The sequence below is a fragment of the Raphanus sativus genome, chromosome 5, assembly GCF_000801105.2.
Source record: "Raphanus sativus cultivar WK10039 chromosome 5, ASM80110v3, whole genome shotgun sequence".
NCBI lineage: Eukaryota > Viridiplantae > Streptophyta > Magnoliopsida > Brassicales > Brassicaceae > Raphanus > Raphanus sativus.
This window is the reverse complement of record NC_079515.1, coordinates 31,263,217-31,398,289: the sequence shown is the minus strand read 5'-3', so window position 1 is coordinate 31,398,289 and position 135,073 is coordinate 31,263,217. Positions and strand designations below refer to the sequence as shown.

General features: G+C 34.3%; 25 protein-coding genes and 1 long non-coding RNA gene across 37 annotated transcripts; 12 read left to right on the top strand and 14 right to left on the bottom strand.

The window, feature by feature from the left end:
* The first annotated feature begins 530 nt into the window (after window positions 1–530).
* Window positions 531–2,270, top strand: LOC108857776 (non-specific lipid transfer protein GPI-anchored 11). Its single transcript, XM_018631788.2, has 3 exons — window positions 531–912; window positions 1,004–1,039; window positions 1,983–2,270. Exons 1-3 carry the CDS (start codon window positions 585–587, stop codon window positions 2,141–2,143), a joined length of 525 nt encoding a protein of 174 aa, XP_018487290.1. The 5' UTR covers window positions 531–584; the 3' UTR covers window positions 2,144–2,270.
* A 984-nt stretch (window positions 2,271–3,254) lies between these two features.
* LOC108861255 (somatic embryogenesis receptor kinase 4-like) lies at window positions 3,255–6,562 on the top strand. Of its 3 annotated transcripts, none has more exons than XM_018635086.2 (10): window positions 3,255–3,660; window positions 3,808–3,966; window positions 4,042–4,113; window positions 4,185–4,328; window positions 4,421–4,489; window positions 4,584–4,655; window positions 4,744–4,955; window positions 5,036–5,377; window positions 5,600–5,994; window positions 6,083–6,562. In XM_018635086.2, exons 1-10 carry the CDS (start codon window positions 3,548–3,550, stop codon window positions 6,395–6,397), a joined length of 1,893 nt encoding a protein of 630 aa, XP_018490588.1. In that variant the 5' UTR covers window positions 3,255–3,547; the 3' UTR covers window positions 6,398–6,562. The 3 variants fall into 3 exon arrangements, with proteins under 3 accessions (XP_018490588.1, XP_056867096.1, XP_018490589.1); XM_057011116.1 differs by having other exon boundaries at window positions 3,265–3,660; window positions 4,175–4,328; XM_018635087.2 differs by lacking the exon at window positions 3,255–3,660 and having other exon boundaries at window positions 3,783–3,966; window positions 4,175–4,328.
* Window positions 6,563–7,213: 651 nt separating this feature from the next.
* Window positions 7,214–11,402, bottom strand: LOC108860213 (aminotransferase ALD1, chloroplastic). Its single transcript, XM_018634115.2, has 10 exons — window positions 11,279–11,402; window positions 11,142–11,167; window positions 10,795–10,862; window positions 10,552–10,668; window positions 8,948–9,010; window positions 8,714–8,818; window positions 8,595–8,645; window positions 8,112–8,432; window positions 7,812–8,018; window positions 7,214–7,717 (listed from the first exon to the last, which is right to left on the bottom strand). The coding sequence occupies exons 1-10, from the start codon at window positions 11,347–11,349 to the stop codon at window positions 7,376–7,378; spliced, it is 1,371 nt and encodes a 456-aa protein (XP_018489617.1). The 5' UTR covers window positions 11,350–11,402; the 3' UTR covers window positions 7,214–7,375.
* Window positions 11,403–23,447: 12,045 nt separating this feature from the next.
* Window positions 23,448–26,941, top strand: LOC108863113 (mitogen-activated protein kinase kinase kinase 3). Its single transcript, XM_018637428.2, has 11 exons — window positions 23,448–23,876; window positions 23,958–24,314; window positions 24,709–24,796; window positions 24,890–24,952; window positions 25,101–25,261; window positions 25,340–25,415; window positions 25,503–25,562; window positions 25,668–25,775; window positions 25,869–26,102; window positions 26,170–26,231; window positions 26,314–26,941. The coding sequence occupies exons 1-11, from the start codon at window positions 23,518–23,520 to the stop codon at window positions 26,567–26,569; spliced, it is 1,824 nt and encodes a 607-aa protein (XP_018492930.1). The 5' UTR covers window positions 23,448–23,517; the 3' UTR covers window positions 26,570–26,941.
* A 3,007-nt stretch (window positions 26,942–29,948) lies between these two features.
* Window positions 29,949–32,103, top strand: LOC108862060 (ABC transporter G family member 5). The gene has a single exon (XM_018636083.2). The coding sequence runs from the start codon at window positions 30,054–30,056 to the stop codon at window positions 31,980–31,982; it is 1,929 nt and encodes a 642-aa protein (XP_018491585.1). The 5' UTR covers window positions 29,949–30,053; the 3' UTR covers window positions 31,983–32,103.
* On the bottom strand, window positions 32,076–34,524 carry LOC108862058 (pentatricopeptide repeat-containing protein At2g13600). Its single transcript, XM_018636082.2, has one exon. It carries the CDS (start codon window positions 34,245–34,247, stop codon window positions 32,154–32,156), a length of 2,094 nt encoding a protein of 697 aa, XP_018491584.2. The 5' UTR covers window positions 34,248–34,524; the 3' UTR covers window positions 32,076–32,153.
* Window positions 34,525–36,901: 2,377 nt separating this feature from the next.
* Window positions 36,902–37,737, top strand: LOC108862061 (nuclear transcription factor Y subunit B-7-like). The gene has a single exon (XM_018636084.2). The coding sequence runs from the start codon at window positions 36,912–36,914 to the stop codon at window positions 37,539–37,541; it is 630 nt and encodes a 209-aa protein (XP_018491586.1). The 5' UTR covers window positions 36,902–36,911; the 3' UTR covers window positions 37,542–37,737.
* Window positions 37,738–39,761: 2,024 nt separating this feature from the next.
* Window positions 39,762–45,725, top strand: LOC108862057 (nuclear cap-binding protein subunit 1). Its single transcript, XM_018636081.2, has 18 exons — window positions 39,762–39,980; window positions 40,064–40,123; window positions 40,250–40,306; window positions 40,653–40,724; window positions 40,847–40,909; window positions 41,087–41,263; window positions 41,526–41,654; window positions 41,882–41,948; window positions 42,104–42,303; window positions 42,446–42,516; window positions 42,901–42,985; window positions 43,160–43,228; window positions 43,330–43,448; window positions 43,816–43,954; window positions 44,148–44,648; window positions 44,724–45,023; window positions 45,095–45,331; window positions 45,420–45,725. Exons 1-18 carry the CDS (start codon window positions 39,897–39,899, stop codon window positions 45,525–45,527), a joined length of 2,538 nt encoding a protein of 845 aa, XP_018491583.2. The 5' UTR covers window positions 39,762–39,896; the 3' UTR covers window positions 45,528–45,725.
* A 123-nt stretch (window positions 45,726–45,848) lies between these two features.
* On the top strand, window positions 45,849–50,943 carry LOC108856307 (uncharacterized). Its single transcript, XM_056986733.1, has 13 exons — window positions 45,849–46,114; window positions 46,185–46,312; window positions 46,389–46,480; window positions 46,729–46,842; window positions 47,030–47,360; window positions 47,594–47,773; window positions 48,301–48,381; window positions 48,766–48,984; window positions 49,141–49,283; window positions 49,569–49,735; window positions 49,992–50,215; window positions 50,305–50,397; window positions 50,481–50,943. Exons 1-13 carry the CDS (start codon window positions 45,928–45,930, stop codon window positions 50,676–50,678), a joined length of 2,157 nt encoding a protein of 718 aa, XP_056842713.1. The 5' UTR covers window positions 45,849–45,927; the 3' UTR covers window positions 50,679–50,943.
* Window positions 50,944–51,071: 128 nt separating this feature from the next.
* Window positions 51,072–52,843, top strand: LOC108860248 (uncharacterized). The gene has a single exon (XM_018634148.2). The coding sequence runs from the start codon at window positions 51,415–51,417 to the stop codon at window positions 52,642–52,644; it is 1,230 nt and encodes a 409-aa protein (XP_018489650.2). The 5' UTR covers window positions 51,072–51,414; the 3' UTR covers window positions 52,645–52,843.
* Window positions 52,844–54,476: 1,633 nt separating this feature from the next.
* Window positions 54,477–57,951, bottom strand: LOC108863586 (serine--glyoxylate aminotransferase). Of its 4 annotated transcripts, none has more exons than XM_057011103.1 (5): window positions 57,806–57,951; window positions 56,967–57,481; window positions 55,150–55,516; window positions 54,849–55,059; window positions 54,477–54,770 (listed from the first exon to the last, which is right to left on the bottom strand). In XM_057011103.1, the coding sequence occupies exons 2-5, from the start codon at window positions 57,454–57,456 to the stop codon at window positions 54,633–54,635; spliced, it is 1,206 nt and encodes a 401-aa protein (XP_056867083.1). In that variant the 5' UTR covers window positions 57,457–57,481; window positions 57,806–57,951; the 3' UTR covers window positions 54,477–54,632. The 4 variants fall into 4 exon arrangements, with proteins under 4 accessions (XP_056867083.1, XP_056867084.1, XP_056867085.1 ...); XM_057011104.1 differs by having other exon boundaries at window positions 56,967–57,491; window positions 57,806–57,937; XM_057011105.1 differs by lacking the exon at window positions 57,806–57,951 and adding an exon at window positions 57,662–57,711 and having other exon boundaries at window positions 56,967–57,491.
* A 5,552-nt stretch (window positions 57,952–63,503) lies between these two features.
* On the bottom strand, window positions 63,504–65,108 carry LOC108861047 (protein RGF1 INDUCIBLE TRANSCRIPTION FACTOR 1). Its single transcript, XM_056985854.1, has 4 exons — window positions 65,082–65,108; window positions 64,775–65,020; window positions 64,551–64,691; window positions 63,504–63,987 (listed from the first exon to the last, which is right to left on the bottom strand). The coding sequence occupies exons 1-4, from the start codon at window positions 65,106–65,108 to the stop codon at window positions 63,628–63,630; spliced, it is 774 nt and encodes a 257-aa protein (XP_056841834.1). The 3' UTR covers window positions 63,504–63,627.
* A 3,056-nt stretch (window positions 65,109–68,164) lies between these two features.
* LOC108856147 (uncharacterized) lies at window positions 68,165–70,979 on the bottom strand. The gene is made up of 9 exons (XM_018629885.2): window positions 70,625–70,979; window positions 70,415–70,537; window positions 70,241–70,337; window positions 69,932–70,155; window positions 69,734–69,836; window positions 69,472–69,653; window positions 69,314–69,391; window positions 68,832–69,028; window positions 68,165–68,730 (listed from the first exon to the last, which is right to left on the bottom strand). The coding sequence occupies exons 1-9, from the start codon at window positions 70,915–70,917 to the stop codon at window positions 68,315–68,317; spliced, it is 1,713 nt and encodes a 570-aa protein (XP_018485387.1). The 5' UTR covers window positions 70,918–70,979; the 3' UTR covers window positions 68,165–68,314.
* Window positions 70,980–71,953: 974 nt separating this feature from the next.
* Window positions 71,954–73,481, bottom strand: LOC108857206 (protein ALP1-like). Its single transcript, XM_018631159.2, has one exon. It carries the CDS (start codon window positions 73,423–73,425, stop codon window positions 72,124–72,126), a length of 1,302 nt encoding a protein of 433 aa, XP_018486661.1. The 5' UTR covers window positions 73,426–73,481; the 3' UTR covers window positions 71,954–72,123.
* Window positions 73,482–75,908: 2,427 nt separating this feature from the next.
* LOC108857061 (serine carboxypeptidase-like 42) lies at window positions 75,909–78,294 on the top strand. The gene is given in 9 exon segments (XM_057011102.1): window positions 75,909–76,069; window positions 76,233–76,489; window positions 76,561–76,760; window positions 76,846–76,938; window positions 77,041–77,126; window positions 77,186–77,465; window positions 77,468–77,672; window positions 77,737–77,854; window positions 77,931–78,294. Coding segments are annotated over 8 exon segments (1,404 nt in total). The 5' UTR covers window positions 75,909–76,069; window positions 76,233–76,235; the 3' UTR covers window positions 78,099–78,294.
* Window positions 78,295–82,621: 4,327 nt separating this feature from the next.
* On the top strand, window positions 82,622–86,282 carry LOC108863330 (uncharacterized). 2 transcript variants are annotated; one of them, XM_018637723.2, is made up of 9 exons: window positions 82,622–82,974; window positions 83,066–83,232; window positions 83,997–84,178; window positions 84,264–84,548; window positions 84,631–84,689; window positions 84,765–84,801; window positions 84,892–84,963; window positions 85,071–85,395; window positions 85,758–86,282. In XM_018637723.2, exons 1-9 carry the CDS (start codon window positions 82,884–82,886, stop codon window positions 86,136–86,138), a joined length of 1,599 nt encoding a protein of 532 aa, XP_018493225.1. In that variant the 5' UTR covers window positions 82,622–82,883; the 3' UTR covers window positions 86,139–86,282. The 2 variants fall into 2 exon arrangements, with proteins under 2 accessions (XP_018493225.1, XP_018493224.1); XM_018637722.2 differs by having other exon boundaries at window positions 82,623–82,974; window positions 83,063–83,232.
* A 1,006-nt stretch (window positions 86,283–87,288) lies between these two features.
* Window positions 87,289–88,840, top strand: LOC108856950 (phosphopantothenoylcysteine decarboxylase subunit VHS3). Of its 2 annotated transcripts, XM_018630858.2 has the most exons (4): window positions 87,289–87,426; window positions 87,493–87,636; window positions 88,173–88,213; window positions 88,289–88,840. In XM_018630858.2, the coding sequence occupies exons 2-4, from the start codon at window positions 87,517–87,519 to the stop codon at window positions 88,644–88,646; spliced, it is 519 nt and encodes a 172-aa protein (XP_018486360.1). In that variant the 5' UTR covers window positions 87,289–87,426; window positions 87,493–87,516; the 3' UTR covers window positions 88,647–88,840. The 2 variants fall into 2 exon arrangements, with proteins under 2 accessions (XP_018486360.1, XP_018486359.1); XM_018630857.2 differs by having other exon boundaries at window positions 87,422–87,636.
* A 693-nt stretch (window positions 88,841–89,533) lies between these two features.
* Window positions 89,534–90,733, bottom strand: LOC108856392 (triphosphate tunnel metalloenzyme 3). The gene is made up of 2 exons (XM_018630173.2): window positions 89,861–90,733; window positions 89,534–89,703 (listed from the first exon to the last, which is right to left on the bottom strand). Exon 1 carries the CDS (start codon window positions 90,481–90,483, stop codon window positions 89,863–89,865), a length of 621 nt encoding a protein of 206 aa, XP_018485675.1. The 5' UTR covers window positions 90,484–90,733; the 3' UTR covers window positions 89,534–89,703; window positions 89,861–89,862.
* Window positions 90,734–93,706: 2,973 nt separating this feature from the next.
* LOC108862809 (calmodulin-binding receptor-like cytoplasmic kinase 3) lies at window positions 93,707–96,337 on the bottom strand. 2 transcript variants are annotated; one of them, XM_018637054.2, is made up of 8 exons: window positions 96,182–96,337; window positions 95,535–95,898; window positions 95,252–95,440; window positions 94,907–95,175; window positions 94,668–94,833; window positions 94,496–94,585; window positions 94,122–94,420; window positions 93,707–94,044 (listed from the first exon to the last, which is right to left on the bottom strand). In XM_018637054.2, exons 2-8 carry the CDS (start codon window positions 95,815–95,817, stop codon window positions 93,832–93,834), a joined length of 1,509 nt encoding a protein of 502 aa, XP_018492556.2. In that variant the 5' UTR covers window positions 95,818–95,898; window positions 96,182–96,337; the 3' UTR covers window positions 93,707–93,831. The 2 variants fall into 2 exon arrangements, with proteins under 2 accessions (XP_018492556.2, XP_056842231.1); XM_056986251.1 differs by having other exon boundaries at window positions 95,538–95,898.
* Window positions 96,338–100,781: 4,444 nt separating this feature from the next.
* Window positions 100,782–103,429, top strand: LOC108862429 (enoyl-[acyl-carrier-protein] reductase [NADH], chloroplastic-like). Its single transcript, XM_018636557.2, has 11 exons — window positions 100,782–100,932; window positions 101,254–101,555; window positions 101,645–101,754; window positions 101,850–101,905; window positions 101,988–102,072; window positions 102,169–102,291; window positions 102,392–102,503; window positions 102,577–102,628; window positions 102,712–102,821; window positions 102,909–103,007; window positions 103,100–103,429. Exons 2-11 carry the CDS (start codon window positions 101,279–101,281, stop codon window positions 103,237–103,239), a joined length of 1,164 nt encoding a protein of 387 aa, XP_018492059.1. The 5' UTR covers window positions 100,782–100,932; window positions 101,254–101,278; the 3' UTR covers window positions 103,240–103,429.
* A 185-nt stretch (window positions 103,430–103,614) lies between these two features.
* Window positions 103,615–106,271, bottom strand: LOC108862451 (12-oxophytodienoate reductase 3). Its single transcript, XM_018636590.2, has 6 exons — window positions 106,120–106,271; window positions 105,889–106,013; window positions 105,658–105,798; window positions 104,817–104,947; window positions 104,422–104,732; window positions 103,615–104,285 (listed from the first exon to the last, which is right to left on the bottom strand). Exons 2-6 carry the CDS (start codon window positions 105,960–105,962, stop codon window positions 103,773–103,775), a joined length of 1,170 nt encoding a protein of 389 aa, XP_018492092.1. The 5' UTR covers window positions 105,963–106,013; window positions 106,120–106,271; the 3' UTR covers window positions 103,615–103,772.
* Window positions 106,272–106,651: 380 nt separating this feature from the next.
* Window positions 106,652–113,389, bottom strand: LOC108863197 (protein CTR9 homolog). Its single transcript, XM_056986254.1, has 24 exons — window positions 113,165–113,389; window positions 112,932–112,998; window positions 112,656–112,850; window positions 112,434–112,531; window positions 111,979–112,032; window positions 111,734–111,854; window positions 111,579–111,638; window positions 111,262–111,476; window positions 110,889–110,976; window positions 110,674–110,774; window positions 110,497–110,589; window positions 110,215–110,283; window positions 110,035–110,127; window positions 109,700–109,960; window positions 109,473–109,553; window positions 109,228–109,386; window positions 109,017–109,112; window positions 108,762–108,863; window positions 108,578–108,685; window positions 108,267–108,491; window positions 107,722–107,988; window positions 107,565–107,636; window positions 107,083–107,400; window positions 106,652–107,002 (listed from the first exon to the last, which is right to left on the bottom strand). Exons 1-24 carry the CDS (start codon window positions 113,303–113,305, stop codon window positions 106,832–106,834), a joined length of 3,255 nt encoding a protein of 1,084 aa, XP_056842234.1. The 5' UTR covers window positions 113,306–113,389; the 3' UTR covers window positions 106,652–106,831.
* Window positions 113,390–114,612: 1,223 nt separating this feature from the next.
* LOC108805172 (vacuolar protein sorting-associated protein 2 homolog 1) lies at window positions 114,613–116,262 on the bottom strand. The gene is made up of 5 exons (XM_018577144.2): window positions 116,078–116,262; window positions 115,805–115,935; window positions 115,426–115,530; window positions 115,084–115,344; window positions 114,613–114,920 (listed from the first exon to the last, which is right to left on the bottom strand). The coding sequence occupies exons 1-5, from the start codon at window positions 116,115–116,117 to the stop codon at window positions 114,780–114,782; spliced, it is 678 nt and encodes a 225-aa protein (XP_018432646.1). The 5' UTR covers window positions 116,118–116,262; the 3' UTR covers window positions 114,613–114,779.
* A 1,305-nt stretch (window positions 116,263–117,567) lies between these two features.
* On the bottom strand, window positions 117,568–119,214 carry LOC108805173 (vacuolar protein sorting-associated protein 2 homolog 1). Its single transcript, XM_018577145.2, has 5 exons — window positions 119,021–119,214; window positions 118,751–118,881; window positions 118,306–118,410; window positions 117,950–118,210; window positions 117,568–117,872 (listed from the first exon to the last, which is right to left on the bottom strand). The coding sequence occupies exons 1-5, from the start codon at window positions 119,058–119,060 to the stop codon at window positions 117,732–117,734; spliced, it is 678 nt and encodes a 225-aa protein (XP_018432647.1). The 5' UTR covers window positions 119,061–119,214; the 3' UTR covers window positions 117,568–117,731.
* Window positions 119,215–120,510: 1,296 nt separating this feature from the next.
* On the bottom strand, window positions 120,511–122,517 carry LOC108861922 (uncharacterized). 4 transcript variants are annotated; one of them, XR_001950942.2, is made up of 5 exons: window positions 122,097–122,517; window positions 121,805–122,012; window positions 121,580–121,703; window positions 121,379–121,484; window positions 120,511–121,322 (listed from the first exon to the last, which is right to left on the bottom strand). It is a non-coding gene; the product is annotated as an uncharacterized LOC108861922 (long non-coding RNA). The 4 variants fall into 4 exon arrangements; XR_001950941.2 differs by having other exon boundaries at window positions 120,511–121,305; window positions 122,097–122,516; XR_008946338.1 differs by lacking the exon at window positions 121,379–121,484 and having other exon boundaries at window positions 120,511–121,138; window positions 121,234–121,305; window positions 122,097–122,510.
* A 443-nt stretch (window positions 122,518–122,960) lies between these two features.
* Window positions 122,961–125,164, bottom strand: LOC108860620 (exopolygalacturonase-like). The gene is made up of 4 exons (XM_018634485.2): window positions 124,911–125,164; window positions 124,509–124,820; window positions 123,462–123,980; window positions 122,961–123,354 (listed from the first exon to the last, which is right to left on the bottom strand). Exons 1-4 carry the CDS (start codon window positions 125,052–125,054, stop codon window positions 123,121–123,123), a joined length of 1,209 nt encoding a protein of 402 aa, XP_018489987.1. The 5' UTR covers window positions 125,055–125,164; the 3' UTR covers window positions 122,961–123,120.
* Between the last annotated feature and the right edge of the window lie 9,909 nt (window positions 125,165–135,073).

Sequence of the window (135,073 nt, the reverse complement as noted above, 5' to 3'; positions counted from 1 at the left end):
GTTCATCGTTGCCTACAATTTATATTTATTTTCTGACAGCATAATTAGACTTGGTCACTTTTCATTAACAATCAGTTATGCTACAGAGCTCTCAGCTCTGTTATACTACACAGATGAAAACGAGTAAGTGAGTGGCTTGTAACAAAGTAGCCATAATCGATCAACTAAGTTGAAAGGTTGTTAACAAATTGTTCTTACAAAAAAAGTTATTTACAAATGTAATAATATCCTCGTTAAAAAAGGTTAGCTATAGTTGTTAACAAATTGTAATTGAAATTTATGTTAATTCTGATAAAACAATCTTAATAAACAACTCATATATTTGTCACAAGTTTTCGCTATAGTATTACAATTATACCAATCTCTAGTACTTTGGCAACGACCGAATTTTAAACATAAAAAGTGATTTTAATTTCCATAAAGCATTTACACTGAGAAAGTAATGATTCATGTCTTCTCTTTCGGCGAAAACAATTCTAAATAAACAATAATGTATACAAAAAAGGCAAATTCCATTTATTTAGCAGGCTAGGGACTCCCCGAAACAAACACACCAACATAATAATTTTCTTCTCCCAATTACAATGGCGTCAATAACAATGCAAACATCTATTCTCATGATCTTCACGGTGGTCGCATTAATGTCCGGCGAGAGAGCCATCGCAGTGGACTGCTCCTCGTTGATACTAAACATGGCTGATTGTTTGTCGTTCGTCACGAGTGGTAGTACGGTGGAGAAGCCTGAAGGAACATGTTGCTCAGGTCTCAAGACTGTGGTTAGGTCAGGACCTGAATGTATTTGTGAGGGTTTCAAGAACAGTGCCTCTCTAGGTGTTACTCTTGATCTTGCTAAAGCTGCTTCTCTTCCTTCAGTTTGTAAAGTTGCTGCTCCTCCATCTGCTCGTTGCGGCCGTAAGTTTTCTTTTTCTAGATATTTTATATAGTTGGTTCATATATTTACGGCATTTTATTGTATCTTAGTTTTATAAAATGTTGTTTGCAGTCGCTGTCTCTGCATCTCCACCTGCTAGTGCCCCTGGTATGTTCTCTCATGCTTTGTTCCGCTGCTAAGATATTTTCGGTTCTTTGTTTATTCTGTAATAGTAGATGTGCACTTAAACAGAGTTCTTTTAATTTGGTTTGAGAATTTTGATTCGAATTGGTTTATGATTCGGTTAAAAATGATTTTAAAGATTGATCAATCCGGATCAATTTAGTTGAGTTTTCTAATTGTTACTTTTGGATAACTATGTTCAATGTAACTAAAATCTATTCAAATAAATAAGTGTTTTTGGTTTGTGTTCGGGTATTAATCAAATGCTTTAGATCAAACTGGGGTGCTACATTTATGCAACCATACTTTTTTTTTTTTTTTTTTTGATATCTCTGGTGTCAGTAAGGATGTTAAATCGCTGTGGCCGGGTTTCGAAGCTGGGTGGCGGACACCTCAGCCGAGGTTCCATTACCACCAGGCTACGAAGCCCGGTTTGCAACCATACTTTAAATTCAGTGATACAATTTATTCAAAATATGTTTGAATCATAATGTAAACATCATAATGAATTACTGAATTCGAAATTTGATTAAATTTATACATTTATCTACATATATTTGCGAGCATATTTATCCTTAAATTTTAATATTATATGCTTTCATTAAGAGTATTGAAAATTTTCCAAATAATATAGTGTTGTAATTTTTTTATCTAATACTTGTTCCGTTTCAAATCTGGAACAGTTTAATTATTTCTACACAAACTAAGAAAATATTTAAATATTATATTTTTTTAACTACTGAAATTTAATTAACATATTTTTTTACTAATCAAGTTTTAAAAAAGGAGACAAATCAGTAGAAAAAGTTACTGATAAAACCACGCTTATTTTGTAGCATAATTTTTACTTTAAAATGTCATTTAATATGAAATATAAAAGTTCTTCGATATAATGATTTAGCATTTTTGGGGTATATGGTGTGAACAGCTTTATCTCCCACGGCCGGAGCAGGTGCGCCATCTTCGTCAAGTGAAGCAAATGCGGCAACTCCAGCGTCAGTCCCTGCCGGGAGTTCCGATGCGTCTTTGGTCTCTATCTCTTTTGCATCTGCTCTATTTATCACCCTCATCTCCTCTTCTTTCTATTGAGTTGTTTAGGTCAATTGTATTGCTTCCGTACTTGAATTGTTTCTTTCTTTTTTTGTTCTGAAGAGTTTGGCCGATTACATTTTCCCTCCATTTGTTTGATTTTATAAATGAGAATTCTCTTTTTAGCTTTATAATCACTAACTAGATTTTTATCCGCTCTTTTAAAGCCCGTTCTTTTAAAATTAATATATATAGTTTATGTTAAATTTATATATACTTTATTTTACTTGATGATTTCAGTAAATAGGTTAATATATCTTATATATATAGCATTAGTTTTATTTTTATTAATATAAAAATTAAAACTTTTTTTTTGAGAAAAAAATGTTTCTTAATATATTGGTTTAACATGTTTCTTATATTTCTATATAAAATTGTGTATGCCAGTATGTGTAACGGATTAATCCTGAAAATTGGAATAGTCAATTAAAGCTTATATATAAAAATATCATATATTTTTGTTTATTATATAAATAATAATAATTGAATTAATATGTTTAGTGGACTATTAACCGTAAATCAGTAATATAAATTTGAATTGATATTTGACTGTAATAACTAAATATTTGTGAGTCCCGCAAATATGTTTAGTGGACTAATAACCGTATAATTCAGAATAAATAATTAGTTGTTAAATAATGGACCAAATATTTATTAACAGAACAAAAATTAAAAATGATCATGTTTTAATAGAGAAGATATTTGTATTATTAGAAAAAATATTGAAACCAATTAAAAATGATCATTTTCCAGATCAGTTTCTCGGAGTGATCTTCATGGTTGAAATTTGGTTAGCTAGGTTCAGTTTCTGATCTTGCATCATTAGGCATGGCGAAAATCTAAAATTTGAGACCCAAACCAATTTTAACCAAAAAAATCGAATCGTATTCAGTTTGAGATATAGATATAATTGAATGGATCATGTAAAGTGATATAAAAATATATCCCAACCCGAAATACTATTACTCAAATCCAAGTAGATATCCAAAAAAAAAGCAAAAGAGTTTCATCCCAAATTCAAATTAATATCTGGAATAAGTATTTTGTTTGTCAACTCTAAATAAGTACTTTAACACTCAAATTTATGTTTATTTTTATATAGTATCCAAAAATATCCAAAGCTTAAAAGTATTTTAACCGAATACAAAATGAGTTAGGAACCAAAATGAAATTTAGATAGTGTTATAAATTTTATCCGAATCCAAAGTATATTACCTGAAAACAATTATGATCCTAACGGATACCCTTTCCGCCCAGGCCTAACCAAGCGTAAATTGATTCGATCAGTGTTCCTTCGATCAGGTTTTCTCCCAAAACTTTACTGTCTTTAGCCTAAGATCGAACAGAGTCTAGTTGAGCTTCTGCCCCTTCCAGTCACATCTAAGTTTCCTAATCAAGTCAACGATGAGCAATCAGAAGAAATTTGAGAGTTCTTGTCGTTTTTGTATTCTTGGTCAACGGTCTGGAAAACGTGTGCAGGAAGACCTTTCTCCCCTTGTTTATCTCCTTCGTCAAAGGTTTGAATCCAATGGCTGCCTTGAAAAGTTCACTCATAAATCTCTTAAGGATTTTTTCTTTTACTCTTGACAATTTACCAAAAAAAAAATGGAATGGCCACGTCGTAGTTTTATTTGGCTGATCCTTCTTTCCGATTTGCTTCTCAGAGTCGTCGTCGGAAACTCAGAAGGTGAGGCTTTAACCGCGATGAAGGAAAGTTTTTCTGATCCTACAGACGCACTCCAAAGCTGGGATAATCAGAACAGTGTTTCTCCATGTACATGGTTTCATGTTACTTGCAATCCTGAGAACAGAGTTGTTCGTGTGTAAGTTCCTCTCTGTTCCAAAAAAAAATTTGAACTGATTCAAAAAAAAAAGTCACTGTTTTGATGTTTGGTCAGTGACTTGGGGAATGCAAAACTGTCTGGTCAACTTGTACCAGAGCTTGGTCAGCTTCCATACTTGCAGTACTTGTAAGTACAAAGAATAGAGAGATTTTCAACAATAATAAAATTATATTATTAAAAATTATAGTTAATGACAGGGAGCTTTATAGCAACAACATTACTGGGGAGATACCTACAGAGCTTGGAGACTTGAGGGAACTAGTTAGCTTGGATCTTTATCAGAACAAACTAAGCGGTCCTATCCCTTCCTCTCTTGGCAAACTAGACAAACTCCGATTCTTGTATGTATCCTTCTTCTCTCTTACATCTTCATCTTTTTTCAGTTTTGGTTAATATTAATGACATGGTATATTACTGTATGTGGGTGGATTAGGCGTCTTAATAACAACAACTTGTCTGGCGAAATTCCATTGTCTTTGACTGCTGTATCACTGCAAGTTCTGTGAGTGTAACTCTGTCTTCATTACTCTAGAAAATATTAGTTGATGGGATCTTGAGTTATGACAAAAAAAAAACAATATCATCCTAAAATGCAGGGATGTCTCAAACAATCAACTCAATGGAGATATTCCTGTTAATGGTTCCTTCTCGCTGTTCACTCCTATTAGGTTTTGCTTTCTTGTCTTGTTCTCGGGTCGGTGGAGATATTCATGATAAATGCGTTACTTAGCTGTCTGAAATTTTATTTGCATGCAGTTTTGCTAATAATAATTTACGGCAGCCTCCAGCATCTCCACCTCCACCTGTCTCTACTCCACCACCTTCACCTCCAGCATCAAGGAGTCGAATGACTGTAGCAGTAGCAGGGGGAGTTGCTGCAGGTGCAGCAGTTCTATTTGCATTTCCAGCCATTGCGTTTGCTTGGTGGATAAGAAGTAGACAACATGATCGCTTTTTTGATGTACCTGGTTAGTCAAACTTTCTTCATCTCTATTTCCCCTTTCCACTAAAACTTCTCTGGCTGATTATTGTTTTTAATGTTTTGCAGCTGAAGAAAACCCAGAGGTTCATTTCGGACAACTCAGAAGATTTTCATTGCGTGAACTGCTTGTTGCTACAGATAACTTTAGCAACAAAAATGTATTGGGGAGAGGTGGTTTTGGGAAAGTTTATAAAGGACGTTTAGCCGATGGCTCGCTAGTGGCTGTGAAAAGACTAAAGGAAGAACGTACCCAGGGTGGAGAGCTTCAGTTCCAAACCGAGGTCGAGATGATTAGTATGGCTGTTCATAGGAACTTGCTTCGTCTTCGTGGCTTTTGCATGACTCCAACTGAAAGATTGCTCGTTTATCCCTACATGGCTAATGGGAGTGTTGCTTCTTGTTTAAGAGGTATCTATCCCACTGCGTACAACATGCAGGTTTTAAAATTATTTATTTTATTATTTATTATATATTTATAAAATAGAGGTATAATAGTCTTTTTTTTTTTTGATGAAACTTCTTTTGATTATTTTCCTCTTTTATGTGTTCTTCTTATGGTTAAAAAACAATCCATTTTATGAGATTTTCCATTCAAATTATGCAATCTTATATGTATCTATCATGTTTTAGAACGACTTGAAGGCAATCCAGTACTTGATTGGCCAAAAAGGAAGCATGTCGCTCTGGGGGCAGCAAGGGGGCTTGCATATTTACATGATCAGTGCGAGCAAAAAATCATTCACCGTGACGTGAAAGCTGCCAACATATTGTTAGACGAAGAGTTTGAAGCTGTGGTTGGAGATTTTGGGCTAGCAAAGCTAATGAATTATAATGACTCTCATGTGACAACTGCTGTACGTGGTACGATTGGGCATATAGCCCCTGAGTACCTTTCGACCGGAAAATCTTCTGAAAAAACTGATGTTTTTGGATACGGTGTCATGCTTCTTGAGCTCATCACTGGACAAAAGGCTTTCGATCTTGCTCGGCTTGCTAATGACGATGATATCATGTTACTCGACTGGGTATGTATGTTTCATGATTTTCTTAAATCATCTTTTTTTTAGAGTACAAAACTGCTATTTTTTTGACGGTGTAAGTGTGTTTTCTTAGGTGAAAGAGGTTTTGAAAGAGAAAAAGTTTGAAAGTATTGTGGACGTAGAGTTAGAAGGAAAGTACGTGGAGAAAGAAGTGGAGCAGCTGATCAAAATGGCTCTGCTCTGCACTCAGAGTTCTTCTTTGGAACGTCCCAAGATGTCGGAAGTGGTGAGAATGCTTGAAGGAGAAGGTTTAGCTGAGAAATGGGAAGAATGGCAAAATGAAGAGATTTTGACAAATGATTCTAACTATCCTCAACTTGGCACTGAATGGTTCATCCCAAGTTCCAATTCCATCATAGAAAACGATTATCCCACGGGTCCAAGATAATAACCCTTTTAGAAAGGGCTCATGGAGGTTCTTCAATATATATGATTCGTGAAGCTTTTAGATGCAAAACCCAACATTCACTTTTACATCTTTAACAAAACAGTAACAGTACAAATTGTCTCTACGATAATTGTTTACGAACCAATAAAAATATATCACCCGTCTTGTTTAGAGCTAAAAGAAAAACGTTAGCGTTCAGTTTAAATAACGGTTGCTTTTCTTTGGTTTTAAAAATGCCACAAACTACATCTTAGTTGATCCTAGTTTGTACAAAAAACTTTTTTGATTTGAATAAATTTAACATTCTTTAAAAAAAAAATTAAATAACGGTTGCTTCATTTCTAAGTAGATAAAAAAGTCTTGCCATGGAAATAAATAAATAAATAGAAACTAAATGATATGAAAACCAAAGCCCTTTATAAAAAAAACCACCAAGAAAAAACGAAAAATATCACCTTTTTGTATGTGTTTATGACTAAAGGTGTCTCATGGTGTTCTCATGGATATCAAAGATTCACATTTGAAAGCTCATTTTTCACTCTCTTTTATTTTCTAATCATTCTTTTTTTAATTATGAAATACTCTCTAGAGAATTTATTGAAAACTTTCTAATAAAAATGTTCTTATAAAAATGTTGCGAATATTTAATAGAATGTAGTGTTTTATATAATGAATTAGCAATAATCATTGTTAGTCCCTTCTCCATTGAAATGGTGCTTCAACATAAAGGTATGAAGGTAACAGAATGTGGTTAGTTTCTGTTAACACGTTTATTTTTTCTTTCCCAATAGTCGAAAAGTAAAATTTACTTTAATTTTATTGCAAATTTATTTTGTTTTGAAAGTATAATTATTCATTATTTATGAATAGAAGTTAAACATGGTCCCAGTCTCCCAGAGCTTTTATTTTTATACATCATAATACACAAGTGGGAGGTATTAAAGGCAAGGTAAATATAAGTCCCGTGATGCGTTCAACTTAATTTGTATTAGAAGCGGAAGAGTGAAAAGGAAAATGCTTGGTTCGAGTGTTGAAGAACCTTCGCAACCTCCTTGATGCTTCAACCATATCGTCTCTACGTCCAAACCCACTGATCCTTAAATATTCTTCTCCACCAGGTCCAAAACCTGAGCCAGGGACTGTAATTATGTGAGTCTTTTCAAGAATCTCAGCAAACACATCCCATGATTTCGATCCTCTAAAGTGAACCCACAAGTATGGAGCATTTACGCCACCATAAACCGTGAGGCCGAGCGAGGTCAGAGTCTCCATTAGTATCTTTCTGTTCTCTTTGTAGTAATTGATCACCGTGCGTATCTCCTATATATCATGTTTAACCAAAGAAAAATAAAGATGATATTGAACAGAAATAAACAAATATTCATATACTAATGCTAAAATATTCAACTTATACCTTAAGGCCAACAGGAGAAAGGCATGCTAATCCACCCGCCTGAGCGATATTTGAAGCTCCATTGAAGGAAGTTGTCACAATGCGATGGAAATCATTTATAATGGGAAAACCATTAGAGTACAAGAGCTCATCAGGGATGATAGTCCAACCAAGCCGAACACCAGTGAAGCCAGCAAACTTAGAGAATGATGAAACTTCAATTGCAACCTAGAAAAATGTAATATGATGAGTGGTTGTGAATATACATATATGAATGTAATGAAAAACTCCTAGGAATATATAAATGAAAACTCGTCTCACCTCTCGAGCACCAGGGATTTCATATATTGAATGTGGGCTGCCATCTTCGATAAATGCAGCATATGCAGAGTCGAAAATAATAATAGAGCCATTGGTCTTTGCAAACTTAACTAGTTGATGTAGTTGTGTTTTTGAAGCCGCATAACCAGTAGGATTATTAGGAGAACAAAAGAAGATGACATCGGTTCTTGGAGTCTTTGATAGATCAGGGAAAAAACTATTTTGAGGTCCACAAGGCATATAGACAATATTTTGGTACTTCTTGGTTGCTTCATGGAAATAACCAGTCTGGCCAATAATCACCCCTGAATCTATGTAAGCCTGATTCCACAAAGAAAAGGCAACATAATTAAGAGGCAAAGACTAACATTCACAAGAAGTTCTCTAGTTTCCATCTTTTAGCCAATTAATCTTTTTATGTCCAGAAATTATAGAAAGAAAGTAAAGATGAAAATATAAAATAAAATCGATGAAATTACGTACAGGGAAGGTAGGATCTTGCACAGCAATTGTGACACCGGAACCTAGGAGTAACTGTGGATGAAATCAAGTAAGCATAACGTCAAGAGATTGTGTTACGTGAAACATCGCATGATCCATACCTGTAGACGAGAAATATCGCTTTGTGCACCATCTGATACAAAAACTTCATTGCTTTTTACGCGCAAATGTCCATAGAACGTATCAGCAATAGCTTTCCTAAGAACCTGGTAAAAAAAATCAATATAGGAAAAGACACTCACTCTTATATAAGTTATATATATGCAAATTAATATCTTTCTTTAGTTTTTTGAAAATATAAAGTAACCGTGCTGATAAGGAAAGACCACAATTACCTTATCTCCTTGTTCCAGCCCATACCCTCTATATCCTTCCACAGTTGATAGGGCATGTGCAAACTGAATGGTCCAAAATGGAACACACTAAATTACTTAACGTTCTACAGATATTATATTACCCTAGTACGTATCACCAATGATTTTGAAATCTCGGATGTGACCAGTTGGACCAGGGTTTGTGCTTTTATTTGAATAAAAGAAGCAAATGATAAGTTCATTCTCAAAAGTTAATAGTTTCTTCACATATGCAAGGAAATACCTGAACAACAGTTAGACAAAGTAAATTGATCTAACCTATCAAAGTCATGCAAGTTAAATAAACTTTACACTAAAAAGAGCACAACAGACGCAATTACAAAATCATAGACATGTGACAAAGAAACATTACTTCTCTTTATTAAAAACATTATTCTTATTTTTTGTTTTTGCCAAATTCTAGCAGCATAATCGGACACGTGTTTAAGAAGAAGAAACAAAGACATCCACAACGCATTGACATTGGCCAAGGATTAACATGATTTTTCTCTGAAAGCCCTTTGTCAAAAAAAAAACATGATTTTTCTTGGTCTCCTCATATAATTCCAATTTTTTCATATCATCATCATAAATATATCTAATATACCAAAACAGATTATATATAAAATACTATTAAGCTATTAGCTAGAGACAAAAGAGCCGACACATGCGTCGACGAGCATAACAACAAATAAGCGTTGAGAAGATGGATAATTTGAAGAACCGAGAAGAGAACGACAGCTGACTTTTGACGTTCGGGATTAAGTCCGGAAGAGGTTTTAAGGTTAACAGTGGAAGTGTTCTAATTCTAGTTTAGACAATAATCGGATTTATGATTAATTGGATTTAACCAAGTTTAAATATGGCTCACTTTGGCTTGTGGATTTGGATAAAACTTAGACCTAATTAGTTAGGCCGTTCTACTAGAGCATTTTCATTTTAGATTTCTCGTCAAGTTTTTAAATAATTAATTAAATATAATATTCTTTTAGGTATGAGTTTTTCAATAAAAAAAAGATATCCAATTAGTAAATAATATCTATTAATTTTCGTATTTTATTAATAGTTGATATCCCTTGTCAGATATATCTAACAAGTTAATAAGTGCTCTTATATATATCACTGCCAATTATTGTTATTCTGTTTGCACTGCAAACTAAAACATCAAACTGAAAACTTAAACGTTAAAATATTTGGAAACATAATTTTTATATTAGGAAAAGGAAAAAAAAAACTAGGAAAACTGGAAGAATGCCATCATACACATTTACAAAATAGAAAGTTTTTTCCATGTAACAATTAAACCCAGCTCTTTTATCAAAAAAAAGAAAACAATTAAACCCAGCTCAACTCGTATCTGTTGCGTTTTTAAACGGTCCATGTACTTTTGGGTTTATTTCATGTATACTTCTTCCTTTTTTTCTTTGAAACTTATTTTCATGTAATTTGTCAGATTTATATTTTACCAAGAATTAGGTTCACTCTAGGGGTCAACCCAAACCCAAGAAAAACTCATTAGGGAACAGATGAAAACCGACAAACGCGCAAATAGAAATTCAAAAACAACAAAAGTACGTTAATCTTACGTTAGACATGTCTGAGGCGATCTGCTTCGGTATAGGCTCTGTTGTATCACCAGTCCCAAGGCTTATTAATTGTACATTTGGATGCTTTTTAACGTGCTCAAGCTCGCGTCTGCTTATCTATATATATATTAACACCATTATAAGTTATAATTTATAACTCCTGACATGTGAAATATGAAACCTCCAATTCCAAATCGGCATATGTAAAATTTTCAATAAAAGTTAGAGAGATCATGAAATTACTTCGGGAAACAAATAGTTGTTCTTTAGTTTCTCCAAATTCACATTGCGGACCAGTTTTGTGCAGCCACCTGAGAAGACAAGACATTAAGACAACAACGAACAGAGAGTGTATCTGAAACCGTTTCAAAATATATGTAGTCTTTGTCCAATTTTTATTGAATTTATCTGATGCATTAAAATATATAATTTTAAAAGGTTCTATTTATATACAAATATACATATATATTGTAAAAATTGGGACTCTGCTCCAGTGATCTAGTTGCCCATGGTAAAATTTGGTTATGACGATAGCGAATAAAAAGTACATACAAATCAGAGTTTTGAGAGTAAAGATGAGGAAATCTTACCATGTTTCTTCAACTCGAATTCTAAACTGTGGAATAAAGAAAGAGTAGTGCAACATATCAGAAAAAACCGATAATACCATAAAGATAGAGGAAAAAACCTTTAGTATATTTCTTGCGTTGCAAATGCGAACCAGTACCTAGACTTGACAATTTTTGATGGAGAAGAGGATAAAGATGACGCAGAACTGAAGAACGTTAGACTGACCATTCTTTAGTTCCAAGTTATAAAAGCTTTGAAGGTGTTATATATCGATGATACAACCTAGTAAGCACGTATATATATATATACTCCAAGCAAGTTCTAATAACCACTATTAAAATGTGATATACACATGTCGATTTCAAGTGATAGAGTGAAGAAATTTCCAAAGCAGCCAATCCATGCACGGCTATTTAGTCAGATGACTTCACACCATGTCTAGTTCTTGTCCATTAAATGTTGGACAAATACATACGAGAACAATAATATTTTTAATAGAGCTCCTTAACTGAAGGTACTTAAAATTCATCGAAAATTCTAGCAAGCCATCATTTGGGGGGATTTTCGTTTTGTTACACGAAGAGGCGTTTTGCATTCAGTACAGATTTTAAACAAATTTTAGATTTATGTTTGTTTTTTTAACTTTCTATTGGAACAGTTAATTTATACATAAGTGCATTATTAAAGGTATAATAAAAAGAGTAACTATATGCTGGTTTTAATATGCGTTAAAACCCTAACACTATAGGGCACTTGATCGAAGATTCCCCTTCCTTCGACTTTGAATTTGCTACGACAAGATCTCCCATGAATCGTTTGCTCTGATACCAATTATTGTTCTTAAACGATAAGTGTGTACTCAAAGATTAATAAAAACTTGACTCTTTTTATTACTTAAGAAACTATCTCAAAACTATAAACATCAACACAACTCTCCAAAACACACACTCAATGCCCTTAACACGAGATTGATATATATAGCTTAATAGTTATCCTAATCCTAAAGGTAAAACACATAATCAGATAATTCCAAATATCTTCTGATCCTTATCTTCTCAAATTTACAAACTCTCTTAGGATTAGGATTACTTCTCTCTCAAGCTAAGTTTACTTCAACAAACACGAAACTTAAGCAAAAAAGAGGCGTTTAGAAAGAAAAAAAGCTTCAAATTTCACGATGAAGCAGGTTCTAGTAGACTAACATTCGGATCCCGAGTTTAGCATAAATGCATTTTGATCACTTTTTAGGGGTCAACAAGTAAGTTTGTGCCACGGTTTCTACTTGGGACCAATTAATTGGATATAACTACTTCGCTAGTTACTTGTTTTTGACTTCTATGAATGTTATCATGTGTAGTAACCAAACCGAGCTTGGAGAAGTTGATGCTCACGACCAAGTGTTGAGATTTATCTCTAAACATAGCAGCTGAATTGGTGTAGGTCATCACAAAGCTTGTTAGCCAATATATACATTCATTATGATCCCCAATCTTATGACGCTAAGGATTAGATGATCCCAATCTTCTACATCCATCTCTTACTGCTTCTCTTGTTTTTAACTTTTTTGCCAAGAAAGCAATCAGTCTTCTTTACCATGTAAATCACCAATTCTTCATTTTCAATGATATTTACATATTTGGCTAAAAAGGAATAATATACTTTGGGATCAAATGGTTATGTTCCACTCTGTAGACCAAGACAAGTCCTATAGCATGTCACCATTAGGTGGACTCGTACCAGTCTTAAAACATTTTCGACAAGTAATCTGAAATGTTTGTCCACCAAGTAATAATAAACCTTTATGCTACTTTAAGTTTACCACAAACTTTGAAACAGATTTTGGTATCTTGATCTAACTAACAGGACTTCAGGAAAGTCGCGTATGAATGGCGTTATGAAATGCTTATGAAATGACTAAGAAGCCTCGTAGAAATCAACATACTTTTTCCTAAAAAAATAAAAATACAAGACTAATATATCTCAACATCATTATAAGAGAATAAAAAACAAAAGTATCAACTCTTTTATAAACCAAACCAGACTATATTTTGATTCTATCAGGAGAACAGTCAATAATAAAGAGGAAGAAAATTCATAATAGTCAATTTATAAATTAAAATAAGTTTGGTAGAAATATGGAATATTCTGAAAGCGAATAATTCCTTTTTCTTTTAAAGAAGTTAGTCGGTCAGAATTCAGGATATAGTACAGATTATAGTTTTATATGATCAGGCCACTACCACTTGAAAACTCCGCAGTCCTTATGAGGTCACCCATGTATCATGAAAACTATAAAAGAAGAAAATTAAAATAATAATTATCATTTATTAAATATTGGGAAAGGAAAACTGCAAATTTGTCGTTATAATATTATAGAAATCGTGGAAAATCATCTCTTCTAGACAAGAAACAATAAAATTTAGGAATCTTGCATCGGTCAAGGAAAAATAAAATTAAAATACGTAACTAAGTAAATAGGCTCTCTTTTTTTTGTGCACAAGTAAATTGGCTCTAAATTTCCAATTTGATATTTTTCCGATTGCTAAATGCTCAAAATTCGTCTAGGCATTTGCATAGATCAGATAATGTTTCCATAATCGCTATTATGTATCCGAACAATATAAATTTACATAAAACACTGAATAATATGAAAACCATAGAGTCTGACTACTATATAAACGCTGAATAAGCGATTTGACTGTATTTTAAAACACAGTCATAGTCATGATATAAGTTGAGTTCAGGTGTCTTTTAGCGATAATGTCTCATATATTTAAGAGGTTTAAAGCATGTGAAAATATGTGGTCTTTAGAACATAATGAAATATCTATCTTATTAAAATAGAAACATTACAACTTCTTCTAGGTGGATTTTAAAGTTGGACCTTATGTAATTAATGCTATATTAATCTACTTATTATTAGACATGCCTTTTTATAAATAATTAATATCAAACATTACCATAGTTTTTCACTTCTTACCTTATTATTATATCCACTACGCATGTTTCCTTATATTACATATATTTTACTATAAGTTAGATACATCCACTAGCATATTATACTATAAGATAGATTATTAATAATACATCTACTAACATATAATACTATACGACAGATTACTAATAATACAATATATTATTTGTATTCATTAACTTGCATCTATCAATATTAACAATACTACGAAGACGACTAACTCTATACTTTTAACCTATAAACCATGATATACTAATTTATAACAAAAAATGATATTACTGTTATAAATTAGTTTTTATAAAAAAATATTTATAGCAGCAATTTGTTATATAAGATAAATTTAATTAAGACCCAAATCTTTTTTTTCTTGTTCAGAAAAAAGAAACCTACGAATATATACCATTAAGTTAGCCAAAAATCTTCCGAATAAATAGTAACTCTCACCAACCCAAAAAAAAATGAATTAAAAATATAACAAAAGATATTATGTTTGAAATTTAGCTCACTAGATCGGTATAAATATGTTCATTTCAGGTATGAGTTTTTCGAGTTCTCAACATTTGGATCTAAGTAGGTATTTGGTTTTTTTTTTTGTCCGGGTTGATTTTTTTGGTTCCGGATCATTCTAACTTTTTATATTATAAATCTTAAATAATATACAACATGTATATAAAATATGTGAATCAAAAGATAAACCTGCGCAGACGCGCGGATCATGATCTAGTTCTTTGTTAAAACAAAATGGAAAGTTATCTTCAAAAAAGAAAAAAATATTTTAATGCATCGAACTTGGGACATGAATATCAATTTCATGTATTAAACCAACTAACTTACACATAGTTGTTTTTTTTTTTTAAATGTGGCCTGTTTTATGTATACAACACTATTTAGACATGACTTTGATTTATATATAATAAAATTCGGACTCTTATATTTTACCTATACATATACCTATACACTACAATAAGTCGTATAATAACTTAATTATTTAATTAAATCAAATATATATTAAAATATTTCAAAAATAAAATACTTAAACTTGTATTAATACAGACTTTTTTAAAAAATTCAATATAAATAAAATATTACTATTAATTTTAGAAAATATAAATATATATATTTTTAAAATACTAACACTTCATAAATATTTAAATAATAAAATTAATTCATAACTAATATTAAATAATATTTTTACATTAATATTAATTAATTTTCCACTTATATACACTATATATAAAATTATAAAATTATATATAGATTCATATCAAATTAAATGATAAATATAGTTAAATAATTTAATCTATTAATTAATTTTGAGTTGTAAAAGTAAATTAAAGTATAATACACAAAAAGACAAAAGTTTCTAAATTCGAAAATACGCTTTAATTCAAAAAAAATCTTTAAAAATAAATATAAAATTAATGATAATTAATTATAATTAAAATAAATTATTTTGAATTTTATATACTAAAATTATATAAATATATATATTTGATTTAGAATAATATAATATTAAAATAAATAATATTTATACAGTTTATAATATATCAAATGATTGATATCTTTACAATTATAGATTTTTACGGGTTACATCATTAATCATGTAATATATTAATCAAATATAAAAAGGTTTTAAAACACATTTATATTAATTTTATGTAAGAAATTGAATAATGCAAGAAATGTTTAGAAATGTATTATTCTGTTTCAATTTTAATTTGTTGAAGATAAAGTAAAATTCCCCAACAAATGTGAGACTATCAAAATAAAAGAATAATTTATTTTTATTATTATATAGTTATGTTTATATAACTTTAATTTGACTATAGAGTAATTAAACATAAAGTTATTAAATTAAATATTATTTTAATTATGATATTACGTTATAGTATAAATTAGTTGATAAAATAACTAAGAATGTTTATTTATGAATTTTTTATCAAAAGTTACTCTTCAAAATTCTAAATATGAATTATATTAAAATCTGAAACTAGCACTTTGATTTATTTAAGAAATTTAAGATTGGAATCTAAATTTATACATGTGTTATAATACTAAAAATGATATTTCTCATATATATATTATTTGCATCTAATTTTTATATATACAAATTAAGAAAAAAATATAATATGATTTTTTTAAAAAAAATTCAAAATTTAACTTAAGATAACTTCTTAAAATAAATAATATCTACATTGAAAAAATTAAAATATATGAATTAAGGATAAACCTATATTTTTTTTAAATAGTAAAAATAATATGGATGGGCCTGTTTTCAGCCATCTTTACTACATTATAATTTTAATTAAATATATACACACACATAATGATAACTAAAAGTGACCGCGAACAAAATAACTAAAATATATATTTTAATAGTTTTACGGGAATTGTATTGACCGTCACAAAAACATGATTTGGTACCTTTTTCTATGTAGACATATAATTTATCAAGTAAATGTTTTAAACTGCTTTACTCATTAAAAAAAAAACTCTCTCTCTAAAAAAATTTGTCTGACCTCTCTCTAAACAAAGACCAGTCGTACGGTGGTTTCCGGCCGACGGAATAGGCTCCTACAGCCACCGTCGGTCCGGCTTTATAGCCTCTCTTTCTTTTCTGTTTCGTTTTTTCGTTTGTTTAGATAGTTATCTAGATTCCGGCGTCGCACCTCTACAGTGGGCGGTCGGCTTTTGCCTCCGTCGTTACGCCTCATCTTTTCAGGCGAACGGTCGGATTTAGGTCTCTACGTCGTACGGTTCTTTCAACGTCGACGGCAGCTATGGTAGAAGTTTCTCGGTGTTCCGGTGGTGGCTCGGTGGTGACTTGGCTTCGCTTCTCGTTGGGAACCTGTCAGTTTTTGGTCTCTCTCCGGAGAAAGAAGCGATGGGGGTGAAAATGTTGACTTCGGTGGCTCGGGATGAGTTCTTGGGATAGACCCGATGAAGCTCTCCATTACAACGAGTCCAGGTGAAGAGGAAGAATTCAGTGGGTCGAAATCTTTGTTCCGGCGGTGTTTCGGTGAAACGATGAGAGCTTTCTCCGGTGGTGATGAAATCTAGGCGGTGAAGACGCGGTTGAAGGGTGACGTGTGCGCCTCGTTTGTGAGGTTTACACGCGTGTCCCGGAGTGAAGTCAGGGTTTGACGCGTGTTCCTTTACGCGGTTTGGCATGACGCGTTTTCAACCGAAAGGTTTGTTCTGTTTGGGCTATTGTTGGGTTCGGTTACTTCGGCCATTGTGTGGACCTTTAATGGTTTATGTATGATGTCCAGATTTGGGCTTTCTAGCCTTTTTAATAATATCAATAGATGGGAAAAAAAACTGCTTTACTCATGTAACTATGTAATTTGACTTAACATGATACACGAATTGAAAATTTTTGTTGTTGTCGACATAAAATATTGTTGACATAAAATATTAGCCACCTTGTACGTTCGAAACCACTTTACTTTTCTTGGACAACCGATACCACTTTTTACAAACACCATAAAAACACATAATACAAGCACTAGATTCGTACATGGAGGAAAATGTTCATACATGGGCCTGGCCCTTTCAGATTTATGCTCAGAAATATGTTTTGACTGAGAGTATCTCCGAAACAACTTCAAATTTAAAGTTTACAAAACTTCAAATTTGAAATCTAAGGATGTCTCTCTCCAAAATAATTTCAAATTTAACTTTAGAACCTTTATATTTTACATATCACATCCTAATAAAAATATTACAGACAAAATTAATTGACAAAATATTATATTATAATAAAAGGGAAAACGCTATTTAAATCCCAAACTTCTAAAAATAAGCCAAAAAAAACTTCAACTTTTTTAAGTAAGCCAAATAAATCCTGAATTTTCAAAATTTTCCCAAATTAATTCTAAACTTCTGTTGACTCAATCATTTTACTCATAGCGAAGTCAACGTTAACTAGACGTAAAACATCTGTTAATTAGTAAAACGGTGAGTTTTGGTGACCCATTAAAATTAGAATTCCTCCCTTCTTCTTCGTGGACTACAAATTTGTGTTTTTCTCGACCATGTTGCTGGTTATCTTATAATGGTGTTTTAGTTATTATAAAACGACAAGGATTGGATTGTGAACCATCACAAAGCATGGAGTTTAGAACCAATACATAACAAGGAACACATGACATAGAGTTTTAGAGTTTTGAAGCATTACATAACAAAAGGGTTAAGGATTATGAACCATTACATAACAAAACAATCATGACACAACCAAAGACAAAGGAGTTTAGGCTCGTGACATAACAAAAGAGATGAAGACCGTGAGTCATTATAACCAATAGAACACTTGATCAAGCATGGGACTGTTGGGCTAAGCTTGAAGTAGCTTGACGAGCAAGCTATTAGTTTCCTATCGAGTTATGGAATAGGAAATTATCTATTTATATGATTCCTAATGAGTTTAGGAAATTGTGAGTTATATAAGGAGATGCAAGGTTGTTGCATAACTTATGAGTTTTGTGATAGAGAGTTGTGAGAGCTTTAGTTTTTGAGAGAGTTTTCTAAAGCATTGTGAGTTTGAGATTATGAGATTGAGAGCTTGAGGTTTTGAGTAGTTTCCTCAAGAGATTAATAAGATGAGTTTCTTATTATTGAGTTCTATACAAATCGAGATTCAATAGGGACTGTTCTTGAAAAAAACCTTGGGAAAGTCCTTATGTTGGTTCCTCCTACAAAAATTGCAAGAATAAGTAAAAAGAAACAAGTTCTCAACAAGAAAAACTGAAACTTAGAAAGCAAATTATACCTCATATTGAAACCTTGGCCGACCCCTTGGCCTCTTTGGTTCCCTTTCAGCTGTCGGATTTCCACACGTTGTTTTGTTGTGGCATGTGTCTAAGCAACTAGAACATGTCATCAAACGTCTCTCTCATCTAAGTTTGTGGACATCCACTTATTACAGCAAGAAAGAAATGAAAACAGAGCAAGCAATTGCAAAACAGAGAAAACATTTATGGAACAGGAGGTGGGTGGCGATAGAAAACCTGCAGCAAAGAAATGGATGTTTGCGAAGATGGCACACTGGAGATGAGACGATCACGAACCAGAGAATTGACACGAGCAATAACCCCGGCTTTGGTTGTTGACGTTTTCTGAAATATACGCATGTTCCTCTCACGCCACACGACATGATGAATAAAGCTCTTGCTCATGCTCACGCTCCTTTGATCATGTCCATCTTAACGTTTTAGCTCGTCTCGTTACAAGCTTATTCCTCTGCATCATCAATACTTTTAAGTCTGCAAGATCTTCACCTCTTTCTCTCTGTAATCACTGGATTTATTTAAGGATTTAGTTGGTTATGAGAATTAGGGCTCACGACTCAGAGCATAGTTCTTAATTCATCAAAATGCACTGTTTTACTATTTAGCAGACGCTTACGTTTATTTAAAGTTTGACTTCGATATGGTTAAAACTTAAAAAGGCTGAGTCAATGGAAGTTTAGAATTAATTTGGAAATTTTAAAGAAGTTTAGGATTAATTTGGCTTGTTTAGAAGTTGGAGCTTTTTTAGCTTATTTTGGAAAGTTTGAGATTTAAACGGCGTTCTTTTCCTATAATAAAAGGGTAACTAGATTTTGATCCGCGCTTAAAAAGCGCGGGATTATTTTTGTTGACATATTTATTACCCTATTTATTTGCTCACTAATATGTTTGTACGCATTTGGTTTTCGGTTTGGTTCTAATTTGTATTTTTTTTTTGTTTTCAGATTCATTCCAGTTTGATTTCCATTTCTTGATTCAAGAAATATAAGAATCGTTCGGTTATTTATGAATTTGGATTTGATTTTGGTTTGGTTAACTTAGTTTTTGGTTTGGTTCGAATAACAATGTTAAGAACCCGTTAAAATTTTGAGTTCAATTCGACTATGGTCCGGTTCTTGTTTTTAGATAATTTAGAGTAATTGGGGTAAAAATGATCGAATTTTTGGAAAAATAACGGTTAATTCAGATAAATATAGATATTTTAGCTAAAGAGTAATCGAGTGATTCTATTCTACCAGAAAATTAAAATAATTTTAAATATTTTGGATAAAAAATAGTATGAAAATTCATCTTTTGGGTAGAAATATAAGAATTGTTCGGTTATTTATGAATTTGTATTTGATTTTGGTTTGGTTAATTTGGTTTCCGGTTTGGTTTGGAAAATCATTAAAATTTCGAGTTCAATTCGATTATGGCCCAGTTCTTTTTTTTTTTGGATAACTTAGAGTAATTAGGATAAAATGATGTTTTTTGAAATTTCAGAAAAAAATAATGGATAAGTCGGATAAATTTAGATACTTTGGATAAAAAATATTCGGGTGATTCTATTTTAGCATAAAATTAGAAATAATTTCAAATATTTTGGATAGAAATAGTAGGGAAATCCGTTTTTGTGTAGTTCAGTTTATAGATAGTATTTTAGAATATTTTATCATTTTAAAATTAAATCTAATAAATATTTTAAAAATATATAGACTGTATTTTGAATATTTGGATATCCATTTGGTTTTTAGTTTGGTTTTGATTTGGTTGTAGTTTTTCTGTCCCAAGATATATGACTTGTTTAGATATTATAAATATTAATCCGGTGTTGATTTTATTTTTTTGAATTGGAAAATACTATTACTAAGAACATAATAATAAACTAAATTTATTTTAAATGTTTGGTAAATATTATATCATATAATAGATACTTTGGCTAAAAAAATATTCAAGTGATTCTATTCTAGCAGAAATTAAAAATAATTTCAAAAATTTTGAATAAAAATAGTAGGGAAATCCTTTTTTCTGTGTAGTTCAGTTTATAGATAGTAGTTTTAGAGTATTTTATCATTTTAAAATTAAATTTTATCATTTTAAAAATATATAAACTTTATTTTGTTTATTTGGATATGCATTTGGTTTTTATTTTGGTTTTAATTTGGTTTTAGTTTTTCTGCCCCAAGATATAAGAATTGTTTAGATATTTATAAATATTAATCCGGTGTTGATTTTATTTTTTTAATTTGGAAAATACTATTACTAAGAACATAATAGTAAATTAAATTTATTTTAAATGTTTGGTAAATATTATATCAAATAAGTATACTATTATAGTAATATTATTATACTTATAGAAATCTATACTCAATTATTCATTTAATTAGGATTACATATTGAGAATAATTGATATATTCTGAGGTGGACAGTAAATACAAAAAAAATTAACATATTATAACCTACCATATATTTTCGATTGTAAATAAGGTGGAGTCTATAATTTATTTTTATATATCAGTTATTTATTTGGTTGTTATAACTAAAGTCTATAGCTTATTAATTAAAATTAAATGATAATGACACTTTTGTAAATAGTTTAAAAAATCAAGGAGATGTCTGAAAAATGTCTGTTGTTTTAATTGTATTGATTTTATGTTTTTACCCGGAATTTAAGTATTGTAAGACTTTTATAGTGTACATCTAATCCAGGTGATAGTGGTTCAAGGGAGAGCTCATTTACCACTTTGACCAACATATCCTAATTTATCTTACTTATTTGGATGAGTTAAGCACTCTAAGCTACATGAGTAATGGTCAAGCATTGTGAACGAAACTGATATAAATTTATATAAATTCTACAAACCAAGATGATAATTCTGCATCTACATGAACAACAAACAACAATTGTTTTCTTGCACTGCGTGTAAAATTGTCCAGCTTTGAATTATGTCTGTAGTATATGAATAAATTTTGAGTTGTTGAAACTTATCTTCAGTATCTTTTTATTTTTCCAAACAATTTGTAAAAACTAGTCATTTTTCTGGTTCCAAACCATCTTCACCAATTGAAAACAATATGTTGCAAATATAATACTCCAAATGAGAACTTTTATTTTTAAATAAAGTAGCGACTAACTCGCTTTTGTATTACTTGTTCCCATTAAACCATCAAAACTTTTCAATATGTTATACCATCTTTGTTTAGAATAGATTTCCTGATTATTCTATGATCTATCCATAAAACACTATCTACCTATGATAGATGGTACTATTACTTATACTGGTAATCGAATTTGATCAATTCCCTAAATAAGTGAAATAAGTGTCTCATCCCAAAGTAGCGACTCCATTTAAGGGGTGATGTTTAAGTGCTAAAACATGACAATGCTAGAAAAATGAATAAGTATGTTGGTGTAACAAAAAAAATAAGACGGGGAGATTAAGCATACTGTTTTTCTGTTTCGATTATAACGTATGTTTTGGCAAAAAAAAATCACTAAGATAATATGGCGTTCATGCTGTTTCAACGGGATTATTATTACAATTTCACTCTTCGTGTAGTGTGTGCATACCTTTGTCATTACCAATACCAGTGCTTTCATTTCTTCCGGAAAATGTATATATATGAGTTAAGAGTCTCATAGTCTTTTTTTTGGAAGCTTCAGGTAGCACGTGAATGTATGGAGCATCTAAGGCAACTATTAGTTGAAGCACCTTCTGAAGTTGAAACCCGTTCAGAACTATCTGGAGCATCTAAGGCAACTATTAGTTCAGATGTTGTTGGTGGCATAGCATTGCTGCAAGAGTAAATCCTGAGTTAATTTTATTAGCCAGTCGAAGTTCTAACAGTACAATCTGCAACAGAGGTTGAGAGCAAGCAAACAAACGCGGATATTAGTGAAGGCGTTTCTACAATTCTACTTTCTACTCCCTCTCAAGTTCCCCTTTCAAGGTAACACTAGGAAGATGCTTTACTTTGTTCCAGTTCTTTTCATAATCTCTTCTGCTTAGTGAGTTATAGACATTCTCAGGTAAAATATTCATATTGTATCACCCGTATCAAAGGAAACTGCAAAATCAGGTAAATCACACAAAGTCAATACTGTCTCTTTTTTTTTGAGCAACTGTCAATACTGTCTCTTTATGTGTGGAAATTGTTTTATATGTTGTGGAGAAGAAGATATTATGTGGTCATGGCGGCCTTTCTCCAGCTATTATGACTTGATCATGTTGATAGAACCACCTATCTCTCCACACTGATATAATTTTTTTAAAGCAAAAGTTCATAGGAATAAAAGTTAAAGATTAGATCCAGTTTGTCACTTATATACTCCCTAGACTATCAATCAATTAAAAAGATAAATTCATTCGAGTCAATGATCATGGGCTTTGGTGGCCCAAGTGAGAAAAAAACCCATTGGAAAAAAGAAGAAGCAATGATATAGACCACGTCAGCACGTGCAACCCTCTCCAACTACTCTTTCGTGCTTAGCTGTCCACTCTCTCTCTCCTCTTTCCCCCACTTGTCGTCTTCCTCTTCATCATCTTCTCCTTCTCTCTTCCCCCATCTTCCGTATTTTATCTCTCTCTCTCTCTCTCTCTCTCTCTCTCTCTCTCTCTCTTTCGATCTCAGTCCCCCAACCAAACGATTGTGATGCCTACTTGGTGGGTGAGGAAGTCGGGAAAGAACAAAGACGATTCCCACCACCTCCTTCAAACCCAAACTCGCTCCGTCTCCGATAAGTCTATCAGAAGAATCTCCGCAGATAACAAATCCAGCCCCGATCCGGTCACTCCTTCTCGATGCACCCCGCGCTGCAGCCGCGAATTCGCCGGCGGCGCTTCCGGCTTCTCCGACGAGAAGAGATGTCACCCTCTCCCTCTCCCGTCGCTCTCCGCTTCTTCCGTTCCTAGCGATCAAGCCGCCGGTGGATCGGTTTCTGGATCGGCTTCTGTCTCCAGCGTTAGCTCGTCTGGATCGGCTGAAGACCAGAGTCAACCCACTGCTCCTAGGTTCGATTCCCTTCTCTCTCCTTCCTTTATTGATTTATTGATTGAGTGATTGATTGATAATCTGTGTGGTTCTCTGAGCAGGAAATCTAATGCTGCTGCAGCGGTTTCACCAAAGGCGGGAACTAGACCTACCTCTCCACTGCATAACAGATTCTCCGGGATGACGTTAGAGTCTTCTTCTTCTAATGATGGAGGGAGGTCATCTGAGTATCATCCTTTGCCTCTCCCGCCGGGATCTCCTACAAGCCCCTCCGTTGTGCTTCCGTGTTCTCCTACCAGCCCTGCTTCTGGTGTGCAGCAAGGGGGGTCTTGGATTGTAGGAGGAGGGTCGTCGGAGACGACGACGACGGCCTCTCCTCCTTTGGGGGTTTCCAAGTGGAAGAAAGGGAGATTTATTGGGAGTGGCACCTTTGGCAAAGTCTATCAAGGCTTTAATAGGTGATACACTGATACTCTCTAATTGGCTTAGTTTTTTTAGATGACAAGAGTTGATGCTAGCTTACTCTCTAGGCTATGAATATTTGATGTCTGGGGTCAGTTGCTCTCTTATGCTAGTAACCAGAGTTGCTATGTGTGATGATGAGTTTGTGGGGGTTTTACCAGTAATATGGTGTTGAAATCTTCTTTTTCTTTTGATGCTTCGTGTCCACAATTACTTAGATCAAAAATTGAAGGTTAGTTTCACCTGCCATCTAGATTAAGGCAATAGTAAGCACAATTTTTTTACAATGCTAGCTCCGTTTACATATATAGAGTTATAACTTTGTAGCATCCACCTCTCTGAGTTGTTTGGTACGTTCATAAAACCTTCTTTTTTTTGCGGTTCATATAGTGAGGAAGGAAGAATTTGTGCTATTAAAGAGGTCAAGGTCATTTCTGACGACAAAAACTCAAAGGAATGTCTGAAGCAACTAAATCAGGTTTGTTTAGATCAACCTTATCTTCTGTATATGTCTCAAACACTCTTGATATTGGTCAACGCCTGTATTAACCAGACTAATTTGATTTTGCAGGAGATAACTGTGCTGAGCCAGCTTTGTCATCCGAATATTGTTCAATATTACGGAAGTGAACTGGTATGTGTCTGTCAATCTATGTGAGCTTCAGGAAAAGAAGAGATCATATATGCGTGCTGCGTTTGAGCAGCTTAATATTGTTATATGGAAACAATACTGAAGCCTTCGCTGGACATGTGTTTTGGATTTTTTTTTTTTATGGTTGTAGAGTGAAGAAACCTTGTCCGTCTACTTGGAGTTTGTGTCAGGAGGCTCAATCCATAAACTACTCGCGGAGTATGGTGCTTTCACTGAACCTGTTATCCAAAACTACACACGGCAGATTCTCTCCGGGCTTGTCTATTTACATGGACGAAATACAGTGCATAGGTAGTCTGGCTGTAATATCCGAAACTTCAGTGGCCGCTTCTTGGAAATATATAATAAAACATTATTTTGATCTAACAGGGACATCAAAGGAGCAAATATATTAGTGGATCCAAATGGTGAAATCAAGTTGGCAGATTTTGGGATGGCCAAACATGTAAGTATGAATAAATATTCTTTTAGTCAGCAGAAGATATCAGCTTATTTTATATTTCTTGAAAATTATGCTTTCTTTCTGCAACAGGTAACAGCCTATTCTACTATGCTTTCTTTCACGGGGAGTCCTTATTGGATGGCACCCGAGGTAGTTTCCCATTTCTTTTTCATGAGAAGTTCTTGCGAGGGACGGACATTATGTTCTTGCAGCTGATTGATAGAAAAATCACCTCATGCTTCTGTTTTCTTCCAGGTTGTGATGCACAAAAACGGCTACACTCTTGCAGTCGATGTGTGGAGTTTGGGTTGTACTATTCTCGAAATGGCAACAGCAAAGCCACCTTGGAGCCAGTTTGAAGGGGTATACATGATACTGAAGACTGGGACATATATCTTTTTATTCACTCATCTCTCTAACTATTCTAAATTCCAAGTTGTCTACTATCTTTGCCAGGTTGCTGCAATTTTCAAAATCGGGAACAGCAAAGACATGCCAGAAATACCTGATCACCTTTCAAATGATGCAAAGAATTTTATAAGACTATGTCTGCAACGAAATCCGACAGTGCGTCCTACGGCTGCTCAGCTTCTAGAACACCCTTTTCTACGTGTACATTCACCGAGAGTGGCTAATACCAGCATGCACAAAGATGTCCCCCCACGTCCCTATGATGGACCCTCCTCACTGGTATGTGTACATTTATCTATGTGTTTGACTTCGATTTCCTTCTAACTTCGATTTCCTTCTTGAGCAGCCTACAAGGGAACCACCTTTTTCAGGGAGACATCCTGTCTTTCATCCTATAAAGAGCCCTAGGTAAAAAGGGCTTATGCCTAAATCTATATAATAATGCTTGGTTGTGTCAAAACTAAACCCGTCTTTCTTTCGTACTTTGCAGCAGAGAAAACGTAAGAGCCATCACATCCTTGCCAGTATCTCCATGTGCAAGCCCTTTAAGGCAACTTGGACCAGCATACAAAAGTTGTTTCCTGTCACCTCCTCATCCCTCTTATGCATTTCCCGTGCACGAAAGTGGGTACAACCAAGCTGAGTTTGCTGCAAGTCCATTTAGGTTCAAGAAAGACACATCGATAGAACCATCCAGTTACAGAGCCCAGGCGCCGAGTTCACCCTTCAGATCAAGACTGGTGTAGATCATTAAAGTGAAGATTGAGATTTTGAGAGAGCCGCATCCGAAAGAGTTGGCCCAAGGGATCAATGTACAGACAGTGTCTTTCTTTCTCTAGACCCTGGAACTTTAGGTGTGTGTGGGTGGGAGAATCAGAATTGGAACAAGAAGAGGAAGGGTTTAAGTGTAAACTGGGGCACAAAAAAAAGATGTAAAAAGCAACATGAAAATGAATACAAAGATTATAGAAGCGAGGATTAAAGATAATAGTAAGTTGTGTTGTTATACAAAGATGATATTCAGTCTTGTCTTCTCAAAAAACAACCAGAATGTTGTATGGCTTTACCGTGTGAATATTTCTTTTAGAAAAATTCGATGAGTTTGATTATTTCTAATCTTTTGGGTTTTTGACTTAGTCTCGTATTCGTTTACCACTTACTGGCTCGTGGAGAGGATTACGTCAAATGTCAACGGTATAGTACACGGCATGTATCACTCTTGCCAAGGAAAAACTTCGCTGAATTTACACAATGTTGTCGGCGTAATAAAAGTTGCCAAAAAATAAAGAAGAGAACATACTTTTTTTTTTGTGTGCAACCTTTCATTTCATTAACTTAAACTTCAAACATATAATAATTAAAGGGAATTATCTATCCTCTTTGATTACAATAATGAAACTTAAAAACAACATAAGTTAAAATAGATAGTTTCTCTGAGGAGATTGACAGCGAAGATAAGACACTGCTCAACATCAAAGTTTCCGCAGTAAAAGATGATGCCACAAAGGAAGTTGTCGCTGAGTGAGAAGAGGATGAACATGCATCCTCGATGATCCAAGCAAGTCCTGCACTCTTCATCAATGGATTCCAAATAGTAAACAAAACTCCAGCAATCACCAAGTCATAAACAATCAATAGCCAGTCCCCAAAGCTTCCGTAAGTTGAAATTTGGAAGGAGATAGAGTTGAAATCAACTTTCTTTAGACCCAAGACCATGATATGGTCATAAAACACACGCAAGGTTAAAACCAAGGCTGAGCTTTTCAAGACTTGCAAGAACAGGGTATACGTCTCACCTTTATAGTAGAGGGAACATGGAAGAGTGATTCTCTCCCAGAGGAGAGGATGATAATAGTGATCTCTCCCAAAGGGAGGAAGGTAAGATTAATTTCTCCCAAATGATGGAAGATGAAAGCACAAAGCACTTTTTGCCGGATGGAATTGAGTAATATGTTCTGATGCAGACTAAGGTTCCTCGCGAGAGGTTGTCGGATGAGCCGTCGATAGGATTGGCAGATCTGGAGGCGGCTGAACATCGCTGGCGGTAGGCCAAGATCGGGACATCTGAAGCTTGCAACTGTAGAGGATGTCTGATTCGGAGATAATACAGAGCACTTGTTGAACGTTCTTCAGGGCTGAGACCCGAGTAAGCACCGGGCTTTGCAACTGTGAACGGTACTGGTGTTGAAAGGTGATTGGTCTTTGGGTCTTCTGACAAGAGTCGATTCGCTTCAGAGGATGAGGAGTATAGTTCAGAGCAACTAAGGCTCGTAGATCCGACAAATGAACATCGGAAAACTCCAACATAAGAGCTTCGTTCACAACAAGGTAGATTAGAGTAGGTCTTCCCCATAGAGAGAAAGTTCAACGCCCGCAAGGACGAAGAGAAGAGCAGATCTGGCCGTACGGTGGTATTTGGAGAACGAGATATTGAAGTACAAACGCAACCCTCAAAAGCCAGATCTGATACAAGTGCAGCTGTGACGGACGGAGCTGGACTACAAGTGAGAAACAAGAGCCAACAGGTTTGGATATGGCAGGAACGACAGCTTGCACAACCATGAACAAAAGAAGAACTTAAGAAAACTAAGAACAAGAGAAAAACTTGGAGCAAATCAACAAAGAAAACAAAAGAGGAACTAAGATAGAGAAACAGAGAGAAAGGACGGTGACGCCGGCGAGCTAAGGAGCTGCCGGCGTCGGAAATCATGGAAGAAACGACTGTCTCGATTTCTGGGCTTGGGAGAGAAAACTGTTGGGATTGTTAAATTCCGTGTCCAACTCTATATTATCCGATTAGTACGATATTGTTCACTTTGGGCCTTAATGACAAGCCCGCATGGATTTACTTTTGGTTTCCTTCCCAAAAGGCCTCGTACTAATTAGAGTTGGACTTCTCTTTATATATTAGATTTTCTTTTGTCTAATATCCGATGTGGGACTTTGTTTGATATCTCACATTCTCCCTCTCAAACTAAGAACCACAACTCATCTCTTGTGTGTTTCCTAATCACAGGGCTTTCCTTTGAGAATGCTTCTCCCACAACATCGTAGGTTCCATGATCTTCTGACGTTTCTGCAAACAGACCTTCTTTTTCTTTTTATACCCGTTCTTACTTAAAGGGTATTTTTGGTCTTTTGCATCTCTTCGTCAAACCGCTCTGATACCAATTGTTGGGATTGTTAAATCCCGTGTCCAACTCTATATTATCCGATTAGTACGATATTGTCCACTTTGGGACTTAGTGACAAACCCGCATGGATTTACTTTTGGTTTCCTTTCCAAAAGGCATCGTACTAATTAGAGTTGGACTTCTCTTTATATATTAGATTTTTCTTTGTCTAATATCCGATGTGGGACTTTGTTTGATATCTCACAAAAACGATAGAATTTTTTCCTTATTTTAAGAAGAGAACATACATGATAGGAAAATCAAGAGATAATGAGGTCACTCAGATCCCTTCTTGCTTTTAACAGCCAGTAGTAGGGTCTCTTTCGGTTGTAAAAAGCATAATAATAGTGAATAAGAGATTTAAATTTTTTTAAAAAATTCTGTAATCTATAGACTGAAGTCGGCAAAGAGATTCTCAAGTCGACAGAAAACGCTTTTAGCCAAACATATCGTCTGATGGGTTTTAAGTACGGAGCAAAACTCATTTCCAACAATAAAGCTTTTTCAGTTTCGGTTCATGTTTGGATGTTTGTGGATTTGATTCGGTTTAAATATCCATTTAAATTATGTAAACAGACTCAAACCATTTGGGTGCCACTTACTTCTTGACATATTACAGAAGTGCCACTTTTGTTGATTTCAATATTACAGGAAGTGCCACTTACTTTTGACATAATTATTTTAGTTCTTTGGTATTCACCGCAATTTCTCTAAAAAAAAGTATGCATAGAGCAACACGTGACTCTTTCACATCTTGGGAAAGTTACAGCGGAGTGAGAAAGAACAATTGCATGTGAACCTCTCTGTTTCTCTCTCTATGATATAAGAAAACAAACAGCCCGTGAACCATAACTTAAGTCGTCACTTAAATCCAATAGAAGCTACAGAAAACCAAGCTGTCCTTTTGAACACCTAACTTATCAAAAGATTTTATTATTAGTTATAAAAACAATTAGAAGAATAACTACGTAAGACAAATAATTGGTATCGTACTTATTACTTGTCCTTTCTCTCAAGCATTGGAGAATCAGAGAAAAAGAGTGCAAAAGCTTCATCAATGGAGAAGGAAGGATGTGAGATCGAAGCTTTTGATATTGATTACAACATCACTGAACGGAAGATTAATGTTAATCCTTTCAGAATCTTTACAAGGAAGCCGGTGCTGGAAGCTGACCAACCGGTTAAGACAGAGGAAGAGACATGGAAGCTGGAGGATGGAAGAACCTGCAAGAAAGTCAAGCATGTACTAAAAGGAGTGACCTGCAGAGCCAAACCATGGGAGATTCTCGCTATTGTTGGTCCAAGTGGTGCAGGGAAGTCTTCTCTGCTTGAAATTCTAGCTGGAAGACTGATCCCTCAAACCGGATCGGTTATTGTCAATCAGAGACCGGTTGACAGAGCCAATTTCAAGAAAATCTCTGGTTACGTCACACAAAAGGACACTCTGTTTCCTCTGCTAACGGTTGAGGAAACCCTTTTGTTCAGCGCCAAGCTGCGTTTAAAGCTCCCTGCAGAGGAACTGAGATCACGGGTTAAGTCGTTGGTGCGTGAGCTTGGTCTTGAAGCTGTATCCACGGCTCGTGTGGGAGATGACAGCGTCAGAGGGATATCAGGTGGGGAGAGACGCCGGGTCTCTATAGGAGTTGAAGTTATTCACGACCCCAAAGTTCTGATACTTGACGAGCCAACCTCTGGTCTTGACAGCACTTCTGCTCTTCAGATCATAGACATGCTCAAGCTCATGGCTGAAACAAGGGGCCGGACCATAATTCTGAGTATCCACCAGCCGGGTTTTCGTATAGTCAAACTGTTCAATTCTGTTCTTTTGTTGGCTAACGGCTCGACGCTGAACCAAGGCTCGGTGGATCAGCTTGGGCTCTACTTAAGGTCAAACGGTTTGCAGCCTCCTCTCCATGAGAATATAGTCGAATTCGCCATCGAGTCAATCGAAGCCATCACTAAGCACCAAAGGCTACAGCAAAGCAGAAGAGTAGCAGCAGCCCATCATGTCCTAACATCATCACAAGGTGAGGGGAGAAGCGGCAAGTTCACACTACAGCAGCTGTTTCAACAATCAAAGGTCGCTGATGTAGGAACCATGAAGATAAGTAAGGAGTTCACGAGAGATTTCGCGAATTCGAGACTCGGAGAAACTATGATACTCACTCATAGGTTCTCCAAGAACATTTTCAGAACCAAGGAGCTGTTTGCTTGCAGGACGGTTCAGATGCTAGGTTCAGGGATTGTTCTAGGTCTGATTTTCCATAATATTAAGGATGATTTGAAAGGCGCAAGAGAAAGAGTCGGACTCTTTGCGTTCATATTGACGTTCCTGCTAACTTCAACGATAGAGGCACTCCCTATCTTTCTGCAAGAAAGAGAGATTCTCATGAAGGAGACCTCAAGTGGAAGCTACAGAGTTTCTTCATACGCGGTCGCTAATGGACTTGTTTACTTGCCGTTTCTGCTCATTCTAGCGATTCTGTTCTCCATCCCGGTGTACTGGCTGGTGGGGCTGAACCCTAGCTTCATGGCTTTCCTGCACTTTTTGCTACTAATTTGGTTGATCCTCTACACAGCAAACTCAGTGGTTGTGTGCTTTAGTGCACTCGTTCCCAACTTCATCGTTGGGAACTCGGTGATTTCCGGTGTGATGGGCTCCTTCTTTCTCTTCTCAGGCTACTTCATATCGAAGAATGAGATCCCTGGTTACTGGATTTTCATGCACTACATCTCTCTGTTCAAGTACCCTTTTGAAGGGTTTTTGATAAACGAGTTCTCTAAGTCGAGCAAGTGTTTGGAGTATGGTTTGGGAAAATGTTTGATGACAGAGGAGGGTCTACTGAAAGAAGAAAGGTATGGAGAGGAAAACAGGTGGAGAAATGTTGTGATCATGCTATGTTTTGTCTTGCTCTACAGGTTTGTTTCCTATGTGATTCTAAGGTGTAGATGTTCACAAAGAAGTTTCAAAACCACTCTTGTTTAGATGTGGTTACAATAATGTCTTTTTTTCTGAAAAACGTTGGGTTATAAGTTTGTTCAAATGTTTAATTTACTTAAAAAATGTAAAAGAAAGTGTATTAATGCAACCATTTGATTCTCTATCATTTCTATTTCCTTAAATTTTCAACCAAAAAAAAAAGTAAACAAAAGGGACTTACAAGGCATTGTCATAAAGAAGACCAGATGAATAATCCATTTCCTCAGAGGAGATTGATCCTGTTTCGGCGTTACCTTGTTCCTGTCTCATCTCTGCTATTAGAATATCAAGAAGCGAGTGTATCTGCTTTTTGCGAGGATGTCTTTTATCTTTAACCATGAAAACATGAGAACGTCCTTGTATCTCTATCCAACTAAAACCTGGCTGCTTTGTGACTCCTCCTTTCCTCATCGACTTACGCACATTCATCACATCCTCCCATTGTCCATTCTCAGCGTACATGTTGGAAAGAAGAACGTATGGTCCTGAGTTTGACGTCTCTACTTCAAGAAGCTTCTCCGCAACGTACTTACCTAACGTGAAGTTCCTATGAACTTTACAAGCACCAAGCAAAGAGCCCCATATAACTGAATCTGGTTCCATAGGCATCATCTCCTCAATCATACTCTTCGCTTCTTCCAGAAATCCAGCTCGGCCGAGTAAATCAACCATGCAAGTATAGTGATCCCTTAGAGGAGCCACACCAAAGTCTCTGGTCATAGATGAAAAGTAATGCCGCCCTTCGTCAACTAATCCAGCATGTCCACACGCAGAAAGAACACCGATCATGGTAATGTGATCTGGTTTTTCCCCAGAAGCAAGCATCTCTCTGAACAACTCAAGAGCCTCGTTTCCATAACCGTTTTGCGCGAATCCAATAATCATCGCGTTCCAGGAGACGCAATCTCTCTCCACCATCTTCCTAAACACGAGATAACCATCTTCCACACAGCCACATTTTACATACATATCTATCAAGGAATTGCCAACGAATATATCAGTTTCTTCACCGGACTGAAACTTAAACCCGTGCTTCAACACATGCACATGAGCCTGCATGCCGAGATGTAACTCTGCAAGATCCGCACACGCCTTGAGAATATTAGCAAAGGTATAGTGCGTTGGGGATACTGACTCCCTCTTTAACAGACAAAAGAGACTAAGAGCCTCTTCGTTCTCCCCGTTCTGCGTATAGCCAGCGATAAGCGCATTCCACGAAACAACATTCCTCTCTGTCATCTCGGTGAACATGAGCCTAGCAGCCTTAGTGCTCGCAGCCATTGCGTAACCACTGACCATGGACGTCTCAGCGATTACGTTTCTGATAGGCATGCTATCGAATACGATCCTAGCCTCTTTTACCCTGCCGCACTTCGCATACATATCAACAAAAGCATTGCTTAGGATTATATCATTCCTTAACTTAACGTCTTTAGCAACACGTCCGTGAACTTCCCGACCAACTTTAACCGCAGACAAGCTCGCGCATGCGCTAACCACACTTGCTAACGTAACCTCATCCGGCTCAAAACCAGATCTCAACATCAAACGGAAAACATTGAGAGCTTCCGCTACAGGACCGTTCTGTTCATAACAAGTAATCAAACTATTCCAAGTGACGACATTTCTACGACCACCACCCATCTCATCAAAAACCTGCTGAGCATCATCAACCTCTCCGCATTTGGAATACATGTCAACAAGAGCGGAACCTATATGAACATCAGACAACAAACCAGGAGATTTGGCAATCAAAGAATGTATCTGCACACCTCTGCTCACATCAACTAAGCTAGAGCAAGCACTTAGACCACTAGCGCAAGCATACTCATTCAGCAAGAAGCCTCCTTTATGCATCTCAGCGAGGTAACGCAAAGCCTCTTCGCACCTATCGCTCTGAGCGAACCCGGAAACCATGGAGTTCCAAGTGCACTGATCACGCTCGGGCATCGAACGGAAGAGAGAATCGGCTTCTTCCAAGAGCCCTAGCTTGGCCAGAGCCGTCACGAGAGCGTTCCAAGTGTAGACGTTTCGCTGAGGCATTTCGTCGAACACTTTGCGTGCGTCGCGGAGTGATCCGCGTTTCGCGTAGGCGTCGATGAGACGGTTCTGTATGAAGACCTCGTTGGAGAAAGGGGATTTGGTGATGGAAGCGTGGACGGCACGGACGTAGTTTGGGGGTAGTTTGGATTTGATGCATGAGTCGAGAAGATTTGCGAAGGGTGAAGAGTTTGAGAAAGAGGCGAGTTTGAGAAATGAGTTTCTAGCCATTCCATTGTCGTTTTGGAGAGATGTTCTCAAACTGGATTTGGATTTCTCATCTTCTGTGTGCACAGAGTGAGTGAGTTCTCTTGAACAAAAAAGGCGGGTTTTAATCTGATTCTGATGCTCAACCGAACCGAACCGAACATCAGATCCGGTTATATTATTCGCCTAATTTAGAAATGAACGGTTCGGCCCGGTTGCGACCGGTTAGGCTTAAGCCACCTCAGTCTATGGAGCTGGCCTGGTTATAGAGATGTCAGACGGGCGGTTAATCCGCGTCCAATCTGTAATATAGGTTCAACTAGACATGCGGTTGGCCTATAGTAAATCACCCCGTATTACTAAGAGGTTTTGCGGGCCAATTGTAAATCTACATGAATTCATAATATTTAGTCTATTAGCACATAAACCGATCAGTATCATGAATTAATCAACATGTTCTCTTTTGAATATGAATGCTATATTCTACTATTCTCCTCTTACCTGCCTGTTTAGTTTAAATTTTTTCTGGCTTGCCATGCAAGGAAATTAGCTCCTGATGCACAGTTAGGTATGCCCAACTTTGTTGATTTTCAAATCCTTAATGTGTGCGCGTCAGCAGAGTTTGATCATATAAGAGCCATATACTATAGTTATGGGTGTTTGTTAAATTATAATTAGGACTTATATTTATATTGATGGATTGGACATGCAGGCCTATTTAAAAGCTCTAACTTTTAGCCCTGTTTAACATCTTTAGGTTTACCTAAATTTCTTATCCAAGGTCAAATAGGAAAATAGATAACAACTACAAATAAGGGATATGATTGTTTTGGTTAGGAAAGAAAACATATTCTGCGTTCTTATTAATTTTTTTTCGTTCTGCTCAAACTTATTCTGGTTTCCTATTTTAGAGATATGATCGACGCTTTTATTTTGTGCGTTATTCTATGGGCTGTTTTCTTTGTGCTGATGGTTACAGAAGACTGTAGGTCGAGATTGATCGTACCCCGGGATGATAGTGGTGGAGGAGGCGGAGGTAGTCGTGTCCATGCCTACGAGCACCGTGTGGAGCTAGGAGGAGGAGATGGTGGAGAAGGTGGAGGAGATGGAGGTGGAGGACTTGGTGAGAATGGAGATGGTTGTGGTGTTGGTGGAGGTAGTGACAGCAGCAGCGCGGTGATGGTGGCGACGGCTGAAAATTCTATATAATTAGATTTTTTTTTTGTTTATTTTTGTTGTATTTTTTTTAGAACTATACAATTCTTATTGTTGGGTTGATTATAATATACTACTTTACTTAATACTATTGGGGTTTTGTATATTTGATTTGTTCCAAATATTTACATCTGGTTTTGCAGTGTTTGTTGTGAATTTTGTATGTGTGTTGCGTATATGGTTTTTAGAGTAGAGTAGAGGATGTGTTTTGATGTGTGCTCCTTGGAGGTGGAGCGGTAGAGAACAATATCATATGTTGTCAGTATTTGGGAATCAGGGAAATCGTTAGGTAGTGTTTACACATGGAGTTGTTGGGAGGTTGGAAATAAGCCTGTGACGGTTGAGTACTTGAGTTTATGTTGCTATAGAGAGTCATAGAGAGGTCGTCGGAAATAATTATGTTTTACCATTTTTAATGTTAGGCTGAAGTTATGGTGTGTGATTATGATTTTGAAATCGATTGTTAGGCCTTGTGTTATGAAGATATTTGCATCGAATGCTACTAGTTTCATCAGAAGTTGTTGCCTATTCAACTTGTTGACAAAGTTGGCCTACATAAATTACAGTCAGTATATATATGATCATGATCACCCCGTATTACTAAGAGGTTTTGCGGGCCAATTGTAAATCTACATTCATAATATTTATGTTATGTAATCTACATGAGTATAAATATTATTTTAGAAGTAACTTATAAAAAATCATGAACTTTTTATTCTCCAACATGTATAAAATTGAAAAACGGTTTATGTTACTAGCCAAATCAATCACTAGCACCAATCTACCATTGTTTGGTTAAGCTTTATAAAAATAGTGTATTCTTTACTTCAGAAATAGTTTTAAATTAATAAATATATGGATTATATTTTCAAATTAAAGAACACTTATTAAACATAATCTCCCAAGCGAATTTTTCTACCTATGTGATGAACCAAAGAAAACTCATAGTCATCAGGCATAACGGGTTAGGGCATCTCTAATCTCATTCTATTTTCAGTCAAAATTAGAATTTAGAGTAAAATGATCAAATGGTACTATATTTCTCACTTTGAGAGAAAAATAAGTTTACTCCAAATATAGAGTAAGTTGTTTTTCTTTTGTTCATCACTCTATTTTTTACTTTAAAATAGAGTATCATTAGAGCAAACTCCAACTCTATTTTAGAGTAGAAAATAAAGGAAACTATCAGAGATGGTCTTAGAATTGATGTGTTACTAAACTATGGATCCTGGCAGACCGGCCTACCAAGTTTGCAAAATATCTTAAGCCACTGCATAAAACGTTAAATAGAGCCGGTTAACCCATCTAACCCCTTTATGCCCACCTGTAAAAAAAAAGACCGAGTCACATGGAGTTCCAAATTTGGTAAGAAATCCATAAATAGACAAGTTACCTAGTTTCAAGCACTAAGCTTAACCATAAAATCAGATCCATCACATATTACGTTTCAGAAAAATAAAGAAAGATAGAGATATGACTGAAGAAAGCCCAGAGGAGGATCATGAATCTCCTGGAGTAGCCGAAACAAATCTTGGAAGCCCTTCTTCAAAGAACAATAACAACAGCAACAACAAAGAACAAGACCGGTTTCTTCCAATTGCCAATGTCGGAAGAATTATGAAAAAGGTTCTTCCCGGTAATGGTAAGATCTCGAAAGACGCCAAAGAAACCGTTCAAGAATGTGTATCAGAGTTCATCAGTTTCGTTACTGGTGAAGCTTCTGATAAGTGTCAAAGAGAGAAGAGGAAAACCATCAATGGAGATGACATAATTTGGGCCATTACAACTCTCGGTTTCGAAGACTACGTGGCTCCGTTAAAGGTCTATCTCAACAAATACCGAGAAACCGAAGGAGAGAAAGCCAATAGCCCAAAACAGAGACAACAACAAGTACAACAGAATAATCATTTCCAGTTCCAAGAACAGGACCATAACAACATGTCATGTACTAGTTACATCTCTCATCATCATCCTTCTCCGTTCTTTCCCGCTGATCATCAACCTTTTCCAAATCTCCCTTTCTCACCTAAATCATTGCAGAAACAGTTCCCGCAGCAGCAGCAGCATGACAACACTGATTCCATTGGTCAATGGTCAGTGTGAGTCCTAAATTGTTTGTACTTTTCTTTTATATATATTATATTGTTTTGTTTCCCTTTGTGAGTACCTCTTGATGCTTATATATTGTTGCTATACATATACATTAGATACGTACATCTTGATATTTTCTGTATCCCGATGTTATATTTTGTGTAACAGACGAATACTTCTTGATATATTATCGGCAGGTTATGTTAAATTGAATCACACCAGAAGAATATGTAGCCACTCGGATTACTCAAAGCCATCTTAAACTATTGCATTAACCAAAAATTAAAATTATAGCTAAACTGGCCATAAAATCTATAGGTGTATTGTTTACTCTGCAAATCAAAATTAAAGTCTTGATTTTTTTTGGCACATTCTTGATTTTTTTAGAATATATTCACGCGATTAAATATACTATTAGTTCCTATCCAATAAAAGACATGAAAAAACAAAAAAATATGTTGATACAACTTAAATATGATATTACTCTGATATAACGGAAGCTATGATAAATACAAAGATTCTTATATGGTCATGAACCAAAGAATTAATGTCTTTTTGAATTCGTTGAAATTTACAGATCTACCAAAAACAAAATTGGAAATATTTTTCTCAATGCTTAACAAAAACTATTTGTAAGAATATCAATAAAAACTTAATACAACTATGAATTCTATTTATGTTAAAACCAAAAATAAATTCAAAACTATTAAGAATACTTAAGATAATTATAACTAATTAATATAAATATCAAATATATAACAATCTAAATAATTAAGATATTTAAAATATCTATTTGCATCAATCTCTCTAAAATGAATAGTCTGAATAGTCGGAAAAAAGAGGTGAGAGTAAAGATGCCCTCGCCCAATTATTGGACAAAGACCTCTAAATTGATTAGAGGAAAACACAATATTTAGCTAACTTGCTCTGAATAAGTTGATATAATAATCCTAAATTTTAATAAATAATACGCAATAATGATATTTTGAAATAATAATGTAAAATAACTGTGTATAGAGTCATACTTAAAATCTGGTAGAGGAAGATATATTGCTTTTATTTTGTTCATAGAGGAAGATATATTGCTTAAATCACAGTTTAGCAAGACTAATTATTATAGTTATAGCAGCAACATTGGGGTAGTTTTCCACCGTTTGTAGCATCACACTGTCCTCCACTATATTTATGACTTGTGCAATAGTTGTAACACTCCCTATTTCCGTAAAGTGCCTTACATGGCACAGTACAAACTTGCTTGATCTCCTTGATTTCTGCAAATACGGTATACAGTTAATGTAAACATTTAATAAAGTTATTAATGAATATATTTTATATACGTAAAAGTATTATGACCGATTATACATCAAATGACAAGAAAATGTTTTGCTACTATTCTTCAAATGATAAAGGAATGATTGAAAATAATAATATACCCGGTCTGGCCAAAATATTGTAAGTACAAAACGAAATCAACAATATTAACACAAAGGACATAGTCATAGACGGTTTCGTGATGCCCATATTGTCTTTACAGTTGATTTCTAGTTGAGATAGTAGTATTGCTAATATATTCTTGCTTTTCACAAACAACCCTATTTATATGATTTTTTTGGGTGGGTATGTTTCAGTCAAGTCAAGTCATGCATTTTATTCTACCGTTAATAAATATTTACTTCTATATATATACAACTAAAAACATTCAATAAATTTATATTTTTTAAATAAATTTAAAATAAAATCCTCTATATTTACTTATTTTTCTAAACTATTAATTTTATACAAATACATCTCTAAAAAAGCTAAATCTGTTTTACAAAAATGCATGAACAAAAATCTCACAATAATATTCTTGACATTGGAGTTTTTGATCAACTAAGTTAGCTCTATAATGTTTTAATCAATATTGTGTACTATAATTTTATATCAAAGTTAATTAAAATAAAGTTTCAGTATAAGTTTTCGAGTTCTAGTGATAAGTAATAATATTTTTATATTTTTATTATTAATTATTTTTACTTTAATTGTATATAATTAATACTTTTAATTTCATTTGAATTTTTATTAAAAAAACTAAAATCTAACACAAAATCAAAAATTACAAATATAAATCTAAAACAGTTAAAAATAAAAAATTAAAACATTTTAGGCCGTCACCATCTGTAATTGAGCCCGTTGGGCTTAAGTCATCAAATAAAGCTGGTCGACAAAAAAAATATATATCAAAAAGGCAAAAAAACCAAACAAACCTAGAGCTTGCGGAAAGAAGTGAGAACGAAAGAGAAAGAGAAAGAGATTTTAGGGCAGTGCGCTCGCGAGCGGTGAGTGTGTCTGTAAACAGAGAGAGGAAATCTGCAGCTGCGGGAGAAGATGAGCAATTGGAAGACTCTTCTCCTTCGAATCGGCGAGAAGGGCCCCGAGTACGGCACCTCCTCCGACTTCAAAGACCATATCGTCAGTCTCTCTCTCTCTCTCTGGATTCTTAAACCCTAATTCTTCTCTCTCTCAAGTCTCTTTGGTTTGTTGTTTCTATGCAGGAGACTTGTTTTGGTGTTATCCGTAGAGAAATCGAGCGTTCCGGGGACCAAGTTTCCCCTGTAAGTTTCACATATTCATGTGTTGTCTCTTCGACGTGTTGAGAGATTCAGTTCAATGTATTGTAGTTTCGACATTTTCATTAGCATTTATGCTTACATGTATTTGTGATTTTCATCTTAAAACAGTATCTACTGCAATGTGCTGAACAATTGCCTCATAAGATTCCCTTGTATGGGACTCTGGTAAGTCTTTTATAAACTAGACCCTTCTTTTTTTTTTTTTAATTGATGCACATTAAAGAAGAATTAGCTCAGAAGCAATAGCCTTGGAATAGCTCTGAAAATCACTTCGTTTACCAAAAAATATCGAATATAGTACCTTTAGGCGGATCATTTAGATATCATAGTTACGTTTCCTACTTCTAAGTAATGAAAAAATGTTACATCACTGTTTTCTCTGTTAGTATGCACTATGACATTTTTTGGATCAATACTAAACTGAGGTATCCTGTACCCTGTTGCATATTACTTCAGTTTACTTTGGTGCATATACTTTGAAATCTGATTGATGTCTTTCCACATGTTTAAGATTGGTTTGTTGAACCTGGAGAACGAAGACTTTGTCCGGAAGATAGTAGAAAGTGTCCAAGCTAATTTCCAGGTGAATAATCTGTATATCAATGGCCAGAAGAAAAAATAATTCTGTTTCAATAGCTAAACTGTTATCTAAGTTCTCCATTTTTGTTTATAATGTAACTGTTTTTACTGGGTTGAACATGCCAGGTCGCTTTGGATTCTGGAAACTGCAACAGCATCCGTATATTGCTACGCTTTATGACTTCCCTGGTATGGATACTAATCTTGTTACGCAGTTGCTTCATTAATTTGTTATGTAAGTTCATATTTTCTTAGACACCCAAACCGTCTGAAAATTAAAAGCAAACATGAATATATATACAGTAGTTGTTCAAACTTTGAGATGTATTTATATGTTTAATAACATGTTCTATTTGGGTTCTTCAGTTGTGCAGTAAGGTTATTCAACCCGCCTCTTTGATTGTCGTGTTCGAAACGCTGTTGTCATCCGCCGCCACCACTGTGGATGAAGAGAAAGGAAACCCATCATGGCAGGCACAAGCTGACTTTTACGTTATATGCATCTTGTCAAGCCTCCCGTGGGGAGGAGCAGAACTCGCTGAGGTATTGCTATTGAATTAAAGACATTCCAGAAGATATATTGTTAGTTGGGTATTAGAAAACATATGATATTAGTGTTGAAGGCCATTAGCATACAGGTTCACGAGCTTCCAGTAACATAATGATATGGTCCTGTTCTATTCAACCAAATTTATTTGTCTTATTCTTAGGTTTATCATGCCTGACCTAGTGGGCATTACTGGAAACTAATCTGCTTCTATACGAACTGCTTGTCATCGCTGATGAGTTTCCCTCTATCTTGCAGCAAGTTCCTGATGAGATTGAAAGAGTGATAGTCGGGATACAAGCGTATTTGAGCATCCGAAAGCATTCTTCATCCTCTGGTTTAAACTTTTTTCTCAAAGGAGAATCTGAAAATAGTCATTCTGAAAAGGTTTGATTTTAGTGTTTTTTTTTAAAGTTGTTGTATTACTTGTTGTTAGGTATCCCTTTCATTTTGCGGTAATTGTCTTGGCAGATGCATGAATAAGATGCGTTTGTTTAAATCTATGTGACGCTCCGTTCTCTGTCTTTCTATTTGTTCGAGATCGTAATTTGTTGAAATTTGTATCATGGTGTCGTAACTTTTGGCTTCTCTTTGTTGTTTTGTTGTCTCTTTAGGATTTCGTGGAGGATCTATGGGATCGAACACAGTCTCTAGCTTCCAATGGATGGAAACTTGACAGTGGTATGCATGTTTTTTTAATGTTTTTGTATCACTAAGACTGCAATTCACTACAAGCCTCTTTTTTTTTATGCCCCTGTTTACCTTCTTCTATCATACTAGACATGTTTGTTGTATATCTCTATTGATGAAAATTTAACACTTTTTCTATGTGCTAGTTCCTAGGCCTCATCTCTCGTTCGAAGCTCAGCTTGTTGCTGGAAAATTTCATGAGCTACGCCCCATTAAATGTATGGAACCACCAAGTCCACCTTCTGATCTTTCGAGGGAAAGTATTGGCAAGCAAAAGCATGACGCTTTGATGAGATATCCTCAGAGGATCCGCAGGCTGAATATATTTCCAGCTACTAAGACTGAGGTGATGTGATATCTATGCTCATCTGGAAATTTATTACACATACAATTTCAGTTATCAACATCTATTATCTCTAATCTGTCATATATGTAGATTGATATATGAGTTCGCATTCTCTTATAATTCTGGAAATATTTACTCTCAGGATGTACAACCTATTGATCGCTTTGTCGTTGAGGAGTATTTACTGGATGTGCTCCTCTATTTAAATGGATGGTATGTATTTTTTCATAATTGGAGTACTCTTGGTTTTCTGTGTCCCTGTTATATTTTCCTTGCATTCCAGACTGTCGTCCATGCATACTTGTTTTGGTGTAGATCTGGGTTAGGCGTAGATATATAGTGAAGTGCTAGTTAAATATCGACATTCTAATGTTCAAGAGTCAAGACCGACTCTACGAACAATATAGTCACTTAAGACTATTTAAATTGTGTTAAATTGGCTTGGCGACTGGTTTGCTTCGGAGGGGGTAGTGTTTAGTCTTGAGTTGCCTAGCATTTAGTTGCTGTATCTTATTCTACATCTTAGCATGTGCTGAGTTTCTTTTATTTTGTGGTCACCTTTAATTTTGTTTTACTAATTAATTTGTGCAACGCTAGTCGGAAGGAGTGCGCTTCCTACATGGCTAATCTTCCTGTGCCTTTTCGGTATGAGTATCTTATGGCAGAGACACTATTTTCTCAGGTGAAGTTCTGTTCTTGTTTAAATTTGAAATTTCTCTCTCTATTAAGTATTCACAATGCATATGAAAGAATAATGATAGTCTTTTCCGGGCAGATTATACCAGTTTTTCCCTGGAAAGTTTGTCTTAGAGCTGTGTCTTTTAGATTTAACAATTAGATCTAATTTTCTTTCCAGATACTGCTACTACCACAGCCACCGTTCAAGACTCTTTATTATACACTCGTGATTATGGATCTTTGTAAGGTACAAGCAAGCAACAAAGGGTTACTATGATCTATTGAGATTTTTAAATGGTTGGTGTCATTTATTTCTTCTACCTGATACCAAATATTCGATCATTTCAGGCTCTTCCGGGTGCCTTTCCTGCTGTTGTTGCTGGCGCTGTTCGTGCACTCTTTGAGAAAATGTCCGACCTTGACATGGAATCCAGGACACGCCTTATCCTCTGGTTTTCTCACCACTTGTAAGTCTACATTTTCATTTTTTTTACCTTATCCGTTGAAAAGTTGCTTTGTGGGTGTTCCACTTCCATATATGAATTATCTGGCTATAAGCTTTTCTTTAGCCAAGTTGATGATTGTTATTCAAACATAAAATGTGGATTTTCAATAGACATGAACTTGGTGCTGTTTTACTTTATGCTTTCTATTGTGAAGCTTCAGGGTGTTTCTCGGATTAATTGAGAATTTAGTTATTCATTATATGAAGTTGATGATTGTTACAGAAACATAAATAATGGATTTTGGTGTGCTTATTACTTTCTCACCTGATAGATCCATATACATATTATTATTTTCCACTCTGATGAGGATAATTTCCATGCTTAACAGATCCAACTTCCAATTCATCTGGCCGTGGGAAGAGTGGGCTTATGTGTTGGACCTTCCCAAATGGGCCCCTAAGCGTGTATTTGTTCAGGAGGTTCTCCAAAGAGAAGTACGCTTGTCTTACTGGGATAAGATTAAGCAGGTAACATATCACTTGTTATGATTTTAATATTCTGATATATTAGAAAAATTTAGGCGATCAAGAGCTGCCAAACTTTAGTATCACATAATCTCTCTGAGATTCTTATTGATCTATGTTTCATCTTCAGTTCAACATGGCTTTTTAGTTTTTTGGCCACTAGAGAACTTATTTTTGTTTTCTGTGTGTCAAATAGAGCATCGAGAATGCGAGTGCCCTAGAAGACTTGCTTCCAGCAAAGGCTGCTCCGGCTTATAGGTATTCCGTGGAAGAGGGTAAAGAGAAAACAGAAGAGCATCAGTTGTCAGCTGAATTGAACAGGAAGGTCAAGGAAAAACAGTCTGCACGTGACATGATATCGTGGATTGAAGAAACGATATATCCAGTTCATGGTTTTGAAGTTACTCTTACAGTAGTTGCACAGACCTTACTCGAGATCGGATCAAAAAGTTTCACTCACATGGTCACTGTCCTAGAGCGGTATGGCCAAGTATTTGGGAAACTTTGTCCTGATAATGATAAACAGGTGATGCTATTGTCGCAAGTGAGTGCGTACTGGAAAAACAATGCACAAATGACGGCCGTGGCAATGGATAGGATGATGGGGTATAGACTGGTATCGAATCAGGCGATTGTGAGATGGGTTTTCTCTCCGGAGAATGTTGATCAGTTTCATGTGTCTGATCAGCCATGGGAGGTCAGTTGGATTCTAACTCAATTCGTTTGTGGTTAGCTTAATAAACTCTTTTGACTTTTGTTTCTATCTCTGCAGATACTTGGGAATGCACTTAACAAGACTTATAATCGTATCTCTGATTTGAGGAAAGACATATCAAACATTACGAAGAATGTTTTGGTTGCTGAGAAAGCTTCAGCAAACGCACGAGCAGAGCTGGAGGCTGCAGAGAGCAAACTTTCCCTGGTGGAGGGTGAGCCAGTCCTTGGTGAAAATCCAGGGAAGATGAAGCGTTTGAGATCAACGGTGGAGAAGACAGGGGAGGCAGAGGTGTCTATTCGGGAATCTCTAGAGGCAAAAGAGGCTCTTCTTAACAGAGCGCTCTCTGAAACTGAGGTATTCAAATAAGTTTGTTTACTCTGTAGTGTTACTGTTTCTTCTTATTGACTTTCCTTGTGCATATATAGGCTCTACTGCTCCTGCTGTTCCAGAGTTTCTCGGCAGTCCTGAAGGAACGGCTTCCAGAAGCAACGAAAGCGAGATCGTTGGAGGATCTAAAACCTGAAGATGAAAACTCGTCTGCTATGGAGGTGGACACAGAAAATGGAAACCCAAAGAAAAAATCTGAGATGGGTGAGAGAGAACAGTGGTGCTTAACGACACTTGGATATCTTACGGCATTTACAAGACAATATGCGAACGAGGTAAAAGTTAGTTGAGCTAAGAGCGTAATATTTAAGGAAATGACTTGACTGAGTCTTACTTGTGTTTCTATGTCCTCCTAACCTGTAGATATGGCCTCACATGGAGAAGTTGAAGAGGGAGGTGTTCTCTGGAGAGGATGTTCATCCTCTCTACCTCCAAGCCATATTCTCTGCACTCCAAATCCCTTTACAATAATCTGTCGCTTTTTCATCAGAAACCTATGTATTTTGTTCTATTCTTATGAGAGTTTTTACAATTCAAGTTTCATTAGTAAGTTGATGAAATTCCTAGTATGGGAAAAAACCAAGAAGAGAGTTAGCTCGTTTCCTAGTGTAATGTTGTCGTTTGTTTTCTCAAAACCAGCTTATTAATTAAACTTTGGTTTTAGGCTGATATGGAGGCCCTGTTCTTGTCAAAAAAAAAAACCAAAGAAAGGTTGGGAAGGTACTATTCCCAATTTTATAGAATAGCCATTTCCCTTCACTAGTTCTATAACTCAAATCTTCTTTTATCCCCTCCCCCTCCCCCTCCCCCTCCGATTAAATAAATTGCTACCACTCACTCACTCGCAACTTGAGAGCTTCTGTTTAGAGAGATGAGAGCGACCACCGCCTCCACCTCTATCGGTCATCTCCGTCATCTCCGAAGCAGCTTCTCTTGTAATGTCCCATCTCTTCTTTTCTCCTCCATCTCATTCCCTCTCAATTCTCCTCGTCTACGCTTCCGCCCTCGCACACTCTCCCTAAACCGTCCTCACGCCACAAGCTTCAGCTCATCCCCAGGTTTTACAATTTTTTTTATTATTTTTTTTTTGCATTAAACGAGTAATCAATCTCTCTCTCTGTCTGTTAGGTGGTTCGAACTACGACGTAATCGTGGTTGGAGCGGGACACGCGGGATGCGAAGCCGCCTTAGCCTCTGCTCGATTGGGAGCTTCTACTCTCCTCCTCACCTTAAACCTCGATCGTATTGCTTGGCAGGTTCGTTTGTGTAATCTTCTACATTACTTGTTACAACTGTAATTCCGATATAATTAAATCTTTATTTTCGGTGAAGCCTTGCAATCCAGCAGTGGGCGGACCCGCTAAATCACAGTTAGTTCATGAAGTCGATGCACTTGGTGGTGATATTGGCAAAGTTGCTGATCTGTACGTTCTTTCCCGCCTCGCCCCGATGATGATTCTTTTCTTCAAACGAAATTGAGATTAGATTGAGTGTTTTTTTTTTCCATATTTTAGCCTACCATCTCCAAAGCTTATCTGTGTTTATGTATCCTCTTCTATTGTTATATCTAGTTTTGAGTGTAAAGATTACCTTTGTGAACTTATATAGGTAGGTGTAGTTAGTAAGTTAACACTGTTACTGATCTTAGTTTCTTCTTTAATGGTTGGTGCAGATGCTATTTACAGAAGCGCATCCTAAATGTCTCAAGGGGACCTGCTGTTAGATCCTTACGTGCTCAGACCGACAAAAGAGAATATGCCTTGGAGATGAAAAAGATTGTCGAAAGGTCCGCTTAATTTTTATTATACCCCTTTTGCGTACATATCTTTCTTATCTTGCATATAAATATCAATCAGATGTAAAATACTTAACTTACTACTTACTTACTAGCTATTTTGAAATACAATCTTGAAACTAGAGGGTGTATATGTTTTGTAATAGCTGCAAATTTTTTTTTTCTTTTGGAATGGCAGCACTGAGAATCTCTCTATTAGAGAGGCAATGGTGACAGATATCCTTGTTGGGAAGAATGACAACGTGGAAGGGGTTGCCACGTTTTTCGGGATGAACTTTTATGCACCTTCTGTCATTCTCACCACTGGAACCTTTATGAGTGGGAAGATTTGGGTTGGTAGAAAGTCTATGCCAGCTGGAAGAGCTGGCGAGTCAGCTTCACAAGGCTTGACAGAGAACTTGCAGCTACTTGGATTTGAAACAGATCGCTTAAAGACCGGTACGCCTGCTCGTGTGGATCGCCGGACCATTGATTTTTCACACTTGGAGGCTCAACATGGAGACGAAGAGGTTTTCACTCTATACACTTACATAAATAGTATATTCAGGATCATTGTTGTATTGTTACATGGGCTAAAGCGATTCAGTCAATGAGTAGCAACTTAGGCAGCAGCTAGCTTAAGTTTTGTACACTTTCTCATCAGTGGAACAATATTTCTTATTTTTCTCTGGTATTTAACCAAGGTGTGATTCATGAACCTTTTGTATTTGAAGATGCTGAACGTTAATGTTCCTTTTCCCAGGTCAGCTGGTTTAGTTTCGACCCAGATTTTCATATTGAGAGAGAGCAAATGTGCTGCTACTTGACTCGCACGACAGAGTTTACACACCAATTGATCAGGGACAATTTGCATGAGACCCCAACGTATGGTGGATGGGTTGAAGCAAAGGGTCCTAGGTACTGCCCTTCCATTGAAGACAAGGTATGTTCTTTTCTGTGCATATGCTTTACCTCCTATTGTTTGTAGTATCTCTTTCGTGGATCGAGGGGAAGTTACATCAGACATGTTCATCTACCTTTCGTGTTATTGTACTGATTGTTCTAGATATAACATGTCAATGTTTATGAGTGGAATCACATTGTGAGAAGGACTACTGAAACTCGAATTTGCTAGACAATGTGACTCCAACATGCACACATATGCTGATAAGTCGTTAATATTGGTACATAATAGATAAAGCCTAACGGAAGCATGTGTAGTAGTAGGGGATGGAAGAGATCAATGGGGCTGTTGAGTTTTTTTTGATAGAATCAAGAATATCTCCAAAAGGATTAGGAATGAAAATGGGTTGAGGTTAGGCTCTGTAGGAGTAACAAAAGAGTAATCGTTTTAAAATCTTGCACTCACTGTTTTCTACAGTCGGTACACAAAAAAATGTTGAACCATCTTTCTCATATACTACTTTTGATTAAGTAAATTTATACTCTTTATATCTTATTTGGTTTCAGATTGTTAGGTTTAAAGACAAAGAGTCGCATCAAATATTCCTGGAACCAGAGGGCCGAGATGTTCCAGAGATCTATGTGCAGGTTGGTACATGCCTTAGTTATGATTTCTCTAGCTGTTAATCATCTCTGGTAGGGGAAAACTGTGAAACCTAAGGATGAGAAAAAGGAAACTAGCTTGTGTCTCTATGTTAATATCTAAAACATATGCTTTGTTTAGGAATTTTCTTTATTGATAGTTAGAGCAAGCCTGAAGTTCGTTACTACTCAGAAGTTGTCTTTATTAATAAGTTAAGTTTTCAAGACTAGAGCAGATATCTCAGCTTGTTTGCTAAGCACTCGGTGGCTAATCTATGCATTGATACTTTTCAGTCTTCAAGGCTAAAATATCTTTTTGTGAGTGATTTATTAGAATGCAATGTACTCTGAGATCACTATCATTCTTATCGAGTTGTAATTTTTCCATAGGGATTTTCAACTGGTCTGCCGGAGAATCTCCAGCTGCCACTTCTAAGAAGCTTGCCAGGACTCGAAAATTGCGCCATGCTAAGGCCTGCCTATGCTGTTGAGTATGATTATTTGCCAGCTCATCAGTGTTCAAGGTCCCTGATGACGAAGAAAATTGAAGGTCTTTTCTTCTCTGGTCAGATCAACGGCACAACTGGTTACGAAGAAGCTGCCGCACAGGTGACTGATCTGTAGCAGACTTTAATTTCCTTAATGATGGGTCTTGACTCTTGATAATAGTTTTACTCAGATGACATGCAAAGAAAATATTGTCATTACAATGAAAACTGCTGTTATGTATCATTGAACCAATGTCTGTTATTTATTGAAATATAGGGTATCGTATCTGGAATCAATGCTGCCAGACATTCTGATGGTAAGAAGCACATTGTTCTTGAGAGGGAAAGCAGTTATATAGGTACTTTGATTGACGATTTAGTCACAAAGGACCTCAGAGAGCCATACCGCATGCTAACAAGGCAAGTTACATTTAACTTTCTTGTTCATTATCCTAGTTCTCCTCCATTCATAAATTCGAAATGAATAGTTCACACTAATTTCTGAATTATGAGTAGGGTAGAGATAACCGATGTGACAATACTTGCTGTATATAGTTTCATTTAAACTAATAAAAGACCTTTGAAGCTTTGTTGAGCTGCCCTATGGCCACTGACTTGGTTAATTTCTTGTTCTGTTCACATGAACTAGCTCTTGATTAGTACTTATGTTTGTTTGAATAAAATAGTTTTTTTTCTCATTGACAGTCGTTCAGAACATCGACTTCTTCTTCGATTTGATAACGCGGATAGTCGACTGACGCCTCTGGGGCGTGAACTTGGACTGATAGATGATAGACGTTGGAAGTTATACCAAGAGAAGCAAGCAAGGATTTTAGAAGAGAAGACGAGACTGAAAACTGTCAAGATCTCAGGTTTTCTTTCTCCCCTAACTCAAGATTCTTTTTTTTTTAATAAGAACAAACATACGTTGCTGCATCCATTCAACATGAGATAGTTCTATGGAAAAAGTATTTTACGCACGCACAAGAAATTTGTTAAACTCCCTGATGTTTATTTTTTATTTTTGACTGATCACTGTTTTAACACATGGAGCTCACTCTCTCTCAAAGCCAACGTATTAAGATCTGGCGTTTTTAAAGATTATGATGATGATGTATTTGCTTACAGGTGGAGGGGGTGAATTGGCTGCTGAAGTTACTGAGGTGTCTTCTCAGCCAGTCAAAGAATCAGCGACACTAGAGAGTCTACTGAAGAAACCCCATGTCCACTACAACATACTTGAAAAGCATGGTTTTGGAAATGAGACATTGTCTAGAATGGAGAAAGAGTGTGTAGAGATCGATATAAAATATGAAGGCTTCATTCTGCGCCAGCAAAACCAACTGCAGCAGGTATGCTTTGTCCATTAAATGCTCCAAAATGCTCCTTTCACCTGCTTGGATATATGGACATGAATTGAGGAAATAGTATCCTTTAATAGATGGCCCAGCAAGAACATAGAAGACTTCCAGAGGATTTGGATTACTTTTCGATGACAACTCTATCCCATGAAGGGCGTGAGAAACTATCAAAGGTGTGCGTGTGTTTAAGGCCATTTGAGTAGACGAATAATGCTTTTGTTTTATAGCTTATCGAGTCTGATGTTTATAATATCAGGTGAGACCGCAGACGATCGGGCAAGCAAGCAGAGTGGGCGGAGTCAGTCCTGCTGACATAACAGCTCTGCTTATAACACTTGAATCGAACCGAAGAAGAAGTCAAGATTTGAAGAGAGGAAAAATATTGGAGCATGCTCTGGCGGGATCCAATCCACAGTTGGTAGAAGATACGGCAAAGCATATGGTTAAAGAGTGATCCATAACTTACTTATCATTCAGGTCAGCCCAGCACCTAATCGCTAAGATTGCAAAACCTTTAAGGTCATTTGATCTATCTATCGCGTCTAGAATGGCAAAAAAAAATTGCATGTTCTTCGCACTAGTGAACTAGTGATAAAATATCTCGACAGTAACATATAGTATAAATAGAAACTTAAAAGAGACTAATACTTTTTTGTGGGAAATCTCCTCGTTATGAGAATGAAAAATCACAGGAAAAGTTGTCTTTTCTTTTTGTTCAATTTGCCTTTCCATTTATTTAACTTGATTTATATAAATTCTAAGAACACGAGAGAAAATTGGTTCTAGTTTTCTAGATTTTCATCGATCTAAATTCCTAAAAATACCAGAGATCTAGAAATCTGAAATTAGTCAGAAACAACAATAAAAATAACTGAAACAGCGTAAAATCAAAGGAAGAGAGATCTAAAATATCACAAGATGATTAATGTAAGAAAATAGTAGTCAACGGAAGGTGATGCAGTTGATTCGGTGTTCCAAAAATAACCAAAACGAAAACAAGAATTTAATTAAAAAAAAACTTTTTTTTGTTAATTAATATTTTTAGTGTTTCAATTTTCTTTTGCATTTTCACGTTCATGCATTGCTCGCCTTCGTCGTCCTTGGAAGGGACGACGACAAGGACGACAACGGATCCGTCTACCACTTAAATAACAAATTTTATAGAAATAGTTTTGTCAAAAAGAAAAACAATGTCTTTTCTTGCACCTTGTCAAATTTTGGAGCTGAATATTATTTCCGCTCAAGAATTGGCACCAGTGGCACGGTGTATGAAAACATACGCAACAGCTTGGATTGACCCTGAGTGTAAACTAACGACTCGGGTAGACAATACGGGCGGAACAAGCCCTACATGGAACGACAAGTTTGTGTTCCGTCTAGACGAGGAAGCCCTCTACGATGGAACATCAATAGTTGTTATAGAAATCTACGCGTTGCATTGGTTCAAAGATATTCACGTTGGAACGGTACAAGCTTTGATCAGCGATCTCGTGGACCCTTCTTCCGCGATGAGATTTGTTACCCTCGAGGTTCTTCGTGCCTCAGGACGCCCTCACGGCCTCCTAAACATCGCCGTAGGGCTCGTCGATAACTCCGGCCAAAGCATGCCTCTTCTGTTTGAAGAAGATTTGATGTTTCACAAGAAAAAAATAATATCTTCTAAACCAGTCGGTCTTCGACGGTCCAAAAGTGATACAAGCTCGATGGTGGAATCACCAAGGAAGAAGGTGACGACACAACAAACCCGTGTGAGTTCTACTACAAACTCAGGTTTCGAGAAAGATGACTTCTCATCTGATTCTCAAATGGTTGTGTATAAACCACCACAGAGAAAAACTCCAAATAATAACATGTTGAGGCAAACGAAGCATAACGTGTATGGGACACCAATGAGACCAAAGAACACGAATGCGTATACTCCCAAAAGGAAGAATATTGAACATGGAACACCAATGAGGTCGAGACCGGTTGTGATTACAGAGTCTGATTTGGGTCCTTCAGCCTCGGTGGTTGCCGCTCAAATTGCAAAGGAGAAGGCTCTGGCAGGGAGAGATGCGGAGAGTACTGTGATAAGTGTTGGCGAACGAAGCGTTGAGGGTCTTCGTTCTAAGCTAGAAAGGTGGCAAGCGAATTTACCAGTCGTTTTAGACGTTGGTTCAAGTTATCAACCAAGTTCTGACTACAAAACAAGTTCTAACTTCAACCCTAAATCGAGTTACAAGCCCAACGAAGCCGTCCTGCGAAATCAACAGATGATTGTAGCTCCTCCTCAAAAGCAAAAGCAAAAGCAAGGTGGGACGAAAAAGAAAGGAGGTGATAGCGGATTGTTTTCATGTTTTGGTAACATTTGTGGCATCGAGTGTTCTATTGTTTGTGGTGGTTCCAGTGCACAAAAACCATCCAAGAAGAATAAAAAATAAGAAATGAAAAATTCCAATCCACATTCTTTCCTTTTTTGAGCGGAAATCAAACCATGTTCATCTGAATAATGATTCGCTCCCTGTGTCTAAATCTCAAGCTTATCGATTTTGCAACTTAATAATCAATTGTATAATAGGATGACATGGAAGAAGGTACATTCTCTTATTGAATTTAGTTAAGTTGGATTAATTCTTCTAACCATTGACCATATACTGTATATCTGTTTATGCAGGAATTTCAAAGTTACCAAATTTTATGATACACTTCTTAACAAAATAATAACTAGGATACGTGTGCGGGTTTATGTTTCTTTTCCTTTGTTTCTTTTTTTTTTCAAAAAAAATAAAAGGTAAATATTGACTTGAAAGCCCTTTCTCAGAAAAAAAAGACTTGTGCTGAAAGTGTTTTATTAAGCTATTAGGGGTTAATTCAACCTAGCAAAAAGTTTGCTTATATAAAATATTGTATTTAATACTTGTTCTTACTTTTAAAAGTTTGATAATATATTATATGTGGATCATTATTTTGTGGTTCTTCTTCTTTATTTTTATTATTTTTTATTATAGTTGTTCGATGTTTAAATATTCATATTCAGTCTTACTTAACTAATTCTTTAATATGATTGTTGAGATGCTTTTAAATTTTAATTTCATATGTACTTTTTATTTTGATAGAGTAGACATCTTAACTTTTTTGAATCATCTAATTTCATTTATGTGATTATATTGTTATTTTTAAGTTGTTTATATTGCATCAGTCGTTCGAATTGTGAAAATATGATTTTTTTTTAATTTCTATATCGTGGCTTTTTGGAATTCATCTCGTAACTTTTTCACATTTAAATACAGAATAATAGATCTCGTGTGTATACCATGAAAATAATATTATTCATTTATTTATTTTTATTTTATGTCTTATTTTTTATTTCTTATATATCATATCTTATTAATTTTTAGTTTTCCTAAAATAATATTATTCATTTCTTATATATCATATCTTATTAATTTTTAGTTTTCCTAAATTTCTTTTAGAAATATTTTTTTTATAATGGAACACTTTTTGTTGTAATTTTCATCAACTTATTTAGTGATAAAAAAATCAGTCTTTTTATTTTCGCTGATTTTGTTTTGTTTTAAAACGTAAAAGTGATATCGTAACGGATTCTATTGCTTCTAATTCATATGAATTTTCCACATACATTTCTAAAATTTATGTAAATTTTTGTTACATTATCTATTTATTATATTATGTTTTCATTAAATTTAATTTTTAATTTTTATATTGTTTTTGTTTTTCTATATATATTTGATTTTTTTATTATTTCACTAATTTTTGGCTGTGGTTTTAAATCAATTTTCATATACTTTTAAGTTTTAATTTAATGACAAAAGAAAAATTTCCATTAGATTCATTTTTTTGTTGGCAAGGGTTTGTGAAACCCGAAAAAACAATATCGTAAATATATTTTTCCAAATTTTTGGTGAATAATTAAGACATAGTGGTAGCTTAATAGTATTTCATGTCAAATAAATAGTCAAAGTAATATGGCATAACATATTTTGATTTTATTCAAAACGTATATGTCGATTATTTCAATAAAATTCGAGAAGAAGTTTTAAGGTGATTATGAAATTGTGATGACTTATTATTGTGTACAAAATATTATGTTGCATTGTAGTTTCCTCTAATGTTTAAGCAGGTTCGTATGATGTTTTAGGACATAATAAACTGATAGAAAATATTAAAAATTACAGTGGTATTTTTGTGATATATTCCATTTAAATTCAAAGTTAGTTTCAAATGTGTGCTTTATGTTTTAATGGTATTGATATGAATAAAAATAAATCTGACATAAGTTTTTTGGAATAATTGCACATAAAATAGATAGTATTTTAGTGAAATAAAAAAAGCAGAGAAAAGAGAACAAATAGTTTTGTTATACATGGAAAGAGGGGTGGAGAGAAAGATGGAGAAACAGGGATATGAATTAGATCCGGGAAGGAATGAGAGGGATCTGGTGCTGAAGATAAGTAGAAGCAGCTGCAACTCCACTTCCCAATACAATTGGGTAGCCAACATCCTTGAGTATCATCTCCACTCCAGCCAAACACCCAAGAAGTTGCAACTACGTATAAATTTGTACTGCGATTAGAGTGAGTTTGATTTAAAAAAAAATGGATTAGACAATATAAGACATACGTACCTCATTAAGATTTCCAAGGTGCCCAATTCTGAAAACCTTGCCAGCCACTTTGTTGAGACCAAGACCAAGACTAAGGTTGTACCTCTTCCACGCCCTTTTCACAATCTCAGTACTGTCTATATTCGGCGGCACCACGACCGCTGTCACTGTGTTACTGATCCACTCCTCCTTTTGTGTACAGTTTTTCAGCCCCCACGCTTCCACCGCGAGCCTACATATATATACAAGTCCATATTAACAAAGAAACTCTAGTTGATATTTCCAGAATTGTAGCTATTGGTGTATTATAAACTTAATTTACCTTGTGGCCTTTCCCAAACGGGCGTGACGGGCGATGACATTTTCAAGTCCTTCTTCAAAGATAAGATCAAGAGCAGCTCTAAGACCGTAGAGGAGTTGAATGGAAGGTGTGTATGGCCAATATGTCCCGAGCTTGTAAAACTTGAGGTAGTCATTCCAATCAAAGAAGACTTTGAGGGATTTTGAAGTTTTGGTAGCTTCCAAAGCTTTTGGACTGGCGCACACAATACCAAGGCCTGTTGGAAGGGATAAAGCTTTCTGAGATCCGGTCAAGGCCACATCCACTCCCCACTCATCCATTCGGAAATCAAGCGCACATATGGACGAGACACCGTCCACAAGCAGCAAAGCCGGGTGCTTGTAGTGATCTGTGTGAAGACGAGTATATATGTGTGTGTTAAGTCGAAATTAATCTCTTTCTTTGAGAAATCAGTTTCTTACAAGTAGTTTTCACATTAATTCTAATAATAGTTCATTACAAAATATACTTGATAAAAGAAAAATATTATATCGATTTCTTTCATTTTATTTTCTTTACTTTGATATTTTTATCAGTTAGATATTTTATTTTACTTTTCTTTTTTCTAATATCAGTTTCCAAATTACATATATAGAAAAATATATTTATGAATTTTAAAGGTAGATATATATCTGAATATATAACAATTTTTCATCAAAAGGAAATTTCAGAAAATAATTTTGATATTTTTATAAATAAATAATTTTCCCTTTAAAACATAATTTCAAACCGATATAATAGATATGTCTTTTGATAATTTTTGTCACTTAATTTTTTTTAATTTTAATATATTTTAATTTACTCTGGTTTTCAAATCGTATATATATATATAAAAATTAATCTCATAAAAAGGAAAATCCAAAATATGCTTGATATTTAATAGATATTAAAATATAATCAACAAATAATATATAGTAGATATTAAAGAGCACTAAGAATATGTTTTCTTACAATATATATTATTAGATTATTAGAAAGATAAAAGGCCTTTAATTAATATAAAACTAAAACTATATTACACATAGTTACCATAAATCCTATTTTTTATTTCTTTGTTTTGCATAACCAATTCAATGCAATGTACAAAATTAAGATGTATTTTTCTAAACAGAGCCAGAAAAATTATGGTTCAATTTGGATAAATAGAGGTAATTCAATATATATTCACGATTAACTGGAACAATCCAAATTCTTTTAAGGTTTAACTTGAATATGAACTTTATTATATCCTAAATTTTTGTACATATAAATTATGGAAGGACCAGGATATATAATAAATAAAGATAAAGTATTAACCAATATTGTAATTGAGTTTTTCGTAAAAATATATAAATGGATGAGCTTTCAAAAAATTATTGTTATGTTCGTTTATGTATTTATATATCAGTCACACTTTAAGTTATTTATATTTTCTAAATTAAGTTTCACAACAATACATATCAAATATAGTTTCACTCAAATATTTTAAAAATCTAAGACAATAAATCAAAATTAATATAACTAACAAAATTAATCAAAACTCTAACCCACTTAAAACTAGAAAATAAGGTTTGAACAAGAGAAATAGATGCAACCCAATTTTTTAAATGATAATTGAACCATCAAATATTTTATAAACAAAATCACATTCCTAATTACAATAAACTATAAACGATTTAAAATTTAAATATAACGAGAAAAAAATTATTAGAATTTATTTATTTAAAAAATATTTATAACCATGCACTGGAAAATCACCTAGAGACAAAATTAATAACAGAGAAAATCATGAAGACAAAGAGTTGTGAGGAAATATTTACCGAGGAGGGTTCGGACGGCAGAGATGTCATTAGTGACTCCAGTCGCGGTCTCGTTGTGGACAATACAAATGGCTTTGATGGAATGATTTTGGTCCTGTGAGAGCTTTGAGGCCAAGACTTGGAGATTAGCACCTTGTCCCCAATCACTCTCCACCACATCAACGTTGAAGTTTAGCCTCTTCTGCTGGTCAATCCACAGCAAGCTAAACTGCCCAATCAGAAACGAGACGATCCTGTCTCCAGGAGATAGCGTGTTGGTCAAGGCACTCTCCCAAGCACCAGTACCAGTAGTTGGAAACATAAACGGTGTTCCAGATGTTGTCTTGAATATCTTCTTCACGTCCTCCAACAAAGTTTTTGTAAGTGCCGGGATGGCTGGTGACCGGTAATCCTCGTTGTTTCTGTTCATCGCCCGGATCACCTGCTCCGGTATGTTCACTGGTCCTGGCACGAAAAGATGGTGTCTCCCGGGTGCATTCATATAGTCCATTTTTGCCCTGTTCTTGTTTCTCCTCCTGCTCCACACTATAAGAAGTTTACAAACATTCTAAACTATAGACAAGGATAGAACTAAAACATGCGAGTATATGACCATGATGTAACTGTAATATGTATGTACTATTGCTACCATTAGCTCAGGTTGGCAATAACATATTTTCGCATGAAGAAAAGGGTAAATAATAAAATAAACATACGCCCAAAAGTGCGTTAGCGATAAACAGGTGCAAACCAACAAATATGAGTGATCGGCTGAAACAGTTACGAGATCACATATACAGAACAGTGTAACAAGCGGAGAAAACAAAGTAAAGAATCAAAAAGAAGAGACAAGTTATAACCTCTGAGTAAGGCGGAAGCTCCTGAGGGCCTTTACTTCCCAGAAACCTCTTTAATATATCTTCGTTTTTATTTTATTTTATTTTATTTTTAATTTCAACCATGTTTTGTTTATCCCAATCACAAGGATTCGCTTATTGGAATCTCCAGACGCGTGGCGGATAAGAGCAAGGAGAAAAATCTTTTCGGTTACGTATGGCTCATAAGTATTTGTGATATATTACCATATTTTCCCTTCTTCTTTCAATATCTTATATTTCTTTCTTTATTAATGTATTTTTGTAATAATAGTGAGATGGAGGGTGGGGTAAGAACCTAAGTTTGAAAAGGTTGAGGGATAAAATAAAAGGTTAATAAGAACTAGGGAGGGAGGTTGTAATAGAATAAAAATATTGAAGTTTTGAGGTGCAAAAGAGATGAGTCGAGATAAGGAGATAAATGGGTGAGAGCCACACAACTTCTTTTGCAACCAAGGCCACACGAGTGAACGCCGAATCCTTGGGGACTTCCTCACAATCACTCGCTCTCTCTTTTAAATTTCAGGATTATTGCACTAGATGACACAAAATATAAGTTTAAAGAAATTATAAAATACAAATACAAATACAAAATCCCTCAACTACAGGATTTTTTTCGTTTGGCAAATGGATTTGGATGTTTTGAATTTGTTTACATCAGCAACTGCATTTTTAATAACTTAGTATAACTTTTTTCACTACTAGACTCTGGAAAAATATAATATGTTTGTATCAAGATATAATTTAAATCAAATTGGAAAAATGTATAAAGACTAGAACATCAAATTATTTTCTCTTGTTAATTTTTCGGCCAAGAAGTTCGTTATATTCAATTGAGGATCTCTAAGAATATAGATATATTTAGTTTTTTTGTTCAATTTTTCAGTTTTTGATCTTTTGGATATTGACTATAGGAACCAATCACTTTTTTCTAGCTTGATGTTGATTTTAAAGAAACTCTTTGTAAGAATTGGTTCTCTGGAGTTGAACTCATCCATATTACAATTCATATTGTTAACCTGCAATATAAAATGATTGAATTTATGTGTATCAAAGGGCATTAGTGTTGTTGAATTATCATTTCTAATTTTCTGTTTTGTTGGGAAGTGTATGTGCATGAGAAACGAGTGAGACGTTGCATGAAGTAATCAATAGAGCTTTCTCTTCCATTATCACATCAAAAACTTTTAACGATAAATCAAATTGAGTTTGGATATAGGTTGAAAGATGTACAAAATTTTAAAAGACTTCCCTTTTGTGAGAAAGTGGAGACATAAAGGTAGTGAGAAAAGCCATCAAAAATATAACACAATATTGCTTCTCACAAAATTTTTATATTAATTGGCGAACTCCGGGGGAGTGGATTAAACTCAGAGTTGACTAAGTTTGAATTAAGAACAAAACTCAAAAATGTTACCATGAATTAGTTTTAATTTTTTGAGTTAATATTTAAACTATAATGTGTTATTAGTGAGTTATAATTTTGAGTTATTCCTTTAGAAAAGTTGATATCTCAACTCTTAACTCGACATCAAATAAAATTCGATGTATTAGAAGTTGAGTTAAAATTCAATGTATTACTCATTAGTCAAATGTGTTTATAAACAGTTATTTCCATTTTAATTACTTAGACAAAAAATGCTAATTCTATTTAGTAACAAAAAATTTTACAAACATAAAATTTTATATATAAATATATAGGTTTTTCGTTAAAATATCACAAAGTATATTTTCTTAACTTTAATTTAATTATTTAATATAATATATATTTTTAATTTATTTATTAAATATATAATAAATATTATTATTACTATTGCACTCATACCTTTTAAAATTATACATACTTTAACTTGTACATCAAAATTTACCAATCAATAATTTTTAAATATAATAACTCATATTTTTACAACGAACTCACTATATAAATTTATAGTTTTTACCATATACTTTTTATTGCAAATTACATCTTATTGTAACGTTTGTTTTACTTCAATTCTAATTCAACATGTCACCAATCAAAACCTATAGATAGACATATAAAGAGGAGGTTTTAAGTATTTCTAAGTTACAAATCATTACAACATGAGTAAGTTTATTACAAAAAAAAGGAATGAGAGAAAATTATAGATTTCAAAGTTTCACTATTTGTATGATTGTGTTTTTAATGCTTTAAAAGGAGACTGCCAATAAATCAGAAGATAAATTGTCGCTTTTTTGCTGTTGTAGAACTGGTTTTGAATCATAAATCATCATTTCACCTTTCTTTAACGATGATTTGAATAATAGTGATACAATAATTTTATAGGTTCCGACTTTCAGTAGCCTATCTCTTTTGATCATTGTTGATCGACTTTCCCACATAGAGTAGAGGTTCTATTGTCATGTCCAAGCATATCGAAGGTGAGACTGTGTGTAAAGAACATATCTCTTCAAGCGATATACTATATGATCATCTTATCCAAGATAAATGGATGTGAATTTTTGTGTTAGTTACTCACAATTACTATGACGTAATTTGTGCTGCCATTAAAGACGAAGAATAGAGAATAAGAACCGGATGTTTGTGATCTAGTGGTAAAGGGTTAACGGTTGTAAGTTGTGCTTTCAAGATTCGAGTTCCGGTCACTGTCGATTAAAATGAGACAAAAATCAGTCTTCTTATATTCTTCAGCAGATTCTCCGGCTTAATTCTGATGGATGGCCATTAGGTGATATTTTGATGACATTTGAATACTAGAATCATAAAAAAAAATAGAATAAGAATGAAGAGAGGGAGAAAAAGAGAATTTGTCAAAGAAATTTCACTGCAGGATAAGAAAAAAATCTGTTCAGAAGTTCTGAAGTCATGATGCTTTCAAGCTTTAAAAAAAAATTCTTGATTATAGTCGATTACAGAATATATAAACAGAGTAGAACTTGTTAATGAATTTTAACAAAATAATGACTAAGCCTAATGAAAATATTATATATGCGTTAGGAACGTCTCAAACTTTATAAATATGATACTCAAGATTAAAATTACTTTGTTAATTTAAATAAATTTTTTGATGATTAAAATAAAAATTATTGTAAAAGTGTGGCATGTTTTGGGGGGTAAAATAAATATATAACCAAAAAAGAAAACTTAAATTAAGTAAACTTCTTATGAAGATTTTTCATGTTTAGTTTTCTATGCTGATGTTGTTTAAGGTTTTTATCCAAGAGGGTGCTTAATTCACTCTTGTGTTACAAAAAAGTCAATATATCCATATCATTCTATGCCATATTCCTTCTGTTCTTAAATATTTCTTTTAATCATTTTAATTTTGTCATAAGAATATCATTTTACATTTTCAACGCATATTTGTCAACAACATTCAAATTTTAACTTTATTAATCTAATATATTAGTTGGAGGAGATTTTTTGTTAATGTATTAATGATGAGTAAAACTGATTTTTATTAGTTTTTTTCATTTGTAAAAAAGAGTCAAAATAATACTTTATGAAACATTGAAAGCTGACCAAAATAGGATCACCGCCTCCGTAATCCCCACAAACCAGCTTTTTCCTCCTTTTTGAATGAGACCTCTCTCCTCTTCATATGCAGCAACATCTTGATACACTTTCTTTGTCCTTTATTTCTCTGGCTTAGACGGTGGAAGAGCACGATCGTCTAACTCTTAGACTACTTAAGAGTAATTCAATTATCACGATTTTAAAGAAGAAAATAGATAAGTTCTAGATTACTTAAGGAAGACAAGTGCATAAAACCAAGACTCAAGATTTAAAATAAACCTATGCACTAAAGAATTAAAACAAAGATTTTTTTAGAAAAACTTAGATTATATAGTACACCCAAATATTTGTGCATCCATTCAGAGTGAACTAAAAAGAATCATAAAGAAGTTTGATCATTATGTACTTTATGCCTTATTTATTATATCTCATATATTTTATTAAAATATGTTATTGTTTAATTATAGTTAATTAAATAAATAACTATGCACATAAAATTTCAAAAACATTGATTTATGAATAAACTTTTTTATTCTAAAATAGAGATATTCATAATTTTATTTGAAAATTAGAGTAAAAATATAGAGAATCATTTTAAAATTGAAATATAAAAGTTAAAATATTGTATGCATAAAATTTGTGTTATAAAAGTAGAGTTTAAAATGAAAATAATGTAGGAATGGAGATACTTTTATAGAATTTAGAAATTTATCAATCTTATGTGATACTAAAAATTGATTTATGAAAATATTTCCAATTTAGAATAGTGTGAAAGACCCCCACAGCTCGGAATTAGGAGCCACGTGAGTCACTAACAAACCTGTCCAAAATAAAACCAAATTTATATTCAAGATTTCATATTCCATATCTTAGATATTTTTAAACAATTATATCCAGAGACACTTTTAGCAGGTTTAAATGTAACTAGATTTTGATCCGCGCTTTTGAAACGCGGAATATTTTACGATGAAAATTTTTACTAATAATTTAACAAATATTTTGGTTATTTTTAAAGAGTGTGTATTTAAAATATTTTTGCATTTAAATCAGTATTTTTAAATTCAACCCGATTGTGATTATACCGGTTAATCCGGAGATCTGACAATTCAATTTATGTTTTTAAAATATTCATATTAAAATATCACTAAAACCCGAGACTAACCGATTGTAATAGTTTCATAATTTGTAATCTTATAATCGAAATTTTAAAGTTTACTATTTTGCAATTTATGAAATTACGACGTTTCTACAAAATTTTAAAGAGAAAATGATAGATATAAAATAACTAAAATTAATTATTATATTATTTGGAAACATTGATAGTAGTATAAAAATATATTGTTTGGAAACATTGATAGTAGTATAAAGAAATAAGTATATTGTTTGGAAATATGGATAGTAGTATAAAGAAAGGAACATTAGTGACTTAATATATGTTTAACTATAAAGTATAAATGTGTATTTAATTTAAAACTTACAAAATAAATGTTAGGTCCAACATAATATTTCTGTTTTAATAAGATAGATTCTAAGCCAAAATTTTGTATTCAACTCCAAAATCAAGGAGAAAATAATTTGATTTCAACCTAATATCTTAGATAACAAAGACAAAGAGACCCAATACGAAAGTTGTTTGAAAACAATTGATCTGCTTTAGGGATATTGAATTACAAATTTATCATTTTTATATTTGCCCAAAACTAAGGTGGTTTTAGATTTTTTTTTCTTTTTTGGAAAAATCATTCATTCTCACCCCAATCAAAACTAAACAAAAAATTTCACCATTTTTAGTGAAAAGTAAAAAAAAAAAACAAATTTTGGAATTGCATCCCACAACACTCTTTTCTATTCTTTTTTCTGTTTGAAATTTTTTTATTTTCTTTTGATAATATTACTTAAATCATTAAATTTACAAAGCTCAATAAACCAAAAATATAATGTAAAAACAAAAACCAAAAACTACAAACAATGAAAGTTAAATGAAAAAAAAACTGGGTCTTCTCCTTCATAAAGCATTTAGGCAACGATTACTGTAATCGGGGTAGGAAAAATTTTAAATATAACCCCCTCCATTGACAAGATACGTCTTCCACTCATTAACCACTGCAAGTTGATTTTCATTTCTCACATTTTTAAATGCTAAAGTAACCTATATATACGTAATTATAGGGAATACGAAATGTTTGATTATAAACTTTATTGGATAGAGATACAACATATAAGAATATTATGTGAAAACAAACTAAAAGAAGATTAAAATATTTTAGTCAAAAGAAAAAGATTCAAATATAAAAGAAAATGAAGGAAAACGTTAACAGAGAGGAGATCGTTGAGGAATGCCTTTGCGCCGATTGATGCAGGTTGAGATATCGTCAGGATCCTCCGAAACTGCTTTATAACTATTAGCCGATTTGGCACAGAAGCAGAAACCGGTTCGCTTTTTTCTAACGACGTGGGTGGTGGTCGCAGCGTCTCTTAGTTCGGAGGAAGTCGACGACCAGCTCATGGACTCATCTCCATCCACGACCGTTGATCGTGGAGTCTCGTAGGCAGCCATATCATCATCTGCTAGTAAATCTTGTGGGATGATGTAGTCTGGACCTAGGGTAAGAGAGTGACATGGCTTCAGAAATGGAGTAATGTCCCCGTAACTTCTCATCACGAACTCCACCTACACGTATATAAAAATGGATGTAAGAATATCATAAATAAATACATAGGGTAAGAATACCATTAGATTTTATTCATGTATTAAAAATAAATACATAGTTCAAAGACAAGATTTAAAAATCCAAAGATATGTAAATAACTATTTCGTTGTCCGAGAATTTTTCGAAATCTTTTGACAAACATTTTGTTAAAAAAAAATCTCATATTTGGAAACTACAAAAATTCGGATTTAAAACATTTCAGCGGATGGTCCCTGTACTTTAGTTTAGTCACAAAATGTTGTAGATCATTTCAAAAATAAAAAAGTGGTAGATAATCAAATAAGTAAAATCAGTTCAGGAAAGATCAGCTTTTCCACTCATGCATAGAAGTGAATAAACTCATTTTTTCAGAAAACGAATAAACTCTAAAGGCAGACTGACATACTTAATGTTTACATAAGTATATGTATATATACACGTCAATACATGTATCAAAACTATACAGTTTTGTGATGTGAGAATCGGATAAAAAGCAGAACCAAGTCGAATATGTATTTTGTAGGACTAAAGGTAATGAAATAACCTTACAACCCAAGGAGCAATGGATAAAGGGTTCCTGAAGACTTCGGTCACATGAAGTGCAATAGTTGCCAGCTCCTTTGAATTGTCTATTTTGTGGTCTCTTCTTGATGAACACCACTTTTGCGCTATTTATTGTATAAGCCTGTCAACAGTTTACCAGCAAATGAATTTCTATATAAATATATGTATATATATCTGTATTGAGACTAAGAATACGTTACTTACTTGAACGTTAGAGCAGTCGATGAGTTTCTGAAGATCTTCAAGCCGAACAACATCGTGATACACATAGCGGCGAACCTGAAGGAGTCTGTGATATCTATGTGAGGGTACACAGTGAGGGCATAGACTGATGCAACAATCAAGACAACACACGTTCTTCTCGTTCTTCTTTGCCGTCTCATGGTACGGACATCCCACGAAGAATTTCTCTGCGTAAAGCGCATCCAACCATGCGGGTTTCTGAATTCCCTAACACACACCGTTTACACAATTTATCATTATTTAAGTAGACAAAAATACAATTTCATACCACAATTCGGTTGCTTCTTATATCCATATTTGTATCTATAGAACGTACCAATGATTCTACACATTTACAAGGTGTCGAGGTGAACATTAAGCCACAATTATGAGGGAATGGGTATGATTACTCAGAATCGTATAGTTAAGTAACGGAGTTTAAAGTGAGAGATTTAACACTTAAGCTGGTACCAAATTGAACAAAAAGAGTACAGAAAGTTAACCTACCATGAGGACACAAGTCAAAGTAACAAAGCTTTGGGAGATGGAATTTTGGCCACTACTCACTACAAAGAGTAATATTAGGAAGAGAAACAGGTCAGTGGGGTTTGAGATGGTAGGATTTATGGAGGATCACAAGAGAGAGAGAAAATTTTCATATTTAATTATTCCTCGAAAATGTAACTCTTTTTACACATTTTAAATTTGGTTTTGTTGTTTATTAGTGTTGGTGAGATGAGAGAAAAAGGACGAGAGAGAGAGGGGAACGTGGGAGCTGTTTCCGTGTCTCCTACTTTTAGCATATATTTATTTGGTCATTTCCTTGGCTTGAGAGCTCAATTAGGTTAAACCCTCCTTGAAGAAGCTGCTCTGCTTCCATTTTATAATTCATCATTTTATCTTATAGTTCTTTTTTTCTTATAATATAGTTCTTCCTTTTAAGATCTAGCAAATAGAGGAGATAAGTGGATGACTCTTCCAATTAGGTGTTTTAGGACTTGTTTTGATAATCATTAGCCAAAATGTAAAACTAATGTAAAACTACTTTCCCTTCCGTTTCTAAAATGTGTTTAAAATAAATTGTTTCAAAAGTTATATATATATATATATATATATATATATATATCAATTTTAAAATGTAACTTCGATCAACTTTTCTTTTGTGAAAATTTTAAGACATTTGAAGTGTAACATACGGAATATGAATTATCATTTATTTTATATATAGAATAATCTTTTTGTCAACTATATATAGAATAATCTATTTGTGTTTTGTTCATAAATCTATTTTTTATCTTAATATAAAGTAAAACTCAACTTTTTTTTTTTTAAACACTCAATTGTATTAACTAAATAGAATGAACCTTTCGGGATGGTCTTTGTAAACTTAACTTAAGGTACGGTGGATTTGATAAACATTGAATATTGATGGACGAGTCAAATTATTGCCTAGTAAAAATATTACAATATGTATTAGTGTTCTAAATAGAAGCTATGAACCTAGTTGGGCTAAAGAAAAATAATGAACTAAATAGACCTCTGTTTTGCAATCCTTAAACTTTTAACTAGTAACAATATAGTACTGTACATGTTAATGAAAAATAGATACGAATGTAACACTATATATGTATTCATTTGCTTAAGTATGCTTAAATTTTGTAAATTTTTTTTTGAACATTAAAAATTTTATACATATGGTACTAGTATTTCTCTATGCATGTAAATTACCTAGGGTACTGTTATCCGTTAAAACCTCATATATTTTAGTTCAACCAATTTATATTCATGGAAACGTACCCACCGTCAAATTCTTAGTAAATTTTATATTTAAATCACTTGTTTTATGCCTGATAAAATAATATATCGGTCTAATAGGAGTAGAAATGTACAGAGCATATGGTTAATAATAATGTTAGTAATTTATTAGTTACAATAACCAAGGAGAAAACATCAAGAAAAAGATTCGTCTGCCTTATGCCAACTTGTTCTATTTTATTGGCATGAACGTCTAAAAATGGTACTGGAAAAATGACGTCTGAATGGTACTTCTTGTATTGGCAGACAATTATATTTAATATGTGACCGTATTAAATTAGAATGAATGTTTTAACGAAATTAGGAAGATTAATTTGCTGTATATATTTTAAATATTATTTAAAATTATTATTCTACTTATAATATTTTAACCATCGGTTCTGCAATAATTATCGATACTAGAGCAGAAATTACAAAACAATTATCGACATAAACATGATCGTCACTTTAGCATTTATTTATATTTTACGATTCAAATACATTTAGATTTTATATTCTTCTTTCATATGAATCGTAGTATATCTATTAGATAGTATAATTTTGGGTTATCTACAAAATAATACAGTAGCAAAATCATAAATAAGTGAAAGTTATTGTACATGATATCATGATATTTGATTTAAGAACACGTAGTAATAACCCAATTTATATATGATTTTGTCATCCTTTTATTTTTGACAATAGATCTCCCTACAAAAATTATCATATGGTGATTCGTTGTCCTGGACATTAAACTCTGTCCAAAATCATTCTATGGTTTGATTGATTCTTTGTTAGTTTGCCGCGACGAGTTTTTCTTAAAACTATCTCTAACCATGTTTCATCTTTACTTTTTCTTCATTTTAAAGAAAGCTTTATTTTATCTTGATTCAACATAAAGTAATGAATGTGTTACCTTACAACAGCAGCAACCTCAAAGACTACACGGCCTTGATCAGTTCCATAGCTGATCAGAACAATCTGAAGAGCACAAAGGAATAATTTGTTGTGGTCAGAGGGAAACCAAAGTTAAAGAGTCAAGTATAGACACCATTTCACTCGTTCACCCGACAACATGGAGCTTGATAATCGATTCAAATTGGTTTGTGGTGATGGTGTTTTGAGAGACATCGGAAACATTTTCCTACTCATCCACAATGGATTAGTTCGAGCACCACAATGGCATATAAGTTTCTTGGACGATCTAACGGACTATTGCTTCTCTCTGTGAGTTCTAAGTCAAGAACAGATGTTGATACAATGAGAAAGGAGCCGTGTGTCTTAATTATTGTTTTAAAAAAGCACACTTCAATAGAGCATCTAAGACACGTGAAGGGTTTTGAACATTTTGTGTTTGAGCTTGGATTTTAATATTTATTTTGGATTTTCAGTCTGATTTTTTGGTGTTTATTTGGATATTTGAATTCTCCAGATACTTCAATTTCGGTTGGTAAAACTTTTGGGTTCAGGTTTATTTTATACTAATCTATGGAATCAATTCGGATCCAGGTTTTTGCCCATGCCCAAGTTCTGAGCATTTTAAAAAATTCTGGCCAAAAGAAAAATTAGATACGATACTAAGCTTATAAAAATAATCTCATAAAATCAGTTTCTGCAAGCAAATCATACTAATACTAATTTAAGTGAGTACCATACCAACCCATATTGGCCCTGCAACTAACTCCCACGAGTATTATTCGTTTTTATCTACAAACTCTTTTTTCTACATCAACCAGAATCCTGAGATGCATCCAACATGACCAGGTACTCATTTATAGCTTCGACCTCCTTGTCAAGATTGATATCATAAGCCGACAAAGCGTCAACCTTTGCAATCTCTTCTGCTATATTTCCTTCTACCTCAACGTCCCGCCCTTCCTCCTCACCATCTGCTGTATCTCCTTCTAACTCAGGGTCCTGCTCTTCCTCCTCACCATTGGGTTCAATCTCATCCGCTGTATCATCTTCCATCTCAGAGTCCCCCGTCTCGGTACCAACTGCATTGTTGGTGCTGCTTGTTGCACCGCCATTTGCTGTAAAAGCAGAACCTGAGGCAGAGGCGGTTCCCGCGTTTGCTGCTGGTAAAGATAGTAGCCTTTGGATTATATCTTCTCGTCTGCCACCAACCTCCAAAGCAGACCTTGCTGCAGCGCCAAAGTAGAGATGCAATGAGATATAGTGTAATTCTTGACGTTGGCAAATAATAAGAGAACTGAAGAAACAAAATCGAGATGGGAAAAAGTACCTTGTCCTCGTTCAAAGCCCATTGAAACAAGTTCGTCAACTGTTATGCCTACTTGTTGTTCTTGACGTTTTCTTTTCCTCGATTCAATATAAACCTGAATACTCGAATTAACTTCTGGGCTTGTAAGTGCATCAAGGGCTTTCTGAAAATCGTTCTCATGTCTCCGGAGGGATTCAGCTGCAAGATCCCTTGCATATCTGCAAAGGCGAGCGTTTATGTCATACACTGATGTTTTTTTAAAACATATGAAACGTTTAAACACCAAAGCCAATAGCTACACTTTCAAAAGCTAACCACTCCTATTAAATATAAAGGGAGTCTTAAAGGGCGCTCTAATAGTGATTTACCCTTTTTGGAACTTTTCTCCAATGCGTTTAAAAGTACTATTTTCACATACTATAAAGTAGATGTATATGTTGATCAAAAAAAAAAAAAAGTAGATGTATATAAAACGGTAGATCTATTTATAGTGCAATTCTTACCCAATCAAGACGAGCCTGTCAAGCATCTGCATATCAACAGCTTTATTCATGGGTGTCACTCCATATGTCTTCTGCTCACTGAAATATTAGCTCTAGTTTGGTTATTTAGTTAAAGATAACATATAACAAGTATAATTTTTGGTTGTAAAAAACCATACAGTATCTCCTTTTGTCTCTGGAGATTGTCCTTGTACTGTTGAACTCTTTTGGCCCTCTCTTCAATGAGGAAATTGACAGAAGTCGCAATATCCTTATTGTTCAGTCGCAAAGCTCTCTTAGCATCCTTCTCCTGGAAGCCCATACCCATAACTACGGACAGCATTTCATCGGGTATTTGTAGCTGCATCACAGTCCACAACAACAATATTAACTCCAGTAACAATTAACAGTAACTACGGTATGTATACACCACTCACTGACCTGCAACAGTTTTGCATGGGCGGACTTGAGAGCATTCAAAGCTTTATCATTTTGACCAGTGTGATATGCCACCACACCTTCTAGCAACTCCAGTCTCACATATCTAGTCAGTAGAAACAACAAATCTTGTTAAAACACAGATCTATTACTCTGTATAATGATAACAACAACAGGATATAAAATGAAACCGAGGCTCACAGTGCTAATTCTGGACATAGACCAGCCTGAAGGAGTCTGACACGAGAGAGGTCCTTGCCATGAGCACGCTCGAGCCCTTTCCTTGCTTTCTCTAGCCGAAAGCCAGCATCTGCCAAGCATTTGACGTCCTGGAGCAAGAAATAGCACCACACAATGTCGATTTCCATTATAGGGATGTTGTCAACAAGCTCGAGAATCTTGGGATCACAGAGCAAGAAAGATTCCTACAAATCACCACAAAAAAACGAATCAGAACCCACATTAAAAAAAAAATAATAATAACTGCAGCAAGAAGTCGCAAGTCACCACCTCTGCCATGGCAAGAACTTCAAGTGCATCAACATACATGTCCGTCTCTATTAAACTCTTTGCCTTAGCATGCAACATAAGACCCATCATTGCAGCACTGTGGATAAAAAAACGGATTTAATTAGCAAGAAAGTTAGTTACTGGTTTCAACCTGATATTGAGTAATAATAATACCTCTGATCAGTCTCTGTTCCAAACTTGACTTGCTGCCCTCCCTGATCCTCCAGCTCTATGTTATAATCTTCCATCGGTAACGAACCATCCGCGTGTCTCTTCGATAAAGCTGTAGCTGCAGCTCTGTACAAAAAAAACCAAATCATAATCACAATTTTGAAAAAAACCCTAAAATTCAATCAAGTTTCAGATGATCAGATTAGGACTCACTTGAGACGGGAGAGACGTCTTGACCTTTCTTCCTCAGCGATGATCGCCTTGCCTTCATCTGGCGCTGCACCTCGGCTGGAGAGGATCTTCGAGTTTTCCTTGATACCTAATTGGGCAAGGGTCTTAGTATTGTCGTCTTTGAGGATTTTTCCGGCGCAGATTAGTTTGATCGATTCAGGATCGAGGCCCGATCGTTTAGCTACTTCGTCTCTGAGCATGGTGAGAGTCCAGCTCTCGAGTTCCACCTCTAAGATGCCTCCCCATGTCCCCGCGACCTTGAGTTTCGTCGTCATAATTGAGTGAGTCGCCTTTCTGTATGTGATTAGGTTTTTTTGAGAGTTTGTATAAGTTTCTTTTAGATTAAGTGCGTATTTATATACGGTTTGTTTTGCTAGCCTAGGGGTTAAATATGTATTTACATTTATATAACGAGATATTATAAAACTTAATCCCCAAGTTAGAAGTTTGGCCGAAAAGCCCTTCCAATTCTTCTCTTTATCAGAACCAACCCAAATTGTACGACAAAGGTAATCCTAGAATTGAATAAGTCAACATTTTCTTTTGTCATCAGATTTTACTAATTAATTAAATAAAAATAACAAGAAAGAATCTTTAAGTTGTTGGAGATTTAAAATTTTTGAAGAATTACAAAATATCTTCAATATATTTTAGATTTTGATTTCGCTCATTTATTCATTAGATTCCATAAGATGATATTATTTGAAATCAATTTAAAATACAACTTTTTAAAAAGTTGAATAACACTAAATTTTTAAAATTAAATTTAAATAATTATCCGAATATTAGTAAATTTTATTTAGGTTTAAACTTTATTAAAATACCTACATAATTAAATAGAATTTTATACTTTTAGGTATGTAACTATGATGTGTTTAATCCATTTTCATCCATTGTAGTGTATGATCTCGATGTTTGCATTCGTTTCTTTCAACATTGGTGTATAAACTTGATGTTTTAAATTCATTTTGGAGTTTTAGTTAGAATTACATTCATCGAAATTTTCCATTAATTTTGTGTGGGTTTAGATATTCTGGAGATTTGGAAGATTTCTTTTTAATCAAACGATCTGGAAGGGTTTGCAGCGGATTAACAACCACCGTTGCTGATAAGCTAGCAAGCAAAATCTGTATACGTTAACCAAGCAATAGCAATTTCTCAAGCTTATCAGTAAAAACAGTAACTCACGAACCTTTTTTCATACAGGTTCAGATCTTCGCCAAGTTTCTAAGAGCCTATAGCCGTAATCCGTTAAATAAAACCATCATCCCTACCTAGATCAAACAAACTGTGACCAAAGACATTCTCTAGTTCATCTTCTAAAACAATAAACTGCATATCGAAACGGGCGTACACAATTTACAAGATCAGGCTAGAAAGGAAAGCATACATTTCACAAACCAAACATACCTTCTCTAGTCCACCTATTAAGCCAGAAACTAACTGCATACTGAAATGGGACTTACACAATTTACAAATTATCAGTTCCTCTTAGACGAAGTCACGCGGCTCAGATTCTCTGCAATAGCATCTCTGATCCTGCTCGACCCAATATACGCTTCTCCTCCAGACCTCCTCGTCTCCTCCTCATACTCTTCACTATCATCACGAGCCACCACCGCCCATTCGTCCTGTAAATCATCGTCTCCAGAATCCACCAGAAAATTATGCAGCAAGCAGCCAGTAGTCACGACAAACGGCAAAAACTCGACCATCTCCGGTTTCCACTTCCTGTCAAGAATCCGCCACCGAGCTCGAACCTTAGCAAACACAACTCCAACGGTACGCAACGCAGTGCGAGCCACGTTGTTGAATTCGGAACGATCTTCTTCTTCTTCTTCCTCACTATAAGGAGTCACAAGCCACGGCAACAAAGGAAGACGAGGATCTCCAAGAATGTAACGAGGCACCGGTGTATCTCCGAGTTTGCACGGAGCTCCTCCGTTCAAGAAGCTTCTAGATTCCTCCTCCTCCTCCGCCATGGAGGAGAAAAGCTTGGTCTGCCGGAAGATAGCTTCCGGTTTCATCGTCCCCGGCCATCCAGCCGAGATATCCGCGAATCTCCCGGCGGAATCAACAACCGCCTGAACGATAATCGACCCGAGAAGCTCTCCGTCTACGTCGAATCTCCCGAATCCTAGCACGCCGCAGCAGTTGGGGAGCAATCGAGGCGAATAATCGGGCTTGGGATCGTCGAGTTTTCCCAATTTCTCGTGCACGAGCTTGCAGACGGTGAAGAAAGCGCGGGAAGCGGTTGAGACGGAGTCGAACCCGAACCGGTTAGCGAGAGAGGTGTAGGAAGCGTTGTGAGCGAGGCGGAAGATGGTAGCCGCGAGCGAGGACGAAGGAAGCGGCGTAGAATCGGAGGAGTCGGAGGAGAGGATGGAGAGGAGTTTGAAGAAAGTTGGCTTCGACATTCGGAAACAGAGATGCCAGCGAGGATCGTCGTTTTCTGATGCGGAGTTTACGAAGCGGTGGAACCACGCGGGAGTGGAGGAGTGGGAAGGAGGAGGAGCGATTGGGAGAGATGAGAGGAGAGATTCGAGGCGGAGAGACTGGGATGGAGGGAGGAGGAGATCGTTGGTTTGGAGGAAGGAACGGGTCGCGGCGGCGGCGGAAGAGAGACGGCGGAGCAGTGGGTCACTCAGAAGGAGTTTTTGGGGTTTGTTTGTTGGGTTTCTGTGGGGTTTTCGTTTTTTGGAATTCACAAGTAATGATGCATCATGAGTTTCACTTGCAGGGGATTTCATGGTGGCGGATGACTTTCCGGCGGCGGCGACCATTGCTTCTGGAAAACAGTGAGATGGGATCAAGTTGGAACTTTGAAAGGTTAGCAGTTTTACCCAAAGATAGACCGAACTAGTTTGAGTAACCGGGTTTTTGGTTTAGCTTCGGTTCAAGATAATTTTTTCTGAAAATCTGAATAGTTAATGTTATGTTGAACCGAAGCTAACACTATTAACTAACGTGAAACTACTTTTTAAATAGACAATTAATCTTATTTAACCCATAAATATTAAATTAAAATACACGGTATGAAAATACACGTCTAACTACATTCATATTCGATGATATGTTTTATACTATACAGAAAATTTCTTGCAACTTTGTTTTTCTCAAAAACAATCACTTCGAACGAAACGATCCTATGAAATCCATATGTCTTTTATTTAATCCATAAAAGTTAAACAAATATATGTGGAGATGCCAGAAAAACTTTTGTTATAACTAAAATAAATCATTTACACAAATTTTAAAATAAATTATGTAGAAAATTTCTCAAATAGAATGAAGTTTTAAAAAGGAATAATCCCCTAGTTTATATTTGAGAAGTAATTTGCCACATGTCTTCTCTACAATAGTTTTCACACAAAAAATTGTGACGTGGCTATTAAGATTGATGACATGTCATATAGTTAAATATGACATGGATAATTACATTTAATGCTGGTATATATTTTTGGAAATTTTTTTAGAATATGGCAATAACTCATATATTACATTTAATATTGATTTATATTTTGGTAAACTTTGTAGAATATGGTAATAACTCATAAATCATCACTAAAATAAATATATTCAAATATGACATTTTGAATTTCGAAATATTATATAATTTTACTTTTATAATTATAAAATTTTATTATCTAAATTTTCTAAATTTTCTGAATTTTTTTAAAAAAATTAAACCGTAATATCATTAGTTTCTTTAGATATCTACAAATTATATAAATATTTTTGATAACTATACAATTTTATATGATTTTTAGTAATTTTGAACAAGTTGATTTAATACATTTAACCAAATGAAATAAATATTTTTTTATCTAAGATTTTAACATTATATATATACATATATATTCTTAAATATAATTTAAAATAAAACAATATTTTCTCTTAATTTTATGCTTAATTAGTGATATTTATATTAATTATTGGTCAAAATAATAAATATATAATATTAATGAATTACATTTTAAAATATAAAATTTAACTTTTAGAAATTTATTACTACATATGGTGCAGGAAAACACATAGATTAATAATTGTGACATGCCTACTAAAATTGATGACATGTCTTATAGATTAATATGACATGGACAATTATATTTAATGTTAGTTTATATTTTTGGTAAACGTTTTACAATATGGTAATAACTCATATATTACATTTATTGTCGACTTATATTTTTGGATTTTTTTAAATATGGTAATAACTCTTAAATCATCATTAAAATAAATATATTCAATTATAGCATTTCAAATTTCGAAATATCATTTAAATTAAAAATATTTAAAAAATATATACATATTTTAAGAAAATAAAAAAAAATAAATCATAAAATCAAATTAAATCGTAAAATCATTAGTTTCTTATATATATCTACAGATTTTATAAATATTGTTTAATTTTAATTATGGACAATTATGCAATTTTACATATTTATTTAATATATTAATTAAAATAAATAGATAGAATAATCTACATAAGATTATAATTTTAAATATATACATGCACATTTTTAAATATAAAAAGAAAAGGACAAAAATAGCATCAAACTAAGTTTTTGTCACAAAATAGCATCATAAGGAGGAAAATGACCAAAATAAGTTTTATTGAAGGATAAATATGCATTTATAACCCTTGGGTTAATTAATTTACGACTTAGGGTTTAGAGTTAAAGGGTGAGGTTTTAGTAATATATTCAAATATAGTACTAAACTAAGTTTTTGTCACAAAAATATCATCATGGAGGAAAATGACCAAAATAAGTTTTATTGAAGGGTAAATATACATTTATAACCCTTGGATTAATTAATTTACGACTTAGGGTTTAGAGTTAAAGGGTGGAGTTTTAGTAATGTATTCAAATATTTAAAAATAAAAAATAACTATTAAAATTTTCAAAACAAAAGGATGCTATTTTGGTCATTTTATTTTTTGAGTGCTATTTTGTGACAAAAACTTAAAAAGTGCTATTTTGGAGATTTGCCCTAAATATAATTCAAAATAAACAAAATTATTTTTATCTTAATTTAGTGTTCAGTTAAATCAAATTTATATTAAAATATTGATTAAGAAAAAAAATTTATAATATTAATAAAAAATTAAATATAATTTATATTTATCTATTAAAAATATTTTAAAATTCTTTTACTGCACATTGGTGCAGGAAAACACCTAGTTTTACATATATAATATACATATATTTTTTTGTCAACAAAAAAATTATTATGTATTTTGAAAGCTTGGAGCAAAATTTAGTTAGTGAATAAATTTTTTGTTGTTGATCCTCGAGACATACCTTATCTAGAGTAGAGGAAGGAGATTTCGACCGTTCTCTTCCAAACAGCGAGACTTTAGCTCTTCTTCTTCCGGAGGAATCCTCTACTCTATCGAAGAAGATATAAATATACAAAATCAAGGTAAAAGCTCTTCATTTTCCTTGTGAAATATATCTGTTAAAGATTTGTGGGGTTTAGTCGATTTAATCAAGCAGAAACGCAACACATATTGTCTTCTCCTTGTGTCTTATGCTCCTTAAATTACAACTTATTGTTCTTGATTCCTAATTTGACTTTGTTTCAGATCATGCCATCATGCGAGGCCTTCGTGGCGGTGACAATGGTGTTGATGGTGCAGCTGTTGGGGTGCAATATTGTAAAAGGGTTTCCGGAAGAAGACCTGGTGGTGAGGCTTCCTGGTCAACCAAAGGTCGGATTCCGACAATATGCTGGATATGTCAATGTGGACTCCAAAAATGGTAGGAGTCTCTTCTACTACTTTGTAGAAGCTGACAAACAACCCGACACCAAACCCTTAACCCTTTGGCTTAATGGAGGTTTGTATACTTCTTTCTTGCCCCTGTAAATTTTTTTTACCCTATCTATTGAAGATATTGGTGATTAAACTGCAGGCCCAGGTGTTCTTCAGTTGGTGGAGGAGCTTTCACTGAGTTGGGTCCTTTTTACCCAACAGGAGATGGCCGTGGCCTCCGCATTAACTCCATGTCCTGGAACAAAGCCTCCAACCTTCTTTTTGTGGAGTCTCCGGCAGGTGTAGGATGGTCTTACTCCAACACAAGCTCTGATTACAACACCGGAGACAAGACTACTGGTGAAAAATCAGCTTCTCTTTCATTTTCAGGTTTTATTAGAATTTAGAAGACTGCTGTTTCTTGACATGCTTTGTTTTTTAACAGCAAGCGATATGGTTGTCTTCTTGTTGAGATGGTTTAACAAGTTCCCAGAGTTTAAATCTCGTGACTTCTTTCTCACTGGCGAAAGCTATGCAGGTTTGTCTGCCTTTTGATAATTCTGATTCTTAGTTTGACGCTCTTATCTATTGGATGTTGGACTTACCAACTTCACTATGCTCACGTAACACGTTCTTGCAGGACATTACATACCGCAACTGGCTGATGCTATACTCACCTACAATCTACACTCAAGTGGGTTTAAGTTCAATGTCAAAGGCGTTGCGGTAAGCATTATAATCTTTACTCTCTGATTATTATTTTTTAAAATTATTTTCTGAAACAGATTGGGAATCCACTTCTGGAGCTTGGGAGGGACACTTCAGCTACGTACGAGTTCTACTGGTCGCATGGGATGATATCCGATGAAACGAGAGGCACAATCATAACCCACTGCGATTTTTCCAATCTCCATAACCTGAGCAAGGTCTGTAGTGATGCCATCAAGGAAGCCGAAACTATCAACGGATACGTCAACAGCTACGACGTTCTCCTCGACGTGTGCTACCCTTCTATCGTCCAGCAAGAGCTGAGACTCAAGCAAATGGCAACCAAGATGAGCATGGGGTGGATGTTTGCATGACTTACGAGAGAAAGTTCTATTTCAATCTCCCAGAGGTCCAACAAGCTCTTCACGCCAACCAAACTCATTTACCCTACCAATGGTCAATGTGCAGCGGCCTGTTGAATTACAGTGACGCCGACTCGAGCATCAACATGCTTCCGATTCTTAAGAGAATTATACAGAACAAAACTCCTGTTTGGATCTTCAGGTTAGAATTCTATTTCTTTTTTATCTCCTTATTCAGCAGCTTAAGCTTTTGTCGAAATTTGCAGTGGAGATCAAGATGCTGTTGTTCCACTTCTTGGTTCAAGAAGTCTCGTACTAGAACTCGCTCATCGTCTCAACTTCAGTACCACACTTCCCTATAGACCCTGGTTCCACAAAGATCAGGTGAGTTGAGTTCTCTGGTTATCCCTCTTGCCACTTGCACATTTTCTCATTCTGGTTGAAAACTTTGTGGTTGTAGGTTGGTGGGTGGGTCACCGAGTATGGAAAGCTATTGACGTTTGCAACGGTGAGAGGGGCGGCTCATATGGTGCCGTATGCGCAGCCTTCACGAGCCCTGCATATGTTCAGCAGCTTTGTGCATGGCCGGAGACTGCCAAACAACACGCATTACTCTCCCGATGATTGATTGAAGAGATATCTTGTACTAGATGAGGCAGTTATGATTAGTATCGATTTAGCTTGATGTATTCTGTTTTCTGCTTGCTCGCTGTGGAATGATCTAGAAGCAACTTGACCATGGTACGTTTACAAGGGAAACTATAGGAGAGATAATGATCTGAATGGAGACATTGTGATCTGAAAGTAAGGGTTTTTCATGACAATCGATTGCATAATGCCAAGTTCGTTAGTAACCGTATAGGTAAGCTTCCCACTGGATCCACTGCAATTGTTGACTAGATAGGCTATGTTTATCTTTACCTAGCACTTTCAGTTCACAATGTTTCTCTATATTCCAACTTTCCAGTTCAATCTTCTGAGTATTAGGTCGCTTTGCTGATCTCAAGCTATAAAGCTAATGAGACTGCAAAAAAAAAAAAAATTGTGTAATTTCATCTGTAGTTAAACTCCAAAATAACACTATTTTATCAAATCTGGTGGTTTGTTAATTGTATTAGAGCATCTTTATATGTGTAATTCTAAAAATGATTCTTAAACTTTTTTTTTCTTCTTGATTAAAAAAAAAAAATTAACCAATCAAAAAGAATAATAGAGAAGCGGAACCCACAAAAAACTTAAAACTTACCTCTTGCATAAAAGGAGAGAGGGAAAAGTTTTAACAAAAATGTGAGTCCATATGGTTAAAACTATCTCAAGAGTTACACCTATAAAGATGCTCTTACATCATAACACTGTTCACCACACCAAATATATATATATATATATATATATATATATATGTACTTATTTTAATCTTTCCTTTTATAGTATAATTAATTAATGAAAATTTATAAAAATATAATATATCCTTGTAGTTTGTACTTCTCATTTTATTTTCACTACATTAAGATATTATATTATTTGGTTAATAATATAATTAAATGTAGTTTTTACAACAATTAAGTGTAGTTATTAAATAGATACAATTGGTAACCAAAATCAATTATATTAGTATATTTTTAATAATATGATATAAATATCATACTAGTTATTAAATAGTTGAAATTTGTAACTAAATGTGAAATGTTTGAAAAAATTATATAATTGAAAAAATAATTATAAAATTTAATTAAATATTTATTTAGTATAAAATGATAATTAGCAAACTAAAATAATTTCTATTTATTATTTAGCCAATATTATTTTTAAAGCAATAATTAGCCAATATAATTTTCAAAGTGAAATTTGATGTTGTGACTATAAATGAAAAATTAAATAGATTATCAAAGCACAAAGTTTTGATGTTATTTCAACGCTAAATTTAGTGTCTGGTTGGAGTTGTAAGTTGCTCATTGAGTGCCAGAAGATTTGCAGTGAGTGTTAACGATCTCTATATTCAGAAACTTTCACATTTTCCACTATAATATTCTTTCAAACTCCAGCTCTTTTTTCTCTGCTATAATCTCTCTCACAATTAGCTACAGTATCCTTGGACATCTGTTTCATGAAAACCTTCAAGTTCTGTCTGGTTGGTTTCCTTTTGCTTTGAACAATTCAAATAAATGATTGTAAAGCTTTCAGTTGTCCAAGCAGAACATATTTCTTTTCCTATCTAAAACTCTAATATCTAAACATATTCAGAATAAATAAATGTGATAAGTGATAACTATGATTTCCCATCGTGTATTGTTTAAAAAGTGTTTTATCACATCAAAGTTAATCATTTTAACTAGGACGAGTTGGTCTGGTGGTGTACAGCTTGCGGCTACAAGTACGGCCCCGGTTCGATTCGCACTGGTTACCAGAGAATTTATATGTGGATTTGCTCTGGCGTCCGAGACCGAAGACCGTTACCTGGCCATGACCTATTTTCAGGTGTGCGTCCGCATTGGTAAGGGTTCATATGTATAAATTTTAATCAAAATTTATTTATTAAATAATAGCAATTTAAAAATTGATCTGGTATACGCACGGTTAAGGGTTGCGGGTCAAACTTACCCGCTGACCCGCCAACCCGTAGGTTTTCAATTTTGTTTTGGTTAAAAATATGACCCACCCTGGTATATTTTTAAATTGCTATTTAAATATGACCAGCCCTCTATATTTTTTGTTTTACATATTTTTTTTATAAATTTAATTTTCATATTTGTGTCTTTCTTTGTAATCATATTTGTATTTTTTGTAAGTTTATTTGTGTTTTTATTTGAAATCATATATGTGTAAAATATTTTCTTTTTAATTATTACTAAGAATTTTGATAATTATATTAAATTAGTGATATTACATAACTATACACTTGTGCCATAGCCATTTTATATATTAATTTTGTATTATACTCATAAATAAATAAATATTAATTCTGAAAATAACAAAGTATATACAATTTTGTTTATTAATCAAATAGTAATTAAATAAATGCAAGTTATATGTTTTTCATTAAATTTTCATGATTTGATTTCATATATAATCATAATAATAGCATTATTATTACACATAATATTACAGAAAACAAAATATTAATGAATTATGTAATATGTTTTGCAATAAATTTCATCATTTGATTTTATATATAATGAATTATAAAATGTTATTACATATAATATAACATATGCTAAAAATGAAAGGGCGGGTAACATATAATGAAATGGGAAGTAACATATTTTTGCATCTTTATTTAATACATGTTTAATGTTTGATTAGTTAAAAATAATACATGCAGTTATTATTGTGGCCACCGATTGTTAAGAGTGTAATGTGGTAGTTACCCCAAAAATAATATGATATACAGTTAGGATATAAATGTTAAGCATCGTGGTTACAGTTAGAATATAAAAAAGTACATTTAGTTGAAATAATTAGTTAGATTCTGATCCGCCCTTAAAAGGGCGGATATGTTCTTTGTTTTACATTTTTCCTAGAAATATAAATTTTATATGTGTTTTTCTTGTGTAGAATAATATTTAAAAACTATTATTAATTTTTTTTTGATAATTGTATTGAATTTGTGATGTCGTGTAACTATACACTTATGTTATAGCCTTTTGACACATTAATTATTTTTAGTGGGGTATGTATATAGTTTATAGACTAATTAGATATAAGCAGTATTTTCATACCCGATCTAGACCCGCGGTTAACCCGATAAACCTGGTTGTAAAATATATATTTAGTAGATGTTTTTGATTAGTTATAAAATCATTTGAAACTTTAATAAGATATAGTTTACAAAATGAGTAGATGCATGTAAAATCTTTTTGTTTTTATTTTTGTTTTTTGTTTATTCTAAATAGGTTATAGTTTGTTGATAATGATAAATTTTGTACTTGTGCATGATTTTATATTCTGCTAAATAGGTTAGGTTAAATAGGATAAATTTTATCGACCATCATATTTTTATAAATATATAAAGTCAACATTTTCCGATTTTCAATTGGATATAGTTCAATTATGATTAATTATTTATATCATGATTAATTGGACACTGTTCGATTTATTTTGAGTATTTTTTAAAAAGTTCTTATCAATAGATATACATCATAAGCAGTTATTAACATAAACTGTGAAAAGAATTTGTGTCCTAGTGGAAACAACGCACACACCAGTTCGCAGATTCCGGGTTCGAAACGCTCCAATGATGTTTTTTAATTTTTTTTCACTAATGGCACAAACGTAAATTGCCTTATCTTCTCCCCTGTCGGATTAGGTTTCCCAGAACAGAGTTTAACAGTCCTCATTGTTTTTCTTATAAAATCCATCGATTGTTACGCGTTCTTGTTGATTTTTATGTTTTATTCTTTAAGATTTGACATATAATATTGTGTATACTAAGCAACACCAAAAAAGTGTATACTGAACCTAATTCGAACAAAGAGCAGTCCGATTTAGTGGCCGATCCACTCTTCCTTTTGGTTTTTAGGGTAACTTGTACTCTGTTTATATTCTCAGTAACCGTGTTGTTTGCTCCGGCCTTCTATATGAGATGATAATGAGAAATCATGTGCAGGATCAAAACCCAATAATCCAACTGGTTTTTTAATCAACTAAACAGACTCTAGCGTTATGAGTCTTGAACATCCCAAGCGACTGCAAATGAAAACCAGTAGTTTCTGAGATACACGAGAATTAAGAGAGAAGAAGAAGCATAAAGAAAGTGAATTAATGATGAAATGATTAAAGCAAAGGGAAGAGAGAAGCAAAAGAAAATTAATTGTTTTTGCTATAGAAAAATAGAACGTGGTTAGTGTTATATTTAATAGATGCAGTTATATAAAAATCAGTTTAAAAAAAAATGGACATAACCTTTTATCAATAGGTCAAACATCAGAATTAATAGAATAGATCACCAAATGTTGATAATCCTACACGTACCATCATGATTGCCCCCAAATTATTTGGTATATACAATAATGTTCAATTTTGAATTATGTATTTTCGTTGTAGTTTGCCACGTTACATCTAAACTTAAAATATTTGTAGAACAAGGACGGTCTATATTAAGAAACTGAATTAATTACGAAAAGGAGATACGGAGCATCTTTTTGAAAAGAACTAAAAACCGTGGGAATACACATCAAAAGAAGAAACTACATTGGAAATGGGGAAATAAATTAAAAAAAAAAAGAAGTAAAGGAAATGTGATTCGAGGAAGACAAGAGAACCGCGTCAAGCGGCATCTTCTCAAAACAATCATTCTCAATCAATCGTCTTCTTCTTTAACACGTCTGCAATTGTTTCTCAAACACCATTCGATAAAACCAGAAAAAACACTGAAACAGAGAGAATAAACGACAACAGAAAAAAAAAACAGAGAGTTATGTTGTGTTCCAGATCTAACAGAGTGTTTTTACTTATTTGTATTCTTTCTTCACTTCTTCTTGTCGCCACCACTGGAGTGTCGATTGCTGGTAAGCCAGACAATAACTGTCGATTTTGTTTTTTTTTTTGAGTAATTTATCGATTAAAGTCGCTTAAAAAGATTTGGATTGTTTCCAGAAGAAGAACGGGGGACAACAAGTGTAATAAAGGGAAGATATTTGGCAGAGGAAAGTGGAGAAAACTCATCTTTGATTTTGGCAGCAAAGAGAACCAAAAGAAAAGATCCTACTGAGCACTTCAAGCTTTACACTGGTGGTTGGAACATAAGCAATTCCCACTATTTGTTTGTGAGTTGTCTTTATTTCTCTGGTCCACTAGTTCTCTCTTCCCCCACCCCAAGTTGGGTTTTGACTTGATAAAAGTTTTGAATCTTTTTACCATCAGAACATCTGGACGAGTGGAGTTTGGTTCTTTTAATGCGTAATTATGCTTTTATCAATTGAAAGATTGGATTATTATTTATAACTAGACTGAATTTGTTTTTTTTTTCTGTTAATATGGAATTATGGATGAATTGATTTATGAAACCAATCAAAACTTTTCATCTTTAAAGTGAGTCTTGAGGATGATACTTTGGTTCTTAGAGCATCTCCAATGTAAAACACCATTTTTTCCTCTAAAATGGAGTAAAAGTGATTACGGAGTAAAAATGCCCCAACCCCACTCCATTTCTCACTCCATAATGGAGTGATGAAAAAAAAAATTAGATTACTCTATTTATGGAGTAAACTCCATTATGAAGTGGGGTTGGAGCATTTTCTACTCCAAACTCACTTTTACTCCATTTTGGAAGAAAAAATGGAATTGGGTTGGAGATGCTCTTAGATTCCCTAATTTTAATTATTAAATGTTTAATTATGATTTTTGATGAATTACTCAATGGGAAAACATTTAACTTAGTATTTATATCTAACCTTTTAAATTGAACAAGTCATATATGTGCTTATATGGATGAAAAAACATGTTTGAAACCAATCAAAAACATTCCTTTTTTTTTTTTTTAATGGGGTCTTGGAGACAACAATGCTCTAATCTTTTTCATTCTGTGCAGTCTGTTGCTTATACGGCGGTGCCTTTTGTAGTAATAGCAGGAGTGTGGTTTGTCTTCTTTGGGCTATCCTTGTCTCTCATTTGCTTTTGCTATTGCTGCTGTGCCCGTCAACCTTACGGCTATTCCCGGATTGCTTATGCTCTCTCTCTTATCCTCCTCATTTCCTTCACAATCGCAGCTATGTAAAATCCCCTACACACTCTCTCTTTTACTGACTCTTTCTATTGTCATTCCTTGTTTCTTGATATGCGTTTGATAATTTTCCAGTGTGGGGTGTGTTTTCCTTTACACGGGTCAAGGGAAGTTTCATGCCAGCACAACCGATACTTTGGACTATGTGGTGAGGCAAGCTAATTTCACGTCAGAAAACCTCAGGAATGTGTCAGATTATCTCAGCGCAGCGGAGAGGGTGGATGTGCAGTCCTTGGTTCTTCCTGGGGATGTTCTAACGAAAATCAACGATATACAGGCAAAGATCAACTCCTCTGCAACTACTCTTTCTGTCAAAACAATGGAGAACCAAGACAAGATTCAAAATGTCTTGAACCACATGTAAAAGAACTACCATATTCTTAATCTATTTTCATCTTTTTTTCTCTTTTTTTGCTTATCATTTGTGTCTATATGTTTGCAGGAGACTTGCTCTCATCCTCATCGCTGCTGTGATGCTTTTCCTTGCATTTATCGGATTTTGTAAGTCGTCTGGCAAATTCTTAGGGACTATTATTGATTACATGCTCTGATTATTTTCATTGTTGTTACATACAGTACTCTCTATATTTGGACTGCAGTGCCTTGTGTATACGTAAGTGAAGTTACATTCTAATTTTCTATTTCTCCGTTGGTTCTTTTTTTTTTAATGTTGATATGCTCTTGTGATTAACAATGGATATAGGTTGGTGATCCTTGGTTGGATTCTCGTCACCGGTACTTTCATTTTGTGTGGTGTATTTCTGGTTCTACACAAGTGAGTTCTCTTTTCTTTTCTACCATTTATCTACTACCCACAATGCCATATTGCCATTCATTATAAAGCTTTCTCAAAAACAAAAAAAATCTTTCTACTTTTGTCAGCGTTGTGGGGGATACATGTGTTGCGATGGACCAATGGGTCCAGCACCCAACAGCTCACACGGCTCTAGACGATATTCTACCATGCGTTGATAATGCAACCGCAAGAGAAACATTGACTCAAACGAAGCTTGTGACGTACCAGTTGGTTAACCTCCTTGACTCTGCCATCAACACAATGACCAACAGGAACTTCCCACCTCGAGCCCGTCCCCTTTATTACAACCAGTCTGGTCCCTTGATGCCCCTTCTCTGTAATCCCTTCAATGCTGATCTCTCTGACCACCAGTGCCAGCCCGGTGAGGTCCATCTCAGCAATGCTACAGAGGTAAAACCTAAGATTCCTTCTCTCACAAAGTACACCTTTTTGTTTCAGCAAATCCAGAGAAAATTTAAATCTGAGCATTATGTAAATATTAATGATATATCTATAGATGTAAATATTAATGATATATCTATAGATGTAATGAAGTAATTCAAAAAAATTATAGCTTTATTTTTATATATTTGACATCTTTTTTGAAATTATTAGCTCCAAATTTAGTACAAGGTCTAAAAATTTAAAGTTTTATATCATAATTTATATATTTATTTTCAAAAAAAATTAATCTTTTTTATTTTTCAATTCTGGCGGTGCAAGACGGCCCTGAATGTGTATTAGAATCTGTCTCATGATTCTTATTAATGCAGGTGTGGAAAAATTACACATGCCAAATTATAACAGTGGGAACATGCAGCACGCAGGGACGTATGACACCAAAGCTTTACACCCAGATGATTGCAGCAGTTAACGTAAGCTATGGTCTGTACAAGTACGGTCCATTCTTGGCGGATCTGCGAGGGTGCGACTTCGTGAGGTCTACATTCACAGATATAGAGAGGGATCATTGCCCGGGGCTGAAGAGATACACGCGGTGGATCTATGTAGGTCTCGTGTTGGTGTCTACTGCTGTGATGCTGTCTTTGGTGTTCTGGGTTATATATGCACGGGAGAGGAGGCACCGGGTTTACACAAAAGACTACAATGCTACCCATTCTGAAGCTCCACGGGATAAGGGTCCTCCGCAGTGAGATGTTTTATCATGTTCCTTTTTTTGTTTGTCGGTTTTGCAGTGTACATTATGTGTGTGAGAAGTTGGTATTGTGATTGTTGATAGGAGGGAGGAATCTTTGATATTGTATTGTTATCATTAATGTTCTTTATATGTTGTTAGAGATGATGGTGTTGCTAGACTGAGAGCTCTAGGGAATGAAGACTTGGCTTGAAAAATTCTCTCATTCTACAGTTTAGTATTTATGCATGTGGGGATCGAATAATCGTCACGTCTTTGCGAAAACATTATTGTCAAACCAATTAAGGCCTAAGATTTCTTCTAATTTGATAAGAGATGTTCGTATAGTGAAGAGATCAGACAAGTCATATTGGAAAGATGGATCTGACTAAACTCCCGACATATGCAAATGTTATGGATCATTATCTCGAATTGCCATCGATCCCTTAGCCAATATTAAGGCGACAAAATGATATGAGTTAGCAGTTGTTTTGAAGGAATTATCTGACGCTTTTAAAGAGGAGGATATGTTCTGAAAGTAAAAAAAAATAGAGTTTTTTGGTTACGAGAAAGGGACAGTAACTCAAAGTTTTCTATGCGCAACGACAGGAAACATAATTACACATTAGTGACTCGGGTAACTTATAGGGAATAAGGCGTGTCTTCTTGGAGCTAGAAACACTTTCATAGAAACTGAAAATTATGTTACAATACTCTCAACCTATCATCATTTTGGAACGGACCTGATTCAATAATTCAAAATTCAACGAGATGGCCAAGTTATTTCAACGCAACTTGAGGAGTTGTAAACTATTCCCTCCGTTCTTGAAAGCATGATTTTCTGGATTTTATTTTTGTTCCATAAAAATAGATTTTCTATTTATTTAAAGTAGTTTTGTATATTTTTAAGAAATATTAATTGTAAATATTTGAATTGATTAAATTTTATTGGTAGGTAGTTCTTGGAAAGTATGTAAGAAAATAAATAATAAATTAAATTGTAAATATTTAATGTGTTCTTAATAAACGTGAAAACTTTAGAAAATCCTACTCTAAGGAACAGAAGGAGTATAAAAGAAGATTATAATATTTCTATATTGTTTAGTTAAGAGTACATGTGTTTTTCATAGAAATTTAAAGTTTTATTGTTTTATTCGATTTAGGGTCGTTTATTATATTTATTTATTTAATAGAATAAGTTTCTTTAAAAAAAAAACTTAAAAGACAAAAAAAAAAGAAAAGAAAACCCTACTCGGACCAAATCTAGGGTATACCCTTGACCGGATCTAGACACATAAGCTATTCAGGTTCTCCTCTCTCTCTCCTCTCCTATGCTTTCTGTCTCCTCATCTCTTACAGTGAGTCCTTTACAGGTTCAGCTTCAGTTTCGAGTAGATATGGAAGTGGTTGCCGCTAGGTCAATGGAGGAGACGCAGAGACAGCAGACATGGGCTTGTTCTGCCACTGAGACGCTTCTCATCCTCCTTGGAAGGAACCTGGCTTGTCTGCTCCTCGCGGTATTCACCCCTGTTTTCTTAATCTTTGAAATTTACTACTTTTACTTTTACTTGTTTCCTTCCTGTTTATTCACCGTAATTGAAAATCGTCCCCCATTATCTAGATAACTATGTGTGCTGAATCCAAGGTTTATTTAGATTTGTTTTCATTCCTTGTGAGAAATTGCTTTATATATATGCATACTCAGATTTCTGTTTTAGGGATAAGATTTTTTATTTTTTGTCTTTGCTAGATCTTTTTGTTTGAATTTAGTCAAGCACTTCAACTTGTGTATCATCAACTGGTTCTAGATTGATCTTTATACAACTTGAGTTGAATGCAGATTTGAACAATGGCAAGTGTACATTTTCTGTCTATTTGCCACTTTTACTGTGTAGCTTTTGCCATATATCCAACTTTATATCCACACAAATTGACTTTAGCAGTATAAGTTTTATGTTATTTGGTGTACCTTTGAGGTTTTTATGACTTGCATATTATTTGTATTACATAAGACATTTTTTCTCTAACATTCATTCTGGTGTGACGAACTCAGGCGGAATCTTTGCTGATTGGGTTGATTGCTGAAGATCAGAGGTTAGTAGAACAGCCACACACACACCTTTTCCCTTTTTTAAATTGAGTCAATCTGAATTTTTATCTTTTCTCCAGGCTTTCTGTGAAGAAGGGTTACAAAAAAGGACGCCCTGATGAGGAAAACAAAGATGGCAGCGACTCTGATGATAACGATGACGACGATGATGAAGACGCTGACGCTGATGATGATGACGACGAAGATGACGCTAATGATGAAAATTTCTCCGGGGATGAAGGGGAGGAGGAAGCTGATCCTGAGGACGATCCAGCGCCCAATGGTGGAGCAGGAAGCGATGATGATGACGATGATGATGGTGATGATGAGAGCGACAGTGATGATGATGATGACGACGAGGATGAGGAGGACGAAGATGATGAGGAGGAGGAAGATGACGAAGATGTTCGCCAGCCACCTGCTAAGAAGAGGAAATGAAACATGGGATTAAGTGGGGGAGTGTTTATGTGTGGGTGGTTAAAGACTTGAAGAGGATCTCGTATGTGTTATGGTTTTAAGTAGTTCAGTGAAAACCTCCTCTTTATTCAGTTTCATCTTGTTGTGTTACTACCATTTGTTTGTTATCTCAGACTTTTCGACCTTGGATTTTAGTTTATGTTTCCTTTTTAGAATGTTTGTTGTTCTCTTCTTTTGCATCTGCCTATACTTTTACAGTTTCTTTGTTGCTGTTTAGAGCGAATGCACATAACACCACACCGTCTAATTAGCTTTGTTAACATAAGAACAAAAGTGGTGAGGATATTACTCAAAACCCTCGAGTTTTATGCCATCTCATAAGAGAGGGAGCTGGAAATAAAATAGTATTGTTTGACTAGTACGTACTCCCGCAGTTTCAAACTATTATATGTTTTGGATTTTTCACATTTCTTAATAAAACACATTAAATTTTAGTTTAATATGTAATTTTTTTATTAACTTTTCGCCATAATTTTTAACCAATTAAAATTTAGTAAATACGATTAATTTTCTTAAAATTTACAATTTATCATTATTATATATTAAAAAAATACATTGAAAGTGTCACAAGAAAAAAAGTACATTGAAAATTGAAAAGATAAAAAAACATAATCTTTTTGAAATAATTTTTTTTCTAAAACATGATCTAACTTAAAACCGAAAAGTATTAAATTAGGTAAACCATCGGTAATCCTAGCTTTATTCTCTTTTGAAATTATTGCTACAGAGGATCTTGTGGTATAGGTTCGAAACTATTTGAGATTCCACGGTACTTGGTTATGGTCAAGCAGCTTGCATGTTTTATACATAAATATAGTACTTGTGTTTCCATTCGTGGGAGATATATATAGTAAACAAGACGCGATGCAAATGGCCTTAATAAATAGTGTAAACTAAGATCATCCAAATCAATAGTAAAACTTTATAGTAATCAAATACAACTTGATCATGCTGGTGACCAAAATCCGTGAACTCATAACCATAAGATGCACCATTTCTTCAATCTCAGATACTCCACCTATACAGTCCACATCATAGTTAAGTTAGATAAACGAAAACAAAACAAAAAAAAATCGTTTGAAGCTGTTTAAAAAGCATCTATTATCCTAAACACACCACAACACTATACCACTATTTGCATTGCACGAATTGACAATCACGTAAGGGAGACTAACCATCAAGGAAGCTTTCCGGAACGGAAAACAGCAAACTTGGTCATATCCGAATCCTTAAATTCAACATTGTTCTCAGAGAGAAACTCAGCGATCATAGACTTGACACGTTCAGGTTCCTCGGTCTCGCATTCAACCTCATAGCAGTTCCCAAAATCAAACTTGGTCTCATCAACCTCGAGTTTCACGCCCCTCCACTCGTACACGTTCCTCACATTCTCGAACCCACCGAGACAAACAAACCCCGAGAAGTCTTTAAACCCGTACTCCTCTCTAACCCTATTCAAAACCCTAGATCCCAGATCCGACAGCTTACACGGCGAATCCACGCACTCTTTCGCCAACCCGGCGTCGATCTCCTCCTCGTCTTCCTCCACGCGGCTGATCCCGTTGGCCAGCGTCGGTTTCGCCTTCAGAGAGAGGATGCAGCTCGTCGGCGGAGAAGGTGTGTTGTTCCCGAGGAAGCGGAGACGGAGGACGGCGCGGCGGAGGGAGAGATCGTTTTGGGGGGTGTCGAAGAAGAGGTTGCGCTGGTGGAGGGTTTTGAGGTGGAAGGGAGCGAGGAGAGTGGCGAGACGGAGGTGAGCGGCGGCGGTGAGGAGGCGGAGCTTGACTTCGACTTCCATTAGGAGGAGGAGAGGCCGATGCGGTCGGATTTTGAAGGAGGGTTTTGGTGTTTAGGGTCGATGAGGTGAAGGAGGGATGAGGAGGAGGTGGTGGTGGTGGTGGTGGGTTGTTCTGATTTGCGGTATTGTTCGAGCTCTTCGCGATCTTCGATTTTGAGTTGGATTTTTGTGGGTTTTCTTCTCAACATTTGGGGATCGAGAAACCCAAGCGGCACTCTCTGTTTTCTCTCACAAGTTTGGTCTCTCGAACAGGATTAGGGTTGTTGTTGTTGCTGCGAATCAGTGGCTCAAATGTACAGTAATGTTTTAAAAACCGGATGACCCAGTCAAATATTGGAGTTCAACCCGGTTCAACCAAGTTTTAGTTTAACAGCAATTTATTTTATTAAATTTAAGTTATTCAATTTAATAAAATATTAAATACTTTTTTGAAACTTGTAACTTTAATATGTATATTTAATATCAACTTTGATAATTTTATATTTAATTCAGTGTTTATTTCGGAATTTTTCATATTCATATTTATCCATGTAAATGATACATGAAATGATATGATAATTCTCTCAAATAGTCATTTTAAAATTTTTATCACAAAAACATCTCTCAAAAAAATAATATGACAAAACAAATTTTTTTGTTTTAAAATTTTAATTTTAATTTTTTATTTTTTTAAAATTTTGAACACATTCCTAAATCTTAACCCTTAATTTTAAACATTAAATCTTATATTAGTTAACTCAAATAGTCTTTTTAAGTTTTTGTCAGAAATATAATCCTTAAGAAATAAAATGATTAAAATAATTTCTTTTTGTTTTAAATTTTTAATATTATTTTTTATTTTAAAAATTTTGAAACATTCTTAAAACTCAAACCCCTAACTCTGAATCATAAGTCTTATATTAGTTAACTCAAGAATTATAAATACATATTTACCTCTCAATAAAATATTTTTTGGTCTTCTTCTTGGAATGTTATTTTTGTGAAAGTAAACAAAAAATAGATATCCAATTGAATTTCTCTAAATGAAATATATATATATATATATATATATATATATTTAACACAAAATAAATGTTTTCATTTCATCAAAAAATTTCTCACATGATTTTTTTTTTCTGACAATATCGTCTAAGAGTTCACCAGTTCAGTAGCTAAACCGGAGATAGAGAATCAACATATAAAATAGCTGAAAGTGAACTTCTCGCACTACGTGCAAACTTATCTCCCATTATGTTTTGTATTCTTAGAATATGTCTGATCTTGGAACTAGGAAAGAAAGTTTTACTGCAAAAAAAATTCTCATAAAATTATAACACGCAACAAAATATAATTTCAGGGTGCTTTTAACCGAAATAATCTTGCAACGTGGTCTCGATGTAAGAAAAGAGAAACATTTCGATCTTTGCTCTCTGCATAGGTAGAACAAGAAAAATATACTACTTTCCTAAATTAGGAAATGCAAAATGCTTGAAATGAATGTATAATCGGGGAAGGGAAGGAAAATGCAGACTTACCATAAGCCGCTTATGCAGGTTTGGTGCAGATGGTAAGATACTTGATATAAATCGTCAGATTAATGTACTTGTGTCTCTGAAATTCATTCTTATGCCGTCGCTGTTTTTACAAGTGCGAATTTTAAGTGTGGATGGTATCAAGAGTTTTTGGGAAAGAAAAAACTGTTGCACGAAAAATAGAGGAGGTTGGTCATTCATTGTAACAAAATAAACTCCAAGGACATATATCTAAGTTGTAACTTGTAATTCATATCCAAAAGCAGACTTGGTGCAGAAAGGAAACCATCGATTAAAACATCCAAATTAAATAAACATATATCTGAAAAAATTTCATTAATATTTATAATCATACAAAGTTTTTTAAATAAATATTACTTATTGAAAATTATTAAGTACTGACAAAATTCAACACCCTATCGTATCCATGCCAGTCACATGCTTCGTTGAAAATTGTTAAGTACTGACAGAATTTGTTCCATTAGATAAATATTACTTATTGAAAATTGTTAAGTACTGACAAAATTTGTTAACTGGTGGTTTTGTCTAGTGAAGCTAAGTTTAACGTTTTTCCGCCATGCTTCGTTGCTTTACTAGTTGTATCCTATTTGCAAGACGAACTTTGCAAAGCAGCTTAATCTTTTGTTCAAACCCTTGTAAAAAGAATTATGACTGAACACCTCTAAGTTAGAATCCGGGTTAGAAGCTATGTATGCGTTCGTTGTCCGATTGCCGATTCTCAGTAAGAGCTTCGGCTCCCAAAGGCACATGTCGTTAAGTCCGTTCGGTGGAAGCACCGTTCAGACCGCCTTGAATTATAATTATCACCGAATAGCGGGTAGAATCTTCTGTAGACGACTTAAATACACGACGGGGTATTGTAACTGGCAGAGTGACCTTTTTACCACGATCCACTGAAATTCAGTCCTTTGTCGCTAAAATTCGAAGAAAAAAAATTCAAAAAAAAAATTACACGTATGGCTTAATTAATTTTCGAAAAAGTATATAAATAGCATTTCATAAAGTCCAGTCCAAAGTTTATAAAAAATGGTTACATATTTTTCATCTATTTTGTTTTATGTTTGCCGTGATTACGGTAAAAACTCTGATTCTTCAAAAAATTATGTTTTCTATTACAAATCTTAGTTGTTCGAGTTTGAAACACTTTAGTTTATGATAATATATCAGCAAAGTATTAATATTGAAATACAAAAAAAAAACACGACACAAATTGTTCCAAATAAGTTACAAAAAAAAAAATTGTTCGAAATGTTTGAATCTTCTTGTAGGAAGTCAATTTTCTTGTGTTTTTTTATTTAAAAAGTCTATTTTCTTGTAGTTGGACTAGTCAACAGATTTTCCCGCAGCTACCTCATACGTTAATTACCACCAATGAACACGGAAGGCCATTGGAAAATCCTTGTTAAATCTAACCAATACCCCTCCAAAATAAGTCGGCACGTTAAAACCTTTTTAAATTTCTGGTACAAATTACAAGTTAGAAAACATGAAATTCTTTTACTATTTAATTTTTGTTGAAATGTCAAATTTATTGCGAAGAAAACAATTAAAATTTTATCTAGGAAGTAATAAAGTGGATCAAAGCTGGCAACGAGGTGTTTCTCAACCTGTAAGAGCAGTAACTAGCTTTTTATCCAGGCTCAAGGCAGAAAAGTTGGCTAAATATTCGCTCATGCGCTTGTGCGAGAGAATCTTATAGGTATCTCTCATTTCATATCAAATAAATTCCTCAGATGAAAAAGAATTAGTATTATGTAACAACAGAGGGAGGGACTAGCAAGTTGTGTTGTAACAACGTGTGAAAAGCAATTGTATATTATTTCTGTTCCACGGACCGCCTAAGATAACTGGATCTTATAGCCCAAAGCTGCTTCCCGACAGCTTCCATGTCGGGACGCTCTTTGCGTGTGGGAGCAGCACATTGAAAAGCCAAATTGAACATCTTCTTTAGTATCTTCTCATCTACTCGGTCCCTCGCGTTTGGATCCACCAATTCCAACACTTTGCCCTCATTGTATTTCTCAAACGCCTGGTCAACTCGCAAACGAAGAAACTTTTACTAAATTAAAAACTTAGGAAAAAAAAAGTAGCGTAGCTTAGTCTTACCCATCGAACCGTAATCCTCTCATCATGAGGTCGTCTGGGCTCAACAGGGCGACGGCCAGTGAGTATCTCCACGACCAAAATACCAAAGGAGAAAACATCGCTTTTGGCAGTGAGTTGATAAGTCCTCATGTACTCAGGGTCGAGATAACCAACAGTTCCTTTCACTTGCGTCAAAATGTGGGTTTGGTTAGTGTCCGTAGGACCGCCTCTCGCGAACCCAAAGTCTGCCACTTTGGCTCTCATCCCAGTCGTTAGGATAATGTTGGATGATTTTATGTCACGGTGAATTATCTGTCTTTCTGTTTTACCACAAAAAAAAAAAGATTAGTAATTTTTTTTTTTTTAAATCACAAAAAACATTCTCTCTAACAAACCTGCATAAGAATGGAGATAAGTCAATCCATGGCAAACATCAATCACGATCTCCAACCTTTGACTGAAATTGAGAATGCTTCCATTAGCACCTGCACACAGTTTCCTAATACTGTTTAATTTCATATGTTCTTTACTTCTTATGAACACGTGAAAAAAAAACAAGTTTCTTACCGTCCAAGTGATCCCGGAGTGTCCCATTTCCGACATACTCGGTTATGATAAGTCGCTCGTCTCCTTTATCAACATAACCAAGTAGCTTCACCAGGTTCCGATGACCTATTTTAGACAAAAGATCAACTTCGCTTTTGAATTCCTTCCGCAGATTCTCAAAGTGTTCCTGCATCATCACATTGTTGTCTATTAATAAAAAAAAGAACATAAGAAAAATATCAAAACAGAGTGAGTGTTACCTTTTTGGCTCGTTTAATGGCAACCACCTGACCGTCGTCTAGAGTGCCCTTATAGACTATCCCGAAGCCTCCTTCACCAATTTGGTTACTGTCGGAAAAATTACCGGTTGCTGCAATAATCTGACTCATGGTGAGATTCAAGGGTCCCATCCTAGTACTACTAGGTTTCGGGGACATAGCATATCTCGAGGGGCTTTCAGGTACCCGGGACGAACTTGACGAAATCTTATCAGATGAAGGGCTCATTTCAAATGCCGAACCTTGGTGCACTGTCGTGATAATATATATGCTCAATATCAAATATCTAGACATTAAAAAAAAGAGAGTGAGATATTTATAAGTGACCTGAGTTAGATTCTTTGGGAAGTACTTCGTGAGTATTTGCTTTCCTCTCCTTGTGGAAGCAAGGACAACAAATCGCACAGCAGAATAGAAGAAACCCGCTTGCTGCCAAGCTTACTTGAACTTGGCCATTTTCAGATTCACCACAATCTTCTTCTTCTTCTACATATTTTTCTTTCAAAAACCTTCTCCCTGCATAAAACCAATTTTTTTTTTCTCAAAATAATAAATAAATAACCAACAAACTCAAAGGAGCACAAAATTTTCAGAGTAGTAGAGTGCATACCACCTAGTAGATAGTGAACCGTGCAGAAGTCGTCTCTAAAAGAGTCCTCAAAGATACAACCTTTGGCTTTATGAATCTGTATGGCTTCGCAAAAGCGAACTATGTGCACTGGATCTCCGTTTATTGTGAACAAACTCCTTTGTTGATTGTAAGGCTTTGTGTAGGCAAAGTGATCAGACTGGCAAAGACTCGAAGACGACGATGCAGAACTTTCCTCGGGATGCAGTAACATTAACAGACAGAACAAAGCAGCAAACACCAATCTTGGGACGCTTCCACCCATGATTGGTGAGAGGTCTTATCCACAAAATAACTCAATAGACAACAAGACTTAGCCTCAATAAAGCCATTCCTTAGATTTGCCCTAAACCACCAATTGGGTAAAACCAGTAAAAGAAATTTTAAAAAGAAAATCAGCCCGACAAGGTAGCTAAACTTAAGTCATGGTTTCAATTCTTGAAACCCTTTTTACCCAATTCTCATAAACAGTAGGAAAGATCTAATAAAAACTCATAAAACCTCAGTTTCTCTGGGTTTAAAAGGTCTCCCAGAAAAAGTATGTAACCAAGACCTTAATGATCTGACATGTTCAGCAAGACCAATTTCGAGAAACCCAGAAAATTTGAGCTAGAGAGAGAACACCAAACCTGGAACGCGATTTTGTAGGTTTGACTTGACTGTAAAGTACTTTGAATCAACGAAACACTTTCCCTTGTTTCAGACAGATTTTTCTTTTTCTTTTTTTTTTCTGGTCGACTATTTCATTTAAGAAAAATGATTGTGAGCTATCCACGACCACGATACATCACTACATGACATCACTACATGATTATACATATCCATAAAAAATAATGTATTAAAAAACCACAGGAAATAAAATAATTTATCTGACAGTATTTCTAAATTGGTATGTGTTATGTTTGTTAACAGGTCAACATTATTGTGATAATTGAAATATGTGTCCGATTTGAAATCTGCCAATTTTTAGTGGTATTTTGATATATTTTCAGATGTTCTTGGTTTTATATCAATGCGTTTGAGTGCTTGATATGTGTGGTGGTATTGTCCACTTTAAGGGTTCGAAATTTTATCATATATTTTTTTTTTGAAACTGAATTTTATCATATATTGTTGCATTCTAAATCTGACATACTTTTTATGTTATAGTGTTAGCAACACAACACAACATATAATAGTTTATATATGTTGTCATATAATTCATATAGTTTGTGTAGTTTTCTATATACTTCTTTTTCCTAGATGTATAGTTATGTGGTGGTGTATTATTCATGTAAATATAAATCATTTTACCTTCGAATTCTTTGATAAACTCTGCATTCAATTTTTTTTTTCTGTCTTTATGACTTTATCCATCGAAATTAAATAATCTCTTAAATAAATAAAAGCATATTCATAATCCAAAATATATAACTGCTTCTGAAATTTCACTACCGATATGTATAACTCAGATTAAATTTGTCGTATGTCCATCTATTGAAATCTTCATACATATTATATCCACTAAACCAAATATTTTATCGATTCGATATATAATGTCTTAAACAATATAACATAAGACAACTTCTTTGTGGAATAGATTCATAATTATCTCTATTTTTAAAATAATATCTTTCGTAATAAAAATGTATATCTTCGAAAGAACAATATGTGGTCTCTTAAAAGAAAATCATAACAATTTATTTTTACAAAGTTATACAGTTCTACCAATCTAGTTATACCACGTTTTACCTCTCTATCACTATAGTTATACCAAGTTATATAGTTATACCAAATTTTTAATTTGTACCATCTATCTTATTAAAACAGAAATATTACAACTTTTTCTAGGTGGATTTTAAAGTTGGACCTTTTATATTTAAATTAAATATCATCCCTTATTTATAATACATACCATATACAGTTTCCATATATTATTACATATGGATTTAATATGTACCATTATTACATGTCGATTTATATACTAAGAATATAATATGTACCATTACTCTGAAACTAAATCTTACAATTATATTGCAATTATACATAATTCACCTGTTTGTCCATATTACAATTATATATAATATATAGATACCATTCCTATGAAATACGTACCATTCATCTGTTTGTCCATATTGAAATTATATATAATATATATAGTAAGAATACTAAGATACATATGAATCATCACATACATAGAAATTAGATACTAATATATCAGATCAACTCAAATGTGCAACCATAATCCCTGCCATGATCATATACAAATTAGACATAGTATTTGTAATAAAACCATCATGCTCACACTCATCCAGCTTCTTAAGATTGATTCACATTGCAATTATATATAGTTCATAAGTTTGTCCATATTGCAATTATATATAATTTATCTTAAGATTGGTCCATATTGTTCCTTTAAAAATTTAATCTCTCAATTCTAAAATATACACTAAATAAATCTTTTATAGCAAAACCATTTCTCCAAATTGATTTAACATGCCTACAATATCAGATTTAATAATATCGCAAGTTTTAAAAATCAGTTATAGAAAATATTCTTCTCCAAGTTTATTCTATCAAACCTAAAATCTAGGAAACAATAAAATCGATGTTCTTAGTATTTACTATGGTTAATGTAATTGATTATCGGATATTCCTTTCCTTTAAAAATACAGTCAATATTCTTTTATAGAAAAACCCTTCTCCAAGTTGTTTAAATAATCAGTTATGGAAAATCCTCTTCTCCAAATATATTTTATCCAAGCGAAAATCTAGGAGTCGATCAAATTGTGATATTTTTATTTATTATGGTTGATTTAATTGAATGTGAAATATTCTTTTTCACCTCACAAAAATTTGTCTATAAATACTCGACTTCTTATTCACCATACGACATTCACAAAAACTCCCAAATGAACACAATATCAAAACCTAGCACTTTAGTTATGATAGATGGTGTGAAACCTTTAAGAAACAATTGGAAAATTCGAGTTAAAGTTCTTCATTGTTGGAAACAAAACACCGGTTTTGGAGACGACACATTTGAGTGCATCCTCTCAGATGAATCTGTACTTGCATTTGTTTCAGCTTTTATAAGTTTTTTTCTATTCTATTGGTTTATAAATCTGTTTCTTTTTCTGTTTTATATGGTGTAAAGATTGCAGCAGCGTGCCAAAGGAATCACATTAGTACACATTGTTTATTTAAACACATTTTTATTTCTCAAAATTTAAAATTAATACACATAGCAATTATGTATAACATTTAGTACGAACAAAGATAAAAAAAATTAACACCCGCTCGGTCGAGCGGGTCACGATCTAGTTATAATTATGTCAAGTTATACAATTATAGGATTAAACTAATAACAAATTAAACAAGCTCCATCAATACAGTTTTAGCAAGCCTACAAAATTTGTCCAGTGGTTCAGGCCATAACTTCTTACTCGTAAGTAGAACGATGTTATGCTCGTAAAGCATATTGAAAATTTTACTATTTGATCTAATTATACACCATTTATAACTAGATTTCGAAATGTTATATCTTAAGATATGAAAAGATCTAACCTAGATTTCGAGTATGATCATCTATTAACAAGACTTTAAAATTTTAGGAGAAAAGGATAAACTAATAATCACTTTCTACTAAGAGGCATGCATATAAAACTAGAGCTGATGTTGTACACCTTCTTTTAAGATTAATAAAACATTATATTTCATACATTCTTTTTGTTTACTTCATGTTTTTTTTGTCATCTTGTTTACTTTTTTTTATAACAAAAAAAGGATTAGACACAAGTCTAACTCCCGGATGGAAGTACAGTCCACGGATAGATCCTATCCTGGGCATTCAAATGAGTCGAAAGTAATAACTTATATCCGTGTGGCCGGTGGGGTTTAAACCCGGATTCGCTTTATTGGGTTTCTCAATCCCCTCAAACGCCAATAGCCCACCATCACCGGTTAGTCATCTTGTTTACTTCATGTTTCGATATTACAAAGAACTCTACTTTGTCTTATCCTAACAACAAATAATTCTTTTTAAATGAAAAGAAAAATATTCTAAGTTTAAATGGTACAAAAAAATAAAATTCTACATATTATAGTAGTGTTTTATTGTATAATTTCAAGATAAAATATTTATTTATAAGACTAAAAAAGACAACCAAATTAAAAACTAAAAGTTTTAAACTAAAATATAAAGACCAATAAACGAAAACCCGAAATTCAAAATAAAGGATTTCGAAAACCAATCTGATCAAAAACCAAAAACTAAAAATTACTCAAATAGTAAGAGGTCTAAATAAAAAAAGCGTGTAAAAATAAAGATCCGAAAGGAGAGAACAATTTCCTCCACTAGGTCACCGGAGAGAGAAAAAGAGAGAGAAAAAAAGAGCGACTGATTTCTCCGGCCGACGATGGGGCTTCCACAGCCACCGTCGGCACGGCGTTTGCTTTTGTCATCCGGTGTGGTCTTTGTGCTCGATCTATGTGCATGTCTAAAAGTGGTAGTCAAAGCGTGTTTATTCTGTTCGCGGGGTTGCTGGATCTCCGGACGGTGGAGGCTCATACAGCTTCACTGTCGCCGGCTCTTGTCTCTGAGGGGTGGAGGCTCTCTAAGCTCTGCGTCGTCGGCATATGTGGCCTCTCTCTATGAGGCGTCGGGTGGTCTGTGGATCTGCGGGAGTTGGTGTTTGCGGCTCAGGTTTCTCGTGAGATGGAAGCGATGGTGTTAGGGTTCCGGTATTCTCTCTGCTTTCTCGTGTGTTTAAGGTCTTCGGATGAGGTCTCGATGTATTGATGACGCTCTCCGACGATTTGATGTTGGATCTGAGAGTGGTGGTTTCGAGGGTTGAAGGAAGAGTTTTCGATTGAAATCGAGGGATGCTTTCCTCTGCTAGAAGCGGTGGTACTGAAGTGAAGGGTGGCGCTGGTGCATGCGCGTGGTGTTGTCGGTGAGGCGCCGTCCGGTAACAGCGTAGATTCTCCCGGCGGTGATGGCGAAACGGTCTCGGACCACGTGTCGAGACGTTTTGGTTGGGGATAAGATTAGTGGTTATGGGCCTGGGCTGCTGGGGTTGTTTTTGGTTTGCCCAGTTTATTTTCGGTTGGACCTTATGGTCTTTTGTATGAATTTGGGCTTTGGCCATCTTTATATATATTTCAATTTGTGAAAAAACAAAAAAAAAAAAAGATCCGAAAGAGGTCACGGTTAAACCTTGAATTTCCGGTTTATAACGAAACCGATCGGTTTTTCCAACTGGGACAGAAACTTCTCACTTAACTTCGCCAGACACAAACACCTCGATCTCATCGAACCCCCTCTCCCCTTAACATACCCCACACTTCACACCAAAGCAAAACCTACTCTCCTCTCTTCTCTGTCTGGGCTCTCTATCAGGTACATCTCCCTCTTTCTCTTTCGTTCTCTGTTTGTTTGATGGCAAAATGCATATATGTGTTTTCTTTAATATCTCAGTCGATCCAGTTTTCTCTGACGTTAAGCTGCGAAAAAATCCACAACTTGTGCCATTTATTTATTTGTTATGTCAAATATGGAACTTGGTTTCGCGTATTATAAATCAAATCATTTGACTTTTTCAATTCTAGACATTGAGATTTCTCCAATGTCCGTGTCGATCTACATTTTTGGAATTGTTAGAAAGAAACCTCATTTGGTCTTCTTTTTACATGCTAAAGACATCTTTTTTTTTTTTAACAGAAAATATTTGAAACTATTGTGAGTGATGGCGGCAACAGCAGCTTCAAGCTTGCAAATGGCTACAACAAAAAGGCCGAGCATCTCTGCTGCCTCTACCAAAGTTGGGACCAATCCCAGGAACAACGCATCATGGGACAAAATTGCCTGCACTCCCCGTCTATCGAACCTGGGATGTTTGAGAAACAACAAGACTGCTCTTCTTCCAACTTCTAAAAAGAGTTTTTCTTTTTCAACAAAGGCCATGTCTGAAGAATCCAGCCAAAACAACAAGGCTTCTTCTGGACTTCCTATTGATTTGAGAGGTTGTTGGCTTATCTTCCTTTTGTAGTCATATATTACTAAGATTTGCTATTAGAAGACGTAATCAAAATGTGTGTTACTAACTAAATAGGGAAAAGGGCTTTCATTGCTGGTATTGCTGATGACAATGGATATGGTTGGGCCATTGCCAAATCTCTTGCTGCTGCTGGTGCTGAAATTTTGGTTGGCACTTGGGTTCCTGTAAGTTTCTTTTTTTCTTCTTCTTTTTTTTTTAACCTACTTTGTAGCTGCTTTTAGTTTCCTCCTCATGTACTGAACTTTGAGTGGTCTACTAGGCGCTAAACATTTTTGAGACGAGCTTGAGACGTGGAAAATTCGACCAGTCACGCGTGTAAGGACTTACAAAACAAAACTGATAATCAAGTCTTTTTTTTTGTTTCTTTTATTTACCACTCATCTATCTCTAAACTCAGGTTGCCAGACGGATCACTGATGGAGATTAAAAAGGTTTATCCTTTGGATGCTGTGTTTGACAATCCTGAAGATGTCCCTGAAGATGTAAGCGAAAGATTACATCTTTTCACATCATATTAAACCCTTAAATATCCAAATCACTTTCTCAATTTTGTGATAACATTTTTTTTTTTGGTCCAGGTGAAAGCGAATAAGCGATATGCTGGATCATCAAACTGGACTGTACAGGAAGCTGCAGAATGTGTGAGGAAAGATTTTGGAAGCATTGACATTCTTGTCCACTCACTTGCAAATGGACCAGAGGCAAGAACTCAAAAGTGTTTCCTATCTGAAAACTGTTTGTTTTTTACAAGAACTGTAATTCTGTTTGACTAATTGGGAGATCTCTTCTGATATTTTATAGGTTAGCAAACCTCTTCTGGAGACATCGAGGAAAGGCTATCTTGCTGCTATCTCTGCTTCTAGCTACTCCTTTGTTTCTCTCCTCAGCCATTTTCTGCCAATTATGAACCCAGGCATGTTAAACAAAACTTTGTATGCCTCTTTCTAATTATTATTTTTAAATAGTTTGTCTATGATGATTTATAGGAGGTGCTTCTATCTCTCTTACTTACATTGCCTCTGAAAGGATCATTCCCGGGTAAGGGTTTTATACTTAGCTTCACAACATGGTTTTGTTTCTGAATAGATTACAAAGCATCTCTTTTTTGTTCCTGTTGTTAGGTATGGTGGAGGTATGAGTTCTGCCAAAGCCGCATTAGAGAGTGACACACGTGTGCTTGCATTTGAAGCTGGAAGGAAACAAAACATTAGGGTCAACACTATCTCTGCAGGTGATTCATTCATCTTTCACTCTAACGAGCCTAACATCAAGATTCTTTTTATGATAAAAAGAGTACACTACTGTCTTTGGTTTTCAGGTCCTTTGGGAAGCCGAGCAGCTAAAGCAATTGGGTTCATAGACACAATGATCGAGTATTCATACAACAACGCGCCTATTCAGAAAACGCTGACCGCAGGTTTCATTTTCCTTCAATACAAAAAGCATTTCTTGTTGGCTTTCAATTTTCTTTGGAAATTTATTTATTTTTTAAATGGGGAAATGATGCAGATGAAGTTGGGAATGCGGCAGCCTTCTTGGCATCTCCATTAGCCTCTGCCATAACTGGTGCAACCATCTATGTGGACAATGGCTTGAATTCGATGGGTGTTGCTCTGGACAGCCCTGTTTTCAAAGACCTCAACAATTAAGGTCTTTAATCGACGAATAGAGCATATGTGACCCCTATCGGCTTTGTATTTTTTTTTTCCTTTAAAAGAAGATGTTATGTTTCTAGTTTGTCCACTTTAGCAATCTAATAAGTGCTGCACTATTTCTCTAATGATTGAAGTTTGCAAGTTTCTCCTTTTTAATACAACCACTTCACATGTTTTATGGTTTCGTAGACGGCTTTGTTCAATTTGTTTTTTTCTTCTTCATAGATTCATTTAAAATTTACTTGTCAATAATTTGACTAAAATTTAAACTCAAATAATATAAAATTAAGGAATCAAGAATTCACCACAAGTTCTTTAAACATGGTCAACAATATGAACTTCGAAGTTTTCTTATGTAGGCTTCTAAAATAGAAAAGGTAATAATATAATCATATATATGTGATATATGTGATTACCATTGTCATTTTACGGAGATGTTTTTTGGTTTTCTACAACATCAATAAACAACATAACATCAATGAATTGATGTAGATATATCTATGAATCTTCTCCTCGTTTCTCCAAACTCAGAGGCGAGAAACTGGAGCCAAGAAGGAATAATCTGTGTAGCCAACAACTGGATCTTGAGTGTAAAACGTCTTCCGATCATATTTATTCAACTTCGCATCAACCTTAAACCGAGAAACCAGATCCGGGTTTGCAATAAACAGCCTGCCAAAGGAAACCAAATCAGCATCCCCTTGCTGAATGGCTTGCATGCCAAGCTCCTTGTTGAAACCTCCACTAGACATAAATGTTCCATTGTAGGCCGTACGCAAGCTCTTCATTAACTTAGCTTCTTCCTCATCACTACCTTGCCTTCCAGATTCTGTTTGCCCATAGGCGTGGTACCGAGGCTGTGTTACATGAAGGTAAGCTAGCTTGGAGCCTGTATCGTTCTGTAACTTGTTGAGCAGATCAACCACGGCTAGCCCGAGGGATAGTGGGTCAGAATCAGTTGCATCGAGATGGTCTATTGCTGGAGATATCCTCACACCAACTTTACTAGCTCCTATCGCTGAAACCACACCTTTCACTACCTGCGATTAACTCAATATTGTTCATTGTCTTAGCTAATATGAACAAGTACTATATTTGAACTATTTTTGGAAAAAAAAAAATTTTAGCTCGTAAACACCTAAAAGTTAAAAAAAAATAGTGTAAAAGAATTGGTACCTGGAGTAAGAATCTGCAACGGTTTTCAATGGAGCCTCCGTATTGGTCGGTACGGTCATTGATCCCATTTTTCATAAACTGATCAATGAGGTAACCGTGCGCTCCATGGATCTCAATCCCATCAAAACCAGCTCGGATTGCGTTCAAAGCCGAGTTGCAATAATCTTCCACCACTCGAGGTATCTCCGAAGCGTGCAGAGGCCGAGGTTTAGGGTATTTCGCGTGTGATCCATCAGGCAACAGAACTCGCCATCTTTCTGAGATGGGTTTGTCAGTTGAAGATATTGGTGATCCACCGTTAGGTTGGTACACTGTTCAAATTTAACTGAAAACGTTCAAATATTTTTTCCAAGTACTTTTTCAGAAACATTTTAGTAAAGAAAAAAAGGACATACACGGATGAGAAGCTCGTCCAACGTGCCATAACTGACAGAAGATGAAACCTCCTTTGGAGTGAACTGCTTCCACAACGGGCTTCCATGCTTCTACTTGCTCCTCCGAATAGATTCCAGGTACATGTGGAAACCTGAAAATGAAAATGGAGAACACATGCTATGTGATTTGAGTGAAAATAGAGAACGAAAAATGGAGATGACGTTTTATCACTAACTAATGTATATTCTAATAGATCTTATAGTTTATTTTCTGTTGTTGAATTTTCTTCTAAAGCATTTTTTTACAAACGCATAATTCTAAATCATTTCTCTTTTTTATTGAAATTATTATTTAGGTTTTAAAATGTTCTTGTGTAAAAAAATTGTCACAAATAAAATAAAAAAGCTTAATGTAACTTTCAGTGATAATTATTGTTGAGATATTAATCTTAATTTTTTTATTGTTGAGATTTTATTATGCAAATATAAAAGTAATATACACAATTTTCTAAAGAAGGTCTATTTTAAATATCATACATGAAAAAGTCATATGACTTATATTTTAGTAGAAAAGATTAATATGATAAAAATTGGGTTATGTAGATATTCTATAACAAAAACTACTATTGGCTGAAGAAATAAAATCTGATTGCTTTTTAAATGTCAAAATAAACAACCTATCATATTTCGCACACAAAAAGAAAATCTGTCATAACATCATTACAAAACCTTATAATATATGTCCCTAATAAACAGCACAGCCATTAATATGTTTTATAACTGAGTTGGTGTTTTTTTTTTTTGTAAACTAACTGAGTTGGTGTTAGTAGTTGCAATTTTAACTAAACAGCAGTCACTTTACCCAGCGGATCCGGGAGAGATCATGGTGCCTTCGGAGATGAGAAAACCACCGGGAGTGGTGCGTTGAGCGTAATACTCCGCCAGCCCCGCGTTTGGAACGCCGTTCAACGCCCTGCAACGTGTCATCGGCGCCAGAACCACTCTGAAACACACACAAACGCGGTTATGAGATTCACTACACTATAATTAAGATCAATCGATCAATCAATCAATCAGCTAAAACTCGAATCACCTGTGAGAGAGATCGAATCTTCCCATCTTGTAAGGAGAGAAAAGTGTGTCCGTGGAGTTTCCCTGCGCCGCCATAACTCCTCCGATCGATCAAGCAACGAAAAGTCTTCAGATCTGAGAAATCAACTGTCAAAAATAGAAAAGATTGATTGGTTAGCTAAAACTTCATAATTAGAAGAACAGAACAGTGTCCACGCACACAAAGAGAGAAACGAAGTCTGTGAGAGTTTACCTTTTTAGAGTTTAGAAATTGGAAGAGTGAAAGTTGGGTGTTGTGAACTTGCGATTGGTTGGTTATACTTCTTATAGACACCAAAGGTGAGCGCAAGAGGAAAGTTCTCGGCATCTTGGACCGACCACTCTTCAGTCACAACAACAAAAAGAAGGACCGACCACTCTTTTCACGTGTTGATTTGATTTGATTTTTTTTTTGACATTACACGCTCTGATATGATTAGTTTGGTCCGCGTGAGGTGTTTTTTTCCTTTCTTTTTCATTTGACTCTTTTTTTCTGGATTGTCATTTGAGATTGTTTTAGTAGAAACTACATTGCTTAATGTTTAATGTTTGTAAAAAAATTTTTTTGAGAAATGGAATTGTTTGAAATACAAGAGCTTTGAGAAAATATTAAATTTTGAACCAAGCAAAGAGATCAACTAAGCGAGATTGAAAACAAGAATAGGACACAAATATTATTATTGACTAGTAGAAGTTTTGTCAGTTATGCTCATGCTTGGTAGATGTTTTGTGAGTTGGAATTTCCATTTAAATCAAATTCGTCTGATATGCTTTGCTTCCTCTCATTTATGAAACTGATTCTTGGCATGTGAATGTTATTTGTTCTCACACTTGCGAGTCCTAGGAAAATTGGAATAAAGACAATCAATAGAGAATCTTTATCACTAAAGTTACAAACACAGAGATCTGTTAAGTATGAAAGATCTCTACTCCTCATCGTTCAAGTTAGCATCATCTTCTTCTTCCACATTGCTCTCTTCTTGCCTTCCTGGAGAATTCTCTTTCTGGGGGCTTGAATTTGGATGACCCTCCATCAATTCACCTTCTTCATCTGATGAAGAAAGTGCCCTTCTTCGTCTCGCAACAGAAGCAGGTACCTGCACCCAAGTAAACCGACGTCAAAACACTGTCTTTGATTCTAACCGAAAAAGATAAATAGAACTGGCATTGTCATTACCTCATCATCAGCATCAGGATCTTCAAGCCCCGCAGCAGCAAGAAGATCATGAGCATCATCGTCATCCACAGGCTCCTCAGCTTCTTGATTCTCCTCTTCCCTGTTATAATTAGTGTTGGCGTCTTCGTCTTCCACTTCATCCATAGTAGCTGCTTCTTCATCATCGTCCTCGTAATGTCGAGCCCTTGAGCTTTTGTCCTTCTTTCTTCTCTTCCCACCTTTCTTTCTTTTCCGCTCACTCGGCCTACCTTCCCCATCATCATCTTCAGCTCTTTCCTTACGCTTATGAGATCCATGTGTGTTGCTCTTCCATTGTTCCTTAAGCATTCAAAATTACAGAATAAAATCAGTATACCCTAAACATCGATGTAAGCCAAGTTAAAAGTATCAAACATCATATTTTTTTCTTCTCGAGACTAGACAGCAACGTTGATAAACTTAATTTTCATATGCATTGTAATAAAAAGCAGGGGACCTCACACCTTTATGCGTTGAATTTTTTCTTCTTCTTGCTTCAGTCGTCTCAGTTCGTCTTCCTGTTTTCTTTTCTCCAACTGTCAAAGAGAGAGAACCCATCAATGCATATCGCAGACGTGAAAAAATCTTCAATATAGCTATAACATGCAAGTCTGCAGTTACCTGATATTTCCTATGTTCTTCAGCTTTACGGCGTGCTTCTTCTGCCAAGGCAGCCTGACGAGCAACTTCTAGTCTCTGCCGGTTCTGCAGCTCCTCACGCTCAGCAGCTTCACGGTGAACTTTTGCTCCTTCTAGCAGGTGTGTGCAATATTGAACATGGGTTTGTATTTTCTTACTATCAAACCCATGAACATGTAGATCTGAAGCAGCAGACAACTGAGTGAATACGCGAACAGCGTTCTCTGCTTCTGTCACTGTTGAGCGCACCTGCATAGTCAATCAAGCAGGTCAAAGTCAATTAGTCCCCATTCCATGAATTATTAGTGTAACTCATACTAGGATTTTAAATCTAAACCATTACTATACACTAGTTGTAGAAGCATATGCTAAAATCTGTTTTATCTTCCCAATTTCTACATACACAAGCTCATAATCCCCTATCTATTCCCAAACGATGCATGCTAAAATCTGTAGATCTTCTAAGCATAAGAACCACAAGGGAAAATAGTAGATGCTCAGGAAGAGATTATTTTTGGTATGACAACCTCATCAGCTGTTCTCTTTTTCTTTTGTAGTGTGGAAGATGATGATTTCTGCATTACAGCACCCAAATCAAATCTGAATGTATAATTCGAAGGAGTCAAATGAATGGCCCTTAACAGTGTCTTTTTGCACTCTTGCCAATGCTCAGCCTCGTAGTGGGTACGGGCCAAGTAAAGAAGAATTTGAGAGTCTGTGTTGTAAAAGAACTTCCGCAAGCAGTTTTGATACTGAAATCATGTTTACGGAAATGAAGACATCAGCAAAACGTTGAAATTAGACCAAAAGAAGACAATACTATGTAGAAATGACGAACCATTTTCACGGCTAAGGCGAAATTCCCTTGAGCGAAGTACACATGAGCCAGATTCACCCATACATCAGGCATCTGAAGAAACACACTTCCGCTTGCAGCTTCTTGAACCTAAAATATTGACAAAGTTCCAGTGACTTGAAGAATCTAACTAGCCTAAACATGAATGGTAAATGATCTAGCTGACCTGAGTGAAAATATCCTTGGCAATATCAAATTGTCCTTTCTCTGCTAATATAATGCCAGAACCGTTGGCAGCATACATGTTGGAACTATGTTGAGTCAGGACCTGTTAACCCCAACGACCAACAATGAGTACCAATATTATCATTGACGCCCTATGAAAATAATATTGAAATGTCCACAACCCTCCACCAGAACACAATCAGGATTTATGCCCAAATTGGTAATAACGAGAAGAACGAAAGGAACGAAATTATACTTTAGTATAAAGTTCCTTGGCCTTCTCCAGATGTGTAGCTTCTAATTTTGGATTTCTTTTCTCATTGCGCATTGCTGCAAAGTAGTTCCAGTTTCCCTACACCATCACAAGAAAATATTGTACGCACAATAAAAGGCTTGTAGACTAAGAAGCGGGAACAATTCCAAACCATCTAGCCCTACCACACAAAATGGAAATAACAATAGTATACCAGGGAAAGAATAGCGTATGAATCCTTCCCATCAGTCGCATCATTAGCAGCTCGAAGGGTTTCTTTTGCCTTAACCCAGTCATCATTTTTAAGCTCTAATTCACCAAGCAGAGACAAAGCATTTGGATTTTTATCGTCCACCTTCAGAGCTTCATTCACCTATAGGGAAAAGTAGAAACCGCGGTCAGAAATAGAAAACAAGCTAATATATGAAAAATAAATAGAATGTTGAAAATTGTAAATACCAGTTCAATAGCTAGAGGAAGATTGTTCTGAGCTCTGGCACTCGCAGCAAGCCTCAAATAAGCATCTATGTAGCCAGGATACTGCACGAAATAGGTAGTCAGAGCAAGTCTAAAGAAATCAAGAGAAGCAAAAGCATCAAGCATTCAGAAAAATTATGCGAGACATGGCAAGTATATCATCAACTATAGAAACGGATAATACCACAAGAGAGTAAGAGTTATTATACCTTGAAAAGTATCAACCGATACAGAAAAGTGGCTGTTTCAGTTTTGTGTAACTGCTCAAGTAATCTAGCCATGTTAAACAAGGTTGTGACTTTATTCCAAGGTACATCGACAGAGTGACCATTTTCAATCAGCCTATGGAAAATTCCAGTATCCTTGTACCCTTGAACAGACACCCCTGTCTCTTCTAATTTTTCTTTTTCATCAAGGAAGCTAATCCATATTCCATCTCCCAGAGCCTCCTTAAAATTGTCGAGCGCAGACTGAAACGACCAAGTGTATTGAAGTCAATTGCCAAATTTAAAAAGAAACGAGCAGTAATAAACGGATTACGAACCTCAAATTCTTCTTTCTCAAAATGTAAAGCACCAATGTCATTCAGGACTTCTATAGGCACTTCTTGTCCTCCCTTTTTCATGAGCGTCCGTGCCTGGGCATTTTTTTATGTTTTCAGACAATGCTCATGTATTGGAACAGGAGATACAATTATCAAAATCATACTTCAAATAAAACTAACCATTTTGAAGGCGTCAAGTGCAGCCCCTGTGTCAGATGATATCAGCAGCTCACCAAGGCCAACAAATGCCTACAAGATTTATGTAGCAAGTAAAGAAAGAAAATGCTTCAAAGCTTGGAAACAATTGCAATAGATAAGGATCCATAGCCCTACTGAATCTAAAGCAACACTTAAGATTTAAGAAGTTCAGAACTGTGAATAAAATAACCCAAAAGGTGTTCTCAAGATCAAGTATCAACATTTTGAAAGATCAGGCTTTCGAATTATGTAAACCAAACTGACCTGAGCATCACGTGGATCAAGTTTTGTGGCCTTCCGCATGTACTCAAGAGCCTTCTCAGTTTTTCCAAGCTGAGTGTATAAGTGTCCGAGAGCCTAAAGAAGGAAAAGAAATTTGAACAAGAAGCATTTCAAATGATAAAACAAAGGGTGAAAGATCAATTAAGAAAAAAGCATGACCTTCAGAGTCTCGCAGTTGTCAGGGTAGACTTCTAATACTTTCTCAAAGTTGGACACTGATCCTTTAAGCTCCCCCAACTTCAGTTGTACTTGACCCAAACCTGACAACGTCAGCAAAAACAAATACAAATGATACCATCATCATTGCTAACGACTCAGATGGTAAAGTCCAAAGAATGAAGGGAATTCAGTAGGACATGAGACAAGGAACTTACCAAAGTAGGGAAATACAAATTCTTGTGGCTTATTGTTAGTTTCTTTGATGGCTGCCATATAGTACATCCCAGCCTTTTCATAGTCCCCCTAGGAGAAGAACATCACCGAATATCAGAAAGGGAGATTAAACAAAGGAAACAAAAAATGATGTATTCTTCTATAACTGCCCATAGGAGAAAGAAACGCTTAAGAAAGAAAACAAATACTCAAATAAAATCTATAAGCAAGCTGGTCTCATTATCTTCCTCTCTTTCCTTAACACTGGCAAGTTCAGAGCTTTTTCACCCTAACGTATACTAGATAGACCACAAAGTTCCTGGCTAAACTTATCTTCAAGACAAGGTACGCAATATGATAAAAAAGATGTCAAACCTTGCTATGATATGACCGTGCTAAATTGTAAAAGGAATGTGACTTTGTTGGCCCATGAGTTGAGACAGCTAGCGCCGTTTCAGTCAGCTGCTCAACGAGAAAGTGCTGGCCGGTGAAAAAAAAGTGGTTGGCTAAATAATTCAGGGCTGATGCGCAATAGGGATAAATCTCAAACGCTTGCTGCATTCTCTCCATTCCTCTCCTCATTCCTAAAGCTATACACATGAAATGTCATCAGTAAAAGCCAAAAAGAAGTTTAGTCAAAATAATCTCTTCAGTAAGTACTATCAGAAGATTTGGTTCTGAGTTATACTTACAATCATTTGCTTGTAAATCCATGATCCCAAGTGCCACAAGAGCTTCAACATTATCAGGATCTAGCTGTAGATATATAATATGTTAAACAGCACTCTTTATTGAAGCTTTCAGTAGGCTCTGTCATAAGAAAGTGAGATATACATCCCAGTCATACTTGCCTGCAAAACGCGATCAAACGCTTGCCGTGCTTTATCTAGTTGTCCCAATTTATAACGACAAAGACCAATTCCCAGTCTCACAGCAGCAGGACAGCCGGGATGTACTTGCAAGACCCTCTTAAGACAGTCAATGAATAAATGAAAAGATTATTAATCTGTTCCAAATATAGACTGCACCATATCAACTATAAATTCAAAACTTGCAAACAGATATATATTAGTTGATAATAAAAAAGCATACCTTGTACAGTTGCAATGACTCAGAAAAACGTCCACGGTAAAATTCCACAGAAGCCTGTATATGTGCAGCGCAAGTTATTAATATGCGAAGTAGTAGAGAATAAGCTAATACACTGTAAGACCTAGGATGGTAAGAGTACAAGACCCGGAATTCTGATATATACCAGCTAACTCAGAATATTCATTTCCTAAAAATATATATATATATATATATATATATATATATATGTGCTTCAAGAAAAAAAAGAAGACTTTAATTTACTAAACATACATATCTGTACCCAAAATTTTAATTTAAAGCTTTCTCAAGCAACCAAAGTCATGCTCCAAGAAAAAAAAAGAAAAGTTGATGCCTTTCCTTTGACCAAAAGTGAGAAGATGATATATCTATAGAATCCAAAAACCTACAGATCATTAGCTACGTAGCAGAAAAAGAAAATCATTATTGGTTAATACCTGGCCCAGAAGAGCAGGAACGTTATCAGAATTGCCTAACCCAATCGTAAACGCCTGAAATGCATTATCTATTTCACCCTTAGCCAGTAAGAGCTGACCTGTAAACAGACATTTTACATTTCAGGATCTTGTAATTTGAAGACATTAAACATGGATAAACGGAAAACAAGAATTGGTACAGGGACTGCCTTGTAAAGAATGTGATAGTGAATTAGTGATTACCTTTCCCAACCCAAGTGGTAGGTTCATGCATATCGATCCTGGACGCTTTGTTGTAGTACTGTGTAGCCATGATAAAAAAATCTTCTTTTTCTTTGTGTTTAGTCTCGGTTTTACCAAGGTAGCTGTAATAGGCACCGAGAGCGTTCAAGATTGCTATCCTCTCGTACTTAACATCAGCATAGTACTCGTCAATATCTTATCAAGAGGAAAATGAGTATTCTCAGTTAAAAATCATTCTCTAAACAATTCTGAATGATTGCAGCTGTATGTTCGTACCAGAGCTTGACCCTTCCTCCAATATTTGACGGAACTGATCAATTTTTCCTTGCTTGAAGTACTCTCTCTTCGCCACACGAAAAGTTAAGCCAAAATCAGAAGAAATTAAAACTGAGTTAAGATAAACAATAAGTGGTACAATCAGGCTCCTAGAGGAGAAACTAGCATCAAATTTTGAAGTAATCAATCTGAACGAAGCTCGATAATCCAATTGGAGTTAAGAGAGAACAAACCGCGATGATGAGCCAGAGATCGAGAGGAGCTTGTTCGGCTTTGAGGATATCGAGGATATCGGAGGCGTCACGAGGGAGCTGATCGAGAACAACCCTCACTTCTTCTTCTGAATTCTGAACCGGTATGTACACACTCGCCATTGCACGCCGCCGAGAAGCCAACCCTAGATTTGAGTTTCTCGTTCTGAGTCAATTTTGCAGTGCCAATCTGTTGGGGGAGAACGATTAGTAGAAAATAACTACACATTTTTATATTATTATTTTTAAATTTGAATTAAATATTCGATTCATAATTTAATATTTTGAATTCTTATGGTAATTTGTCCTATTATTTAAATGGTGGGTTTTTCGTTTTTAATATTTCACATATATTATATAATATATATACATATTATTTGTGAAGTAAATTATTTTTAAAAAAATTCAAGTTAAAAGTTAAAACAATTAAATCGTTTATATTTTAGTGAATAAAAATATTAGATTTATTTTAAACTTTGAAACCTTGCAATAAAATTAAAGTCATTAAATTATTAATACTCTTAATAAATTATCAAAATTTATTTTAAATTTAATTTATCAATTAACTATATAGCTATTAAATTTGAAATAATCTATTACCACGTGAATAGGCTCCTCGTCAAAATAGTTTCCGGTTAAAGTTGTCAGAGATAATTTAGTTGAAACTAATAATTTATTATCTTTCTAAATAATATTTTGATTCTTCTAGATGATGTCATGGATCGTGGATAATTTATTTATTTTACTATTAACGAATGAAGATAATTTAATTTTTAATTTAATTTTGTATTTAATTAATTATTTAATTCAATTTTGAATCATTTTGATAAATATCTTTAGTAAAACTAAATAATAATCTGAAGCTTATAAAATTTTACTAATTTATAGAGATTGATTTACAAAAAAAAATAGATTTTAGGTTTTCATGTAAAAATAAATATATATTTGATTTTATAATATTTATTTTTGTATTGATTAATTGTTTAGATACAATTTTTATATTATTCTTATTCGATTATTTGGTTTGTATTTGGTGTATAAAAAGTAATCAATGTAAGTGTTGCTTTTTTAGACATACAGTGATAAAATTATATCAAAATATTCAAAAGTGTGTAAAAATAAAAGAAAAACTTTCATTAAAAAACAAATTATTCAATATAGCTTTTATTTATATTAAATTTTATATATAAATTATTAATTTGTGTTTACATCAGGAATGTATATTTACATAAGATGTTTTTGAAAAAAATTGTTATCTTATTATTTTATCTGATATATTTATTTTATACCGATCCTAACTGAAACTACTGGTGAAATTAATTAATTTATGATTTTTATTTATCTATGAAATTTATTTAATTTATCAAGCCTTAATTTATGAAGTTTTCACTGCACACTATACAGGGCAAAAGTAAAGTACAAAAGTAAAGAATGGACAACAATGAGATTTATAAATTCAGGGCTCAAATTATGAAATTATTACAAACCCACCCTCAAACCGTAACCATGTCTCTAGTTTGCCACATATATTCCTTTGGAGTTTGAAAGCAATAATCGGGTAACAAGTCAACAATATTATACAGAATCCGGGAAGGCCTCACATTTTTCGAAGGTTGTCCAACCTTGCCTGAAGATCACTATCTATTCCCCCACCGTCCTCAGCTCCTGCCGCCTCAGCTTGCACCACCTTGTTCTTTCCTGCTGGTGCTGCCACCGCACCAGATGGAGCATTCACCAGCTGAAACACAAGCAGACCAGTTCAATCAAGTTAAAGCATTTGCAATATAGGTTTCATTTTGGTTTTTCACAAATAGTAACTGATGTTAAGTGGAAGCAGCCAGTTTTGGTTCTTAATCGGTCTGCATTCAATTGGATATCTGAAAAGAAGAATGTGATACTACCTCTTGGTTGATATCGATACCGATCTCGTCAAGGACTTGGCTAACAAGATCTTCAGTCTCTTCCTCTTCCTCATCTCCTTCCAAGGCATCATCAATAGCATCTCCCATCACCTCAGAGGTCATCTCCATTTTCTCGTTTTGCCTCTCAAACTCTTGCATGATTTTCTGCAGAGAAGGCAGATTCATCTGCCTGTTCATTTGCCCCATTGCTTTAGTCACACCTTTCATTGCCTCTCCCATTGCTTGTGTTGATTTGAGAGTCTGAAGTAACACAAAACATTAGTCTTTTTTTTTTACCTTGTAGAAGAATAAGTATAGATGCAAGAAAGAAGCAAAGCATACCTGGATCCTGAGAGAAACACCTTGGAGCTGGGATTTAAGCTTGTAAAACTTCTCAATCTGGTGTCGTGTTCTGATAAGGTCCTTTGCCATCACTTTCACAGCTCCCTGAGTGTGTACCAAAAATCAAATACAGTAAAATTTACAGAAGATGTCAAATTGACTAACACAATATATTCAATCAAACGTATAATAAGCTCATTAAGAAAAAATAGAGCATAAGCCAAGCAAACACTTCACATAATTCTCATGTACCTGTCTATAGCATAAATTTATATACTCTATTAGTTTCTTCTAGCAAATAAATTTCTAAACAAATTCTTAAGCATAAATTTTGAATTGCAGACAAGATAGGTTAATTATAAGAGAGACAGAAACAAACCATCTGGCCCTGCTTTGCGGTCTTTTTAATCTCGGTAATAAGTTTCTTCTCTTGTGTCTGAAGACCTTGTCTCTCCCTCTCAATGTCCCTGATCGACTTATCGAGCATCCTCTTGTTTTCCCGCAGTAGTTCTGAAAACCAAAAAACCAAATTAGGAGAAGATGTCATAAAGAGTAGAGATCAAACAACTGCGATCGAAAGCTTTGATGCAATCCCTAAGTCACAAAAGTACAATTCAATTTTTTTAACTGGGATCTGAGATTTGCAAAGAACCTGCGGGAGTTTTTCGCTTTCCGAAGATGGAATTCATCATGATCGCAAGAAGATTCTCAAAACTTTGCACGGAAAAATTTAAAGCTGAATTTCCAATCAGCAGAAGAACCTTCGATTGGAGTTGAAAAAGATATCTTTTGGTCAGGAGACGCGCAAAGTGATTCTCTTTTCCTTTGTCGAAACGAACCAAGTTTTCTTAAATATCAACTATAGCTTTCAATCTTTATCATAATTAACTTCGGGTACATGTATATTTTGGAATAAGTATAACCCCCTCAAAAATATTATTTTCTATTATTTCATGATAAAATTTTAATAAAAGAACTGCCTAAAACATAGGGATGAGCATAAGCATACTTGATATTTTAGCAATATTTGATAATTGACTTGTTTTGTATATGAGTAATAAAAATTTATACATGTATTTAACTTTTTTTTTCTAATAAGAAAAATTATATTAAAAATCAAATTGGATAACTGGAATAAATGATCGGATTACAAGTTCGATTTGAACAAAAATTTCCAAAACTATAAATCATTAAGACTAGTTTCTTCCATCCATTAAATCTGGCACGTTCCGCCAATCCATTTTCTATATTCCTAAGAATCATAAATAGTTCTCAACCTTTCACGATGATCACGGAGACGTGAGATTCACCTTGTTGCTTCGAATGCCTCCGAAAATCTCTATGTCGTTTTTGAAATAGCTAACTTTCGATGATCGTCGAGCTGTGTAATCTTCACCGCCATTACACGCAAAAAAAAATATAGAAGAAGAATTTAGGAACACAAATCAGAAAACGATCTTGAACTACATGTACAAACTTTTATATGCCAGAAACCGGATCGACCAGAAGACCGGAGAAGCCCATTGACAAAGACCGGAAAACAAAAAGTCGGGCACAGGACGGAAACCAAAAGCCGCTAAACAAGTCCAACAGAACCCCAAATACCTGCAAGAAGCTATAGCGATGAAACAAGGACGAGGGAAATTCAAAAGAACTCACATTGTAGTTCAATCAGTATCCATTATTGTTGATCTTCTCAACAATCTTGAATGGACTATCTCTTGTTTCTGTGAGTGTGGAACTCCTTCGGGTTGGGAAACTTTCTTGTCTCAAGTGTAACCACACCCATTCTTCTGAATCAAACAACATCTCCTTGTGTTCTTTGTCGGTGTGTCTTACATACTGGTCAGTTCTCTTATCAAATTTATATTTGCTCAGTTCTTGTCATTGGTCGACAAAGTCATGAGATCCAAAAGGTTAAGGAGGAGGTTTTTGATCCACCCAAAAGAGAGAATATGAGAAAATAAAAATTGTGTAAATGTGATTGAAAATGGGAGAAAATTATTCTATGGTTAAGATTGAACTTCCATTAGTGACAATTTGATAATTTTGCCAGCCCTAAGTAATATAGATTAGAAATAGTTGTAACAAAAAAAAATTGTCTATGGAGTGCCATAGTAGATTTGTGTCCAAAAGAAAAAAAGGACAACAATGAGATTTTATAAATTCAGGGCTCAAATTATGAAATTATTACAAACAAACTCTCAAAACGTAACCATGTATCTAGTTTGCCACATATTCCTTTGGAGTTTAAAAGTAATAATCGGGTAACAGTCAAACAGTATTATACAGAAACCGGGAAAGCCTCACATTTTTCGAAGGTTGTCCAACCTTGCCTGAAGATCACTATCTATTCCCCCACCGTCCTCAGCTCCTGCCGCCTCAGCTTGCACCACCTTGTTCTTTGCTGCTGGTGCTGCCACCGCACCAGATGGAGCATTCACCAGCTGAAACCAGTTCAATCAAGTTAAACACAAACAGAGTAAATTCTATTGGATATCTGAAGAGAAGAATGTGATAGTACCTCTTGGTTGATATCGATACCGATCTCGTCAAGGACTTGGCTAACAAGATCTTCAGTCTCTTCCTCTTCCTCGTCTCCTTCCAAGGCATCATCAATAGCATCTCCCATCACCTCAGAGACCATCTCCATTTTCTCGTTCTGCCTCTCAAACTCCTGCATGATTTTCTGCAGAGAAGGCAGATTCATCTGCCTGTTCATTTGACCCATTGCTTTAGTCACACCTTTCATTGCCTCTCCCATTGCTTGTGTTGATTTTAAAGTCTGAAATAACACAAAATATTAGTTTTTTTTTTTGGGATTATTGGAAACGGAACTTTAGCAATAACCAACCAAAGGCAAGAAGAAGCAAAGGATACCTGGATCCTGAGAGAAACACCTTGGAGTTGGGATTTAAGCTTGTAAAACTTCTCAATCTGGTGCCGTGTTCTGATAAGGTCCTTTGCCATCACTTTCACAGCTCCCTGAGTGTACCAAAAATCAATTATAGTCAATTTGTGAACTAGCACATTCTATTCAATCAAACTTATAAAGTTCATTAAAAAATAAAGTATCAGCCACATCAAACACTGCATGATTGTCATGTACTCTATGTCTACAGCATACATATATTGATACACTCTGTTGGTTTCTTCTAGCGAATAATTTTCTAAACCTCGGGGATACAAAATAAAGACAAAACCTCAACATATCACTACAGTTGCTCAAATTTTGCAATGGAACACAATGAGTAACAACCACATGAAACCAGATCGATTAACACAGGTAAATAAGTTAATATAAGAGAGAGACAGAGAAACAAACCATTTGGCCCTGCTTTGCGGTCTTTTTAATCTCGGTAATAAGTTTTTTCTCTTGTGTTTGAAGGCCTTGTCTCTCCCTCTCAATGTCTCTGATTGACTTATCAAGCATCCTCTTGTTTTCCCGCAGTAGTTCTTAAAACCAAAAACCAAATTAGAATTAAAAAAAACCATCCCAGTGGAGGATCAAACAACTGCGATCGAACGCTTTGATGCAATCCCTTGTCGGAAAGTAAAATTCAACACACAAAAAAAAAATCCAAATTCGAAGAACCTGCAGGAGTTTTCCGCTTTCCGAAGATGGAATTCATCATGATCGAAATCTCGAAACTTTGAATAGGATTTTGACGCGAACTCGAATCAGCGAAACCTACGATCGGAGTTGGAACAAATCTCAGTTATGAAACTTTTGGTCAGGAAACGCGGAAAAGGGATTATTCTCTTTTCCTTCGTCAATACTCAATACCCCCAGTTATTTTATATATATATACTAGTGGTATTCCGGCGCTACGCGCCGGGTTCGTATGTTTTATATTCTAATGAGTTCAAATTGTTTTTTGACCCATATAACGGTTAAACATTAGTGTATTATTTCTTTTTGTAAATTTTTAGGTTAAGAAATAATAGTATAAATGGTTTTCATAGATTAGTGCAATAAAAATAGAATAAATAATTGATAGCTATATCAAAGTAAAATAAAGTTAAATTTAAAAAATAAAGTTCATGTTCGAAAAGAAAACACGTAAATGCATGTGTTTGTTGTGTGATTATCATGTTTGTATAAAAATAATAAAGCATAATTTAAGTAGACTCCGGTTAACTAAAATGTAGAATTCACTTTCCACCAAACAAATGATTTGAAATTTACTTCTTATGCCGGTGAAGTGAATTTTTGAGCATGCCTTCTGAGTCGATAATGCAAAAGCTGGGAAAAAACGAAGACGATTGTTAGTGTGAAGTTTTAAATTGCTTATAATGGCAATACTACACATGAGAAAGTTTAAAAGGTGATTTAGTGAAGGATTTCTTATATTCTACACATTCATCAATCTAATTTTGACTGTTTTTTCTTGTTGTATTATTATGTTGGAATCATAGCTGAGATGAGTGTATAAGTTTTTAGCTGATTTTGTGACAGTAAGTTTAATACGCGGCTAGCTGGTTTAAACTGTTCCTCTAAGATTATGGTCGGTCAGGAAAGCCGAATGAACATTAGTTTCTTATCTTAGAAAAAATAAGCAAAATTACACGGACATGTGACTCCACAATTTCTTTAAAAAAAAGATTGAATCATTTACTAAATCACATATAGCACAAAGAAAAATGGACTGCTGGCAAAGGAAAAAAAAAAAGACAAACGCAGTTTATCAAAAACCGCACTTGTGTCTAAACTAAGTGACAACTCTTTACTTCAAAACTCGGAAGATGTGCGTAGTCGGCGAAGTAAGTGGACGAACTCTTTATTTCCTAAATTTTTTAATTAATATTAATTAGACATATACAAAGTGTATAATTTTTTTTTGTTTAGAGGAATTACCTGCTTCTTCCTATCATCATTATGATACTTGATGTTTAATGTTGATCATCTTCTACTCCTAATAGCAGCTTTACATATGCTCTAATATAGGAAATAAATGCATTTGAAAAATTAAAAGAGTTAATTATATGTGTTGCTTTATTCCTTTCTTTTTAATTGTAGAGGGAAGAAACATACTGAGCATTTTTACAAAAAAGAAACATACCGAGCAGTGTAAAGTTCATCAGTTCAGGAAAATAATACAAAGCATTATCGTTATATAATGACATTATTCAACAACATAATACAAAATAATGAATAATCTGAAAAGGTGAAAATGACCTAAGTAGACATTTTTCCACACTGATTTCAGAGAAACACAAGGAATAAACCAAAAGTTCTTAAACTAATATGTCCAACTACGATTGATCGATGCGATAAAATATTTCTACAGTAGTTAAATTACCACATATGAGATTCCCATCTTCTTGCTCACCGGTAAAAGAAAATAATATACAATGGCTGAGCTGTCTCATAAGTCATAATTCTTTCTCTTCCTTTATATATGTATGACATTGATGCTTTTTCCTTTTTGGCTTCTCTTGTGCTAGGATGATGGAGGGAGCTAAGCGATGAAAATAGCTGCTGGAGAGGATCAGATGCAAGGATCTTCCGGAAAGGAAGAAAAGTTTTGTGTTTCTGTTCGTTTGAAACTACTTAATGTGAAAGAAGGGATAAGGAATGACCCCCCATGTAACAACTCCCATCTGAGCAACCGGTACAACCTTAGCTAGAAGGCGCTTTTTTATTTCATGGTTACAGAGCCGCTTGGCTAGTTACCATATGAGAATATGGTATTGAACTGTTGGAAGTACTCTACACTTGCAGTGGAAACAGTAATGTAATATGACAATTCATAGAATCAATAAACCATGAACCTTACCTAGACAGTATCTTACAGAGATCCTTACCCTCTAACAAACACCCAGTAGTGTGTTGCTAGCTCAACTATTTTTAGAGGGTTTCAACGTGGCCTGAGAATCCTGCCAACAAAATTATACTGCCAGGATGAGTGCATTTAAATCAAGATCAACCCACTTACAATATCATATTTACCTAAAACATCGATAACTTAAGCTTGGAAAATTTTCCAATTTTGAAATCTAAACGCAGCCAACTGAAGCAGGAGCATAAAATGAAGAAGCTTTGTTTTAGAATTTTCCTGAATAAAACTATAATTACGAAAACCACTTTTGGTTTTAGAATTCCTAGCAGCACCAACACTATTCAACATGATTCTAATATCTGATACCTTACCTGTGCTTGCATCATTGACCGTCCGTTGAAATCAAGCTTTCCACTTGTCGGCTAGCAAGCGACCTAAATCCACTACCATTCACATATCTATCAAGAGCAAAGAAACTGGAAATCCTCCTTATCTCTGCACCAATGTAAGCAAATGTTACAAAAGAAAGTGCATCACTTGAACATAAGACATCCCAAATTGATTCAGTAGTCTGAAGTAAAGCGTAATATATATACCTCTAAGAATTCCTTGAACGTGGTCGACATCGGCAATTATTCAACGGCTCCACCATAGTGGCGACTTTACCGCCGATGATCCGGTCATTCCATCAGACTGACAAAACTTTACACCAAACCTGTGAGTCTCAGGAAAGCCCAACCCGACACCACCACGTCCATCTCCAACACAGTTGTTTTCGACTATAGATTACAGCTCCGGGAAGAACTGATGGGTGATAAGTGAGTTAATTGGGCCTGACCCTGTTTAATCGACCAAAAATAACAAAACTCTTTATATTCTTTTTGTTACCTGAATTATAGCAATAGGAGGTATGCCCAGCTTCAAGCAATTGATCTAATTCTTGTGGCGGTTGTTTAATTTGATTTTTTTTTTGTTCTTCAGTATCTTCATTCTTCACATGTGAATTCACCATTTCCAGAGCTCTTTTTCTGCATAAAGAAAATCAGTGAATCAAAACCCAAGAACAATAAAACTAAAAGTTGCAAACAACCGATGAGATCTATAAATTTAGATAACACTAAAAAACTAAAAATTGCAAACAAACAATAAGAAAACTGAAGCATATATAAGGAAATCTGGGAAAGTCAAAAGTTGTTTGTGCCATTTGATTGTAGATGGAATTTATTAGAAAATGTAAAAGAGATAACAGTAGGTTTTCTATGAGAAACAGGTTGAAGATGATGCGTCATTTGATAGAGTTCCTTGCTACTATGGGCCAACAGGTGGGCTCTACCAACCAAAACAAATATCGAAAACTGCCCAGGCCAAACAAATGGCTCATTATGTTCAAACAAAACACGGCAAAAGTAAAAAGAATAGGAAGACGCGTGTCTAAAAACGCCCCATACTTACTGATGACATGGCGCAAGGAAGTGCCAGAGAAGTCTACTTTATATATAAAGATATATATATATATATGTGTGGATTTTTTATGCTAAACACCTCAAATAAGTTTGTTTTGGATGAAAAACCTCTAAACTAAATTTAAATAAATTTATTTTATTATTTGGTTAAAAAAAATTGATTTAATGGATTAAATCTTTCATTTATAGTGCCGATATAATGATATCAATAATCTATTAATATATGAGTTTTTGTGCTAATCAAACTTAATTGGAAAATTTCGGCATTATGAATCCAAAAAAAAAAGGCTAGTATTCACTTCTTTATTGCACCAATCAAAATCTTTCATAAACTAGTAGCAAAAGAAAAAAAAAAGAAAAAGCAAATCAAATACACACCAATTAGAAATTATACAAAAAAACATAAGAAAATATAAAATATTACAACACATAGTCATTGTTCCCATGGGTCAGTTTAGACAATGCTGAGGAACCATCTTGCCACGTGCAGAACCGTCAACATTCTCGCATACTGCAGTGGAAGGACCACCCTCGACTCCCTTATGCTCTAGGTTAATGTCAGTTAGCTCAACATTCTTGCACGGGAAGCTCTTGCTACATTGTAGCTTCACCGCCACTTTGTTCGTTGATGTTCCATATATGTTCTTTAACTTAAGGTCTTGGATTTGAACGTGTGACTCTCCCTGACAAAAAAAATAATGAAACACAACTTTTAGTTTTTCTTTTGTTCTAGTAAGAGGTAAAGAGGGAAAAGAATTATATAATTTTGTATCTTGCGTCGAGAGTTCACCTTCTTTTCACAGGGTGGGTGAGGACAATACTTCTGATCGATGTTGATAGGGTTTCCAACGTTAATCATCTGAATATTCTCGTACACCAAGTTAGAAACCAAGATCTTCGAAGCTGAAGATTCCCAAGTCTTGATCCGAATACCATCGCTTGTGCCGTTAAAGACTATGTCTCTTACGGTTAAGCCATTAACATCCTTCTCTTCTTTGTTCTTCCCTAAGCTTCCAACACTGATCCCATGTCCCGGACCACATTTGACATTGGAGATATCCATGTTGGTGGTTCCGGAAAGGATGGCGATACAGTCGTCTCCGGTACCAATGTGTGTCTTGGAAATGTTAATGTTGCTACAAAACCCGAACTTTAGCCCGTCGGTGTTGGGGCTATCGCCGGGAGCTGTTATAGTGACGTCAGTGATGTTGAAGTGATGGACAGAGAAAAAGTTGAAGTGTCCCATTTTGCTGTTGAGAGATGTTATCCCATCGATTCTTGAGTTGTTCACGAATGCAAATCCCATTGTCTTTGAGAATAATAAAGTTTAGCATTAGTCAAAAAAAGAAAAAAAGTTTAGCAAGACATTTGGTGACTTGAATAAAAAAGCACTCTTTGGGTATCTAAAAGTAAAATAAAACAAATAAAAATAGAAAAGTGAAACAATATATAGTTTTTTAAATAAGAACTTCTGATATATTTTAGTAGATACTCTACTGGGTTTTACATACCGAAACTCTTTAAAAGTATTGTAAGACCACTTCCAAAAGGTAGAACCCCCCTCCCCCGGGTCAGAAGTGCTCTAACATAATCAATAACTTCAAATATATTTTTAGTGAAGAAAACCCCATATCAAAATACTTTACCAATGGACATGCTCTAAAATGTAGTTATGTGCATATTACTTTCTTCAAAATGATATCCGTTTTTATAACGTTTTGTATCTAAATAATCAAATCTACAAATTCACCGTATAACAGAAAATAATTGAATTAAATAAACTTTTATAGTAAAATCATATAATAAAGCAATATGTAAAAGGATTAAGATGTGGTACCATAGCTAGCTTAGGACAATTGGGGTTTTTGTGGCAGTCATTTAGTGGCCAAGACTGTTTCCCTTGGCCGTCGAGTGTACCGGCACCGGAGATAATAAGATTGTTAATATACCTGAAGTTGATCCATGTGTCCTTCTTAATGTTCGTAGGGTTTGAAGGAGCCAATAAAGTTCCATCGATAATGAATTCAATCTGATTTGCGCATGGCCCTACAAACTCTACACCACCGAGATAAAATGTTCCTTTCGGTACGTAGATTTTACTATTACCACCTTTTCTTGTGCATGCACTTTTCCATATGTCTGTGAATGCCTAGTTTTGGACAAATGAAACCAAAAAAAAATCGATAAAATGTTTATTTTTGTGTGTTTCTATATTGTGCTATTGGCTATGTACACATACCTTGGCGTTATCAGTTTTTCCGTCAGCTTTGGCACCATAGCGTTGGACGTTAAAAACCTTTGGCCTGTTGGTAGGACGACATGCAACGGCGACGAACAAGAGAGACAAACACAAAGACTTTAAAGCAGAAGCAACGCAAGCCATCTTCTTATTATGTTACGGTATATAAAAGTAAGGATTTTGTGTTATTTATAAATGTGTTTAAGACACAATGAGAAGTGTTGGTGTACTGTATCTGCTTATATAGAGTTAGTATGTTTCCATGAACTGTTAGAATAAATATACTTTTTAAAACAAGAACTTGATTATTGTTACTAACTAGTAATCATCGGCTAAAATTGGGTTGTTTCTTTTGTATTGCCTTTGGTTGATTAGTTATTGTTATGGAAATGCACATATATGGTTATCTGATTTCTCTTTGCTCTCTCATTTAAAACAGAACTAGGATATGACCTGCGCCTTGCGCAGGATGAAAATGTTCAAAAAAAAATTAGGAAACACTTTTTATAAAAAAAAAAAATTAGGGAACATTACATATTCTATATGTGAAAATTGTCAAAATGGTATGAGTAATAATATATAGGGGTTAACATTATTAGTAAAATAATATACCTTAGACTTTAAAGTATATGTTCTGGTCTTGTACTAAAATAGTTGGTTGTCACTGCATCTCTTTGAAAAAATAATGGTACACTTATATACCGAAGCCATACCAAATAGCAATGAGTGTATGCGATTATAAACATAAATACACGTGTCATACACAGTTATAATTTTGGTGAGTAACACAGCTATCCAACAAATTCTAATTAATATATTTTTCCAATTTCCCTTATTAACGACCAAAATTTTAGCAAGTTTATATTTATTGTAAATCATCTTTTCATAATTTAGGAAATGCATAAATATCATGGTCAAGATTGATAAAATTATCCTCGAAATTATAGATATTTGGCTCAAATAATATCAATCACCCCCAAATCACTATAAATTTGGCTCCTAATTTTATATGCTTCCCATATTCCAAAACATGCAATAATGTTGTATGTGGTTCCTATTTTCGAAATTCGAAATGTTGAAAAAAGAGCACACATATATAAAAAATGTATAATTAAAAGAATATATAAAAGAATGTATAAGTAGATGTATACATATATGCATTTATTTAGATATTTCATATTTCATATCTTGACCAAAATTTTAGCAAGTTTATATTTATTGTAGATCATCTTTTCATAATTTAGGAAATGCATAAATATCATGGTCAAGATTGATAAAATTATCCTCGAAATTATAGATATTTTGCTCAAATAATATCAATCACCCCCAAATCACTATAAATTTGGTTCCTAATTTTATATGATTCCCATATTCCAAAACATGCAATAATGTTGTATGTGGTTCCTATTTTCGAAATTCGAAATGTTGAAAAAAGAGCACACATATATAAAAAATGTATAATTAAAAGAATATATAAAAGAATGTATAAGTAGATGTATACATATATGCATTTATTTAGATATTTCATATTTCATATCTTGACCAAAATTTTAGCAAGTTTATATTTATTGTAGATCATCTTTTCATAATTTAGGAAATGCATAAATATCATGGTCAAGATTGATAAAATTATCCTCGAAATTATAGATATTTTGCTCAAATAATATCAATCACCCCCAAATCACTATAAATTTGGTTCCTAATTTTATATGATTCCCATATTCCAAAACATGCAATAATGTTGTATGTGGTTCCTATTTTCGAAATTCGAAATGTTGAAAAAAAGAGCACGCATATATAAAAGAATGTATAATTAAAAGAATGTATAAGCATATGTATACATATATGCATTTTTTACATATTTCATATTGCAAGTAAGCATACATATATATATATATATATATATATATATATATATATATATATATATATACAAAAGAATGTATAAGTTCAAGAATATATAAAAAATGTATAAGTTCAAGAATATATAAAAGAATTAATGTATAAGTTCAAGAATATATAAAAGAATATCAGTAAGGATAAAAAATATATAAAAGAATGTATAAGTTCAAGAATATATAAAAGAATGTATAAGTTCAAAAATATATAAAAGAATGTATAAGTTCAAGAATATATAAAAGAATGTTAGTAAAGATAAAAAATATATACTCCCTCTGTTTTTATAAGATCCATGTTTTAGATTTTTCACACTTATTAAGAAAAACATAAAATTTTAGTTACCAATGCATTGTTTTTATTAATTAACAATTCCCCAAAATTTTGAACCAATAAGATTTTAATAAATACAATTATATTTTTGGAAATATACAATTTTTCATTAATTAATGTCTTGAAAATGTAGAAAATGTATCTTTTTGAAACAAATTTTTTTTCTAAAACATGAATCTTTTAAAAACAGAGGGAGTATATAAAAGAATGTATAAGTTCAAGAATATATAAAGAATGTATAAGTTCAAGAATATATAAAAGAAAGTCAGTAAGAATAAAAAATATATATAAAAGAATGTATAAGTTCAAGAATATATAAAAGAATGTATAAGTTATATACACATATATGATAGCAAAATCAGCAAAGCATGTGATAATTAGCATACAAAAAAATATGATTCGTACAGATGCAAAGGAAAAATGTAATAAAAAACTCGAAATGCATATGTGTCCTTGGACTCGACAACTCATTTTATATAACATGTTTGCAATGCATATGTGTCAAATAATATAAAGAAGGAGCCAAATAATATGTTGGGAATGAGAATATAACAAACATAATAGGACCAATGGCATTATATGTAATTACTCTAGTAAATTAAGGATAATTTTAAATGATGGCTGAGGAGGATTGTGAGGGTGACACATAGGCATAATGGCAACATCGAAATTAGTTTACTTTTTAAAGGTTAAATTTTTAAAATGCTTCCGGATTAATAATAAAGGGATCTTAGGTTTGGTGAAAATTCAATTAGTTATCCATTCTATGTTAAAAAAGAGGATCAATCCAATTTTTAATTATAACTAGATTCTTTCTCCGCGCTACGCGCGGAAAAGTGTGTTGATAGTTTATTTTCCGATCATATGTTTTAATGTTTGTGTTTGGAATGAGAGTGTTGTCTTTTTCAAAACAATGAGAAAATCGGTGAATTATTTAGGGGTGTTCAATTCAGTAAAAACAAACTAATTATAATCGAACATAGCCGAGATTAAAAAGTAGTTTTAATTTGGTAATCCATAATATACCGAATATATGTACTTTTTAAGAAACCGCGCTATCCATAATATTCTGAATAAAAGTGGTTTACTCCGTTTTTTTTTAATAATTATTTAAATATTTTATTCTCCCAAAACCTGGATCATCTGCATTTGTTAAATGGAACACATTTATTTACATAGTTAGATGTTTATATACTTTGGCCGAAGATATTTTCAAACCCCTAAATTTAGAATCATTGAGTTATACTACCAAATTTAACAGTTTAATAATAGAAACAAAATTGAATCAAAAATCCAAACGTAAAAATAATACAAAAAATAATAATATTCTCCAAACCAATTCATGAAAATACATTAGCAACAAAAAAATAAAACAGCCCAAATTAACCAGACTAAAACATACTTTTAAAACAAACCATCACCGGGACTTGATATTAAAATCATATAAACAAACGTTGCTAAGAAAATCATATTAACGAAAAATGACTCGAATCCCTTTTTTTTTTTTGAAAAAAAAAACCCAACAATGGTTCTACAAAAGTAGGATTTCCGGCTTCGTCTTGAAGACTTTTTTTTAAAGACCTTCTTAATCTTTATTTTTATGTTGGTTTGTAGCTTTGATACTCTTTGTCATAATAACCCTTATGATTGAATTAATATGTTATTTTGGAGCTGAATGGGATAAGATCTGAGGACGTTGCATGCAAAAAACATAATTGAGATATACCCAGATACCCTTCCACATGCTCTTAAGTTTTTTTCAAACAGTCTGCTCATGGCAACTTCCTTGCAGACTCATAGTACAGAGAACACTCCTATTTTCACGTTACAAACCCAAAATCAATTATGATGAGTAGACAATGCAAATAAATATCCTCAGACAACATATAAGTCAATAGGTTTCAATGAATGCACGTTCAAAAAGAGAAACCAAAAACAGCATATAAAAGCATATTAGGGAGATCAGATTTAATCTTTTACCTAAGAAAACAAAATAATAAAAATGTTATTATAGGCTTTTACAAAAAAAAAAGTTACTATAGGTAGCTGGGTGGAGAAAAAAATGCAAGATGATTATAAGTAACCATTATTTCCTTGTGTTTTGCAAACTGAAGGTCATTTGTCATTCTCTTGATTCAAACGATCCTCTGTTGTTTTTTCTGCAGAGAACTTATTCAATTTATCATATAGATGCTTGAAAACAAAAAAATAAAAATATTGCCGAACGTACGTGATTCCCGTAGAGCTGCTTCCTCCTCTTCCGCTCCAACAACCTCACTGATTCTAAGTTTTACAGCTTCCCGTAGAGCTGCTTCAAATGTTTGTGTTTTATAAGAAGCTGGAATGAGGGAAAAGATCTAGGTGAGAGCTGAGACTTCGTTTCTAACACTGTAAACTCCTCCTGGAGTGCAAGAATCATCGTCAAAGTAAACTTCCACCTGCATTTCACTCAATCTATCATCTAAAGCAACTTAACAGTGACTCATTTTGAACCAAGTACTGCAGATCACTCGTAAGCTAGAGTTGATGATAGCCATAGATGCGAGATGGAAAACATATTAGTAGAATGGGGTCAGAGAAATGGAGTGAAAACCAAACTGCAGATCACTCGTAAGCTTTATATGTTGCAATGTATTAATACATGTAGCGAGAATATACACTCAAATCTCCAAACACTAAGCCAAAACACGGACATGCTAATAGCAGGCTTAGGCTTATCTATCACAATATGTCCAACGAATCTGGAAAAGCTATGATGTTTGGGCTTATCTATCACAACAACAACACAATACTCGAAAATGATTTAACTGAAACACATACTGAATACACAATTTTGGAACACAATACTAACAAATCTGGATTCTAGCATACTGAATAGAACAGAGATTTGATTCAGAGCTCCTTCAAGATGCTGGGTTTAATTAAGCTGCAAGCCTGCAATCAAAGAAATGAGGATATAGCTCTTAGTACTTCCATGTCAAAGATCAAAAAATGGTGAAGATATTAAAAAGGCATCAAAGACTCAAATCTTCCAGAAATTAAAAATAAGAGTATAAAACTTTAGTCATTCTCATGCTTTAAAAGAAAAAAAACAGCAATTACACATCATCTGCTTGAGCAATATTCCATTGGCTGAGACATCAATTACAATAGTAGGATTTTGATTTTAGAATATAATCAATTTGGGAAACACTGAATAAGATGGAGACTGAATAAGAGGGTTTTCAAAACTAAATTTTACCTTTGTGTTCCTCTGTATGATGAGAACAATCGACGTGGAGCTCAATCGCGTTCATCTGGAGAGGGATCAGAGCCGGTGGGTAGCACCTGCCGTGAGGCTGGTAGCTCGGTAAGTCCGGGTTATCTACGATTCCCGGGTCGGGTATAACTGCGTAAACCATCGGCGCGGAAGGAATCTAAGCTTGCACCGTGGGTGATCTCTCCATCGGCGCCATTGGCCTCGGCGCGGCGACTGCTCGGTCTTGTCCGAAGTATATCCGTTTGGCTAGTTTAAGCCCGTGGTCCACCGCCCTTGCGAAATCCTCCGCCATCTCTAATACACAGACATGCGTAGAATCGTTTAACTGTATCGATTCAGTTCCTTTTTTTCAGACATCAAGATTACTTCGGAGTTGTGTCTTTTTTTTTCCATTGGACATAAGATTTGAGGAAGTTGAAATGATATAATCTAGTAAATAAATGAGTAAAGAACTGTATTGAATGAGAAGAGAGAAACGGCGAAGTTGCAGAATTTGGAACGGTGAGGGTGAAGTGGAGAAGTCGTGACGATTGTGATTTGAGAGGAGAAATGTGTAAAGATGATCTGACGTGGCAATTAGAAGCTATGTGATTGGCTGATTTATTGATCTGACGTGGATAGCTTAGAATTGGAGAGTATTCTCCTTTTTTAGTATAGTATAGATACGTGTTTCACTATAATGATTCTCAAATTTCTTAGAAAAATATGTTGGTTTATTAAATATATATTATAGTTTTCATTAAACTAATCATAAAATTAATTAATAATGTGCAATTAATTTTTTTTTTTCTTAAATAAAGCTACGAGATTACCTAATTTGATTAATATATATATATATATATATATGACGCTAATGATTTTAATAATAAATATTTGATAACAATTTGTGTATCCTCCATCATTTATGTTTTACTTTATATTACTAACATAAAATAAACAATCATAATAAAAATATACATTTTCCGTTTATGTTATAAATGATTTTTAAAAATAATTATAAATTAATAAAATTTGTGATCAATAGTTTAAATTTTTTATTATAAGAAAATATAAATGATCATAAAAAACTAATGAATAAGAAAGCCTCATCTAATAGACATTCAAAATAATATATATATATATATATATATATACAATATAAAAATACCTAAATAATTCAATTTCAAAATTTGCATTGAACAAGAATTTAAAACTCAATATTTAAACTTTAAAATTTGCAGTTAATTTTCAAGAACAATTACAAATTATTGAACTATTAAAAGCTCCACATTAAAAAAATTGTTATCACATGTTTACAATTTTTGTTATAAAAATATACAGTTAATCATAAAACCATATGATTAAAAAAATCTCTTTTAATAGATATACATATTAAAATATATTACATATCTAATGCTAATATTATTTAAATTTAATTGATCTTTAAAAGTATATAAAATTAATTGTTTAAAATTTTATCTGCCATACAATAACTGTAAATAAACAAAAGTGATTGCTTTGATGTGTTTACCCTAACTTAATTATATATGTAATAGTTAATTGTTTTTCAATTATTTAATAGTTATTTATTTTTTTTTTATTTTTATAATATGTAAAAATGTAAAATAAGTAATATTATATGTATAAATAAAATTTATATACTATCTTCATCTAGTGCAAAGAGCGGATTTTAAACTAGTTTAATAGTAATGGATAATGAAAATGCCTAATAAATGATAATAAAGAGTAGGGTAAGGAAGAAAAGAAAACAGATGGGAAGGATGATTTAGGAATAAAAGAGAAGAAAATGGTAACATGGGGGAAAGAATCACATGGGAATTTGGCATGTGAATTTGTTTCCAACCATATTAGCCGGACCCGATGCTTGTCCTTTTAATTTTAATTCTAATATTTTTTTAAATGGTTTTTAATTCTCATATTTTGTTAATGGTTATCTTTCTAGATACAAAATGCTCTAAGATGTAATGTAGCTTCAGCTTTTATTTTCTAAATTGTGTATGAAAATACTGATACAGTTAGAGTAAAATATAGAAAATAAAAAATACATAACTTTTTTTTCGAATTCATTACAACAAAATAAATAAATATATTCAATTACAGAAAATATAACGATTTAAATAGTCATATCAGTGATATATTACTTTTTCAGAAAAAATTGTTACTCGGCAAATTAACTCTTTAAACAAAATAGTAGGGGTGGGCATTTCGGTTTAGTTTCGGGTTCGGTTTGGGTTCGGTTTGGTTTGGATAATTTGGGTTTTATAAAACTCAAACCAATTAAAACCAAAGTAGCTTTGGTTTGGGTTCGGTTTGGGTTTAATTCGGTTCGGTTCGGTTTATATTTAGTTCGGTTTACATTATTATGGTCTAATTTGGTCCGGTGTAGTTCGGATTGGTTATAAAATATGAAGGCATCAGTTTTATATTTTTATTAAAAAATAATCAACTCATAAACGATAGGGTGAGAATATAAAAACTTATGTTACATGATTTTATATATAATAGTATTATTTGAATCGTATTTATACTTTTTTTAAAGATATGGAAGCTTTGAAAAAATGGAAAACAAAACTTTAACTAAAATTTACAATATATATATATATATATATCATATATATATTTTTACTATATATATATTGGATTATCGGTTTGTTCGGTTTAAACCCAAACCAAACCAAACCGTTCGGGTTGAGTAAAACATGAACCAATTGGATTACATAAAAAGTACGGTTTGGTTTGGTTCGGTTTAATTTCGGTTTGGTTGGTTTGGTTCGGTTCGGTTGGGTTTTTTGCCCACCCCTACAAAATAGTATGTTTGGTGGGTTAATCAAACTATAGAGAATAATGGGTCATTTTGTCTTAACGCGACTCTCTGTCTTTTCATCTTGACTCATCTTTTGTCTTATTCTCTACTAGTGGCTTTTGAGATAAAATCGGTGTTTACACTCGTCCCTTCCACTCTGCCATACAGCACCGATGGATCCCAGTCCATGTTTATGCTAAGGTGTATACCATAAGAAATACTTTTAGCCTTCCAATCCATGTAGGCGTTTAGCTAATCATCAATAACTTTTATTTAAATAGAAGATTTGTCGAAAACCGCACACACAGTCATATCACAGTCATATGCCTTCCAACTATTCTATTTATGTTGGACATATTTTTTTTTTTTGAATTATACAAAGGTATCTTGGTCCCATCAAAATAGTAAAGACTAGTCATGTGTTGCTACATGTCGGTCATGTCGGTCATGTGTCCCTGACGATGCCGAAATGTTAATTCTCCAGTGGCCAGGATTCGAATCCAGATGGCGGAACTCCTAGCCGTGAACTTTTTACAAACTGAGTTAGAAGCTCCGGTTGTTGTCACGTGTTGGTCCTCTACCTCTGACGATACCAAAATGTAATTCTCTAGTGGCTGGGATTCGAACTCAGATGGCGAAATTTACAGATGTTAGCCATTTACCACCAGAGGTAGAAGCTTCGGTTGTGTTGGACAGATTTCTTATTCCATTTTTGTGTGATGCTGTTGATAGATTTCTTATTCGGATTTTTTTTTGAAACTGTTCTTATTCGAAGTTACTAGTTAACAAGTAACAAAAAAATATTTATAAATACGAAGACCGAGATGGGGAAATGGATAAGGTAACACCACAAAAAGTGCCATATTAACGTAAATCCTTTGTATACGAAAAATATTATATATTCTTTCTCCATATAAAATATTGTTACGTGGTTTGGTTGCTTTCCCTTGGAGAGCCGTTAAGTTCGTTACTTTTTTTTTTTTTTTTTTGAAACTTAAGGTCGTTACTTTCCACCACTGATACTCCAAGTCTGGGCTCTGTCCCTCAAAACCGTATCGGTTTCTAGCAGCAGACACACCAATTTAGTTTATATATTTATAGGTTGACATCCACATGAACGAGTATCAAGATTCGAAAGTCAGAGATGCGTGTTTTCAACTGTTTCGCGAACACAATATGATTTTAAATACAATAAGCTAGGTGTTCAATAAAAGCGATGTCGCAAGCTCATTTTTTAAACATATTGACTCTCTTGACTTAACATGACTACTCGATCGTCTTTTAAGAAACTAGATATATAATTAAGTGCAGCTTAGTTGCACGAAGACATGATATAAAATGAAAGAATAATGGACCGACCATTGAAAACTGACACATAGGTGCAATTATCCAGCCATACAGGTATAGGAATACGGAGACAACAGGGATATGGTTCTTTAAAGCTTTTAAGGCAATTATCCAAAATTTTATAAAAATATATCTATCACAAAATAATATACAAGAAATCACGAAATATCATTCATTACCTAACTTAAATAATATATATAATAAATTTATCAATAAATTTTAAAATATTTATTTTAAAATAAATAAATAGTACTACCTTTAATTGTAATAAATATATATCTAAATTCTTGTATCCTAATTCTTTACGGTCTCTTTTTACATGGCACTGAAGTTAAAACCATAAATATATAGAAACATCTTTCCAACAAAATAAGTATTCACACATATTAGAGTCAAACAAAACAAAAGCAATTGCAAACATTTTCAATGAGATAAAAGTAAGATTAAAATTCAGAACTCTATTTATTATGATGAAAAGAATGATTTTTTTAAATTTAAAATAGTGATTTTTTTCTCCAAAAAATA

Coding starts and splice junctions, on each gene's coding strand:
- LOC108805173 (XM_018577145.2), bottom strand. CDS start 119,060: ATGATGAATTCCATCTTCGGAAAGCGGAAAACTCCTGCAG. Junction 118,411..118,750: donor CCGCAAAGCAGGGCCAAATG/GTTTGTTTCTCT, acceptor TGGTACACTCAG/GGAGCTGTGAAAGTGATGGC. Junction 118,211..118,305: donor GTGTTTCTCTCAGGATCCAG/GTATCCTTTGCT, acceptor GTGTTATTTCAG/ACTTTAAAATCAACACAAGC.
- LOC108863113 (XM_018637428.2), top strand. CDS start 23,518: ATGCCTACTTGGTGGGTGAGGAAGTCGGGAAAGAACAAAGACGATTCC. Junction 24,797..24,889: donor GTCTGAAGCAACTAAATCAG/GTTTGTTTAGAT, acceptor TTGATTTTGCAG/GAGATAACTGTGCTGAGCCA. Junction 25,776..25,868: donor CTTGGAGCCAGTTTGAAGGG/GTATACATGATA, acceptor TATCTTTGCCAG/GTTGCTGCAATTTTCAAAAT.
- LOC108862809 (XM_018637054.2), bottom strand. CDS start 95,817: ATGGGTGGAAGCGTCCCAAGATTGGTGTTTGCTGCTTTGTTCTGTCTG. Junction 94,586..94,667: donor ACTCCGGGATCACTTGGACG/GTAAGAAACTTG, acceptor AACTGTGTGCAG/GTGCTAATGGAAGCATTCTC. Junction 94,045..94,121: donor AGAGGATTACGGTTCGATGG/GTAAGACTAAGC, acceptor CGAGTTGACCAG/GCGTTTGAGAAATACAATGA.
- LOC108856392 (XM_018630173.2), bottom strand. CDS start 90,483: ATGGAAGTCGAAGTCAAGCTCCGCCTCCTCACCGCCGCCGCTCACCTC.
- LOC108862429 (XM_018636557.2), top strand. CDS start 101,279: ATGGCGGCAACAGCAGCTTCAAGCTTGCAAATGGCTACAACAAAAAGG. Junction 101,556..101,644: donor ACTTCCTATTGATTTGAGAG/GTTGTTGGCTTA, acceptor CTAACTAAATAG/GGAAAAGGGCTTTCATTGCT. Junction 101,755..101,849: donor TGGTTGGCACTTGGGTTCCT/GTAAGTTTCTTT, acceptor GTGGTCTACTAG/GCGCTAAACATTTTTGAGAC.
- LOC108863197 (XM_056986254.1), bottom strand. CDS start 113,305: ATGGCGAGTGTGTACATACCGGTTCAGAATTCAGAAGAAGAAGTGAGG. Junction 111,855..111,978: donor AGTCATTGCAACTGTACAAG/GTATGCTTTTTT, acceptor GACTGTCTTAAG/AGGGTCTTGCAAGTACATCC. Junction 111,477..111,578: donor GGATTTACAAGCAAATGATT/GTAAGTATAACT, acceptor TCATGTGTATAG/CTTTAGGAATGAGGAGAGGA.
- LOC108862061 (XM_018636084.2), top strand. CDS start 36,912: ATGACTGAAGAAAGCCCAGAGGAGGATCATGAATCTCCTGGAGTAGCC.
- LOC108856307 (XM_056986733.1), top strand. CDS start 45,928: ATGAGAGCGACCACCGCCTCCACCTCTATCGGTCATCTCCGTCATCTC. Junction 47,774..48,300: donor GCCCTTCCATTGAAGACAAG/GTATGTTCTTTT, acceptor ATTTGGTTTCAG/ATTGTTAGGTTTAAAGACAA. Junction 48,985..49,140: donor ACGAAGAAGCTGCCGCACAG/GTGACTGATCTG, acceptor ATTGAAATATAG/GGTATCGTATCTGGAATCAA.
- LOC108861047 (XM_056985854.1), bottom strand. CDS start 65,108: ATGGATATAAGAAGCAACCGAATTGTG. Junction 64,692..64,774: donor TCGACTGCTCTAACGTTCAA/GTAAGTAACGTA, acceptor AACTGTTGACAG/GCTTATACAATAAATAGCGC. Junction 63,988..64,550: donor ATTGCTCCTTGGGTTGTAAG/GTTATTTCATTA, acceptor ATATACGTGTAG/GTGGAGTTCGTGATGAGAAG.
- LOC108857206 (XM_018631159.2), bottom strand. CDS start 73,425: ATGGTCGCCGCCGCCGGAAAGTCATCCGCCACCATGAAATCCCCTGCA.
- LOC108862057 (XM_018636081.2), top strand. CDS start 39,897: ATGAGCAATTGGAAGACTCTTCTCCTTCGAATCGGCGAGAAGGGCCCC. Junction 41,949..42,103: donor TGGATGGAAACTTGACAGTG/GTATGCATGTTT, acceptor TCTATGTGCTAG/TTCCTAGGCCTCATCTCTCG. Junction 42,986..43,159: donor CAGAGACACTATTTTCTCAG/GTGAAGTTCTGT, acceptor TTTTCTTTCCAG/ATACTGCTACTACCACAGCC.
- LOC108805172 (XM_018577144.2), bottom strand. CDS start 116,117: ATGATGAATTCCATCTTCGGAAAGCGAAAAACTCCCGCAG. Junction 115,936..116,077: donor AAAGCGAAAAACTCCCGCAG/GTTCTTTGCAAA, acceptor TTTGGTTTTCAG/AACTACTGCGGGAAAACAAG. Junction 115,531..115,804: donor CCGCAAAGCAGGGCCAGATG/GTTTGTTTCTGT, acceptor GTACACACTCAG/GGAGCTGTGAAAGTGATGGC.
- LOC108863586 (XM_057011103.1), bottom strand. CDS start 57,456: ATGGACTATATGAATGCACCCGGGAGACACCATCTTTTCGTGCCAGGA. Junction 55,060..55,149: donor CGTTTGGGAAAGGCCACAAG/GTAAATTAAGTT, acceptor ATATATATGTAG/GCTCGCGGTGGAAGCGTGGG. Junction 54,771..54,848: donor ACCTTGGAAATCTTAATGAG/GTACGTATGTCT, acceptor ATTTATACGTAG/TTGCAACTTCTTGGGTGTTT.
- LOC108857776 (XM_018631788.2), top strand. CDS start 585: ATGGCGTCAATAACAATGCAAACATCTATTCTCATGATCTTCACGGTG. Junction 913..1,003: donor TCCATCTGCTCGTTGCGGCC/GTAAGTTTTCTT, acceptor TGTTGTTTGCAG/TCGCTGTCTCTGCATCTCCA. Junction 1,040..1,982: donor TCCACCTGCTAGTGCCCCTG/GTATGTTCTCTC, acceptor TGGTGTGAACAG/CTTTATCTCCCACGGCCGGA.
- LOC108856147 (XM_018629885.2), bottom strand. CDS start 70,917: ATGACGACGAAACTCAAGGTCGCGGGGACATGGGGAGGCATCTTAGAG. Junction 69,654..69,733: donor CCCATGCAAAACTGTTGCAG/GTCAGTGAGTGG, acceptor ACTGTGATGCAG/CTACAAATACCCGATGAAAT. Junction 69,029..69,313: donor GACAGGCTCGTCTTGATTGG/GTAAGAATTGCA, acceptor TCGCCTTTGCAG/ATATGCAAGGGATCTTGCAG.
- LOC108860213 (XM_018634115.2), bottom strand. CDS start 11,349: ATGGTCAGTCTAACGTTCTTCAGTTCTGCGTCATCTTTATCCTCTTCT. Junction 9,011..10,551: donor TCGCCTCAGACATGTCTAAC/GTAAGATTAACG, acceptor TGGACCATTCAG/TTTGCACATGCCCTATCAAC. Junction 7,718..7,811: donor TTTCTCCTGTTGGCCTTAAG/GTATAAGTTGAA, acceptor CATGATATATAG/GAGATACGCACGGTGATCAA.
- LOC108860620 (XM_018634485.2), bottom strand. CDS start 125,054: ATGGCTTGCGTTGCTTCTGCTTTAAAGTCTTTGTGTTTGTCTCTCTTG. Junction 124,821..124,910: donor GAAAAACTGATAACGCCAAG/GTATGTGTACAT, acceptor GTCCAAAACTAG/GCATTCACAGACATATGGAA. Junction 123,355..123,461: donor ACCCACCCTGTGAAAAGAAG/GTGAACTCTCGA, acceptor TTTTTTTGTCAG/GGAGAGTCACACGTTCAAAT.
- LOC108862451 (XM_018636590.2), bottom strand. CDS start 105,962: ATGGCGGCGCAGGGAAACTCCACGGACACACTTTTCTCTCCTTACAAG. Junction 104,733..104,816: donor TGGACGAGCTTCTCATCCGT/GTATGTCCTTTT, acceptor AAATTTGAACAG/TGTACCAACCTAACGGTGGA. Junction 104,286..104,421: donor GTTGCAGATTCTTACTCCAG/GTACCAATTCTT, acceptor AGTTAATCGCAG/GTAGTGAAAGGTGTGGTTTC.
- LOC108862058 (XM_018636082.2), bottom strand. CDS start 34,247: ATGGCTAGAAACTCATTTCTCAAACTCGCCTCTTTCTCAAACTCTTCA.
- LOC108861255 (XM_018635086.2), top strand. CDS start 3,548: ATGAGCAATCAGAAGAAATTTGAGAGTTCTTGTCGTTTTTGTATTCTT. Junction 3,661..3,807: donor GTTTATCTCCTTCGTCAAAG/GTTTGAATCCAA, acceptor TTTGCTTCTCAG/AGTCGTCGTCGGAAACTCAG. Junction 4,656..4,743: donor TCGCTGTTCACTCCTATTAG/GTTTTGCTTTCT, acceptor ATTTGCATGCAG/TTTTGCTAATAATAATTTAC.
- LOC108862060 (XM_018636083.2), top strand. CDS start 30,054: ATGGAGAAGGAAGGATGTGAGATCGAAGCTTTTGATATTGATTACAAC.
- LOC108863330 (XM_018637722.2), top strand. CDS start 82,884: ATGTTGTGTTCCAGATCTAACAGAGTGTTTTTACTTATTTGTATTCTT. Junction 84,549..84,630: donor CAAAATGTCTTGAACCACAT/GTAAAAGAACTA, acceptor ATATGTTTGCAG/GAGACTTGCTCTCATCCTCA. Junction 85,396..85,757: donor ATCTCAGCAATGCTACAGAG/GTAAAACCTAAG, acceptor TTATTAATGCAG/GTGTGGAAAAATTACACATG.
- LOC108856950 (XM_018630857.2), top strand. CDS start 87,451: ATGCTTTCTGTCTCCTCATCTCTTACAGTGAGTCCTTTACAGGTTCAG. Junction 87,637..88,172: donor TGGCTTGTCTGCTCCTCGCG/GTATTCACCCCT, acceptor TGACGAACTCAG/GCGGAATCTTTGCTGATTGG. Junction 88,214..88,288: donor TTGATTGCTGAAGATCAGAG/GTTAGTAGAACA, acceptor TCTTTTCTCCAG/GCTTTCTGTGAAGAAGGGTT.
- LOC108860248 (XM_018634148.2), top strand. CDS start 51,415: ATGTCTTTTCTTGCACCTTGTCAAATTTTGGAGCTGAATATTATTTCC.